The following is a 122,980-nucleotide window of genomic DNA, read 5'->3' on the forward strand; positions in this document are numbered from 1 at the left end:
TTCCTTGCCGAAGCCCATCTCATAGGTATGCATCACTGTCCCATTATAAAAACTAACACTTTCACCATTTCCCCAGTTAGTTTAATCGGATGTTTGCATAAAAGTGTATAACAAATTTCTAAGTGGTGAAGAGTTTAAGTTCTAGGTTGTGTAATGACCATGATGAATCTTCCAACATGAAAGGAAAGTTAACGTAGAAGTAGGCCCATGGTAGAAGTAGCAGTAGAGCAGTAGAATCAAAACTAAGAGTGTAGCAGTAGAATACTTGGCTGAAGATTGGTAGTAGCGGTAGTAGTCGCATCCATGGTAGTGGTAGGAGTAGTAATAGTGGTACTAATATCAGTAGTATTAGTACTAGTAGTCATATAGTAGTGGTGCTTGTGGTAATAGTAGTAGTTGTTGTAGTACAAGTAGTATATAGAACAAGACAACGTAGTAGTAGTAAAAAAAATTTGTTCTGGTAGGAGTAGCATATTTTTTTAGAATGCAGGGGTCAGATAGAAAATGTATTAGAAGCAACAGTAATTTTGCTTAGTAGAAGGTCAATACAAATACCGCATGCTATGGTTGCATGAAGTTACATTGACTTACAGTATGTCTACATTATGAACCACCTTCATACATTGAGTAAAATTGTCACCATGATCTTTGCTATCAGCTTTACCTGATATTCTGTTTGGGAATGTTTCCTCTTCCTTTATCAGAAGCTACGCCTCAAAATGTAGCTAGCATGTGTGGAGGTGTCTTAACACTGAGCGAGGCCCTTCCAAAGATCACCTTCGCCACACCACTGTACAACTACCATAACTCCAAAAACCTCTACATGGACTGTTTAATGTTCTTCAGAAGTCCTGCTGGAAAGCAAGTGAAACTGACCATTACTCGCATGGTAACAGTGAACGAAATAATCACTATCTTCAACCACCGGTCCTCTTCCAGCTCCTTATACCAAGTCAACACCCTGTCTGGGATAATGGACTCGCCACTTCAGGTCATCTCCTCAAAAGGTGGATTGACCCTGAAATTTGATGACAGAGTATTCGGACCGAACGGACCTGGAATAGAGGGTGATCTTCAAATCTTGGGTAAGTCTGGTATGAACATCTGTGAAGATGGCTGGTAGTTTCTTGAATTTTCATTTTCCTCAAATAATATAAATATTGTTTAATGGTAGAAAGTAATAGGTCACCTGTTTAAAAAAGTTTAATGACTTTCTTGGTGGTGTCGCTTGGGCCCATTACAAAAATATTTGTTAAAAGCTATAATTGCACAGGACAATTCTGATTAGGCCTACAGCTATTTTAACTGGCTTTAGTCTTTTTTGCGATTATTTGACTATCAGTATTAAGTACTCTGAGATTTGTTTCATAAATTCTTTTCTTTCTAGACGAGGTTCCAGATTCGCTTCCTGGTTTTTGTGGAGGGGTTATTGCTCTCACCGATGAGACACCACGTGTCACCTTCTCCACCCCTCTCCTGTACGATCGAACGAGCGATGATGTCTTCATAATCTGCAAAATGCACATAACGAGTCCTGTTGGGAAGCAGGTGAAACTGACAATAACTCATGTTGACACGATCAACGAACAAATCGAAATCTATGATGACAAATCATCAACATCAAGCACAAACCTTGTGACTTACTTTTATGGACACATGACGAAAAATGTCACCATACGTTCATCCCGAGGAGGACTAACAATCATATTTGCTGATCAAAGTAATGCAGAAAATGGAGGGGGATTCTATGCTTTAGCAGAAACCTTCGGTATGTCTAGCTCTCTTTTACTTTGACGCCATATGCACTCTGACATGATTTATTCATTTAGACCAAATGAAAAAGAAACAAACATGCATACATGTACAATTCACCATCAAATCATTAACCCAACCATTGAAATGGGACATGTGTTTGTTTTTCATTGCATTCAAGTTTCATGAACAATGATTCTCTCTAGATTCCGTACCATCAGAGGAGCCAGGATTCTGTGGCGGTGTGGTTGCATTGTCAGAGAGATCACCCGTATTCACATTCTCCACGCCTCACTACAACAACCCTGCTTCTTCTGACTTCTACATGGACTGCCGGATGTACTTCACATGTCCCAAAGGACACCAGGTTCAGTTCAACATTCAGGGTATGGAAACCAAAGCGGATGCAAACAAGGGCGTCACAATCTACGACCACCTATCCTCGACAAGCAATACCTACATGGTTGCTCATCTTTCTGGTATTCAGCCAGATACTCACCAGTACTACGTATCCTCACGTGCAGGGTTTACTATCACGTACGATGATATTGATGCAGTTGATGACAATGGAAAAGGAATGCTTGCTGAAGCTCGGATAGTTGGTAATTATGTTAGTTATGATCATGATAGGATATGGAGGGTGTTTGTGTGTGTGTGCGAGTGTGTGAATGTGAGACAGTAGATGTTCATGTAATGGTATGTGTATGAAGGTGAGTGCATGTGGGAGTGTGTAATTGTGAGAGAGAGTACGGATAATCAGCAGTCCCTTTGACCAAGTAATCTAGGAAGTTCTTTCAACAAATAATGAAGAGAAATATTAGCTTTAAGGCAAACCAAAACCCAAGAAGAGAAGCAATCTTAATGGAAAGAGTAAAATGAGAGGAACAATTAAAAAAAAGTTTCATCAAAATCGGTTATGAAATAAGCAAGTTATGGACAATTAAAAAGTCTTGTACTTACTATGTGGATCCTCAAATTGGCAAACATGCTTCAAAATGGCTGATTTTGTGGACAACTCTCCATTTGTTTTGTACACATATTTTCAGATTTCCCCCTTTATCTTACATATTTCACATTATCTCCTCCTGACCTTGACATATATGGTGTGGATTATATTTTCCCATGACATATGTTGTGCTCAGAAGGAGGCAAGATGCAATTTGAAAGATAATGAGGAAAATCTGAAAATTTGTGTACAAAACAAATGGAGAGTTGTCCACAAAATCAGCCATTTTGAAGCACGTTTGCCAATTTGAGGATGCCCATAGAAAGTACAACAAGAGTTTTCAAACTCCCATAACTTGCTTATTTCATAACCGATTTTGATGAAACTTTTTTAAATTGTTCCTCTCATTTTACTCTTTCCAATAAGATTACTTCTCTTCTTGGGTTTTGGTTTCCTATAAGGCCTAAAGTAAAGAAAATCTGCCTCGTCAGCAACCTGGTTCTCATCTTAGCAACCGGGCTCTCATCTTTGAGGTGGAAAGTTCACTATTATTTGTAAAGGCAATATGTACAGAACACATCTCAGATGCATGGAATTGCTCTATAACTCATCCAACATTAATTAAGAAAGGCGAAATTTGTCACCAGAATATTCAACCTTGTAGCAACAAAGTAATACTTATCTGGCAGCTATCCTTAATCTTTCAAATTACAGATGGAATACAATCGGGACAAACAATATCATGCGGTGGGACCATACCATTAGATGATGAGCTTCCCCATGTATTCTTTTCGACACCCACCTTTAACCACCCTCTCAACACTGATGCAGACAATGACTGTGTGGTTTACATAACAAGCACACCAGGCAAACAGGTTCAACTGACATTGGAACAAGTGGCGACATCACAGAATGAAGTCATCAAAGTTTACGATCAACTACCGGATTCCAGAGACCGTAGTCTTGTACTTAAGGCCCAGGGAACTCTAACACAGAAAGTATCGGTGTATTCAACAAGTGGAGGATTGGTTTTGAATTACACGGATAATAGCACAGGACTCAATGGCCCGGGATTTCTTGCAGAAGCTTTTCTGTTAGGTAATATTGCAGAAATATGATTAAAATTGCATCTTCTGAAAATGCATTTTCTGAATTTTTTTTAATGATTACGTATTTGTTCCAGTTGTGGGCAATGGAAAAATATTCACGAGGTTAAAAATTTATCATAAAGCTGGTTATGATCAATTGCATTGAAAATTCTGTTCAAATTTACTCTACAAACAATCAATGAAATGTGTTATAAAACCAGAGACATATTACCTTTCCATATTCATTTGATCACAGATTCATTTTATGTTCAAAAGTGTTATATCATCATAAGATGTGAACTCATTTTTCACAAATGTTAGAAATGAAACCTATAATTTAAATCTACAATTGATAAGATTTGTGTCAAAGGGCCAAGATACATATACCTTTTTCTAATCAACCTTTAAGGTCCATGCGATCAAACAAAATCATTCTACATTCAATAGTGCCAAATCATAAGATGTGAACCATTTCCCCCCCCCACCCCCTGTCCATCAACTATACAAATCAAGTCATCTGCAATCAATTGCTATACTGAATTGTGTTAAGCGGCACAAATAACTATTCCACCTTAATAATTCATTTGATCACAAAATCATTTATGTATTGCTGTATCTTCATAAGATGTGAACTTATTTTCTCACAAAATTTAGCAATCATTCATACAAATTGAATCTATAATCAGTTGCTAAGCCTTGTGTTTCAGGGTCCACATAAATATTACAATTTTAACTTCATATTCCAAGTTACTAAAAAAAAAAATCAAGTTTGGTAGTGCTATCTTCATAAGATGTAAACATATCTCTCACAATTGTTTGTATAATTTGTGTGATTTTGTGTATTTCACATAATTTCAATGCAATGGTACTGGAATAGTTCCAATAGGCCAGTCAGTGGTCTGACAACCCTGTCCAATGAAGGAATAGATTGAAAGTGGTGCCATGCGACATCTTCCTAAGATGTGAACTTATTTTCCAAAAAGATTACCTAATTCACAATATGACACTTGATCAGAGCAGTGTATTCTAGTAGTTTCCACAGGACATATTTTGCGCATTTAATGTTTCCGTCCTCAAAGAACATTAAAATGGTGATAGTTGCATAGTGTTCTCTCAGTAAGATATGAATGCGCCTATTTTCACATCGATTCCATGAAAATGATTTGAGCAACATCAGAAAAACACAAAATTTATTGGAATGGTCTCTATATTGCTCCATACAGTGGTTTGGCACATAACCCATTCAAAGCAACAGAGGAAATGATGTTGAGGGAAGTGTTCACATGAACACTCAATTAATTTTCTCCTCTTCCTCTTTCCCTCCCCTTGGTAGGGTCTAATCTGATTTACATCGTTTTTTTCAATTCAAAGATGAGGTTGCGACTTATCAGAGTGCATCATGTGGGGGATCAGTGATTCTCAGTGATTCCTTCCCAAGGGTGTACGCAACTACTCCATTCTTTTACCGTTCGCCCCATGCGGACATGGTCATTGAATGTCGATGGTGGCTGATCAGCCAATCAAACCAACAAATAAATCTCACTCTCAAAGACATCGACGTGAGGAATGAAGTACTGAGTATCTATGATCATCCAACCTTGATGATCAATCAAGTGGGCACTGTGCAACAAACTACAGATGAAGTTTCTCTGGTGTCAGAACACAGAGGGTTCATTATCGATTTTGTGGACGAGTCCCCTGCAGGAAATGGACGTGGGTTCTTTTTCGTTGCAAGATTAGAAGGTAATCTTCATAATCCTAATCAGACTTCTCTTTAAGTAAAACTTACTTTTTTAGTGGAACACCATAGTTTGTAGGTGGCACGACATTTGTTCCTGCAACATTTGCCCTGGTCTTAATATCTCAGAAGGAATATGGTTAGAGTTGGTCTTAATATCTCAGAAGGAATATGGTTAGAGTTGGTCTTAATATCTCAGAAGGAATATGGTTAGAGTTGGTCTTAATATCTCAGAAGGAATATGGTTAGAGTTGGTCTTTATATCTCAGAAGGAATATGGTTAGAGTTGGTCTTAATATCTCAGAAGGAATATGGTTAGAGTTGGTCTTAATATCTCAGAAGGAATATGGTTAGAGTTGGTCTTAATATCTCAGAAGGAATATGGTTAGAGTTGGTCTTAATATCTCAGAAGGAATATGGTTAGAGTTGGTCTTAATATCTCAGAAGGAATATGGTTAGAGTTGGTCTTTATATCTCAGAAGGAAAATGGTTATAGTTGGTCTTAATATCTCAGAAGGAATATAGTTAGAGTTGGTCTTAATATCTCAGAAGGAATATGGTTAGAGTTGGTCTTAATATCTCAGAAGGAATATGGTTAGAGTTGGTCTTTATATCTCAGAAGGAATATGGTTAGAGTTGGTCTTTATATCTCAGAAGGAATATGGTTAGAGTTGGTCTTTATATCTCAGAAGGAATATGGTTAGAGTTGGTCTTAACATGTAGGATTGTAATATAATTTTTGGTTCAGAATAATGTAAAGATAAGGATTAGGGTTTATTCAGTTTTGGAGATAAGTTTATGGTTGGCTTAAATAGCAGATTTTCCATCAGAGCAATTGTTGCTGGAGCAAATGTCATGGAACCAGTTTATAAGATTCATTATACAGTGCGTATCAAAAAAAGTTTACACTTGGAAAAAGCCCTAGGAACTAACAAATATACAACTTGTGAGTAATTTTTTTAACATATTATCTTGGGTTTGGGTCTCATCTATCCAATGAAAGTAAAAGTTTTGACAGAACGTTACACTTGACAGAGCACTGTTCTTTTTTGTAAAGCGTACAGAAATCTGTTTGCGCAGAAATGCTTGTTTTCACGCTGTGTCAAGGGGAAAGGGCAAAATCAAACTGACCCACCGAAACATTTCTCATCCATTTCCCTTGCACTTTTAGTCAATTGAAATAAAACGGAAACATTCAAGCATTTTGTAACAATTTTGCCACCCAAATTGAAATTTCAACACTTAGTAAGCACAACCTTTACCCCTTTGGTGCAAGCTGGATCTGAGGACATAACTGAATCTGAACAAAAGTTTATATCAGACATCTCCAGCATTTTTCACTAAGTTTTTATCATTTAAAGTGAGTTTCCATTTCATTTTTCATTTAATACTTGTTTCTCCACACTTTTCCCAAGCTTGAGAATGATTAACAAAATGAAAATCAAGCCTAAGCCATTTCATGTAATTCACAGCTCAGTGTAAAGCAAATATCGTCACGATGGCCTCGGTGTATGGGGGATTGGGATGGGGCGCAATGCACTCTTTGAATTGTTTTGGGCAAGGAAACAAGTTTAATAAAGGTAAAAGATATCTTCAAATCAATTTACAAGCAAATTCTACGTGTTCTTCATGATTAAGATCTACTTTTATTCGCATAAAGTTCTGCGCAAATCATTTTTCACTAACTTTTCAAAAGTAAATGGTGCTCACTCAAGCGGAAACATTTTTTGACAGTTATATCGTCATTTGCTTAAATGGATCTGTACCAATGTTAAAATGTGGAAAAATCTTCAGGATATTACAAATATACAATTTAAAAGTGTAAACTTTTTTTTGATACGCACTGTAGTCACAAAGGAGAGAAGTCTCCTGGGAAAATTTGGCAATCAGCTTATCTTTCCTATCTAAGCAGCTAAGGGAATACAACTACTCTGTAGGATTTCTAATAGTAAGCTGAAACTGAATACATATCATCACTGAATATGATTTAGCATTTATTGGTATTCAGAGTATTACTATTGATAAGAGTATAATTCAGTGCAAATAATCAATCCCCTTTGATTTTCTGTAGATATTGTCTTCATTATTTCTAAGGGTACATAAATCCTATTATTACATTGTAGCATTAAAAAAAACGTATTTTTTTTCATATTTTCTGCATTAAAGAGTTGTAATAATATTCTGTATACTGAAAATATACTCTTGATAAGAACAAGTACGACAGAAGAGAATACAAATTTAATAGTGAGATAATGATTAATATTATGCATATTCTTAACAGATACTGAAGGAAATATTACAATACCTGGTGGACCTATACAGAGCACAATACCAAACGAACCTATACAAACAACAGGTAAAAAATAAGTAACCTTATGAAAAATTTTCCATTTCTAACTTTCACTCAAAATTTTAATGTGAAATTGTTAAACTAAATCAAAACAAATGCTAGCACTAAAGAAAAGTTGCCTATTAAACGAAACAATTGAACCCTACACGCGATTATTGTATTGCAATAGAATAAATGCCAAAGACACGTGTATATGCAAAGCCCTATAGGAGACAATTCAGTTCTTGATTTTTTTTCAAAGCTATATTTTACTTTTAATACACATGCATGTATTCTTGTACATGTAGCTCAATACATGTATACTCTGTTGAGTATGTATTTTTAAAATAATTTTTCTTTTAGCGCACTTACAATTAAGGCATCAATGGACCTTTTCCAACCAGGGTGTGGTGTTAAGCTTTCATGTAATGAAATGTGCAGTCATCTTTGGGGAAATTTAAAGGTCCTTGCTCCAGCAACCAAGTCTCACGCATTATGCGTGAGACTCAAGCATTTTGGACTCTTGTTCATCCCCTCAAATCTCTGTCTCACGCAACTATCAAAGCCTATCCCCATATACATTGTACACAATGTCTGTGATCTCACTCAGATTCACAGAAAATCTCACGCATAGCTGGTCTTTGAACTTGGCATCTTAAAATGCTCTGTTTTATATTCTCTCTCTTCAGTTCAAAGGCTTATTGGGTAAAATCAAACAGTCAGGAGATTTCAAGGGAAACCGAGGGCCATGCTCACTGACGCGCACTATCTGAGACCTATTTCTGAAAGTAATGGTCTTTTCAAAGTTTACAGGCTCCATTCCATTTTCATTGCTATCAAGATTAAAGTAATTATGCAATTCTCTTCCATTATTTAGCCATTACCACATCAAAACCAAACACTTCTCCTGACTTGCCATTGTCTCCCAAATCATCAACAGGTAAAAATTTTAGTAAAAATTTTGATTTCAAATATTTGGTTGCCATTTGTTAAAAGTTTTAAAACCATCTTGTAACATATTTTTAAAATTAATGCGAAACACTTTTCATTGGTCTTTTAACTTAATCAATATTTTGTTTTCCACTTTCTACTTATATGCTTTGTTATCTTCTTTTAAATGGACTTTATCATTATTTTTTACTTGAGCACCGTGAAAATCTGACATGAATTTTATAAGTCTATTCATGAAATTTCAAAGAATGTGAATGTTTTCACATAAAAGTAATCATGTCAGTGTTTTTCATATAGTAGACATAAAACATTTTATCTAATTCTGATATTAAACATTGAATAAATACTCTCAAAAAGAACTTGAAAGAACACATTGCAAAACAAAAATGCTTGAAACGTTTACCCCTCTTTCACTTTAACATGTACATTTTTTTATCAAAAATTCATTAGGTAAGCGAGTCCATGTCACTTCAGTCACTGTTAGTGTCATCGTATTTTCTGTGGCTATACTCTTTACCATTGTTCTGGTGGTGATCTATAGACGAAGAGGTCATCATGACTCAGAGACAATGGAAGAAACAGAGGACAGTGCAAATAATATTATGACAACACCGGACAAATCCGCCAATGATTTAGGTACATCCAACGAAGTGAATCCCAACTATACAGAACTGAATGATATGAATGATGCTCCTCAGAATCAAAATATATAGTCGCCAGTGGATGACGATGAGAATTTTGATGCCCTGTCACACGAATCTACCACAAAAATTTTGAAGAAAATTTAAACTTGCAAGAATGACCTTGATGTTGATAGCTATGACTTTCCAGTATCAGCTAGACACTTTGTGAAGTTTCCAAATAATCCTCATTCATCCTCTATTTCATAAAATATGTTAATTTGTTCTTAAGCAACTGTACAAAAATTTCTAATAAACTCAGATCATATAGGTCTGAGCCTTCCTTTGATTGCCATTAGAGATATTTTCTACTCTGAATTTGCTTCATAACTGTTGATCATGAGCAAATTATTTGTGCTGGGCTCATGAATATAATTTGGGGCAATAGGAATGCTCTTATATCTAGATATTTAGAATGCTCATCAAATATACAGGAATACTAGGAGTATTTCAATTACAACTGCATCCATTCTAATTCCACTTCTAGTACGACAACAATATTACATGCAGGCTTGCAGTTCTGAACTTTTGTATTGGTGATTTGTGCAAGCCAAATTAAAATATATATGAAAATGAGGATGATGAATAATCATAACTTTTTTTGTTTAATTTAAAGCGGGAATCTTTTCAATGACAACAAAGCTATCTAAAAATAGAATGGTAATAATATTTGAACTGTATAAAGTATATTCATCAGCACAAAGCCAAATTCTCAATGGACCTCTCACATAAAAGGGGAAAAAGTTTGAAATACGAGGGAGGGTGTTTCAACTATAATTTGTGATCTATGGTTCAAAAGGGTTTTCATTTTAATCATAATTGACAAATGTAATATTCTTTAAATGATATCAATTACAGATTTCAATTGATTCAATTCTGTGTTTAAAAAGAATTTATCTTTTTAGTGTATATTATCACTTTTATTTTCAATCGCAGAGAGACCACTTTATGTTATGTCTATAGGTCTTTTACATAATATTGTTTTTTTTTATCCTTAAATAAAATGAAATGCAGACAGGATGGATACCCAGCTAAATTCCAGGTTTGCTCACATTATAAAAAAAAGGATACAAATTGCCATTTGCTAAAAACTTCAATCCACAAGCATAATTAAAACCAAGGAGAAATGATAATTTGGTACTTATTTAATTTATTTGCTTCACAAGCATAATTTATAAACATAATTGTTTTCATGTATGTACATACACACAGGCAATACAAATGTACACATAAGTTATTGACATTATTGTCATTACTAAAGGCAATATATCAAGAATGAGTTTGTATATTACACCTTACCTCAGTTTAATAAAAACTAAATGTGATTAATTTTTTACAACAAACTACCAAAAAATGTTATGAGACCATAGAATCAAATGAATTCTGTAGCTTGAAGTGTTACTCATTTAGATTGTTACTAATCTATTTTAATAACTAATATGACTGTATTTTTATGGTAACTCATTTGGAAAACCAATTACAGTGTAATAACCTATTAAAACAAGAACTACGGTATTAATTCAGATACAATACATTGCATAGCACATTTTTATATATAGGCATTATGATATTGTAAAATTGTTTCTTTATTGGGAGAGGGTAAAAATATTACCAAGTAAATACTGATTAAGTATTATAATACCTCAGTCACATTTGCTCTACCGCAGCCGTACAACGATTAGAAAACAGCCGTTTTATTCAATTTTATTCAAACCATCTATAAGAAGCTATTACAAAAATTGTTAAAGCGCCTGTTTTCGACTCGCCGTAGAGTAAATGTGACTGAGGTATCAGTAGAGAAGAGTCATGTGAGCATTGTTTGAATCCTAATCTTAGTGTAAATTGCTTTGAGAAGCCAGTTTTGTTTTCATTTTTTTTCATATTATGTAAAGTCAGAGGGGATGTATGTCAATTGACTGTGCAATCATAATGAACTTGTAATTCGATGTAAATCTCAAAATCATGGTGTTTTTTTTTTAGTCACTGCATAAATATTAATCATACTAATGTATGAAATCAGACTTTTTTGCTCTAAATAACATCATTATTATTTGATTGAACAAACTTCTGTTGTAAATACTCACAAATATTCTCAATTTAATGAAAGAAATTTCAAAGTTGGTATTTCATGTATTTTGTGATAAGTTTCTTACAATCTATTTGCATTCTTAAACCTTCATATTTCTGTAATCATTCTTAGATGAGAGTCACATATTTTTAAGCATTCTTCTTTTCAGCCTGCAGTAAAAAATTACAAACAAATCGTCGCACACACCAGGAACCGTCCTCTCTGCGCTCTTTGATGCAATAGTTAAGCGCACTGTATCTGTTCCACGAACCGTCCTCTCTGTTACGTTGCCCACTGTGGCATAAATAATTAACTTCAAGAAAATACAAAGATACAGGGTGAAACTTTGGAACCTGAACTTTTTAACGAAGACACTGGTTATTAATTTGCTCTCCTTGTAGGTGCACTTACTGCTGGTTAAAAAAGAACTTTTCTTTAAATGCGTTTTCTGCAAAATTAACCTTAGCATCAAAGTGCGCAGAGAGGACGGTTCGTGGTGCATGCGACGAAATGTGTAATTAGCACTTGGGCAATATTTATTTCTTATAAACAAAGATTTTACAATTTGCTCCAACTTCCAACATAGATATATTATATTCATTGTAGGGGATTATTTCAGTATGGGGGAGTTTTTAATCTTTTACATTCCAAATTCAATTGTGTATTGAATTGTAATTTAGAAATTTATACGGGCAAAATTATCCTTAGACCCAATATTCTGCTATATCAATGACTTGTGAACATCAGACAACTGGTGCACAACGAACCTTTTGACTGATATCACTGGCAAAGCTTTTTTTGGAACTATAGTTAGAAAATACTTTGAAATGATATTAAAGAACATAACTAACCTCTTATGGCCATAAATAAGGATAGTTCTTGATTTTGTGACCTAGATATTTTGTTTCATGACTTGTGATAATCATATAATATGAATATAAAACATTAGAAATAAGGTGGAAATTTCTGGACATGAAAATCAGTGCTCATGACTAATGTTTGTTATGCATGCAAGGTAGAAATTGACTTGAATACAATTAAATATTTTCATAGTAGTAATGAAAGTTGTCAATTTTTGCATTTCAATAGTAATTATTTCCCATAATGAAGAGTAGACCAGCTTTCAATTAAACACTTATCAGCTCTTAAAAGTTGACTAATTTTTTGTAGACCTATTTGGCAATAGAAAGGTCACTTTGTAAAAATTCTCATTTACAAATGTTGAAATACTAATAATGACACCCTTTTGAATTCATAGCCCTATAATTAGATACACGTATCAATGACATTCGCACAATATTTGTATTTTTTTCAATAGTTTACATACCTCGTAAAAGTAGGAATACATTGTACAAAAACTACCAAATAATTTCATATTTTAATAGATTTCTCATCTAAACCATGATTCGTATAACAGCCATTTCCACTATTGATGCATGAAAACCTAAAATTACTTTATGATGTACACAAGAGACACAGAGTAATTCTATGAATGTGCACTGGAGGAAACAAGATCTACTTGCATACAACTTTTTTCTCTAATACATATGCTTTCAAGGGGCATGCACAAGTGGTTCAGCAATAGTGCAACAGTCTGGTGACTGGCAGGTTTTGAGTTCGAATTGAATTAAATTTGCTGGGACCTTTTGATTGCTGGCAAGCAAATTGCTTCAAGCACAAGCAATAGCTAGCCATTCAAAATATCATGCTTCAGCAATTGTTTAATTTCGTATGCATAACCCTTTGCTAGTGCGTGAACACTTTTCTTGCCTAATTGCTAGTGGTTTGAGCAATAGCGAAATCATGCTGGTGCGAACATGACTCGTAGAAACAGGACTTGAACGCAAAGGTGTGGCAGTGCAAATTACCACTTCTTTTAGTAAACATTTATTCCTCAGATGTGGTGTCAAACTCGTTTCTTTCGGATAAATTTATTTTTTGGCATTTGGTTCGCACTTATTAGGAATAAAACATGTACTTGTAGGCTACGGTACACCTTGGGGGTTCTCTCTCAGGTGCATAAACATGATTAAACAAGTGTCGCAAAGGCGAGCACGTAATATCCATGCTAGTATCATACACAATAATAAATATGAACTAAGGTTAACTTAAACTGAAGTTATTGCGTTTACAAGGAAAAGTTAACGAACGGACGGACTCCGAGCGTGACACCATAATACGTCCCGTAGGATTGGCGTATAAATGCGCGAATGCCCTGATCAAGCAAACGCTCAAGCTGCTCTGGCGGAGCTTGAAAAAACCCAAGCAAGTGCTTAAATGCACAAGTGAAATGTTCGCTTCATGCATACACTTTTTAGCAATAGCTTAATCATCAAGAAAATGCTAGGAGCCAGATAGCGATTGCTTGAACTTACTAGTAAAAGCATTCTCGCTCATTATTATGCATACGCAATCAAGCAAAAGCCAAGAAGAAGCCAAGCGAATGCAATTGCTACTTTTTATGCATCTGACCCATTTATAGGCTATTGCACATTGTGTCTTGCACACTGTGGATTGTATTATTGTGCATGACCTTAACTCTATCATGTTAGATACAGAAATCTATTCATACAAAGATCCCTTGCTTCTCCAATATGAACTTCATACAGCATTGTTGGGTGTTGTGACCTTGTTCCAATGTTCACAATAAATATTTCTTTTAAAATTGGTTGGTTATAAACTCATCAACTTGCCTTTCCACAATGAATGTATGTTTTGTGTGAAAATTTAAAAAGCCATCAAGAAATGAATATTGCATATACTGTTCAAGTAGTCTAATGAAACTCAAGGACAGTGATATACAAGATAGCATATGTGTCAAGCTGCAACAATAGCACACATCTGGCTAGTATCGGCATACCTTTCATAACCATATACTTCAATATGACATTAACAAATAGCTCTTACTTGATATTTCCTGTGTATGAAATGCTACGTATCTTCTTCAAGTCTCTGTACTACATATTGTCTTGCTTTCTCCGAGCATTCTTCCAAGCTATATGATGCTAAGCCACGCCCCCTAGCAAAGGTCTCTGTGCCAAAGCCCTTCCCCTTGATCTCACTCATTACAAAGTCCATCCACTGGCTGGCATGTAATCCCCTCGAAACAAACTCCTGCATGAAACAAATGAAATGAAAAATGTATTCAATGAATGCTGAATCTTCAATCATCATCGTAACAATGATTAAGCAGAAGAAATGAAATACCTACATTGCTAATGCTACTGTCACAATTACCTTTACGAATAATTTTTATACATAACAATAAATGGTATGAAATTGTTAGTATGGTGTTAGTAAAGGTATTTGTGGCTACAGCATTACTTTCATTATTAATGCCAAAGTTTGAGATTTTTTTTAATGGTTTAATGCTATTAAAAAAAAATTAGAAGAGCCATATTTTAGCCATTGGATGTGACCTCTTAAACTGCAATGTCATAATCGATGGCTAAAGCTTGTAAGTACAATTAATTATTGGAGGGAAGGGGTAGGTGAGAAGGTAAAACAAAAAACATGTTCAATCTTTCTTGAAAGTCACCTTCAATATATTCTCATCAAGAGCAAGTGAAAAGAACAAACAAAGTGTCAATTACAGGAAGTAATGTACCAGATACCAGAAGTGTATGAAATCAACAACAAACAGATGTTCATTCAACATTCCAAGTGTCAATCAAACCATGAAATCTACTCTCATGCAGAATGAAACTGACAAGGAAGCTATCTTCAAAAGGGAGTGAAATGTACACTCGAGTTGTAAACACAGAGGAATGCAGGTCACAGTTGAGTCTTTGTCTAGTATGCTTGGAAATCAGGATCAGCATTGAGATAGTTGATTCATGAGATACAAAAATAAAATTGCAAACGAGACAGATTTCAAATAAATAACTTGGGCAAGGTACAATAGTTAGCCTGTGTTTACAAAGAGTGGCAACTTGACCACTCATACCACAAAAATTAGCAGGATGATGGTTGGAATCGAAAAAGAAATTCCTTATCAAGAAATCAATTTACAAACACCATTTCATGGCTTGAATCTGTCACAGAACACCAGTACTAATACATGTGTAATTCATTAATTTGAAAATTGAATGAAGAAAAAATTTACCTGAGGAACTTTGCAGATGCAATAAGCCTTCTCCTTGTCGGTACTGAAAAGCATAACAGGAGTAGAGCCAAAGTCGTCTTCTAATGATTGTTGTATTTTCAGAAGCACCTGGAAGAGATATAGACATGCAATGAATAACAGATTATTACTTTAGAATCAAGGTTAAAATTATATGAAATAACACAGTAGCTACTAGGGTGACCTTTCAAAATGGCAAATCAAAATAAAAGGTTCCACGGTGGCTATTACTGATAGAATAAGTTCTATTGGTGGTATGTTTTTATAAAATATTGCCATGATCAGGTAACCTTGCAGCAATTTTACACTTTATTTCATTTAAAAGATTCTCTTGACTTAAACCCCCCCCACCAAACTAACACTAACAGAAAAGAAAATGTGACTGCTTTGTACATCTTTATTTTTCAAAATAGTGGCATTTGTATTACAGATGGCACTAAAGGACAGTTTATTATTTCCATTTTTTTTCCTTGGAACTTGCTGTAGAGCTATATCTCCAACTATTAAAATATTTTGAAAAGCATTTCTCCTTCTACAATAAATGCCACCATTGATAAATAAAACATATTAAAAGCAAAATATATTTCAATTTTCAAAACCCTCATGTCTTCACTACTTAGCGATGCAAACAACTGATTGAAAATTTTCCTTAATCAGGGCTCGACATTAGCAGTGGCCCGGGACAACAAAAAATGAGAGTTGGGCTACCAAAATTCTGAAAAAGCCAACACTTGGTGGCCCGGTTGGGCTACCACACTTTTGATAAATTGTAATGTTTTCTATTGTTCAGGGCCACTAAATTTGCTTTGTGAAGTTTGTGGCCACCCAAAATATGAAATTGACAATTTTGGTGGACCGATTGGGCCACTAAGAAAAAACATTAGTGTGGAGCCTTGCCTAAATAGTTTACCATAGACATCTTATCACAATCCATTGTGCCATTTATTGTATCTGTTATGTTACAGGGCTTTTCTATATAAATTATGCAAAAATATATATTTCCCAAGAAAAATGCAGCAATGATTTAAACTCTTTAGCGACAAAATCTTGTGATTTCTATAACAATCCTACATGGGAAACTAAGTAGTCAATAAGACATCAAAATTATTCTTACCTTGTTATCAATACTATCCCCTGCCATTCCTACCAGACATGACTGATTTGTATTACCATGTCTGAACTCTTCATTTAATCTCGCAGAAACCTACAGGAAAAGAACAATTGAGAATATCTTTACTTGTTTGTGTAATACAGTGCTCAATATCAAAATCAAACTGCCGCATCCAAAGTTGAGAATTGAAAATATCTTTACTTGTTTGTGTAATACAGTGCTCAATATCAAAATCAAACTGCCGCATCCAAAGTTGAGAATTGAGAATATCTTTACTTGTTTGTGTAATACAGTGCTCAATATCAAAATCAAACTGCCACATCCAAAGTTGAGAATTGAGAATATCTTTACTTGTTTGTGTAATACAGTGCTCAATATCAAAATCAAACTGCCACATCCAAAGTTGAGAATTGAGAATATCTTTACTTGTTTGTGTAATACAGTGCTCAATATCAAAATCAAACTGCTGCATCCAAAGTTGAGAATTGAGAATATCTTTACTTGTTTGTGTAATACAGTGCTCAATATCAAAATCAAACTGCCACATCCAAAGTTGAGAATTGAGAATATCTTTACTTGTTTGTGTAATACAGTGCTCAATATCAAAATCAAACTGCTGCATCCAAAGTTGAGAATTGAGAATATCTTTACTTGTTTGTGTAATACAGTGCTCAATATCAAAATCAAACTGCTGCATCCAAAGTTGAGAATTGAGAATATCTTTACTTGTTTGTGTAATACAGTGCTCAATATCAAAATCAAACTGCCACATCCAAAGTTGAGGATTGAAAATATCTATACTTGTTTGTGTAATACAGTGCTCAATACCAAAATCAAACTGCTGCATCCAGAGTTGAGAATTGAGAATATCTTTACTTGTTTGTGTATACATGTTTGCGTAATACAGTGCTCAATATCAAAATCAAACTGCCGCATCCAAAGTTGAGAAATGAGAATATCTTTACTTGTTTGTGTAATACAGTGCTCAATATCAAAATCAAACTGTGGCATCCATTGTATTTCCAGGAACTGCATCTAAAATTAAAGTCCAATTTTCCAGAAAAAAATGATCTACCCTCCTCCTTCCCGTTCTTATTTCACCCCCCGTCTTTTCTTCAAATCTACAATGAAAAGAAATCCATAAAAAAACAATACCCTTGGATTTTCCTGTCAAAGCTTCAGCAACGCAATATAATTTGAGTGTGTCTACTTCATTGCCTCATGGACTACCAGTTGGTGATCCTTGTGTGAAACCAATATAACCTGATATTCATCAGCATTTACAGAGTCCACTTTGTCTTATTTTAAAACATGGGACAATTCATTTTCCTAATGGCACCTTTTCAAGTTTTACTGTCATATCTATAGGGATGATACCAGATGGTCTTTTTTTACATGATTCTTAGATCTTCTTTATCTCTTGCAAAGGCTTCTTTATTCTTTTCCCAATTCTGCTCTGACAACACTGGCAGGGAGATTTCTCTGATCCAATGACACCTACCCTACCTAATACTTTCATGATTTACATCTTACCATCAGACAAAATCTTCAAATGAACCACTCTTATGACTGACCTGTCTGATGACTGATTTCTTGTTGAGTTTGTCTGCTTTCTTAAGTTTATTCTGCATGTCAGCAACTCGTCTGTTCATCTCTCTCTTCTTCCATAGATCTATATGAGCTCCTTCAACATCATGCATAAAGGTTTCCAAAGATTCCATCACACTGTCTCTTGATTCTGGATTATTTGAAGTCCATACATTGTGAATCTGTATTAAAAAATGACAAGAGAACATTTTCTTTATAGAGCTAACCTACTGTGGTCAGCTTGCCATTAATGTTAAATACATGTATTCTGGAAACAATTTATTTTTATTGGCTGTTGAGCCCTGTTACCATGGTGAATGCAGACATGGGCTGCGAGTGAGAATTGAAAATTAAAGAAATATCTAACTGAACGATGGATCCCGTGCAACTTTACAGAGGATCCCAGGAAAACTGAACTATTTCAATGAGGTTTATATAATTTGAGAGAACAAGACTGCGATTAATGCATGGTGTGACTATGCTGTGGGTGACGTCACAAGGAAATAAACAAAAATGACAATAAAACCCTTTGACATCTTTCTTTCTAAATCACACTAACCTCTGTCTCAAGCTGGCCAAGTCTCTGCAGAAACTTGTTGGAGGTATAGTCAGCTAACATGACGTCATTGCTGGTTACTACGGTCAGTCTTCTAACACCTTTACTGACCAGCTTCTCAGATACAATGACCAATCTACGAATGTGACCAGTGTTCTGGACATGTCTAGAAGGGAGAGAGAGAAATGAAGAAAATGGACTGTTAAAGCCGACTGAACATACTTCCAAGTCAAGAAGTCAAAATGAAGACCTCCAATCAATAATGACAGTTTTGTCTTTGGTGCCAGCTGCTGTTTCCAGCGCATTCAAGAAATTACTACTATGGAACAAATCAAAGAAAAATTATATTTGCTTTCAAGTCATTGTTTGCTTTTTCACAAATTAGTATTTAAGTTTCAAGAAAATTTTTACTTCATGATATATCATAAAAGCGATTCAGAAAAGTTTACATTACATGTAATACATTTTAACATTCCTTAAACAAGTTCTCGCATATTCAAATGATTTAAATAAATAAGAAAATAATAAAGTGAGAAAAATTTTGAGAGGAAAGAAAAAAAGTAAAGGGACTTTTCATTTTTCTTCTAGTTGCACAGCATTTGTGGTATACGAATTACGGAGCAAATGATTACACACACTTTTATTGAATATTTATTTCATTTTGTCTATCTTCTGTATATTACTATTTAGTAAAGCTTACCAAATTTTGAAATTTCATTAATTTCTTACTTTACATTAGATCTGCAGTGCTACATTTTTATCTATTGTGTTTGCTTCTTGAGGTGGGTTTGACCATCAAATGTTTACATGAGAAGATTTTCATGAACACATACCTCAATGAAATATTCACTGTAAGCACAATGCAAGATAATCAAGATTGAGCGAAAAATATTATGAGCAGGAGATACTCACGTCCCACCGCAGAGCTCTAGTGATGTCTCCATACCAACAGCATTCATGTCCCCAATCAATTGACCATCATGATGACCAATACTGACCACTGTGACAGGATCAGGGTAGGTCTCACCCGTCATTGTCCGAAGACCCTCTAAACCAAGGGCTTTCTGAAGAGGGATGGACTCACGATGGACAGGTAGGGATTCAGAGATGAGGTTGTTGGCAATGCTGGATATCTGTTGTAGCTTTCTGTCTGAGATTGATTTCTATATTAAAGGACAATGTTTGCACTGTACTATTCAACAAAATTAGAATGCCATCAGGATATCAAATACTGTTCAAACTTTCCTCCCACTTCCAAAAATACTTTAACTTCATATATTTCGTAATACAACTACAATTATAATATTCAAGAGTTAACCAGATCTAAAATTGATTTAACTTTTATTAACTTTGCTTCATGTAAAATTCAAGAGGAAGTTCACCATCTAAGGGGTGTTGAAGAAACTTATTTTCAATTGATTTTAAATTTTATCAGTAATTACAGTTGACAGATCATTTTTAACAATAACATATTCATCCATAACTTCTTTTTCAACAAAATACTGACCAGCAATCCATTGCAGTTCATTGCAGAACTTATTGATTCTTGGGACCTAAAATTGATATGCAAGATATTGACACCCCCCCCCGACACTGATGAAAGAGTCACAAGTATTTCAAACTAGGATACACTCTTCATAGCAAGCAACTTGATGAATATAGACCATCATGTATATTTCATGATTACCTCAGTATTGAAATCAAATCTGAACCTGTCTGGCGCCACCATTGACCCCTTCTGTTCAACATGACCTAGGACTTGTCGAAGAGCAAAGTTCAAGATGTGGGTTGCTGTGTGGTTCCTCATCAGTTTCTCTCTTCTATCCTATATACATGGATAAAGAGCATACGTTTACTGCAGAAATGATAGCATATCAAGTCAAGTTCTGATCAAGAGGTTGAATTGAAGAAACTGTTTTAAAGTGGTTGGGAAGTGCTGATCATATCTCGCCTAATCAATAAGTATATGCTGAAAGCTAGTTTGCCGAGATACACATAAATGGTTTAAACATATTTGAAGAAAATTCTTTGAATTTAATAGACCTTTTTATCATAATATCCTTTCTAACAATTAAAAAAGACAATCTGACAAGTTATATCTATGACCTCACTGCATGTAAGACTCAACCGCAACTTTCTCAATTCCTTGTTGATTTGTCCATGGAGAAGTTTGAAGATTGGAACTGAAAAGATTCTCAGGGAGATACCTGCTGCAAGCATGAAAGGAATTTCTTGTCAAGTCTGGATGCAAACCCAGATTTATCTTCAGAGAATACACTCCTTCCCTCCAGGAACTTTTTTACTTTCTCGATGTATCATAATCCACTCACCTCATTTACATATAATGTCACATGATCACCGACAGATACTGCTTCAGCTGTAGTCCCAAGGTGAAGAATGTAACCGCCGTAAGATTGCACGTCATAAACAGAAAACATCAGCTCCTACAAAGGATACAAGTTACATTGACGAGCATATTAATTGGCATACAGAAAGGTGGTAGGAAAGACAGCTATAGCTGTGGTAAAAAAGTAGGTGGATGAGTATGGACATATTATTATTTTTTTGCAAAATTCAAAGCAAGCAAAGTAAAGTGGCCTGAAAATTGATAATTTCACAATATTCTGTCACAAATTTGGCATATGGAAAGTAAAATAAAACCCGCCATTCAAGAAACTTTGATGAAAATAAGGATAATTGAGTAATGCATCAACATTGAATCAGCTTGATGTAAAACCTTGTACTTTTAATTTAATTATGGTTTATTACGTGGCAGTCACGGGCCCCTTCTCATCATTTTATGATGGCAACATTAGGTCCAAAGAACAATCTAAAAAACAACAAAACATCATATACATTATATATATATATATATATACTCAAAAGTCTGTCACTTACTTCATCATGAGCCGACACAAAGGATCCTTGATCCCATTGTTGACCACCCTGCTCAGCATAGAAGGTGGTCCTATCTAATATAATACCACATTCTTGACCACTTTGGATGCTTTCAACAAAACCTTCAGGTGTCTTCAAGGCAAGGATGTGAGAGTGAATAAGAGGGAAAGCTACATTGATTGAAACAAAAAAAGATAAACATGTTTCATAAGATAACATTTACTGTAAATGACTGAATGTTTTTAAATCTTCTATTGACTAGAAACATGCCTTTGCATTTCAATCTTGCATATTCTACCATATTACAATTACACCTTGGTCAAAACTCTTTCAAAAGACAATCCAAAATACCAGTAATTCAATGCAATAACAACTTAACAAGCTCTACATCTTTTAGAAAACGTTGATATTATTATCATTAATATCTAAGAGAATATTGTCTTCATAAAGATAAAAAGAACATATTGTATTAAGGAATAATACTCTTATATCATATTCAGTCAGGTCATATTCACTAGAAGTGAATTTCTCACAATAGCAGTGAAATACATTTAAGAGGAAAGGTACGGAAACCTTCAAAATTACCCCCTAAGTCTGGATACAAAGGTTAAAATACATGTACATAACAATTAAAAGTAGCTTAGAAATCTCCTCTTCCCTTCTTGACTATGAGTGAAAGCACAAACACAAAATAAAAATATAAATATCCATGTAAGCTCTAAGTTGGCCCTTGCAAAGCGTTTCCCTGAGGCAACATTTTTCCTCCAAAATTTAAAAATAATCCTCCACAAAATGTGCAGAGTGCAAGCCGGTTCGGAGAAATACTTACTGTATTTTCCATGTTTTAGATGCTGGTAGTTGTATTTATAGGAGTCATCTGTGTCCTTAACAGACTGTTCCTGTAGGTGACTGATGTCTGTCGTCTCGAGCTTGTTGTTTGATAGCAGCTGTTCGTTCTTGATCCCTCCTTTTGATGTGATCTATCAAATTAAATAAAGTAAGGGAATATTAGATCATGTATCAGGGGCAGTCATTCAGGGGAACTATTACACAGGGGCTTTATGGAAATTCATCCCTGAATTCCCCTAAGCCCTGGGAAGGTTTCCTTGCTAACCTTGCCAGAGAATATTTTTTCCCTTGGTATCAATTGTTCTATACATAATGTATGAATATTACATTTCCATGACATTTGCTCTGCCAATGATGCTCTGATCGAGAATCTCAACATTGAGCCAAACTTCAAACCCAATCCTTACCTAAAGTTCTCATATCATTCTGAACCAAAAACCCTCTGACAAACACTCATGAGGCTTTTAATCACATGTACTAAGAATTGGAAAGAAACACAGTGACTGCAGGGAAATATGGGTACTGTTGTCAACCAATCTCTCAAGATTAAAGCCAAGTAATAATAATAGCGCAAATTACACACACGATTGTAAAATGTGTCTATTGTCAGAGGAGCAGATACTGAGCTTAAAACTAAAGACCCACACACCTCTTTTGATTCCATTCTAGACTTCTCAAAGCCCTCTATGTCCACACCAAGTCCATTCTCGTTGGCTATCAGGGTTGTTAGGTCAAGAGGAAACCCATAGGCATCATACATCTTCCAAGCAACATCACCTACAATGTGCCAAGTGGTAACAAAAATTTGAACCTTGCCTGGCATATTCTGGTTCTATGAATATTCAATTAGCAAAAATAGATATGTACTTCTCCTATTTACATATATGCACATCTTGCCTCTCTCTGTCTCTCTCAAAACTGTATCATTGATTTTAATAGAGGTATATATATTTACATGCATCTCTCTGTGACTCTTTGCTTATAGCCAATTACGATAACTGATATTAGAATTCAAAGGTCAGGACTAGAGGGGCAGTAGACTACAATCAACAAGAAAAATTTGTGTCAGCAATGCCTTCACATTTGCGTAGAGGGGGGATGTTGAATGTCGATGGGACAAGGGGAAGGAGGTGGGTATATTTACCTGGTAATACTTCATGTGCACCAAGTTCTGTTATTGCTTTCTTGAGGTATTTCTCTCCTTTCCTCAGAGTTGTTAAGAACTGTTCCTCTTCCCTATTCAGTACATCAGCAATATACCCAGGATTCTCTTCCAATTCAGGAAAGGTGTTCCCCTAGAAGAAGAAAGTATATACAAGTGGAATGCATCTGGCGGTCTCACCTGCATTACGCGATTCAATATAGCAGCAGTGCTGACTTTGAAAACTACTATAACTCGCACTAGATGTTCAGTGATACTTGGTTACTCTATTTCCACGTTTTATGAACCAGACCAATACACTTACTGAGATATAATGGTAATTCAACAAATACCCCCAACTTGGCCAAAGGTCATTGACCTCACATGACCTTTGAACTTGATCATGTGACCTGAAACTCGCACAGGATGTTCAGTGATACTTGATTACTATTTTCAAGTTTCAAGAAACAGATCCATAAACTTTTAAAGTCATGATGGTAATTCAACAGATACCCCCATCTCTCTATATTTTATTTCTCTTTCCCAATATATTACCAAAGAGTTAACAACCAAAGGAACGAGACTGCCAAGAGTACCAGATGAAGCCTGAAGTTTCTCTGTAGCATATCGCACTGCTCTCCTGATCACTCTCTTTATAACATACCTACATATAAGAATGAAAAACATAGAACTAGTTGGATCACGGTCTGATATATGACCTTGAAAATACCCCCCAATTATGCAGGAAGTTCTGCACAATGCTATCATTTTTCCTATCATTCACAAATCGAGAGAGGTAAATAATAGCTTTGAAACCCTGAAGTGGCAACCTAAATTTGTTTGGATATTCTAAATTATCTATCAGGTTTTCAGTGAATTACAAATTCTTTCAACACTGTACCAATGAATAAAAAAGTTTACTTTTCCAAATTTGAAAGCAAAACAGCGGAAGTAAATATACCTTGCTCTAAAATGCCTGTCTTAAATTTTTGGCAAATTTCCCTAATAGTATTGGTCAATATTTCCAGTTTATTACTAACCGATACACTAACATGACTGTGTATGTCCAAAATATAAAACATGTTTTAAATTGGTATAATTACCAATTTTACATTCAAAATATTTTTCTTTATCCTGACAAAAATGAAAATAAAATTTTTCAAAGAATTGAATGGAATGAAAATTCAGGATAGATTTATAATAATATTTCTTCTATAGCACCTAGCATACAAAGGTACACAGCACATTATATACAATTTGTAGACTATTGATAAATTTGTACGATAACTGATTGAATGGCATTTATATAGGGTTTAAAGGGTACTTGTATTCATCCTTTGTTTCTTACCCACGTTTCTGAGAGTCTGGTCTACAGCCATCTGCAATGGCCACAGTAAGCATCCTAACATGGTCTGATACTGCCCTGTATGCTGTATCAACATGGTCTTGGTCCTTCTCTCCAAATAGACCTTGGTATGGTCTTACTGGACATTTCTAAAAAAGGAACAAACAATTTAAAAGTAAGCATTTAAACATGCTACTGCTCTACAGGCTGTGTCAATATGATCCTGGTCATTCTATCCAAATAAACCTTGGTATGGTCTTACATGACAGGTCTGTCAAAGAACAAACAAATTCTCTTCCGTAAATAGTATGATTTTTTTTTAATATGTCCGTAGGTAAGCTAGTATTTTAGATATGTAAGGTAGTTAACGTTGGATGATTAGGTAGTTAAGTTAATAAGTGAGTTTAGTTTATTAAGTTAAGTAGTTAGGTTTTTGCTATGTAAAGCTCTTAGATAAATATTGAATTATTATTATTATTATTTCAATGTAAGCATTCTAACATGATCTGCTACTGCTCAATAGGCTGTGTCAAAATGATCCTGGGGCCTGTTGCAGAAAGAGTTGCAATCAAACGCAACTCTAAAAATCTCGGGCAACTTGATTTTCAACCAATCAACAGCACGCATTTCTGACTTGCAATTGATTTTTTGACTTGTGTTTAAACGCAACTCTTTCTGCAACGGGCCCCTGGTCTTTCTCTCTAAATAGCCTTTGATATGGTCTTACTGAACAGGTCGATTAACAAACAGAAGAATATTGTTTTACAAACCTGATGAGCCATCAAATGACATATTAAGAGACTTATTTTGCACCAGACTGCCTCATTTATTTTAAACCCTAGCCAGGCTCAGGAGGCACCCCCACTCTCTGCACAATATGTCATTTTTTATTCATTTTTGTTATTTAGTAAAATTAGAGCAAAATATACGGCTTATGCATAAATTTATATAATTAATTCATATGAATAAAATGATATATTTCAGAAAAATTATTGACACAGAAATGCAGATTACATCCCACAATACCACTGTGCAAATTAGAGTAGAACTCATGTGATTGGCAACCAAAATTTCAAGGAAGGGGGTTGGATCCCCCTTGAAATCCCCCTTCTCCCCAAGGCCCAGAGATGCCAAACAAATCCCCAGCCTGATTAGGTTTAAATTATTTGTGCAGATACTGATCCATTCCATGACGAACAACCATGAATAAAGATAGATAGTTAAGATAGTTACCTCTTCCAATGTCTTGATAAGAGGCTGGAATAAGTCTGTATCATAACTGGAAGGCACTCCTTGAAGGATGGATACCAGTCTTTCTAGTCCCATCCCTGTGTCGACATGATGTTTGGGAAGATTGTAAAGACTTCCTGCTTCATTTCTGGAAAAAAAAAATGCATTTAATCAATACCATCAATCAATCGTAATGTGCATATTTTCAATTCAAGCTAAATCCCCACTGAGCCACTCAAACTGTTAATCATTTGTATTCAAGCATACAACTATACAATCTTCAGAGGGAAGAAAACTGTATATCATTTTCTATTGAACAGACATGGGTAATGATAGAATCTTGGAAAAGCATATTTTTATATCTGAAGCAAGATGAGAATTTTGACAGGTAATAGAAATGTCTTTGCATATCTGTATTAGTATCATTGTCATTACTTCATTTTCCTCCTTTAAACATATATTTCCCAATGAAAAACCAACCTGTAAAACTGCATGAACACAAGATTCCAAATCTCTAGTACATCAGGGTCACCAGAGTTGACAAGGTGTGATGCATTTCTGTTGCCATGACGATCAAAGTGAATCTCAGTACAAGGTCCACACGGACCAACAGCACCCATCTCCCAGAAGTTATCTGCCAGGCCAAAGGGAAGGACTCTATCCTTAGGAACTCTGGAGGATTGAAAACAAAGGTGAAAAAATAATATTATATTTACAAATGATGTTAATGAGCAAATAATCACTGTTAGTGAAGGTGATGGGCGAACCATCACTTTCAAGGCAAGATGGATGTAGCTATCTTTCCTAGCGAAGCTGAGGAAGATTGCGAGTACATTCTGCTGAATGAGTAAATGATAGCTTACCTCATCACCTAAAATATAGAGGTGATTATGTGCGCTATGTTCCACATCTGGAACCACTATCAAAGAAGAAATCAATATTCATAAGGCCTACTTCTCTTCAATAAGGAATTTTGTTTTGGGGCAAAGAAATCAAGGTTTCATTAAAAAAAAAACATGCTAACATTCTATCAAAATCTGAACACTTAAAGATTGGAAGGCTAGGCCATGGCCTGGGGACAATGGTCCTGAGAGTCCACATTCAGGCCCTTAGCAAGGGGCAAGTGTGTGATGGCTGCCATTCAGTCAGCAGACTTGATTATCAATCATCTAAAGTAATACTTTTGGTAACCTCTTTTCTCAAATACTGCCCATGACATATGGCATAATACAGAGCTAGTAAGTACTGTATAATTTCCAAGTAATATATATGTCTTCTAAATTGTACATTTATTAGAAAATAAAGAGGAGACCAATAATTCCCAATTTGACCTTTGGTTAAAGTAAAAAAAATATTTAAAAAGGGTTATTGGATTGCATTAAGACCAGATGGTGTCGGTAAGTTCACGGGCCCTCATGCAGCACACTCAACAGTAATGACCCTGACAAGGTTTGACATTTGACCTGTCAATTTCTGATAATAATATCAATGAAATCTAGCATAGTACATAGTACAAAATGGTGGGGAAGGTGAGCACTCACCCTAAATCTAACCATATTTGCCTTGTTGCCTCATCAGCTTCTAGCTGTAGCTCATTGTGTCCCTTGAAGTAGGTGAAGTAGAGATTCTCAATGGGCAGTCTGTACACACTGGTTAACAGATCCAGGGCCATGGTGCATGCTTCTTTCTGTGGTCAACACAAAAGTGAAGCATGAATGCATGGTGATTGGATAACTGCAAAAATTGCTCCTGCCTCCATTTATATTTGGAACACATACATGTTCGGATGGGATAGGGTTTTAGGTTTCGAACAGTATGATAATCAGTATTTCAATAGGGGTTACATCTCCATCTGACATTAGGTTTACAAGCACATTCGTCTTCACATGGAGATTTTCACCAGAACAGATGTCTTGGAATAGCATGCTAATGAAATATGTGACTTATCAGCCACATTACATTGAGAGTTATAAAAGGACCAAAACAAAGTTTGAGGACAAACAGGAAGACAAATAACTTATTTCATTTCTACATGATCAGGAACTGTGTCTTAATTCAAGAAATGGTATTGGTACCAGGTATAATTCATGTTGAGCTGATGATTCTGCTTCTCTTTGGAAAAGGGTTAAGCTATTGACTTCTAACTTTTGTAATTTCCTACATGCTCTGTACATTCACTTTTCAGAGGGAATGGCCTGAATTCACAAAGGTGGTTTAGAAAACCCACGGTTGAGTTCATGGTTTATGCAGATTTCCTGTACAAATTACGCATAATTTAGCGCGTATCTGGCGCGTGTATAAAAATGTCCAATTCCGATGCGCGCTTTTGTCACAGTGCGCCAAATCAATGCCTGTTACCATGGTAAGATACGCTATTTCATTCATGAGTCCACTGTTTTTATTCATGAGTCCACTCTTCAAACAGTGGACTCACGCGCCAGATACGCGCTAAATTATGCGTAATTCATACATGAAATCTGCATAAACCATGGACTCAACCGTGGGTTTTCAAAACCACCTTTGTGAATTCGGGACATTGGGTCAGGCTTGACAGTACCTTGAAGAAATCTCCAAAAGACCAATTTCCAAGCATCTCAAAGAAGGTGTGATGTGTAATGTCCTTGCCCACATCATCCAGATCATTGTGCTTGCCTCCAACCCTGATACACTTCTGACTGTTGACTACCCGCCGGTAGCAGTTTTGAACCATATCAGGACGGATGGTTCCTTGAAATATGTCCTTAAACTGCAGAGGGTGGTAAACATTTTAAAAGGTATGGAGAGAGAGAGAGAGATGTAGTGATGAATGAAAGGGAACAGAAATAGATAATGGTAAAGTTAAGAGAATTTAAAGAAAATATTAGATTGAAAGTGATATCGCAACAGCATTGCAAAATAGTTCCACATCTTAAGTAGAAGTGGCCAATGATTTCCAAGTCATAAAAACTATTCTAGGCTCTCTAATTCAAAAAGGTTGCCAGAACCTAAATAAAACCATTCTCAAACTTTGTAATATACTAAAAGTACTGTACTTTGTTTGTTCCTTGCCCCCCCCAAAAAAAAATGAATAAATAAAATGAAATAAAAGATAGAAAAAAAGAAACTGTTAGGGTATTACATTTATATTCTTCTGCACAGGCAAATCATTTAACAACAAAATAATTCATTTTTTATTTTATATGAAATACAATGTGATATGAAAATATGCATAGATGAGCAAAATGAGTTTTTTTAATGTAATAGTTGTGCAGAATGATAGATTTAGAGAACAAGGACAGGACAACTTGCGTAAGAAAGGAATAGCTAATTAGTATTTAAAATTTCTTTAGGTTTCCTTTCACCAAATCTCCCATTGAAAGATACAAAAATCCACATATGACATTATCTGCAGATCATTTTCAACAGGCACCATTTTTTATTGGCTGTAGACTGCCATTAGTGAATAATTCACCAAGACATAAAAAAAGAGCTAATATTAATTCTAAATTTGAAATAAAGCCTGTTTTTAAATTTTTTAATACACATTTCAAAACAGATTTCCCTTTTTCCCTTTCAACCACATATGTGCACCACCTTGTCCATTTGATTAAATTATTCATCCATTATCTCGGTATTTCTTCATCTACCATCACATCAACCTTTCTTCTTCTTTTTTTTCTCTCTCTCTCTCATTTTCATTTATACCTATACTGACAAATCTTTGATTAATTCTCTGAGAGGTCCACACCCAACAAGCCCTGCTTTTTAGTGGATCCCTCCATTTACTCAACCTTATTTATAGAAAAAAAAGAGTTATAAATGTAGTCTTGCAATTATTTTTTTCTTTTTTCATTGAGAATGGCATACACTTTGTTCTATTTCCATTGCATATATTGTTATTGGTAATATGATTATCACGTTATACAGTATACAAATAGCGAATAGGCGTGAGTGCGATGGTGCGAGATTTCGCATGAGGTGAAAGAAAGATGCTCTATTCAACGAGGCGTTAGCCGAGTTGAATAGAGCGTTTCTTTCTTTAACCGAATGCGAAATCTCACACCATTGCACGAATAAGAATATTCGCTATTTGTGTTGTACAACGCCTCGGAATCTAGCGAAAATATGAAAAAACCAAGAGTTTTTCCCTCCAGTAATCTATGAAAAGGGAGCAAAAATATTGAAAGCGAAAAGCAAAATCCCACAAGCCGTGCCCACAAGCGCACATGATCTTGGACAGCATTGCGCATTTAGCCAGCGGGTTGTACGCGCATTGTCATCTTATTCAATGAAATCGCATTGTGACGTCACCTCCTAAAGCCGTGCAATGGTACATTTTGGATGGTACGTCTTGTGTGCAACGGTACGAATGTGTGACATTCAGCCTCCCATTTGATCGCGTACAACAAGCTAAGTAGGCGTTGTACAATGTTCACCATGAAAATTTATTTACTTTTCTTGTATAGTCATATTGCTTGCAATGTATATTCGTTTGTATTGATTTGTATGGTTATCATTTTATATCTGCGCAATTATTTCTTATCGTGTATTGAGTTGAGAAATGAAATAAACTTGAAACTTGAAAAGACTTGAAACTTTTTTCCAGATTCAACTGTAAAAACACACACAAATATTTTCAGCTATAGGTTAACTGTTTAATATCAGATTGCTATACTGATATAGAAAAGTATCTAAAATTACACCTGTGCCCCTATCAAGCAAGATACAATCAACTCAACAGTTACCATAGGACGAAAATTTGATTCTATGATATGCCATATATGAAAATACATACAGGTAATATTTGATGCATCCCTTTATGTTAAAAGGCCCTTAGGTACCTCTAGAAGAGTCTGGCCATTTAATCTGCTGCTTTCAGCAAAATTGGTATCTTTTCTCTGCTAAATCTCTGATTTATTCATTGGGACAAAACAAGGGGGAACAGGACAGTTCCAGTGAGAACGTGAATTAGAAGATAACCAGAGTTGTGACTGTTGATGAAGTAAAATGTCTTCCAGAGTATGTAAATATCAACTACCATCCTACAGATCATACCTGATTCATTCCTGCATTGGTGAATAGCAGTGTAGGATCACCATAGGGAATCACTGATGAAGATGGCACAAACACATGATCATTTGGCCCTTGAAAATAATCCAGGAACATCTTCCGTACTTCGCCGGCTGGCAAGAATTCTCTGCTCTGCCCAGGTCGCAGTAATCCAGCAGATGTTCTTGGACTGGTGTGGACTTTCGCAATAGGCTTCTGATCATCCAGAGAGGTACATCTCAAGAAGTGTTTGGCTGACAGCTGGGTTGCAAGTCTGTAATATCTCTGATAGTGGTGAACTGTCCCTGCTGCTCTTAATGCTGCCATCTTCCTTGCAGGAGTGAAGGCGCATAGCCCCGACATCTTTAATGACAGTGCTTATTGAAAGAAATGTAAGAAAAGAGATTGGAATTCTGTCAAGATCTGTATCATAAACGTTTTGCGAGGTCATAGATCCAAACATCTCATTGTATTTGTAATGTTGTCAAAGTAGCTTTAATTATTGGACTAATGTGGTGAAAGAGGGTGCTTACCATGCCATCAAGGCACTAAGGGAGAGAGTGCAGACTTTGAAGCTGAGAGAATTAAAGATCTAAATTATAATCAAATTACATAGTGGTTATGACAGGTTCAGAGCTGAGCCCTGTGGCAAGTGGAGCCAATTAATCAAACATATATAGTTCAGAACTAGCAAAGTATAGGTCTAGACAAGACTGAAGCTTTTGGTAACGTTACTGTAGGATTTTTTTTTTTAGGTTGTAAAACGTTATCACTAAGATAGAATTCTAATTGGCCATATTGGTGATGGAAGGTAGGGACAACCTTTCCATTCACTCCAAATGTACAAAATGAATAAAATGTTACAACTTTCTTCATTGACGAGGAAATAAAACAGTAAGCTGTCCTTGATATAGATATCTTTTGATTTCTAGATCTGTCCCAGGGGATTAGGTACTTATTTTGAGAAAACCACCAATCAACGATATCACTGACCCTACCACAGGGTCAGCGTCATTTCCAATTCCATTACAATTTTCCTTGTCTAATTTCTTTAATTTAAAATCAAACTTTTACATAGTCGCCCAAAATGAAGTTCAAGATTTTATTGAGCTTGACAAAGTTCATCCTAACCATTATTTAAAATTATATACATCCTTGTATAAATTGATGAACATTAACAACCCAAATTTTAGGTTAAGTCTTATATATTACTGGATTGAATGAAGAAATTCCACATGAAGAGTTTCAACATTTGTTTTTTATTTCACTCAAGGCAAGCATGAGCCACCGTTGATGAGATCAAATGTTGATTACTTTCATTTGATATTTCTATTTAGTGTGCAGCAAGATGAATACTCCTCCAGAAGTGATGAATATGAGATCACCAGAGGAGTACCATGATCCACGGGTGGTATTCTGGAACACTGTCATAACTTTTGTCATTTCTCTCCGAGATGTAACACCGCTATGATTGTCACAAATCGGTATTCTGAACATTGTCTTTTCCCTGTCATATCACTCAAAGTTCCCGCCCATCTTTTCGGAAGCAATCAAATCAAAATCATCGTTAGTTCCCAGTGGGAGCCCTTCTAGCCAATAGGAATGCCCCGTGACAGGTAGAGGGTATCCCCAATTCTGTTGCTGGCATCGCGCAACTACGCGAATATTGATGCGCTTAATTACAAAGAGAGACAGGGAGCTGTGAAGGATTTTAGAGGAGAAGTAGAAAAAGAAGGAAAACAGAGAAAAAAAGGAGGAATTAATATGTAGGGCCTAACTAATTGTAGCATGAAAAAATAATTTAAAAAAAATTGTCGTGGATGTTGAGTGAAACTAATACCAAAATCTAATCTAAATGATATCGTTATATGCTTGACATTCAGTCGGCAGGGTATTGGGATATTTGGTACTAAAAGATATGACAAAATCTATGACTGCTACCCCCTGTCATAACTTTTGTCATATCTTTTGTTGTATAAAAGGATTACGCGCATTAAAGCCGCCATATTTTTGGTGCGCGCTAAAGAAACGAAATTTATGACAATTTTTGTGACAAAAGTTATGACATCCACCCGAATACCGATTTTGTCATATCTCTGAGATAAGATAAAATATGGAGAAAAGACAATGTTCAGAATACCGCCCCAGGGGCAGGGCATCACTTTGACCTCTCAGTTCAACCACAGGCATGGAAGGATGGGAGTCATTCTACAACAGTCTTGCAACCAAATATATACATTTACTTGACTTCTTTGACAGCGTCATTTCCAATTCCATTACACTTTATTCTTGTCTGATTTCTTTAATTTAAAATCAAACTTTTACTAAGTCGCCCAAAATGAAGTTCAAGATTTTTATTGAGTTTGAAAAAGATCATCCTAAGTACTACTTACAAGGATGTATATAATTTTAAATAATGCTTAGGATCATAACCTTGTTCATTGAATGAGTGCTTATAGGACTAGGATGAATTTTCATTTTAGGCTAGGTCTTATATATTTCTGGATTGAATGAAGAAATTCCATGAGAAGAGTTTCAACATTTGACTTCACTCAAGCATGAGCATAGACAGCTGGCAGCCGTCTGTTTCGAGGAGTTTTTTAACATTTTAAAAAAATTTCTCCTCGTACACAGACGGGTCACTATCGTGCAGCCACCACTAGGGGACTTGCAATGCAAAATCCCCCCGTCGCGGCTCTTCAATTTTTGTCTTTAATGAATAAAAATTTTGAAAATTAATGCGACCAAAATGCAAATTAATATTCCATCTTGGCATTAATTGCCAAAAAACGGAGAAAAATCAAGTTAAAAGGAACAAAAACAGTGACTTACCTCGACTGTCGCGCAAATTCACTTCCCTGTTTTATCCGATCTTAAGTACATAAACATATGGCCGTTGAGTCCCCTGTACAGATCGCGCTAAAACTTCTGTCTCTGTATTTGGTGAGTGAAGCCAACGGAGTTCAGCTGAACAACCAAAATAACAGACATGAGCCATGATGATGAGATAAAGCAGTCAAGAAAAATGATGTCATACTCTTCTAAATCTAAACATTGATTTGACAGAAGGCCTAACTTATAAGGAATTAATTTTTCCAGTTTCACTTTCAGATAGATTCCTTAATTTTCTCAATCAAAATTCTAATTTGTGCTTTCTGAACAGAGAGTCAGAGTCTGATCTGAAGGCAAGCACTTGTTCACTGCTACCATCTGGCCTGTGGAGAATCTACAGGTAGGACTATGGTACATGTATGCCAATGCTGTATAGAGCACACTCTTTAAAAAAATCATTAATATGTCACTTTTGTGACCAAAATTACTAATTTCCATATAGTTTTAATTTATTTAACATTGGTAATGTGGGAATAATTTTTGTATTCACCAGAGCGCTCAAAAACTTGAATTTTGGGCATATTTTTGTGTACGCCCTCTATTGGTGGAAAGTAATATGGCAAGAAAATTTTCATTTTTTGATCTCTATTTTTAATTTAAAAAAGATGATATAAAGAATCAAATTTAAATAAGAGCCAAGCGGTATGAATTAACAGGTCTAATGGAAACTGTCAGTGTAAAAAAATCAAGCATTTGCCCCAAAGAAAAAGAGAAAATAAGCCAAACATTGCCACCTTTATTTTGTCACACATGGAGATATAACTGAGAACCTTGGGCCCGTTTCTCAACACCTGGACAAGTTAGTCATATCTTTATCCACCAACCAGGGAGTTAGTTCCAATCTTACTAAACCCGTTTCTCGAAAGGCTTTCTAACTAAAATACCTTGATATCGATATTATCGGTAAAAAGAGCAGATGAGACGTAGCCTTAGTCACAAAATAGCATAATTTTCAAAAAGAAAAATTACAACAAAATTGCAAATATTGTGATGAATTGGGAATTTCATCTTTTAAAAATAATAGCACATGTATATTATGCACCATACATACTTAGACCATGAAGACTAGAGCATTCAATTGCTGAGAATATGGAATTATGAATAATTTATCTCTTGACTAAAAAATCACATGTGGACGTTGAGATGGGTATCCCCGGGATATCCAATTTTAATAGTTTACGAAAGTAAAACCATAACGGTTTTCGTTGTAAAATGATAATTATACGGGATTTTACGATTCCAAACATCATCAAAATATAGTTTAACAGTTTTCTTTTAAATCTTAGATACTGAAACTTACGATTTGACAAATTCTATGCATAAATTCGAGATAGAATTTATCAAAATGTTAATAGGGGTCTGAAAATGACAAATACGAGTCCATTTATGGATGGCCTGACGTGGTAGAATCTGTATCGATTAAATTATTTTACTATTTCAAAATGAATGGTTTTGTGGAGTATTACCAACAGTTTTTGTAGATTCTTTGTATTACAATGATCATAGAATGCATTATCCAACTTGTTTTTGGATGTAATTTCAACATCTATGATTGATTACGTAAGATTATAATTTTCACATTTCTAGGCACTATTTTGCATGTCATAGTCTACCCACGTGATGCCACTACGTCATTAAGAAAGAAGTTGTGACAGGTTCGGAGGTGTCATAAATATTTAGTGAGGTTGTTGTACCCGATCTTGGTAAAGAGGGCTTCGTGAAACGGTTAGCGGACAAGTAGCTCACTATCTCCGATTTAGTCAAGAAGTTAGACTTATAACGGTGTTGAGAAACGGGCCCAAGGTTATAACCTTGTTCATTGAATGAGTGATCTGAAGTGAAGACAGGCGATTTGCCAAAATTTTAAAATAGAAAAATACTATTTTTGCTATTAATACAAAGGTGAAAGGAACATTTCCTGGCAACTTATTGTTGGCTTTGGGATGGCCGTTCACATTTGATTACCGATGATTGAAATCATCGAATGAATTCGCAGTTGAATTTGGCCACAGGGTTACGTGCATCTATCAGCGCAGCGGATCACAAACTATTAATCGCCGGGCTTGCGCCCGGCACAATCACGACGAATGGCTGTTCCCGTTCCGCGTTGCGTAGTTCCTTCTTCGCTGGTCGACTTCTCTTCACTTAGCTTCAGCTTTCGGTCAACAAGACATGGCAGGAAAGGGTACAGGTCTGGCTTATTTTAATGGTATTGAACAGTACTCGTCTGACCTTCTTTTTACCACAATTTTGCAGTTACAGCCTAGTGATGATCCCATTTTGATGCGAACATTTTCGGGGACATGGACAGCGCCATATTGAAATTCACGCCCTCTGGAGTTAAATGTCGAATAATGTTTTTTGGGAATTCGATCTCAATAAGACTTTATATCCTTTGAAAATTGCCTTTTTACAATCATCATCTACCATTTTGATGAATTCAAGGTAAGGTATGTCTTTTGAACTTCTATTGATTTACTTCGGAGTGGTACTTTTTGTGTGGTTGCTTGTAAATGAACTTTGAAATTGACCCATCCCTTTACACGCTCTGGCTGATTTTGAAAAGCCCATGCCCTGGCTTTGCCATTCGAGGCGCGGTGAACTCCAGGCTCCGGGGCGCGGCTGGGCGACAAGCCTGTCTGTGTCAGTGTGTGCGCTGCGCTAGCTTGGCTGGTCTCGCCTCTCACTCTTGTCTTGGGCGGTCGCACTCATTCAATGAACAAGGTTATAATATAACCTTGTTCTCAGTTATATCTCCATGTGTGACAAAATAAAGGTGGCAATGTTTGGCCTATTTTTCTCTTTTTCTTTGGGGCAAATGCTTGATTTTTTTACACTGACAGTTTCCATTAGACCTGTTAATTCATACCGCTTGTCTCTTATTTAAATTTGATTCTTTATATAATTTTTTTCTTAATTAAAAATAGAGATCAAAAAATGAAAATTTTCTTGCCATATTACTTTCCACCTATAGAGGGCGTATACAAAAAATGCCCAAAATTCAAGTTTTGAGCACTCTGGTGAATACAAAAATTATTCCCACATTACTAATGATAAATAAATTAAAAATATATGGAAATTAATAATTTTGGTCACAAAAGTGATATTTTAATGATTTTTTAAAGTGTGTGCTCTATACAGCATTGGCATACCATAGTCCTACCTGTAGATTCTCCACAGGCCAGATGGTAGCAGTGAACAAGTGGGCGGTCGAGTGAATTTCAAACCAGTGACTGTGTGCATGTGTAGATCTAATTGAGTTTTGTCAGATGGACTAGGCAAAATCAAATATGATTATTCTAGCTATCACAGCCGGTTCAACTTGGACATTCTCGTATCTGTCAGTCACCTTGTAAATTGGCGAGATCAAGATTGAATAACATTACAATTTAAACAGTTTTTTAAAGGAGACATCCGAAGAATCCAAAGTATTTTATAATGCCTTTTTGTGGTCATCATTGTAAAGGGGAAGTATTACTAATCAGATATATAACTTCACTTTTCAAAATAGTCATTAGAGTTTGCAGAAATCAGCTCTCAAAAATGATTTATTTTCATGCCATATTTCTGCCTTCCATCGGTCCTCTTGCGAGCTCCAGCTGAGTGACGTCACACAATGAGCGTGAGCAGCTGAGCTGACAGCAGCCCATTGAAGACGATCTTTCCAATCAGCGTTTTTTGCTCTTAGAATTGTTTATTCCTCACAAGATTGGTCTTGTTATATAGATAAAAGTTTGAATTTACTGAACAGTGAAATAAAGTGCACATTTAACGTATTTTGGTAACCGATATTTAGCTTAGAAAAAATGATTTTTTTTCAAGAAATATATTTGAATAAACAAAGCATATTTTCACTTAGAAATCACACTTGCGACAAATTGATATTATAATCAATATAAAGCATAGACATTCTTCGTCACGACTGAAAAAAAATTATGAAATTTCATTACGTAACAAAGTCAGGAACCACAAAATAACATGGCAATATCCATCGCGAAATGATTGAAATTGCAGTTGAATTGCCGAAACATGATTAGCCCACAGCGGCGAGCGGACTTTGTTTCATATATCTTAAAAGCACAACATAATGTAGGGAGTGGTCTGTGGCCAAACGTGTTGGCCATCGTTTTGTCGTGTGCGAGGACCCTGGTTCAAAACTCGGATTAACTTGGTTATTTTTTTATTCCTTCTCGTCCCTACCCAGCTTTTTTTTCTTGTGAAATCCCATTCAGACCTGTATTTATCAAATCTTATTTAATTGCTGCTTTTGATTTTCAAGTTCTTGATTAGATTCTACTCTTATTTGGGATGGGAGGGGTACAGGATGAGTTAAAAGTCAAGTCCACATCAACTAAAAATTATTTGAATAGAGTAATTTCCCTTGCTGTTTTTACTCAAAACAGTCACAAAACAATGATATGCAAATTAGTGTTGTTACATCACATTCGTTTCTAATTTTTTTGTGGCATTTTGTTTTTTAATTCTTTGCAGATTTGAGTATAGGAATTTCTTCATCCGAACACAATAGGTTACATTTACGGAACTGTAACTCTAAATGTTATTTGGAGGAATTAAAATCCCTCTGAAAATTTTTCAGAAAATAAATAGAAAATTAAATATCAAATCTACATGTCATGTAAATATATCAAACAACAAAATACAAAAGAACTTAGTGCGTGTGACATAACAGTTAGTGTAATTTGCACATCGACACAGATGAGCATATCATCGTTTTATAAATTAGGCAAAATTTCTCAATGTTAGAGTAGTAATTATATTAATTTGAATCAAAGTTTTTATGAAATTTCCTGCAATATCTTATTTTTCTTTAAATTCAAATGAATTTTTGATTGTGTGGACTTCTCCTTTACTCTTAATGTAGGGAATGCATAGCAATATTTATCCAGAAACAAAATTGTCTTAAAATATGCAAATCTGTAATTGGGCACATGTTCACTTTTCTTTCATCCAGGCCACTTCCTCACACCCACCAGGCTTACAGTCTTAGAACAAAAAAAAATGATGAACCATCACACAACAGCACACAACATTCAGTGCTTCACAATAAATATTTCACTTCTGTTCATACATGTACATGCAATAAATATTGTGGAAAACAAATAAAAGGCGTACCCATATTCAAATACCGTTTAAAAGGACAAATATATTATACCTTTCGAGAAAAATCAGCACGTTAGATATCTGATAACAAAACACAAATATGGGGCACTGCAAGAAACTTATGTTCCATTGCAAATCAAGCGTAAGTCTTAAATTCAAATTCAAGCGTAATCGAGTTGCAATAGCAGTTCAACTACATGTACATGTTTGTCTTTAATCAAAGGACTTACCCTTGATTTGGGACGTGTGATTGATTAGAAAATTTCTTGCAAAATGCCCTAATAACATTAAAATTGTTTTTTTCGTTTTAAGTTGTGTGTTCTTATTTTCGACAAGCTGTATTCCTGTCCAAGTCAATTTTTTTAGTTCTCTCCAAAACTGTGCTCAAAATCGTTTCCAAGATCGATAAAGATAAATTTTCTGTTGCATCATTATCAGTCCAAAACTTGCATCGTAGCTCCTGGAAAGAGTGAAAAAAAATGGCTATATCCAAATCAGTAAGAGGACATGATGGAATCTCCCAGATTGAAGTAGCGAGCAGAGACCAGAAGTCACCAGAGTCAGCAAGTGTGCAGATCTGTGTGTAGAAGAGAGAAAAAATAAAGAAATAATTTAAATAATCAAATCAAAGTATGAATTTCATTATCTTGATGATTGACGACGTGCGGTGGCATGTAATTCCCGGTCAACAACAAATAATAGTAGGTTTAGACACCTGAAAAATTCCACTCAGAACACTGGTGCTCTACCTCAACGCTCAAGTGATGTTTGTGTAGGCCCCACTCTACTTACCGCTTAGCGGTAGTGAATCACTTGAGGTACGGTACTCTGTGTCATTACAAAGAGTGCATTTATCTTCATTGTTTTATGTTGAAGGCACTATGCATTCATATGTAGAAGCACTCTAATCAGAAAGAAACACCAGACTCTAGTTTTGGCCAGGAATCAGCATGATCAGGGTAACCACTGCTGAAAATTTGTCTTGCTTCATGACATCGGCATTATGGTGATATAATTCTGTGTATCTGGAAGTATACGATACAGGGCCCTCCTGAGCATAAACGCATTGGGTACTAGACCTGTGTATAATAAAAACTTAAACATTTGGCCTTATCGTGAAAACATTCGGCCTTATCGTGAAATTTGGTGTTTGTGCGCTCGTTGTGTACAAAGTCAATGGGAGTGGATCACCGCCGTTGACGAAATAAACGGCAGTGAATGGACTGGTGACAAAAACTACGATAATGCCAAACATTCCTCTGAAACAGCATATTTTCGGCCATGGTCCATGCCAGTGCTCCTAAATAATTTAATCGCCTGAGTCCTGACCAGTTTATTTAGTAGAAATCTGACTGAAGTCTTTGTGAAGAAAAATCTGCTGGAATTGTGCAAAAACATTATTTCTAAAATAAAGACTTTTTAATTTTAATAGTAGTCATGCCAAAATGCATGATTCTAAAATTATATCAGATCTGTATCTGTCATCTGACCTGAATGCATCGTCAGAACAAGTACAGACTACAGTTTCCAAACATGCTTACCTTGACTTTTGACTGGATCAAACAGCGAAACCTGCACTGCATCGGCAGCAAGTGAATGGGACCGTACAGCTTGGTTGGAATCAGAGCAACACAACGAAGACTGTCGAGTGGACAAAATCGGTCTTTCCAGTTCATAATTCAATAAAAATGGACAAAGTAACACAGTTCTGGTTCTCTTTATAGTCTGAAGATGTCGAAATCGGATATCACAACACATGAAGAAAACGGTAAATTCGAAGAAAAATAGAGACCAGGAAAGTGTATAAAAATATAAGTGTATTATGCACAGAGCTAGAGAGATAGTGTGTAGTCGATCATGTGACGTCATTATTCTCGACTGTTTTCGATCGCGTGAATGTCTGCCTGGGGGCGGCTGGGGGGCTGAGAAGGGTCTCTATTAATTTCATTTCTTGCATTTCCACAACATCTGTAAGACTTTTTAGTGACATATTTGTGTATAAAAAGACAAGACCTTTCCATTCATATATAATTTGTCTATAATCATCACTTTCGTGAATTTTCTTTGTGTGTATCCTTTAACACTAAAACTAAAGTAAAAGTAACCTTTATGATGGGCATGATGGGGTGTCCAAACTTCACACACTTTTCAAAAATATTCATCAGGCTTACATTTTTTCACAAAATATTCATAATTTATACAACACCAATTCAAGAAATACCACATTGCCGGCAAAATCGTAAACTATAAAATCATAGACGAAAATGTAAAGTAGGTCAAGGGGTTTCTCCGGTAACGCGATCTCAAAATTTCATTCCGATCAGCGAATGCACGCTGTGCTGGAAAACCGCTCAGAAAAAGTGTGACCTAACTTCGTGGACCAAAGTTTTTGTGGAGATTTAAACAAAAACTCAAGCTCAAAAAGTGAAATTTTTATATCAGATTGATGGTAAAATGCTATAGAATCGGTTAGTACCACATTTAAATCACATTTTTTATGATTTCTGCTTGCAAAATGGTGATATCGTGATGCTTGTTGAGAATATCAGATTTCTTCAAAATGGGTGCTAACGGTGACAAATTTGCCGATCGTTTGTCATTATTTTCATGAATACTGAACTAATCCTGAAGAAGTTTACACCAAACGTTAATTTTTGGTTGCTTTTCACGTTGGTGGTGTCAGATTTTAAGGATATTGGCTAGTTATTGAGATAATGACCGTCCGCGAAGTATGGACATGCGCGAAGTTTTGACCACTGCCATACTTAAAAAAATACATGCACTTTGGAAATAAAATAATATTGTAACACACAAAATTATTACATTTAAAACTTGCATAGTGTACTTTGAGGTCCATAATAATAATCCATTTTACAGAGATGTTCTTGTCACTCCTACCCAAAAAGTCGCCATCTTGAAAATATCGAGTTTCGCAGGATTTGACTTCCGGGTTTTATTTTCTCCCTCAAATCATCGCCATTCGATGAAACATCAAACTTTCTTTGCGAGCATGATTTTGAGTTCAAAAAGTTCTTTTGATGCTGGAAATACGAAACGGGTAAGCAAAATTGTGCTATTGAATAAATCCCCAGAAATTATCTAGTTATTCCTGCCCAATGTTCGAGCAGTCTTGCAGAGCTGATGCTCAAGCCTTTGACCAAGGCTGGAACTTAACTTAGCTCTTCAAAATATTTATAACTTCCCACATACATACATGTAGTAAGTTCGACTTAGATTAAACGGTGGTTGCAGGTTGTGATACTTAGGCATTCATTCAGAGAATATTTATCCCATTTGGCCACATATTTTAATTCTAATTCTTACTCTGTATAAAAACATTTTAATGACCATTATTTTGATTTTCTTTTTTTTACAATTTTATTTGTAACTCTTGTTATTGGTTTTTTTTCTTTCATAGTCAGGGAGTGTAATCTCTAAATTCACTGGACATAGACTCTACAAAAAAAAAATGCCTGCACCTTCGCAGGGGCCAGGGGGTATACCTACATGTACAGTATACTGTGTGACGTGTGCCACACCAAAGTAAATAATACTGGGTTCTGGAACTAGACATTGGTCTTAAAATGGGGTGTCTCTGGGACTACTCTTGGATCAATTATTGCTAAAAATGCTAGCTCGATGTGAGCTACGGATCAGAGCACGGTGAGGGGTCAAGTGAACCAGCCCGGCGCCGATCAAGCTTGCTGCTCCAACTGGCTTAGTAGTTCACGATGGGCGTGCACTATAACGAGGAACCACAAATTTCAGGGTCTCCAGAACGATAATAATAGGAATTTCTATGGCTTTCTAACGTTAAATTGGTGATACTCTGGATCAGAAATTTAGGTTGGAAATGGGGGTCTCAACCGCAGCACACACATGTATGATGTTATCAAACATTATAGAATGGATGAGAAAATCCCTGCAATCTGATTGTTTGAGAGCTGTGCAAGAATTTTTACTGGGCTGCATGAACGATATCCCAATAATCAAAACGATATCCACTGTAAACAAGCTATTGGTTGAAAAGGTCATTGTGATGTCATCGCGCATGTACTGTTACGCTTGTATATGTCAAAATTTTGAATTTTCGATCAAGCCATGAATCAAATTAAGGACGCAAAATGATCTATAAGTACAAATACGGTAGCGTAATTGTCATATGGATGAAAACTGCCCGCATACTCGTTAGTTGAGAAGTCCAGACGTATGATCTAACATTACATGTACATGTAGATCTACTGCCCTGGGCTGGCTGTGCATAGCCAAATGTCCACTGCAGCAGTGCAGGCCCAGGCAGCCGTAGGCACTGTCCCCCGGCACGGCTCGGGCATACACACACACAGCTATTGGAGGTCGGAGGCTGCATCATATTACTAGTCAATGCAAAGCTGTATCTGGCATTTTGGGTATAATAATGCCTTTGTGCCAACATATTATCAAGTTAGGCATACATATTTATGTTGTCCAGGGTTATCAAAGTGTCTGCATTACATTTTGGAATTTTCATGCATCCGGTAAATAAATCATGCATCCGGTTAAAAAAAATCATGCGTCCGGTAAATTTTTTCGTGCGTCCAATACATTGAAATTACCGGACGCATGAAATTATCATGCATCCGGTAAATCATTCATCTTTGTGGTTTATTCAATATATTTTTTCCATTCTATAAAACAGATGATGCATGGGTTTTTTTTGTGGGTCAGTGGAACTGTGTGCACGTGGTAACTTTGGCATATGGTCTAAACCATGCCAAAGTTACCTTGTGCACACAGTTCCTACTGACCCACTCTAACCCATGCATCATTTGTATATGTACACACTAAGTGGAAGTGTTAGTCTATGAACTACACTTATATGATAGTGACATATATTGTATAGTTTGCCAACTAGAGCCCCACATATACATGTATGAAATCCTGGATCATTTGCTGATGTACGCTCATCACATATAGTGTCATAAGAATAATGAAAAGGAAGACAAAATAAGGGAAGAAGAGATAGGCATCTAAGGGTAAATTGAACAGCCAATAAAAGATGAAAGGAACAGAAGAAAACAGATGGATGGATTACAGTACAAAAATTATTTTTAAAAATGTCGAAAAAGATAAGAAAGAAAAAGGTAGCAATTGATAATGAAATAAGATACAAGAATGACTGAAAATTGGTGGCAAAAAAGTCAATTGTGAATGCTGTAAAAAGGGGGAGAAATGTTGATTACTTTCATTTGATATTTTCATTTAGTGTGCAGCAAGATGAATACTCCTCCAGAAGTGATGAATATGGGATCACCAGAGGAGTACCATGATCCAGGGCATCACTTTGACCTCTCAGTTCAACCACAGGCATGGAAGGATGGGAGTCAGTCTACAACAGTCTTGCAACCAAATGGAGGTTATGATGACAAGCTAGATGTGAAAGAAGAAGAGCAGGAGACAAGGGAGAGGGGGCATGAAGAATATGAAAAGGTGAATGAGGAAGAGGAGGAATTCAGCTCGGCACCATCATCAGGATCATCTGGAGATGAGGCTGATGATGATGAAGACAATGAGGATGATCAATTAGATAGAGAGGTAGGATTAGTTGTAGTGTTTCTAGTCGTTTCAAATTTGTTTTTTGTTTCTTTTCCATTCATGTTTTCCTTTCATTTTGTTTTTGCCTCCAATTAGAGTATTTTATTTTGAAATAACATAACATTCATAAAAATTGTAATACATGAAACAACAGGACATTTGAAGATCGTGTCGATACAAAAACAATCACATGGCTATTCAATCATCCGATAATCTTTAATATATAAGCTTCGTGTATATTATAGAATATGGAAGACATTGAATGAAAACAAAAATTCACACGTATTCAATGATTTTTCCAGCTAGATAGACTTATCTTTTTCTGTACCGAGCTTTCATCACTCCTCTTCTTTCTATTTCTCTTAAGAAATATAAATTTCAGATTATCTAGACTAGTCTAGGCAAGAGAAATAAAACAAAGTTCACAAAAATAAAGTTCACATCAATTCAGACTTCTCTGCCAAATAATATTGCTATAGCCCATTTTTATTGCAAAACAGTACCCTTTAGGTTAATAAAAAAAATATGGAAATACATGTAACATTCCACAATACTAAATTGTTTGGAAATCAACCTAATCTAAAATTCAATATAGATCAGGTGTAGAAATCATTCCACAAAATTCCCATCGTAGGTCACTTTACTATTTGCACAGCTCAGCCTCAATCCTACCGCACACACACTCATGCACAGGCTGTGACAGAAGAATAACATCTTTAGTGTGCCGAACATTGCATGCAGTGAAACGGACTTTAATGTACCCAGTTTCATTTTCATTTTCATTGATAACTGAATGTTACTAATTACTTTCTGCAAACATGTCGCCAAAACTGCTGCAATTATCTTGTAGTCATAAGTTAGAATAGTAATCTGCCTCCAGTTACTTGAATATTTCATATCTCCTCTTTTGAAAATGAGAGTGATTATACCTTTCTGTGTGTATTTGACATTGAACCATTTTTGTAACAGATCAGTGCTTTTACAAGTATTTTCTTTTCATTGTCATAACATTCTTCGTGTTTCAGATCGTCAACAAGTGTACAGGTAGTTGCAGATAATTTGTTCCTAATAAGCAAGTATTTCAAATATTTTCATTTGAAATGGCCTGTATTCAGAACTGAGTTTCGTAGAGAGGAAATCTCTCTGCTTATAAAACATTAAAATTTTTGTTAAACGTTCTGTCAAGTAGTTGTTGTTTTTCTAACTTACATTATGCCACTTTACTGTGAAACTGAAAGATTAATAATGCACAATATGAATATAGTTACTATGTAGCTTTTTTTTTCTTTTCAGAGTTTGTCACATGAGCAGTCTCTGAGAAGAGGTAGTCATTCAGATGAATCAGAGAGTGAAGATCCAGAATCTTCAAGAGAACAAATAAACTATGGTCTTGGTGAACAAATAGGTACTAGGAATAGAGAGGTTGATGAGGATGTTGCTATACACGAAGAAAGTCACACAGCTCATGATGTCCATGATGATCTCGAGGGCACTCGGAGAGAGATGAACCAAGGGGACATAGAGGAGGAAGATGATGAAGAAGATGAAGGGGAATATGAGGATGAGAATGATGAGGAAGATAGAATAAAAGAGACACAAAAACTTGTTGCTAAGATCGAGCATGATATCCAGGGCCTGCGTTTCCAGGCAAAACAACGCGGGCATCTTCTTTCAGATCTACACAGGTACGGTGCACAAAACCAGCAGCGAAGAAAGGAACAAGAATATATGAAGCAGTCTTCTAAGGAACCAACAAGCAACCCTCACAGGACAACACCACAACCAAAGCCCAGCGACGAAGGCAAGATAATTGAAAGGCCAGTATCCATCAAACTGCGCCTTAGAACTCGGAGCACATCCCCTAAGACACAGCAGGAGCAGTATGCCTTACCCCCGGTTGTGAAGGCTAAACCAGGAAAAGTGATAAAGCGTGTTTTGAGAATAGGAAAGCAGCTTGGTCGATGGGATGCATGGAAGGAGAGCTTAGCTGTTAAAACAGATTGTGAACTGGCAAAGATCATGATGGACCAGTAAGTATATCAGTCGGTTGTATTGGCAGATTCCAGTTTCTTCAGTAAATGACAGTTTGTCCGTTATGCCAAACATTAGCCCCCAAGCCTAATCTTTATCCTAATGATCTAATCTTTTGTTTAACTCCTTGAGTCTGGAATGCATGCTGCATAGCCTACTATAAAATGCCTAACATGCCTACTATTGATTGCTTTGTGCTTGCATTGTTCCCTTTCCTCGCCTGCTACATGCATGACTGCGCACATTTGGAATAACAATCATTGTTACAGTGTTTTTTAATGTACATGTATTGCGCATCGCACCCATAATTAGCCATAATTAGCACTATTGTGTGCAGTGTGAAATCAGCTTTTTGACAGATAACTTTACTCACATTGTTTGCATTCAAGTACCTGTATTTCTACATGCTTGAGAAGATTCATGGTATGCATCTAAAGCTACAGAAACTTCCACAATATAAGACATTTCATCAAACAGCTTCTACAAACTTAATGAGAACCAATATACAGTCCGACCCCTCTTATCCGGCCTCCCCTTATCCGGATCTCTCTATTATCCGGACGCACACTTGCCGAAATTTTTTTTTTATTCAATCTAGTACTGGTACGTTAGGAAATGAGATTTCAATCTAAACTCAATCCTATACGTATACTCACTTTGATTACATTATATTTCCCAACATAGTCACCCTACACCAAACATATTTTTCATGAAAATATCTCACCCAAATCACCAAAAGAACTTTAGGAATGATAATTTCCTGTAAATCAGGGTGCAGCGCAAATATTTCATCACGTTTCTCTTTTTGCTTCGCGGGAAAAACAACACATGTCTTGCTAGCTAACTTTAGGCCTCAATAAGGACAGCGCCATCTATCATGTTTGAGCCTACAGTTAGTGTAACAATGGCTGACATTGCGAAGCTGCGATACCCGCCGCGATGATCTTTTTTAAAAACTTGGTTTCATCAAGTCATTCTCTTTCTTTCGAGGTATGCTCGATGTATACCTCAGTCATTTTAGCAGGTAAATTATCCAAGAGTTTTGGCCATCGATCGATTTCATTTCCATGAAAACACTGCCTATAATTTGCACTGACTCTGCAGTGAATATTGTCTGTACCGTACGCCCACTACAATAGTGTAGCTACCGCCGGTGGCCTGGGGAGGCAGCCGGCAGCGCAGCTGCGTGTATTTAATATTGGGTCTCTCAGATCCGGATAAATCCCTTATCCGGTTTGGTGCTGGTCCCAACGTGTCCGGATAAGAGAGGTCGGACTGTATTTGAAAATCAATTCATAACAAAAAAACAGGAAGTTTGAGTATAAAAAAGAGGGTACAAAAGCCTGATACTTGGAAGCAAGCTTTTACTTGACGCGCGCCTGTAATCCAAGCTGTAGGGAAGTTACGAATTGATGCAGAGGTTCGAGGTTCGAGCCCTGGTCACGTCTTTCGGATGGTGACGTTAAAGGTCGGTCCCAGACGTAAATAATCATATCTGATTGATACACGTCTGACAAAACTCAAATACACACACACACACTAAAGCAAGTTTGTGAGGTATCACTGGATAACAAAGAACAGGAAGTGGCAGTACATGTAATAGCAAGGGAGTATCACTATGATGCATACAAAAACCCTCCAGAAAATTGATTTTTTTTTTATACAGCTCATAATTTAGTGAGGAAATAATAATCTATATGATGTGGATACCATTATAAAGGTTAGGAAATTTCATGCAACTTTGCTACACAATATTTTGAGGAAAAACTGAACAATAGAGACTTGAAAACATTTGTAATCAAGAGTATTGAATGGAGCAAATAAAGACTTGTACTCTCAAAAGCAATTTTAAGGCTGTTACAGAAACAACTGTTGGGTCAATGATGTCCTAGTATTTAAACCAAAAATTTATAAAATACTTTTCTTCCTTTAACTCTTTTTTTATCATTTCAGCATGGACAAGTCCTATTTTCAGCAATTCATGGCTCCTCCAAAACCAGAGAAAGGCCTGAAAAGGAAAAAGAAAGAGAGCCTCAAACATCAGAGGAAGACAAAAAAACCTAAGCAAGTGAAAGTCGAGAAACCTGAAGAATGGGCCGATGGTTATCTTGATGACGATGATATTGATGATTTATATGATCCAGTTGAAGAGAAGGATGACTATGACTATGATCCAGCTCGCGATTCTGAAGCCTTTGGAGCCTATAAGGTAGCCTCACACATTGTAATGCAATTAATGTACCATTATGACACACAGATCACATATTATAATTGTGTAGATTCTGGGGACCTTTTCATAAAACTATGGTAACTCTGTCAATGTTGCAAACTACCATGGAAACCTTTATTATGATTGGCTGCTGTGCTTTGTTACCATGATGGCATCGTTACCATAGTTGTAACTCTTAAAAGGAATGTAGACTAGACTGAAATCATATTATGATAATAAAAATTGTGAATTGCGGCATCATTAGCCCCTTTTTTACAAGCAAAGGGCAAAGTTCTTTCAAATTACAGAGATGAGCAGTCATCCATGATATAAAAGTAGTACATAGTGTTAGCTGCAGACAAAATTTTTCCTGGTATAGTGCCAAGCTTGTATATAACCAATTACAGAAGACACATTTTACATCTAAGTTAATCAGACATAGTGGCTGACCTTATAGACGACAGAAATTGCTCTCGGGTCTTTTTATCAAAGTGGAGGCAATGGCAGAGCCGGTGCTCAACCTCACAACTTTACAGTAGTTAATCTAATGCTCTAACCACTAGACCACATACGTAAACCACATGGTTTTGCATTTGTTTCGTCAAATGATGCTACTTTAATATGATTCTAAAACTTGAAAGAGTCCAGCCTGATTGTATCGACTGTTCATTTTGCCAGGCTTTTATATGGCGTCGTTCTCAATATCATCTGGGTGTGTTTTACAAAGGTTTAAATCTGACTAGAAGTCATGCAGAAGTACCAGCACACTCATGAGATTTAAAGGTGCACATTACATGATCCAATACAACATAATATATGAACAAACCACATTTTATATTAAATGTGTAAGTTCCAAGAACTGCAGGCAATAATGCCAGAGCGAAGTCCAAAGTGGGTTAAAGTCGCAGCCGATGATGACGTCATTATGATTTGGAATTGAATAACTTTTATTCCAACATGGAGATTTGAAATACACTTTAAATTCAATTTCAGTATTTATAACTTTATTTTGAACTTACATTGTTAAGATTTTATTGGTTGGAATGTCCATATTAGTATTGTAGTTTCTGTGAAAATTGGATAGCATAGGCTCGTGTAGTGTGCGCCAGGCTTTGTATGCAATTTATTTGACTGACCGTAAAACGCATCTCATGATCATGATCTTACCAATAAAATGATGTGCTATTTACCACAGTTAACTAAATAATAATAAATGTGAATTTTAATTACACTTTGTAAAACACCCCCCCCCCTCCCTGAAATGAATTTGGGACCATGACATGCATTGCTCTCTAAATCTATAATAGTTACTCTCAAGCCTGATATCACATTGTTCTCCTAGCCATCAAATCCAGTGAGAAATAAGAGGAAATCCCAGAGACCTCGGAAGTTGATGGATGTGAACTCTAGCCCTCGACAATCCAGGATGACCAAATCTACTACACGCCAGCCGAAGAGATCCCTCAAGGTCCAGAAGAATAGGGAGCAAGAAAGTGGAGAAGCACCTGTTGTACAGCCAAAGAAGAGGGGACGGAAACCAAAACCAAAACCGATTATCATCAAGACTGAAAAGAAGAAGAGAAGAGCTCCCAGGATACACACTGGTGGAAGGTGAGTAGGAAATCTAGAGTCTTTGTGACATAACTCAAGGTCTGTTTTAGTCCATGAGAATTCTGTGGATTTACAATATGATGTGCCATCTATCGGTTGCAATGGACAGGTCAATTTTTTACTTGGGGGTTGACATCACAATCATAGAGAGTGCATAGTCATTAGAGTACAACTGACTTTGTGTGTGTGTGTACTATCCACTCCACTGTAACTGCATTTTTTAAAAACTTAATGTTTCAGGAGGCCTTCTGTGATGAGTACTTTAAAAAACCTTGACTGGAATGCTCTTCCAAGGCGTTACGAATGCAAGATCTGTTGCCTTCGCTTGGATGGAATCGATGCCTTCAGGTCTCACCTAGAATCAGTGCATGGTGCTGAATATCTGAAATCCAAGGAACCAACCAATCCTGCTGGAGAGGATAATTCAAATGATGGGCAGGAGGCCGAGAAACACTTCCATGGTTCAGAAAAGCAGTTCCATGACCCTGGGAAACATTACGAAGACCTGGGCCATCTGCCTGACCAACATTCATCTATGCAGGAGAGTGAGCAACGCAGAATGGCAGAGAGTGAGATGTATCGGACAATGGCTTATGGGCCAGATATGGTGGATGCGAGACGCTTTGAGATGATGCCGCCGTTCAAGAGGCATCTTCATGAGAGCTATTCCAATGAGTGGGGTAAAATGCAAGGAAATATGTACAGTAGACCTTGGCATCAGGCCAGATGATGCCTGGGGAACAGTCCTGGGGGCCTAACCGAGGGTATGATGCCATCCCTGGCTACCGGAAGCATTATGAGGATGGGCGGGAGTGGGGTAAGAGTGGGGGGCAGTACCCCCATGTTATTACATCTCTTGGACAGAATATGCAAATGGGAATTGATGGAGGAGGAGGGGGTGGGCACAGACAGGAGCAACATGGGGAAGGGTATAACATGCCTGAAGGTAATCTGATGGGAATGGACCCTGCCCCCTCCCAGGACAACACTTATGTTGATATGAATTTGAGGCACAGTGAAGAAAATACAAATCGGAATGATGAGGGTGTGTCGCAGGAGAGGACAGAGAGGGTTGAAGAAGGTGTAAATGACCAAAGACCAGAAAAGGAAACTGCACATGATACGGATTCAAGATCAAATGAAGGCATCAAAGAGGTTGAAGATGGGACTAATGAACAACAAGGTGATGATGACCAGAAGGAAGATGAAGATGAGCCTGGAATGAAAAAGAAGAGAAAGAAAACAAAACCTTTCAAAGAGTGGGAAGAAATAGACAGGTGGGCAAACACATTTGTTCACTGTCCACAATGTGATGACTATATTCGCTTTCGTCCTGGGCAGAAGAACTTCCATTTTGCTGTGCATGCAGAGCGTCGTCTGTGCCAAGAGTGTGGGAAGATGTTTACCAAAGAGGCTTTCAGAGCTCATGTCCGAGTTCACCAGGCTAAGAAACTGGGGGAAGTCCTCAAGCACATCTGTGAAGTCTGTGGCAAAGGCTACCGCTTCAAGTGCAGCTTGAGCTCTCACATGCGCTGCCACACAGGAGAGCGGGAATTTGAATGTAAGATATGTGGTAAGAAGTTCCTCTCAACCCATGGGCTGGAGAAACACGAACTGGTCCATCGTAAAGTGAAGCCCCACATGTGCCCCGATTGTGGGCGTGGCTTCACCCAGTATCATAACATGCTTGCCCATCGGAGACAACACACCGGCGAGAAACCCTACCGCTGTAACTTCTGCGATCGTTCATTCACTCACAATGTCAGTCTGAAGAATCACAAGAAGAAGGAGCATGGGGTGGACCTATGGGCAGGATCTGGTGGTAAACCACCATCCTCGAGTCGTCAGCGGTCCAAGTCAACAAAAAGTGCTAATACAGTTCCTGTCAGTCCTCCTGTACCCCAACAGCCACCTTCACAGCCAAAGCCATCAGTGCCAAGTGAAAGAGAGTTAATGCATACATTAGACCCTACACAGCTCTATAACATGATGCCCACCCTTGATTATGGGCATTACTAACTTATCTTTACTCGCCATTTTTTATATTTATTTATTATGCTTATTTCGATATATTCATGCAGATTAACAAAACATGTCTTCTACTAATCTACTTGTGTAGCATGGTCTGTGACTATCGCAAATAATTCTGCTCTGATTGTGTTTATCATTGACTTGAGTCTTAGCAACAGATTCCAAGCATTGTATTACAGTTTATATTGAATTTTGATTTACAATGCTTTTTAGAATCTAGTATCTGAAATACAGCATTGTAGTTTTAAAAGGTTTTGTGGCAACAACTGAAGTCAATGTGAAATGGTATAAATGGTAGTGATGTTTTACCTGATTACTAAGAAAGCATGAGTGCTTGTAAGCAAGCAACCAGAGAACTGGCGGCTTAAGGTTCTCTCTGAGGGACCTTGTAATGAGGAGTAATGCCTTACCAAATGGCACTAGCTCACCAAGTGGGAATCTAACCGGGGTCACCAGCATCCGAAACCCCTGCCTTACCGACTGAGTTATCGCACATTAAAATTTCAATATTGTTTGGTACAAGCTGGCAATTTTGACTCACACTTATACTGAAAAGGCCCAGAACAATAGATATGGTTCACTGAACATAGTTATGTGCTATTGTAGTGTCAATGTGAGTCCAAGAAGTCAACTGATATTATCTGGTGAGTAAAAAAAAATTGATACATCATAAATCCCCAATTTAAGGGGACAATGTGCCATAAACACATACTGGTAATTATTACATATGACCTGGAATAGTATTTTCTCCCAAATAACTTGATATTGGATAATCAGAAGGTATTCTTTGCTATGATGTCAATTTTTTGCCAAATTAAGGCATGATTCCAATTAATGAATCCAGATGTCAATGATTTCATCCATTACAAAACACTGTTTTTCAATTATTAACACAATTGTTAAAAAAGTATCAACTCTCAAGTAAGTTTCATTGAAAAGAGGTTTGCAATGACGTTTACGGCACCTTATGAAAGATTATGACATCATTAGCATTTGGATTCATTCATTGCAACCGTGCCTTATTTTTTAGCGCAAATCAAACTTTATATTACATCCTGATTATCCAAGTGTAAACATACACCACATAAATATGGTATCAGATTATTTGGGAGAAAATAATTTTTTAAGCTATTTATAATAATTTTGGGTTCATGACATTTTTTTTCTTTAAATTGGGGATTTGTGAGATGTCAATTTTTTTTTTATTCAATCATTATATAATTACATGTAAATTCATGCTAAAGTCTTGCCTGTACGTTTAAGGAAATATCAGTGATCTTCAGAAAATATGCACATTCAAGAAGTGTGTGTCGATGCTTCACTATTAAAAAATACTGTAAATTGAAGCTGCAGAGGGTTTTATTTAAGTGACTTTAGCAAATGAACCTAAAGTCAAATGCTACATAACGCAAAATATTTTTAGTTACATACATGTTCCAAAAATGCATAGACTTAACATGTGAACTCTGCATGTGCCATGCAGATTTGTGCTTTGTTTGTGTTTGTTAATTCTGTTATTTTGAACTCAGCGAATGATTGACGTGCACATGAACCAGAAGCCACTCATTAATCTCACAAAAATATCTGAAATTCTGAACACAAAATAAGAAATTACCTTTTGTTATTGGATGGATGCTTCATGTTTAATCTGCCGATTTTGATCTTGGTGTATTGGATGTGAAGTTGGTACTATTTTTAACTTCATCAATGAATAAAATCATGAACTACATGTACGTATAGGACACATCTGCCCTGTTTTACTTGCTTTCTTGGTGATATGTATCATTGGAGCAAATTCCAGAGATGTAATTTGGATCTTTTCTCTGAAGTTTCTCCCCTTCTAAATACGATGATTACTTGTATGCAGAATATGTACTCTTCATGGAAAAATTATTTTTAGAATGAATTGAGCAAGTGAAATATAATTATAAAACCAAGTTGTACATGATCCTTATGACATTATATTGCCCCCTCCAACTCGCTGCCATATTCTAAATATACATGTAGTCAAGATCTCTTCACTGTTTGTAATAAAGCTTGTGATATATTCCTTATCATGGGCTGTATGCGGCACTGTAAAGTCTGCTCTATCTCTAAGTCACCTTCAAATGTAACATGATTTTTAAAATAATGTGCATGTATGGTGCTATACAAAAATTGATGATTTTTATGTACATTGCGTGATCACATTATAGAAGTTTTGACTTGTATTTTGTACATGGAAAGTTGTATGGAACATCTATAGAACCAGTTTAGCATTCATTGGCTATGAACTCTCCAACGCTAAAATCCACGACGTTAGATCAGAAAATGTTACATGTCAGAACATTTTTAAAGTTATATTTTGGATTTAACCCTATCTAGGCCGGGGTATTTTGGGAGTTCATATGGCCGGGGGGCCTGAGAGGCCCCCCCTTAAGATCTCGGCCGTCGACCACGTGATCGTGCCGAAAATTGGCACGTGGGTTGCCTTGGACATAATCTACAAGATTGTATTTCTTTGTTTTTTTGACCTGTTGTTTTCATTGTTTTGTCAATGAACTTTGTTGGGGACTCTTCTGTGATCATAAGAAGCTTAAAATAAATATATTTAGACCAGCAAAACCAAAAATAATCATGCATTTATGAATTTTGGTTGAAAACACAATTCGCATTGAATTTTGGTTGAAAACACAAAATCACATTTTTTAGCAATTTTTGGTCTGACATGCACTTACATAATGTTGCGTAATTTCGGAACCACGTACCCTGGAGATGCAAAATTGGTCTCAAAAGTTGCACAAGACTTGAAAGTAAAAAGTCAGCGGGCGGCGTGGTCAAAAAATTTCGCATGGCGAAAATATTGTGCGATTTGTTGAGGGGGGCCTCCGAGGCCCCCCCCCCTAGATAAGGTTAAGAGTCACTGAAATTTTTTATGATACACCACGTGTAAAGTCCTGGAAAGGACTAGGAGAAAGTAGAGGTAAAGGACTGTAAGTCAGAAAGAGTAGAAAAGTGTGAGTCGTGGGTAAGGTGAGAGGCTTGAGGAAAAGGCTGGCTTGAGTTAGAAAGATGAGAGAAGGCTCGCTGGAGTCTGTGAGTGGAGTTGTAGAGCTGGACCAGATTAGGTTGACTCTCCATCTCTACAACTCCACTCTACAACTCAATCCAGCTTTCTTTTATCAACACAAGCCAGCCCTCTATTAAGCCTCTCTCCTTGCCTACTCGGCCTACCTACTATGCAAGCTTTTCAACTTTTTCTGCTTTACAGTCCTTTATCAAAATATTTTCAGTTTGATTATTTCGTAAATGGCTAGAACCAAGCTATGAATATTTTAGTATTCATGATGGTGGTAATATGAGATTGATCAAATGTGTCTTAAATCGGAATGGTATGTATTACAAATCAACTTCACAGTAACATGTATTGTGGTATATGGTGCTAACCTTTTTTCTTCCTATTTTTTTTTTCCTTTCAATTTTGCAATTCATTTCAAAACTTCAGTATTTTGTGATGTTCTAGCCTTGTTATGAATAAATTATACTTTCAAACATTTGTAGCCTTAGAACAATAAAGCAATACTCATGAATGCATGTACATGTACCATGTCATTATGTCAGTGATCAAATATAATTTAGTCATTGTGGTGTGTACTTCAAATTATTGATACTTTGTGACGAGACAGCTAATGTAAAGTCAAGTCCATTTTGATATTGAGTATTTGTTTGCTTTTAAAGCTGACATCATGTAGAAACAAGTCATTGAAATTTGAACAACTTAGATCCATTGTGATAGAAATCATAAAAATTTGAAAGTGTGATCAATGAAATTGTGTTCAAAATATCTGTGGTGTATTAAAAGGCTTCTATGTACTCTACCGCAAATAAGGGAATGTTCCATTGATGTAATCATGAAAGCATATTAGAAATTCACAAGAAATACTACAGTATCTTCTGTTTGTTTTCATTGATGACAATTTCAAACTTCACAATATTTTGTACGTTTTGATGAAATATTTTTAGGAATTGACAGTATTTTCTTCCCTTATGTTTTTTTCTCTATATCAAGTTATTTGATGTTTAATCATTCCTAATGGTTAAAGTGATGTCCTTTTATTGATTTTTAATTCATTTATTATTTATTTGGTACTTCAAAAGACATACAAGTATTCAATGATAAATCAATTTGAATACAAATAAAACAAAAATGTAATGTGATGTTAGAAGCAGTCTACTCAGAGCTTCAGCTGTAAGCCAGGGAAGAATCTAGGGACCGTTTCATGAAAGGACTTGTCATTTCTTCTTCTTTAGGTATACATTTATTCTGGATAAATTACCAATTTATCCGATAGTTACTGTAGTAACAGTGGTTCTTAGCTAATCAAAATCAAGGAACGTTAGATCTGACAAATTGTCGGACATGAGATGTTGATGAAATGCTTCCCTGATTTTTCCCCCTCCCCAACCAACTGATGCGCTCAGAAGACTGGTGAAAGTTTAGCCTGAGGGCAAATTAGATAACAATCTGAAATGATTAAGGGCAATTAAAGATGGTAACATGAAACAATGATTGAAATTAATGAAATAAAGTTTGTATCTTTATATTCAAATTGAATACTAATGAAATGATAAGAGAATACAAATTCAATTATGAATTGTCTTGTCTCTCTGTCATATTGATTATTATGGCATATGAACATCAAGATTGACTTGACCAAATTATTGTATTTGTCATCTCTTCACATAGATATATAGTATTCACAATGTATAACCAAGTTGAAAATTGAATTTAAATCATTGGTTTGAGAATGCTTCATTATATATTTTGTTCAACATAAAAAGAAATAGGAGCAAACTTGAAATGTTACCATTACACAAACAACAGATTCTGGGTACTGTAAATGAGTTCAATGTTTTTTTCATAATTCTGTAAAATATCTTACTTTCAGAGATTCCATACAAATGTGAAATGTTCGTTACAGTAGAGGTCGCACATGCCTCTTGTTAATTCTGCAAAGGTTTATCAGATCTGGGGACAAAGAGGAGTACTTCATCCTTGCTGACATAATTTTCTTAACATATTTTGCAACTTCAAAAGCCAATTTCTATAGAATGTTTTTTTCAGAAAAAAAATGCATACATGTAGTTTTGGATAGACTTTGTGACATCCCAGAATATGGACAACTCATTGCATGTTATGATAATGTATTCTGTTACAAGCATGAGGATGGTGGAGGTATTTTGTCTAAACAAGACACGATTCTTTGCAAATATTTGTACTTCAGTCACTTTTGCATATGCATTTGCAACTTGACCATCCAATTGCGCTAGACTATTTGTTGCAGAAAGTGTGTTTATGGGAATATATTGTTTTTGACATCGGAATATTATTATAACTCACTTTGACATAATTATTAGGTATTCCATTACATATGTATACATGCATGAGCATGAATTGCAAAATATATAATGTTAACAAGAAAAGAAAATGCATTATGGTAGTTTACTATTGCAAATACATTCTACTTTCACAGTGCATTAAAAATTATACAAGTATGATATGTACACTTTGAATGGTAAACATCTGTGATCATTGAAGTGACATGTATGCATACTGCACTAAAATTAACAGATATATCCTTGTTCAATCTGCTGTATAGACAAAAAAAAAGATCAAACATGCCTGTACAAATTTGTAAATGAAATCAATTCTATCCGGCTTTGACGAATGCTGCTCATGATACATGCACAATCATATTTGAATATTTGAGTCTACATTGAATGAAGTTTTTGTGTTTCTTGTTGATTAAATCATGTTAAATGATGCTCCTCAACAGCAAACATCTCTGTACTGCATGTCTGTATACTTGGCAAAATGTATATGTATACATCATATAAGATGAACATGTACATTATGTCATTTTATTTGTGTACATGAATTCCAAATGACAGAGCCACATGCAGTCTACTTAAAGTCACATACTATCTATATACCTACGTATATCTTGTACAGGTCTGCATACTTAAAGGATATTTGCATGTAGCTGCTGTCCAGTCAATCGCCATCTCTCTATGGTAACCATGCATAGAGTTTTCAAGAACCCCCTCCACAGACCTGCAGTATTTGATAAACTATGTCTTCTTTGATAATTTATATGAAATAATTTATTAATCAAATTAATATGAAATAATTTATTAATTGTAATCAATATGTTTATTGATAAGATAAATCCAATTTGTTTCTATTGTAAATTTAAATTTAGCATGATTTTAAAAGTCATGTCTTATGAGTACTAGTAGTTTGATAATACTAAGATATAAATGTGCTATTGGAAAAGTAATATTAATGGATTTTTTTAATATGCTTTTCACATTGTACTTTTCTTCCTCAACCCTGGGAAATTGGTGGGGCTAAGCCCTCCCCCCCCCCCTTAGCCCCACCAATTTCCCAGGGTTAAGCTTAGCCCACTTCGTTTTAGCAAAGTGGGCTAGCATGGTAAATAGTACAGTACTATCTGGCCCTGCAAAAAAGCAAGGTTAGCCGGCTTATTGTGATGCTAGCACCACAATTGTGGTGCTAAGAGATGCAGTGTGAAACGAAACTGGGCTAAGGAAAAGTGAGGCTAAGCAATAGCCAAGTCGAAATTGCATGTTAATCACGCTCTGTATGGTAAAATCATCGATATTCATGAGCTGTGGGATAGTCCGTTGGTTCAGGCGTTACCCTCGGCTAAGCGGATAGTATGGGGTTAAGAAAGACAGTGTGAATAAAAAAAAAGGTAGTATAGGGTTAAGGAAATGCAATGTGAAAAGCATTATAATAGTGCCATTTTTGCACAAACATTTACCACTGCCCTGTGAAAGTAATCTTTGTCATAACAGTAAACATCATTGATGACATTATTAAAATCAACTCGTTGATAATTACAGTGATTATCAAACGTATCTCATAATGACCTCTTTAGAGACTGTCCCATGATATATTCAATTATGTCTGTTCTTGCCTTTATTGACTCATGCAACATATCTGAGTCATGTAATCAGTTGATTCAATCAGTTTGTAATGCTTTGTATTGCAGTCAATGAATGAAAACGTTAGTGACTGGACCTAGTGTAACTAGACAAGGCTAAAGCTCCAACTTTATATGAAAAATGCAAGTCCTTCCAATAAAATTATTTAATTTCTGCAACAGACTGGTGATTTTTTGATAGTGCTTTATTTCCTGATATTGAATAGTATGTGTTTGGTGACATAACATGAGGTAGCAATTCAATTAAAGGTCAAGTCCACCCGGGAAAAATGTTGATTTGAATAAAAAAAGAAAAATCAAACTAGCACAATGCTGAAAATTTCATCAAAATCGGATGTAAAATAAGAAAGTTATAACATTTCAAACTTTCGCTTATTTCTAACAAAATAGTTATGTGAACGAGCCAGTTACATCCAAATGAGAGAGTCGATGATGTCACTCACTCACTTTTTCTTTTGTTTTTTATTGTTTGCATTATACAATATTTCAATTTTTACGAATTTGACGATTAGGATCTCCTTGCCTGAAGCACAAAATGTTAAAATAATGGAATTCCACGTGTTCAGGGTGGAATGAAACTTCATTTCACATGACAATGACAAGAAAATCTAAATATTTCATAATTCAAACAATAAAAAACAAAAGAAATAGTGAGTGAGTGACATCATCGACTCTCTCATTTGGATGTAACTGGCTCGTTCATATAACTATGTTTTTAAAAATAAGCGAAACTTTAAAATGTCACAACTTTCTTATTTTACATCCGATTTTGATGAAATTTTCAGTGTTATGCTTGTTGAATTTTTCTCTTTTTATTCAAATCAAGTTTTTGTTGGGGTGGACTTGTCCTTTAAGCATCGTTTCTTTGTGAACATTTTTTAAATGAAATTTGGATAACTGCTGTAATTTCATCTGTAGGAAATCTATGGGTGCTCTGACATGCTATAATCTTAGTTTGTCTAATTCCTCACACATATTTCTTCTTGTATTGAAAATAGATCCCCCCCCCCTCCATCTGTCTCTGTCTCATTGATTCATCTTGCTCTTTCTTTCTCTATCCCTATTTCTCTCTCTCTCTGTCCTTCCATCTTGCTTTCTCTTCCCCACTCTTCTATCTCAACTATTGCAAAATTGATGTAATGTCAATCTCCTTTCAGCTCCTTTAAATTTCATCAAGATTCCACTTAAATGTTAAGGTCACCCGGAACATCACTGTGACCTAGGTTATCCTGCACTTGCGCCTCTAGTTTCTCAACACACCCCCTCCAAGAAGTCTTCCACCTGTCAATAAAACCAACAACAAATGCTCCAAAACACACGTATCCAAGCACAGTTCAAGAGACTTAGCAGAACAAGATTCTGTCTCATTTATTAGTAACGATCATAAATCTTTAAAGGCAAGATGGCAAAAATTGAAACAGAAGACAACATAATACTCATTTTTTGTTTTTGTTTACCATCATGAATATCTCACCAATGACCCATGAATTTAGATGTTGTAAAGGACACGCGATGTAGTCCCACATATGTCTTTTCATGGTGTATGGGTGTTTGATCTATCGTTCTGAATTCTTGCCGTCACATTATGTACATAATACCCTACACTTATAGAACTCAAAATTACAAACAACTTCCATGATATCTGGACTAGAAAAATACCATTTGAAAGAAACTGGTGACATCGTAGGTTAAAATACATCACAGAAATCGACTGTTGCATACTGGAACCAGGTGAGTTCCTGTACAAAGTCTATGGGAATCACAGACTTCAGTTATCAATGGGTTCCAAACGTGATTAGACCTCATCTTTCTAGGATTCACATGCCAGCTCTTCCGCATCTTTCTGATAAAAAGAGGATACAGGACAAATGACACCTGTTCACGGCGAATTTCAAGGTATCTTATCTTTTCCACTCAACATCGGCAGAAATGTCCTGAAATTTCAAAAGAGCTGGAAAAGGAAGAGCTCTTCAAAATGTGATAAAATTTCATTGGGGCAATGTGCCATTGTATTAAGATGAAGAAAATTCGTTGAGTTTTCAAATGTTTGTCATGGTACAGATAGAGTTTAGAAGATTGGTCCACTACAAAAGATCGCTCTTCAAATGCCCTCATATATAATTATGATTCTTTAATAAAAAAAAAAAACAGCTGATATTGTCAGGCCGACACACTGGTCGCATACATTAATTTCTCTGTACAGTGCCCATGTCTATATAAAGTCAACATGAGTACTATGGTTATCACTGACCCCAAATCATGTTATTGTTACACAAATGTGAAGCAAAGCAATAGAGAAGGTGGGTGGGTGATATCCCCCAAATAATACTGGTTATGTGAATATTTAAGATAAATAATATAGATCACTTTTCTTAAAATCGTCCAATTCTGACAAGGAACATGGGGAGTTTTTACTGGATACTGGCTTCATAGTCCTCCTCTGAGTATGTAATGAAACCAGCCAGACTGATGTCCAAAATTAGAATATATACCGATGTATATGTAACAGCATGACCTGTTGCCATATCAGGTAACAATCAACCGGCTGATCATCTTCAACAATCTGCCTAGAATCAGTATGGATATTTTGTAATGATAATGATCCAAATAGAAATTGAACACCAATGTAGTACAACATTTATAACTTTATCAATCTTTAAAATGATCATCGTCATATATACGAACGTTGAAAATCATTAGGTTGCTCTTAATTTTTCTTAAGTGACCTTACCATCAAAATAACAGAATTTCATTCACACTTCACATATCTTGTGAGCTGAACTTAGCAATTTTAATAATAATTTCTTAAAGAAGATTTTACTATTTGAAAACTAGGGCCTACTGAACATGCACAATCAGCACTGATAGTGCACAATTAATATTGTGCATGTTGTATAATACAACCCCACTCTTCAAAAATAAAAGGTAATAGACAACGTTGAGATTAATACATCTCTTTCTGCAATGTACCCCTTCAGGACCTCTTCTTATAAAGTCTGTGTCTTTTTTCTTTTATGATTGTATTCCTTTGTTTTGATTGATTTGAATGTCAAATAAAGTAATGAATTACTAATAAGTAGAATTTGATTGACAAAGTTGAAGCTAGAGGGACCATATGGTAGACAACATCCACAACTTTTACATAATGATTGTACACTATATACTATCAATACCATCATGAAGCTCAATTCTTATACTCAACAATAGTGATACAAGATGGCACCAATCATATCGACTAGTCAAAACCAACATGCATGTAAGTGGCACGGCTCACTTTGACTCGTGGCAGCCAAGTCACCACCTGTATAATGGGTGGTACCATTCAGATTAATAAGCCACAGCCAAGAAGCAGGAACAACCAAGTATTTGTAAGTAATACACAGTGGCACTGGTCACATTGACTAGCTAGTCACAGCCATGTAACAAATCACATGATCATGTTGACTAGTGGCAGACAAGTCACAACCTGTACATGGGTGGCACCATTCAAATTGATTAGTCACAACCAAGTAAAAGATGGCAGCCAAATTTCTGTAATACACAGTGGCACTGCTCACTTTGACTAGTCAGGCAAGTCACAACCTGTATAATGAGTAACACTGGTCACAATGATTAGTCATAGCCAGGTCACGACCTGTATAATGGGTGACACTAGTCACATTGATTAGTCATAGCCAAGTAAGATCCTACACAGGTGGCACTCTTCACATTGACTAGTGGCAGCCAATTATAAACATGGTAGTATTGTATACATAGCTAAATTACATGTACATGTTTATATTCATACATGTTCATTACTCTCAATAGACTTAAATTTACAAATTTTCTGTTTGAATAACTACTGTTATTTCCCCCTCAATGTTTGGTAAAAAAGGTTTTTTTAACTGGTCACAGTCTTATGCATGGTAAGTTTCAATTTTAACTTAAGTTTGTACTTTGCAATGACTCTGAGAGCTTCAATACTGTTAAATGAATAGAACACATCTAATTATTAAAAGAAGAAAGACAGATGAAGATTGTGAACAAATGAAAAGAGAGAAGTGGAATGGCTGAGAAGGATGGAAAAAGAAAAGAAGAAGATAGAGGGAATTAGATACAAAGATATAGAGAATAGCAAGTTAAGAAATGGAACGAAAATACATAAAGTAATATTCTAAACCAATGTCTTAAATGTCAAAATCAGACAGTTCAACTTGTAAAGAAATGTGGGCACATAAGGAGAAAACAAATTATTCTTCATACACATCTTCCATATTAAACATAAATATACAATAAATAGAAAAGAGAGCTTATTTCCTGCATAACATATTTCAGAAAATGTAGGTACAGTGCACTTCTAATGCAAGTTACAAAGTTATAAATAAATTTCTGAGACAAATTGCCAAGAATGCATTCCTTTAATTCCAAGTACATGAAATTCTCAAATATGTCGATCTTTGACCTCATTATCTTATTAATGCTTGATAAGGAACAGAGATGGAACATAAGCACCAAAATAAGTGGAAGATTATCCAACAAAAGCAATTCTTTATAATGGGTAAAAGTCTAACTAAATTCCTATATTGCATGAATTCCTATCTCTTCTTACATAATTTATCACTGAATGGCATATCAAATAAATAAATTTCTCGATCCTGATGCAAGAAATAGCAAAAATACTGTGTATACATGTACTGTGACCTGAATAATGTCCATGTGCTAAATTCTAAACTAAGGATCTATCTTCATCAGTAGGTGGTTTCAGACCGCCTCGAAGTTCGCCAGTTCCAGGTATTCTCTGATCGGGAAATTTACCCCAATCAGAAAATACCAGGTATTTTGGTAATGTGAAAGCAAACTACGCGTAATCTCCCCGAAAGAAAATACCCGCTAAATAGTAGGTACTTGGCGAAATTACGAGAACTTTCGTGGGGATTTTTCCAAGGTCGCAGGTATTTTGGCGATGTGAAAGCAAATTACGGGAACTTTTATCCCAGCGTGTCGTTGGGCGCGGCGTGGGTGGCTGCTGGGCTAGTGATTTTGAATCTCCCGCCTTGCCTGCTTATCAGACCACACTGCGCATGCTCGTAACTTCGGGAACTTATCCCGAAGGATGTGTTTCGGGGCGGTGTGAATGCAGGAATAATTAACGGGTATTTTTTAGCCTTAAAAAGTTCTCGTAATTTAACGGGGATTCTTGTGATCGAGGCGGTTTGAAACCGCCTTTTGTGAATAGAATGACATACTGTGGGGGCCTGCACCTTTGAATGACTCACAGATAAATGGTGCTATACAAATTATTTTCATCTTCAGAATCATTACTATCCAAGCCCTAGTTGTAATTAATATTTACCAACAAGACTGTGATATACTTTATTTTCAAATAAAATATTGTTTGAAGAAATCACTCCAACATGAATGGAGTTGTTAAATCAAAAGCTCCTGAACAAGACAATTTAGGAATATTACAACTAAGAGCAAAGGCAACCAAGGTCTGCAACATAAAAGATACAATTGTTCTTATCATATTTGTGTTACTTATAGTATGCTTTTCCCATTAGGGCATAAGCACTTAAATGAATCAATTTTTTTCATGTCCTAAATTTCAGTGATTCAGGACCTGCCGTGGAGAAAACCAGGCACAAAAAGACAAACTGACACAATTACATGAGCCAGATTATACCTCGGAGCCAAGTTATGACATGTTAGGGTTTTGTACCGCCCTTTCACACAGTAAAAAAATTGTAATTTGAATGATTCCAATGAAAAATAAGGCTAATGACAAAGTTTAAGCATGCATGTGTGAAACCAAATTAAAATCACGAATGCTAATCTCAATCACGAATTCAAATTCTACTCTGGAGTTGAATTCCAGTTAAGTTTCACTCAAGTTACAGTACAAAATTCCCGTGTGAAAGTTCTGATGATTCTAAAGACGAATTGCAATCATCATTCAAGATTCATGTGTGAAAAGGCCCATACAAAATTTAAAAATCATTCTTTAATTAAAATGAAGCCAGTGTAATTCAAGACTGGTTGGGAACGATGATCTTGCAATATCTGTTAAAATCTAATATGCTATCCAGCTTTGCAATCAATTAATTCAAATCAATTGATTAGAGGTAATTGTTAAAAGAGCCCTATCAATTGGATGAAATATTACTTTCAACTCTTTACATCCTATGAAGTAAATGGTCGTCAAATACTTTGATGTAAAAAAGGGGTTCTTTTGTAGTTGTATCAGACCATGATAGGTCCATGATCAGACATGTTAAAACTTACATCCTTGTCGAGGTGGCCTGTGCCACCCAAGTAATTTGTTCAAAAATATTTGAATGGAAATTATTCTTAAAACATAACTTTCAAATGCAGATCTGGGAGTATCGCCACATTGGTAACGAATGAGCACAAAAACTGCCCAGTAATCAACGAGATTGCATGTTGAATACCATGTCCGCATTGTATCTTTAGCCTGAATTCTAATTCAATTACATTTAATTCCATGTGAAACACCACATAAAGTAATGAAATGGTGAAGAATGATTTAAGAATAATGAAAACTGGCTTCTATGGAGAAAATTCAGTACATAATTAAGAACAAGTGCACAAATAGCCAATAAAATAAGATGGTCTAGAAAAAAAAATGAATCCCTGCCTGCTGATGACGAAAACCAAGATTATAATTTACATGTCTAATTGGCATCATTTGAATGAAACCAAAAAAAAGCATCTCTAAATTGGTACAAGACTATTAAAGAATTCACAGCATCAAAAATTCTCCATACTAACTTTGCATTGATTCAAAGTCTGAAACAGCACCAAATGTTTACAATGTGCACTGTACAAGATGATTCCTTCCTTCAACAATATTTCCACTTTCAACTGTACATACATATATAGAATGTATTCATCAATAACATGGCTACATGATCATATCACTTGCATAAAGGACTACTCCATAACATAGCACTCAGACTAGAACACCAGACTAGAAATTTAGTCCAAAGAGTAACTTGATACAACATTGCCCTGAACCAATAAAAGTAAAGTGTGTCCCCCATCCCCATGGAGATTTTTAAAATCATTTTCGCTTATCCTAGAAGCTGGCTTAGCAGCTACTACGCATGTTACATGGTTAAAGAGAATATTGTACTGAAGACATCAATAATATTCACAGTGCAATCAGTTAGGACATTCCTTAATCAAACCTAAAGGCCTGGTCACACCGCCCGAGTGTTGTTGGAGTGGTCGTGGAGCGGAGAGAAAAAAAAAACATAATTTCTCAAATTTTCCCCCAATTTTGTGAGCGAAATGAGACCCTCTCTCCATACCGCCTCACAACCGCTCCAATAACACTCAGGCGGTGTGACCTGGTAGGTGTTTCATAAAGCTGTTCGTAAGTTAAGAGCGACTTTAAGAACGACTGGTGATCCTTTTTTTATGATCAATGGTATACTTATTAGCAATGGTTTAGCGCGTAAGAAAGGATCACCAGTCGTTCTTAAAGTCGCTCTTAACTTACGAACAGCTTTATGAAATGGCCCCAGGCCTTAAGCTTGTCATCACTCACTCCTTATTGTAAGCAATGCAATGGGGGGGGGGGGTGAAAAAAACATCTTAAACTGCAAATCAGCAATTTTTTTATCAAACCTTGTAATAATTAATTCAAACTTGCATATTTTTCCCAAAACTATGTAACAGTGTTGATACAAAAAAAAAATATAGCCAATCTAAAAATGAAAACCACATTCAATCTCGACCATAGGAAAGTGGTGTAACACCTTGAGCTAGCACAGTCCTTATCCTTACCAACTAATTGTGACTTAAGGGAATCAGTGGAATAATAAACATTAACAGTAAATATTCCACCTGGACCCCATTGCATAAGAGTTACTGGAATACTGTTATCATGGTATTTGGCTATCCAATGGTATCTTTAAAGGAATCCTTGATGTTGATTGGCTGATGAGCACTTTTACCATGGAAGTTACCTTTGGATTGCAAACTTACCATAACAGCAGTTTTATGCAACAGGGTCCAGGGGCCCATTGCAGAAAGGGTTGCAATTAAACGCAACTCAAATAATCTTGCGCAACTTGATTTTCAGCCAATGAAGCACCCGCATTCGGGACTTGCGTTTAAACGCAACTCTTTCTGCAACAAACCCCTGATGTCTTATTGAATCTGCTGTTCGTTTTGAATTGTCAACCCACATGAACTCCTAACAATGTAATTACATATGGCGTGCATAGTGCTGTGATAAGATGATGGAATAAAAGGCATGAAATCTGACAAAAAGAACTCCCCTTGATCTACGAGACATTTGGACAGCATTGTGAGCATAATGGGACATAGAAAGCACCCTCTGAAAGTCCAATAAGAGCAACAAATAATACTGTTTAGCAACAAAATACAAATCTTGCAAAATATTAAAAACGTATCGCTTTACAAAAGCATATGGTATACGTCCACTACTGATGACATATGAATGAAAAAATCAATTTAATGTCAATCACATGAACAGAAAGGTATGTTTCCAATGTCAAAGAAAATTATAAGTGGAGACTGGACATCTATTATGATTGTGTGACTTACATGAAATATTGATGTGACAAATTTGATATAGAAATAACCTCAATCATTTTTAATAACAATGCATAACCCATGGCAATCTAATCAAACAAGACAACTTGATCATATGATGAATCACATTACAAAATACTACATGTGACACCTACCAATTATATGACAATACTTGATCATGTGACATTCTGCATACACAATCTCTTTGGTATATCTGTGTGATTTTTCTTAAGATACACTTTGTACACTACAGTGATTTCTTTTGTTTGTTTTTTATTAATTATTTACAAAATACTTAATAAGGTAAAGTCATGATTGAAATAAACCACAACCATATAAGGCATTCATTCATCTTATCTTCATCAACTAATGCAATCATCAGCAAGTCAAACTTTCAAGAAAAAATATTACATAATTTACAAAATTCACCTCCTTTTCTCCTGCATTCTTTTCCATTTGACTTGCTAAAAAAAGGTCAAAGGCTTCTTTTTTTCTTTGGATTTGAGATTCATCCTGATATTTTAAGTACACACTTCTAATTGTATTTATTTACCTTACTAAAGCCACAAGAAAGCATGAGCATTGAAATTTTTATACTTTATACAGATGATATTTTTTCTAAGGCTCCTGAACTTCTGCAATGAATTTACCATCAAAATAAATATTCGAATTGTTTCAATTTAGAAAAAAATCTTCTTCCACAGTCACAATATGTAGAGCTAAACTGAAAACCAGGACGGTTAAAGTTTTTTTCTTGACATCCAATAGTAAAGATTCTCAAATACAGCAATATTATGGATATCAAATGTCATCTATGAGTTACTGTTTCTCTTTCCATAAGAGGGAGTTATTGCTGAACAGCTTATGGCAGATTCAAGAAAAGAGAGTAATGTAAGGTCACATAACAAAGGACACCTACCAAGTCTTCACTGAAAATTGAGAACATTTCTATTGAATAAAAGTGTCATCCTAGATTCAGAACAAATGAAGCACTTACAATATGTCATCCACTCTAGATAGAGCATTTTACTTTGTTCTGGTTTCAAAAAAGGTTTGATAGGCATCCTTTGTCATGTGAAAATATGTTATTCTCCAATCTTGAGTCCTCAGCACAGTGTATGTCACTTAGCAAAACTCCTAATCAAGTTTTCTGTTACTCTGTTTTCATACAAGTCATTTTTCTTGAAAATGACTGAAACCAAAGCTGGTTTCCAATGGTGGGAAAAAGAATTCCTCAGTATCTAGGAAAAAGGGAACTAACTTTTAAGATATATCCCACGAACATTTAGCTGTTCTCTATGTAAAGAATAATATTCCAATCTGTCGTCACACAGATTTTAAAAGTCATTATCAAACTGATGTAGCGCCCAATTTCTTGGTAAACATGATTTTATTAACTTTATATTAATATTTTTCAAAATACATTTCACAAAATATCTTAGCACAAAGGGAAGCATGACTGAATGAATGCCAAAACTTGGCTATTTCTCCCTAACCCAGGTAGAAGGATCCTAAGTGTAATCAGATAAAGCGATATTACATCAAACAATAAGAGTCTTGCGATACCAAGAAGGTATGTTGTTATTTAGTTTCTACAGCACCTTGTCTATTTCCATCATTCTGCATCAGGGCAATCCGGATAAGGAACTCGGTAGCGGTACTCATTGACTTCACCTCACCTTGCCCTCCTTCTCCTGCACTATCTTCGCCCATCTTTTCATCTCTTCTTGTCAGCCCTACGACAGGACTTGAATTACCCGGCCCTCTTGGACCCATCGCTCCCTGGTCGCTACTTGAGGATTCATAGGCTGTGTTTGGTTCTAACTGAACTGGACTGTGCGTTGCTGATATCACACTGTTGCTTCTACTTATACACCTGCTTCTATTATCTACAGAGCTGGAGGAACCTTTCTGTTCAAGGATTTGAGAAATGCTATGAGAAATTACTACAGGTTTTGGAGGCTCCTTCTTTGGAGCTGGAATACCCTCTGGCAGCGTCCTCTTGGGACTGGCTGCACGTTCTTTACAGGGGCGAGGAATTTCCTTGGTTTCCATGACACCCCCTACCTCTTCATCCTCATCATGAATATTTTCCACAAGGGCTCTCATTGTTCCCATTCCCACATCGCCTGACATCTGAACTACATTCTGCGCAACAGAACCCTTCATCTTAACAGCTTCTGCAGGCCACTGTGTTACCTCATGTTTAGGTGCAGGTGCTTGAGTCTCTGTGTCTTTCTCGGTAACAGGTAGACCCATACTTTCTCTGCTGTCAGTGACACCCACTTTCTGACCTACATGCATCTGGCTAAGCATCTTTTGTCCAGGAACACTAGACATAGTCTCGTCTTCATTAATCTTTACTCCTTTCTCAAACATCCTCGCCCATCTACGCTTCTTCTTCCGGCTTCTTCTCTTTGCCCTTTTTCGTTGCTCATGATCCAGGGATAGATCCTCTTCATCAGATTCAACATCATGACCATCTCTTTCCTTGGATGCTTTGGTTTTAATGTCAATGGCTTTCTCAGAGACTGCAGATTCCCGGCGAATCTGTTGGCCATCTGGCACAGGTTCTGCACAGTTTTCATCACATTGCTCATTGCTCTTGGCCATTTTTCTGAGAGTCTCTGCAGCAGACATGGCAAGGTCTGCTTCATCCTCCCTTCCTTCTTTCTCATCACCGCCATCAGAAACTACTAGTAGTTCATCACCATCTTCATCAATTTTAGCACTTCTATTATATTCTTCCACTACATTATCGCTCCTACTATTCAAGATATCCTTGATTGTCATAGGTCCTTTTCGCTTAGATTGTCCAAGGGTTCTAGGGTCATTCTCTTCTCCTTCTTGGTCTGCTAATCGCTTTGCAACCATTTCTTTTATCACCTGTCCTATTGGCTTTGGATTTTCCTTGTGCCAAACACTGCGCACCAAGGTTGCAATTGCTTCTGAAGCAGCAGCATTCCTGACATGTTCACTTCCATCAGTACTGCAATTAATAGTTAACTTAAATTTGTCCCTTTTGTTTTTACTGACTCTCTCAAGAAGTTTCTTGGTTGCCATAATTTCCTCTTTTCTTGCCGCACTGAGCTCTGAAGATGTCCTTGGTGTTCGCTTCCGTTTACCACGTTGCTGTGCCTTACCATACCGGTCACATCTTGAGATTGTACGGGCAATGAGATCCTTGAAGGTGACGGCATAGTAGTCGCTTTCATCCTCACTATCAGATCTTGAGGGCGTCTCTGACTTTACCTGATGCAGCCTCTGGACAATGGACTCTATTCCACCCATGTTGGTTCCAGACCTGGGAGAGTTCATTGCATTCTCCATATCTTCCCTGCCTTGCCCATCCTGCTGCAAGGTCCCCATTGGGGACCCTGAACAGCTATCAAAGTCTGACCCAGAGTCATTTGAGGGTACTTTGTTATTGTTCAAACTAGGCTGTGGGGATACACATTGTTGACTTCCATCAGAGAGGTCTGAACTGTCGTACACACCTACATAACCAGTACCTCTTTCCCTTCTCAAGGTGGATTGATAAGTTGGATGTGAAGGATCCCTATCATTAGCTAAAGACATTTTTCTCTGACCTACATGCTCATGCCCAAGTCCTTCCATAAAGAGTCTTTTGTAGGTCGAACTGATAAGTCCATTGCTTCTTCTCCACAGGCCCCATGAAAGGCTTCTGAAGAACGCTGAGACTGACTGCGAGGTGTGACAATCACATCCCGGTGTTGGATGATTACATCTTGCTTTCTACTATCTTTTTGGTCAGTTGAAACTGGCACACTTGCAGTATGACTAATTTCAGTAGCCACGGGTTCATTTGCTGAGGAGTTTCCCGAGGAAGTCTGCTTGGAGCTATCAGAGTCAAACCTTCCCTCACTCTCACTGGCTGTCTTTGCTACCTTGATAGATGTGTCCTGATTCTCAATCTAGGATGAAAAAAGAAAAGTTTTGCTTTGAAGCTATATTCTATGAATACAATATCACATTAATGATAAAAAAATTTGAATGAGGAACACAATGGAAAAATCTAACTCACTTATATTAGGTTTTATTGATTTGATAGAAACACAAATTCAGGCCATTCCTGCACGTTATCAATTTTGACAATGCAAAAGCACAGACAGCAATGGACAAAACTTGTAGGCACATATTTAGCCTGCTATTTATGATGATTTATATGAGAGCTATGGACACTTCAATAATAAGAAAGTTGGAAGGCACCATATTCGAAATGAATGCTACCTCATGGCAATAGATGAAAAATGATTCTATATTTCAGCCACAGAAGCCACAAATCATATCAGAAAAATAGAACAAAATACTAGCTTTCCAACATTTTGCCCACAGCTGTATTTCATTTATTACAAACAGAAGGTTTAATAATAGATTTGAATTGTATTGCCGAAGTCATAAAAGGATTGTCTAGTGTAACATTACTTTGTGCATTCTACAAAATATATTTGCTGCACTTGCAAACCCTTTTATTGTCTCACTGCTAGTCTATTTTTTCTTAAAAATAAACATGTACTCCATCAAAACTTCAATATTATATTATAAATAGATAATTTGTTCGACACCTTAGAAAATCAGGAACAGAAAAAGAAGGTAAAACAAACACCCTCATCATGTGAATAGAACTTGAAGAACTTACAGCAGGTTTGCGTTTCCTTCTTTCAAGCTTGTGCTTGTACTCTGCAAAATCTGAGGAGTGTGTTGAGGTTTGGTAAGCAACAGGGGTTCCTTGTTGGAGTTTGTCTTCTGATCCAGAGTCAGGTTTAGTGGCAGCGGTGGGATTTGAAGCAGGTGTCTTTGGGGATGGAGAGAGGACCCTGTGGGTGAGCTGCAATGAGGAGGATCCCTTCATCGATACTCCTGAGTCTGAAGGGATGGGTGATGGGCTTCCCTCCCTTGAGTTCTGCTGACCCATTTCTCTCAGTCTGTCTTCAATAAGTCTGCGCAAAAGAAAAAATAATAATAAGGTTATCAATATGATTTAAGATAGAGGAAAGAAGTCCAAACTACAGCATGGCTTTGTTGACAACTGAATTTTGTAAAGTCTCAGATAGCATTGGTCATCTATCAATGATAGACAAGAGTAATCTGTTGATTGGTGCTGGTTAGCATAGTAACTAGTAAGCTTATTGATCACAGAATGTAAATTGGAAGCAAATACACTCTCACCACAGATGTTATTGTCATTTGTCAACATCTTTGTGCATTCAGCTAATTGTCCATTTTGTGATGGCATGATGATATACACTGTACAAATCATAAAAGCTTATGAATAATCAAACATTTGGATTTGTTGCTGATAAGAGGGGTACATGTACATGTAGTAGCTTTCTGGATAGACTTCCACAGTTATTTATCATGCAAATTTTTGCATACAATATATGAAAGAATGATGTATGAAATAAAAAGGTTGCAACTTTTTGTTTTGAAGTTTCAGTTTTACAGGGATTTTTCTGTCATATAAAAGGACAGACAGATTTGAAGTAGGGACACATTAATTCCAGTAGCTGCCTTACAATAAGAAAGTGTCTTGAAATTTTGTGATCAAATTAACTGATAGAAAAAAAAACCTTTCCAAGTAATTTCAACATCAATAAATTTCAAAAATTCAAATGAATGATTATATTTCACATGCTCAATGATGATCCACACCATTTATATTGCGCCATATTTCTGTGAAAAACATACATAGGCGCCCACTCTTGTTATCATTGTGAAATGTTTTTCAAGACACCTACATCTTGCAGAAGTAAAAGAAATCTTGCTTGACAGTAAAAAGTCCTCTCCTACACCGCACCGGGAGTAGATGAAAATGCATATGATGAATAGTACTGATCCATATCAAAACTTCTTCATAGGGTCTATGAATTCATTAACCTGTATGGCGTGTTAACTTGCAGGAATCTGACCTCCCTCATCTTTAAAGATAACTGTATGAATTTGTATATTACCCTTGAGGCGAAGCCACTGATGGAAGGCAATATGAAACACAGAGATACCATAACACCTCTCAACGTCTCTTGTATCACAGGAAGTAAAAGAATCAGCTCTCTCTCACACATTTTCAAAGATTTTTTTTAAAGCCCACCTCACATTTTTGTAGAGCCCCTATAAAATTCCACGAAAACATGAAGATTGAAAATAGACGACAAAGTGAAAAAGGTGTAGAGCTGTTTCTTGTACATATAATATGGTTTGGAAAGAAAAGTTGATTGTCAAATGTCACTAATCAAAGCTCCATTCCCTGATATAAAAATAGACGTACACATAAGCATGAATTATAGATTTAAGCAAAATGCACCAATTCCAAAATAGAAAGGAAAAACTTTGTTATTATTTTATGTACTGCCAGTTTTTTTTTATATGGACTAAAAATTAATATGAAAAACATTCATTTTAAAGTTTTAGCCCCAAAATAGCAAGACTTTTATTCAGATTCAGATAACTGTATTATTCACCCAGTCACAATGAAAAAGTTAAAAATGCATTTCCATTCAACATGACTACACATATATATCAATAACCACCACAAATGTTTTTTTTTAATTCACAGACACAGCCCTATCATAAAACATTTTACCCCTTGCAAGTTACAAGCTACTGTTACTTGCGCTGATGTATTAAATGTAAATTGATTGGTCGAGAACAAATATGTCATGAATTCTCGCACTTGTTATTGATAGCAAGTATGAAGAAACAACACCCAGAAGGGGATTAACACACCTCCAGAGAAATAGATACTAGTAGTAGATAATAGACTGTCTCACACATAAACCTTATGAATAAATTCATATCAAGATAAAGTGGTCGCAAACAACATATATTCATATATATGGCTCAAGGCTAAACTGTCCTAGGATACTGTGTATCGAAGTAATGATGAGAACTAAATTAGTAGAGATATCAAGCGACAGATCTGGTCATATTTCAAGACAGCAAGAAAACAATTCTGAAAATCAAGAAAGATGATGGAGAACCCCCCCCCGCCCCAAGCACAAAAATGTATATCTATATTAAAATGTCAAATATAGAAAAGGGGGAAGTCTGGACAGAGAAAGATAGAGGGATTGTGTGTTCTTCCATAAGAGAATTCTATGTCTAAATCAGAATATTATGCATAGATCTTTGACAATTTATCTATTCTCCTTAAAATGAAATCAACAACGCAGATTGAATTATATCAAATAGAAGAATACTCTGATTTTCTCTTCTATCAAGCTTGAAAAGAGTCTATGTGCAGCATCATGTCTTCACTCTCTCCCTCTCTCTACCTGTATCTCTCTCCTTTGATACCCTCTTCCTATTTCTTTCTATTGATCTGGATTGTTGTCTTACTCTCCGACCCTTGGCTCCCCCCCCCCCCCATCTGTGTCATACCTTCCATAATGCATTGCCACAGACATAATAAATACATGTTGAGAGAGCAGGTCAAACAATGTAAACATAAAACCCAGAAGATGATATGATGAAGACACGAAATGGAGACAGGATCTTTCTATTCCTTGTCACGCACTGGTTAAATTTCCAACTAAAGTCTGCTACACAGTAGAGTGAAAGATAATTAGTGAATGATGGAAGCAGCTTAGTCAACCAAAAATATATTTACACCGCCAGAGGCCAACGCCCTGAACTGACATTAATGTAAAAGGCATTGTCTTAGCTTAGCTGTGTCACACATTCAAGGAAGATTTATTTAGCTCGCTTTGTGTAATTTGATTACATTTAGCAAGCCGCATGGAAGAGGACATTTATTTCATTTTTTGTATTATCCAAAGTAATAAGACCGAGTATGGAATATGTCATGAAACGAACCATTTACCTTTTTTCATCTTTTACACTAACTGCTTTCATACCCTCTCTGTCAAAGAAAATTCCTGGTATTTTCTGATCGGGAATTCTACCAAGATTAGAAAATATCCAGGACTCCACACTAACCCTTTTTTTCTACTGGCCCAACCTGATCATGTCAGACCAGTAGATAGTCAGTTCAACCATTGTTGTTTACTGGTCCGAACCTAAAATTTACTGGTCTCCAAAAATAAAGAAAAACATAAAAATGCTTGAGTTTATTTTGCCATCTTTTATTACTTATTGTTACCCCCTCCCCCTAAAAAAACCACACTAAAACAGTACACACACACAACAACTTGATGAGAGCCATTTGCATTTCTCAATTTTGTAGAGCATTTTTAGTGAGACACCAGAGTGAGGATTTATTTTCTGATTGGGAATTCTGCCAAGACCAGAAAATATTGTTATTTTCTGAAATGAAATTATACCTACATCAGAAAACTAGGTAATTTGCCAGTGTAGGTGAAAGTGAATTACATGTAATATCCCCGAAAGAAAAACCTGCCAGTTTAAAATACGAGAACTTCACAGGAATTTGAAAATGATGCAGAATTTTTTGCAGTGTGAAGGAATTAAGGAAATTTTACATGTACATGTGAGATGGGAACTACATGAATATCTCATAATATGCCAGCCTGTAACACGGAAAATAGACTTATTGGTCAAGCAAGAAAAGTGGAAGGTGGCGACTTCACATTTGACCTTCTGACCTCAAAATCAATAGAATTCCTGGGATCTACGCTAGTATCTTACACACCAAATTATATGAGCGTAAGTTAAGTCAAACTGAAGTTATCACGTTTACAAGGACTTCAGAAGGGTAAGATGAAAACATGTCACTGTGATCTTGACCTTTGACCTTTTGACCTCAAAATCAAAAGATTTCCTGGGATCCATGCTGACATCACACACACCAAATTATATGAGCTGAGGTTAAGGTAAACTGAAGTTATTGCATTTACAAGGAATAATGGACAGACATACGGACACTGAGCATAATACTGATACATAATCCAGTTTGATAGGCGAACAAAAACTAATTATAAGGCCTGGATAATTCCAGTCTACCGGTATTCTTTTAATAAATCAAGTGAGTATGTATGAATGAATGCATGCACTGCATGATGCATATATATATTAAATATTTATATATATAAGTGCAAGCTATGTAACGAGTCTTATCCATTTCTATAATCATTAAAGTATATGATCAGCCAAAAATAGCCAATCAATTTAACCACAACTGCTTTTTTTAATAATTATACAAGTTACTTTTACGTATCAAACTTCTAAACTTGATTGTAGTAGAAATACACATACATGTAGGCAGAGAATTGTAATGAAGGGGCAGAACATAATCTCATGGGGCAAAATCAAGATGCAAGCGAGTGAAGTGAGTAAAACGGATGCACTTGGAACAGTTATGTATTGAAGTCCATTGCACAGTGTCCCTGCAGATAAATAATAAGAGCTATTTGTTTTAGAAACCAATGATAATTTATGATTGTTCTTTGGTAAATCAATCTCAAAGACTCAAACCATGATCATAATACAGCAGGCCTATGTACTATATTTTGATATGACTAGGCATTGCCTATCCTAAGTAAAATGTCAAGTTACGTTATATTAGTAAAATTACTGGCAAATTTATATGGTCATACCTGTATGGTAAAACAAAGATTTGGTTGCTCTTTTTACAAAACAAGCTCAAACACTTGAAATGTGGATTTTCCCACATTGACTGTTAACTGTATGTTGTATTACATATAGGCCTAAACCCAATCAATGCTAATCATGACACACACTAATGAAAACAATAGAGGACTAATTGAATTGATATTAATGATAGCACAGAGGTGCATTAAGTCTTCCAGCTGGAACATACATACATACAACCAGTGGGTGTAACATGAATAATACACATGATATCTGATGGAGACTGTCGCTAATTAAGATGAGTGAGTACACAGTATTAGCAGTCACATTCCACACCCCAGCTAATTCAGGATGTGTCAATGCATGTATCGCATTAATCTTAATACACACTAGGATGGATGACGACTGGCTATATATTACTCCCATATCAAAAATGAAACATGGAGGTATAATGGCCCTGAGGAGGGCAAAGCTTTCTAAGTGCATTGACCAATGATACGTTAACACCAGACATTAGGAGTCAACGCCCTGTGAATCGTTCCTCCACCCCTGGCTGTGGTAACCACTGGTATGGTGACTGTGGTTTGCATCATAGATGATGCAGTGGTGATAATATATGGGTTTTCAGATCAAAGGTAAATTGCAAAGCTCATATGTTTACAAGTGGTTTAGGGAGGGGGATAGGGCAAAAAAAGGGATGTATTATCTAAACTCCACGTACCTCTGTGCATCAAACAAACTCATTAAAAAATGAGTCGCTTTCCCATATTTCTTGACAAAGAATTTTCAGGTTTTGGTACAAATTGCACTAAATTCAGTTTTAAATATCTATCAGGGCCCATCTCCCAAGCATAAAGCACAGGAAAGCTAGGCTACATAACTCACATATCCATGTAGGCTACATGGACTGTACACTCATACTTAAATATTTGATGTTCTCTTCCACAGGGGAAGCAATCACATTAGAAGTCAATAACACTTGGCCCTTTTCTAAAGGAACATACATCAGCACCTGCAGTAACATTGAGTGCATCTGTGTAATAGAAAAGCTTGGTGTCAATGCCCCTCTGTTCATAATCCACTCATGTTTGATTACATGTTCAAGAAGGTGATGATGGAGAGAGCAGCATCAACCAGAATAGATACGTTCACATGGAAATATTGTAGTTTAAATGGTGCAGGGATGTTGAGGAGAATCGTCTTCTCAATGTTGGAAGGGGGGGGTAGGGACGGGGGATCATGCATTTTATACGCTGAGGAAGGTATTATGCTTTACAGTCAGAGATTCTATAAATAAGTGGATAATAAGGCCTCAGACTTTCAATCACGAGGCTCGAGGTTCAAATGCACCAAATAGCATTAGTATCCTTTGAAAAAACACTGATCTAATTTTGCCACTCTTTACCCAGGAAGTAATTCCTTGAAGCCAATAGGCACTGAAATTCATGTAGGTAGCCCAGCACTAAAGAGATAATTCAGAGTGGGTTGAGTATGTTAATAGTGGATATATGAGCAATAGCGATCACAATTTGAAGTAACAAATGTATCATCATCAATTTATTGTCACAATGTGTGAGACCAATGACATCGGCTCTTGCAAAATTATTAGACATGAAGGTATCTCTATGTGTAGGCCTGTGCTATATTTCCCACTCGATAGCACTACTCTTCAAATGAGTACAGATTACATATATGGCCACAAATAACATACTCCTCCTCAAAATGAGTACAAATTACATGTACATTGTATGCCCACAAATAACCTACACAAGTTCATTGCATTACAAATATAAAACTTTGATCTAACTGTACGTTACTCAACATCATTCATAGGAACCTTACTAGTGAGAATTGTGTGTAGTAGGGGGAGAAGTCTTCTACCACCTAAAAACCACATAGGGGTAGGGGTGGTGAGTTCAGTGCTCTGATGTAGGGTGTAACAAAAGCCTCACTTACCTCAGTAAACCACATAACAAAACAGGAACAATTAAGTCTGCCTTTGGAAATTGTTGAGTGATTTTCCAGGGGGAATACCATATTTTGTATCAAATTCAACTGAAACATCACAGAGCAACATCAAATAACAGTCTTTTAACATCAACATCAAATAATAGGTTACATGTAGGCCTACTACAGAAGACTGTAGACAAGAGTTCGAAAACATCAAAAGTAAATATAATAAAGAGCAGCTGAATTCTCTCCACAAACAAACCCCTTACATATTTTGTAAATTATGCATCATAATGCAGTCATGTGACATAAAGCACATGATACTCAATTACCATGGTAACGCATCATCATCGAATGTTGTCTGATCTTCATTCCAAACACGGATATGTGTACCCCGTATTAAAACTCAAGAACAAATAGAGATACACAAAGTGTGAAGAAATGAATGGAAAAATGTATTCAAAGCGCTGAAATCAAAAAGTGTGTCTTATATCATATGGCATACAATAGGCCTACATGATCCAACCAATCCAGTGCTAATCATATCATACATGGCAGCTAACACGTACATCATATTTGATAAGCAAGAGATCCTATACAAATGCATTATCATGCTAGTTTTTATAGAATGTCAGTATTGTCCACTAATTGTACTGGATCCAAAATGTTTTTTTTTCTTTTTACATGTATAACATTCAAATATATTAAATGACAAAAAAGAAGAGGTTAAAGATAAATAGGAGAGAGGAAGAGTGAGAGAAAGAAAGAGAGGGGGTTGAGGGGGAGGCAGAATGATAGAGGGGTGGGAGTCAGAGAGATAAAAAGAAAATGAGAGAGAAATCAAAGATGAGGAGAAAGGGGAGGATCTTACTAAGAAAGCAGCAATAGTACTTCCAAGAAAATGAATGAGTCATATTCAAAGAATGTGGTCTCAAGAGGAAGAGAAAGGCTAAAACCCAAGAAACCACCTTTGTGAAGAGAGAGAATAAACAGAACACATTTCTTTGTAAACAGGAACAATGGTATTTGGACTGTCTTTTAAGGATTAAAGAAGACAAAGGTAATTGCCAAAAGACAGTAGTGTACACTTTGGAAATTACCTTTTAACATTTTGTGTAGGCTAGCTTGTGTAAAATATGTTTGTATCAATTTCTGTTTCAATGCTATTAAACATTACCAAGTTAAATTTTGCGATGCACAATACTTGCAAAATCACAGGCAACATTCTTAATAGCATTAAATAAAGAATAGGTCAAAATTGAAAAGTATATGAAAAATACAAAATAAAACTCTCATTCAAACACTTGCGCTTGTAGAATTCATTTGTTTTCTTATTAGGAATGATAATCACATTTCCATAAACAAAGACCTTCATATTTCTGCAATCTTATCTGTTCATATAGTAATGAAAACTTTTGATACAGTGCTGGATATTCCATTTGTGTTGTCATGCACCAGTTTGCTAAAAAGCACTTGCATACACCTGGGTACAGAGATGCAAATAAGGCAAAATGCCTAATCTATTATAAAGTGAAAAGAATACAGAGTGGCAAGGTTGGCACTGAACCACAGACCTTCATATCTTAAGTATTTAAAAAAGAGAGCCACACAACCAGAAATGGTCCTAGTTTTCTTGTGTTTAATACCACAGAAGGACAGGCATAAATCCCAGAGGGCTGAAAGTAGGCTAGCTTTAGTGTCATCATCAGCCATTCAGTGGTTGGCCACATTATCCGAGATGGAAACTCATTTGAGAGACAATCTTTCCTTCAAGATACTAGATCAATCATGTCACAAAGTGTGGTTTTTCTACTTCCTACAGTGTTCAGGCAAGTAATGACATCATCGCATAAATAACCCAAGACAATGTAGGCTTAATGGCTTAGTTGTTTGGAGGAAAACGAGGGACACTGACACTTGCCTGAGAGGTAATGTAACGTATTGCTTGAATAATCCCTTGTTGCGGGTTGGATGTGACCAACAACGTATTAAATTGATGAAAATATTGAGATTCAACTTTGATATGTGAAGAAGTCTAAGAATTTCTCTTTTCCAAGCTGAATACTGATGAAAATTACAATGAAGATGGTGAGGAAACTGAGGATAGTGATGATGATGATGATAATAATGATGACAAAGTGATGATGATGATGACAGTGATGATAAAAGTAATGATGGTGATGATGGTGCTGGTGATGATGATGATGATAATGGTGATGATAGTGATTATGGTGGTGGTGATGTGATGATAACAATGAGAGCAAAATTAGCAATGATGATGATGATGAATGAGAGATCAGTGAGGTGAGGAGGAAAAGGATGATGGTGGTGATAAATACCAATACTGATATTGAAAACTAGAACTGCAAGTTTCTTCAAATTGTCAATGAATGGAGCATCATCAGGAGGCAACCAGGTGTCACTGAGTGGAGCGAGTTTGTGGGCCTGCATGAACCACCAGTTTGTTGAATCATACAAATATGTTTTGTATTTCCAGACTTAATATGTGATTGGTGTGAAACAGCTTTTTCAAATGAACAAAAAGTCAGAACTTTTGATAGACTTCTCTCAAGACCCACTTGTTGATTATTTATGAAATGATTACAAAATCATATTGTAAATATATAAAATCACTTACAACTTTGACTCTATAAAACATGCATATTCCTGCTTTTGGATCTAAATTGCTAAAAGGTCTAGCAATATTTGGCATCAAAACCCACTCACTTGCTTTGTTTTAGCAGTTTTTCATCATAGTTCATATAAGTCTAGTACATGTACATCTTGTCTGTGATGGAAGACTATCTGCTTCAAAGCATTCCAGACATGCACAATACCTGTTTTTCTACGGGGCCAAGTCAAGTTCCATGGGAGAAATGAAGGAGTCTGGAAGTCTCTCTCCTTCCTCCCTCTTTCCCCCTTTCCCCCACTCTGAATATCCTCTTTCAAATATGATACTACCCCCTATACATGCTATAATAAATACTGACCACACTTTGACATTAATCCTTGCATTAATGCTCACAGCTTGGTTCTATGGGAGTCATAAAAAATAATTTTATGCACAATATGTGTCATGTGCTACTGGATTGTGATATGTTTCATTTCATGAATTATGAAATGTTGCTTTGGCATATGAAGGTACATAAAACAATTTATACTTGAACATTCACGAAAAGAATTGATAGAGAATCTAATTTCCAGGGATAATGAAGTCAGAAGATGAAGCAGGGAATTAATCCCCAGGTTTTTGTATTTGTCAATTCATGGGGAATCCAACAAAATAAAGACTTTATAAGAAAAACAAACAGACTACATATTTTTTTCTGTCTAACCCAGGAGACTCCAGACAAGGTGACAAGCACTTTGCCAAACAGTTACAGGTCCCGGGGGGGGCCACTTCCATTCACGAGTGGATACATGCGCGACCATGTGGTCTCGAAAAGCACCCTAAACACGTAATTTCCATATTCTGAAAATGCACCCCTTAACAAGTATTGGCGTGTGAAACCTTACCCTTTACAAGTATTGGAAACAAAACGATACTCTTGGCAAATATTCCCTGAAATGGCCCCTAAACAAGTACAGGAATATTTTATTGTTACGGGTCCTTCGGTCGTCAACTTTACCTTATTTGGTTTAGTACGAACCCACCTTCTACACCTCGCGCAAATAGCTACTCTAAACACGTAGTGTTGGGGGCAAAAAGGACATCCTTTATAAAACATTTTAATTTTGTTTTATCATCCCCGCAAATTCGACCCTAAACACGTAATTTTCCTAGCGAAATAGATACCCTTTTTCATTATTTGTGTTTTTGAACCCCTATCACGTTACGTACGTAACGTGCCCTATCGCGAAAAGGACATCCTTTTACGTGTTTTTTGGTCGCGCATGGTATCCACTCGTCAATGTAAGTGGCCCCCCCGGGTTACAGGTATATACAGTGTATGTTGCTGCAAAGTTTCCAAGTAGCCCACGTCTCAGAGACTTTTCTTAATATACTTTCTGGTCTCCTACAGGTCTCTGCGACATCTCTGAAATCCTGAGACTTCGCAGAGCCATCACGAAGACGTTTCAGCAGTTGGGGATGGAGTTAGTATCTATGAAGTCTATGCGACTGATGGAGATGTCTCAAAGATGTCACCAAGAGGCCGTTCTCATTATGCTTTCTAAAACTATAGTTTACTGGAAGCCGTTTCAGGAAACCAGTTTGGAAGATCGCTTTGCTAGCGTTCCTACTTGATCACACGAAAGTGGTTTTGTAAATCACTTCACGTAAAGCGCTCTTGTTCCTATGGAAACGCTCTCAGTGGGGTGACATGTTTCGAGTGAAATTTGAAACCGCAGCGTAGGCATTCTACACCTGTCGTGTGGAGTAGCGCGCTCAAAATGTGCGAAGATCGCTTCCCGAAGAACGGTTGTGTCCTCGCTTACGCTAAAACCAGTTTAATGGGGCAAAGCGATCTTGAAAACTACATCGCGAGGTGGTTTTCCAAACTGGTTTGGAAGATCGCTTCCAAGACCGCTTTTACCGTTCTCACTACACGTTTAACTAGTTTTCACTAAACTAGTTTCCAGTAAACTTGTTTTAGGAAAGTAGTGATAACAGCCTCTAAGACATCACAAAAATTGGAAAGGTATCTTTTTTAAGTCTAATAACTCAACACAATGTGACTCCTCAGAGACTAGAAGCTAATAAAGAATAAAATGAAAAGCCCTAATTAACTACAAAATGTATAACAATAAAATTTCTTGATTCATGGATAGGCCTACTGATGACCAGTGTACAGCATGTGGACATGTAACTTCAGATTTTCTTTTTGCAAGATACACCCACTTCCTGGCTTTCTCACTTTTATAAGCCCAAATACCACAAAATATATCTTGTCTTCAAAATTCATAAATGTGGGTAGGGAAAATTCTATGGGTTCCATGACATTTGCTCCAATTGTCCTCAAAAACTAAAAAAAAAAACCTAATCCTGATCCACACATTATTCTGAACCAAAACTTGTTTACAATCTTAACTCTCATTGTATGCCCTATGATATATTAAGACCAGATCAAATGTCACAGAAGCGAATGTTGTGTCCCCACACTATAGGATTATAGATCTACTGTACATGTAGGTTGGGTGGAGACTATCTGAAGCCAATGAAACTGAAAAATCTGGGAATAGACCTACATGTACACAATGAGGCCACAAAAGGCAACTAGATTGATTTGTTTTAATTGAAATCTGAATATAATTGCCCCTTCCTCCTATTCCAAATAATGACAAATTTTGAAGAAAAATAATTTTAAAGAACTATTTACAATGGATGCCACCATACAGTAAGTGATGGATAAACCCAAATCAGCCTTTCAAAAAGTTAGCTCCCTCCACCTTATAAGGACTGAGGAGGCAACAGAAGGTATATGGTGATGGACAAAGAAAAAAAGAAATTCTTTCTCAGAGTGTTTCCCCCTCCCCCTTCTATTATATCCAATTCTCATGACAGACAGACCCCGGACAGACAGAGAAGCATGTATGTACATGTAAAAAATCTATACATGTGTATGTATGGAATCAGGATATTTATAAGCCCATTAGTAACAATTTATTTCATATGAGGCAAAAGCATACTCATGACACTATGAACCCTTAAATTTATAATCTCCTCTTATTACAATTCCTCAAATTGATAATCTTATATAAGTAAATCTTGACATGAAACATGAAGAATTACTGATGAGGATTTTTTTAAATAGATTTTGGACTCATTTAAAGGTTGGTTGTAACACAAACATGTAGATATTTGTTACTATTATATTGCATAATGAGGTAATAAGAAATCTCCTGCTTTTCGGGAACATGATTTTGTTTTCAAATAAATACTGCTCGTGCAAAAGTCATTGTACTCAAATGGGAAGATCCAATTTAGATGGAAGCTTCAAACATCATGCTTTGCGTAATTGCATGGAAGTACGATGTCAGTGTGGTCAAATGTAATAAACCGGTAAGGAACTCTTTTTAGGAAGATAGCCTTGCTAAAACGGAAAGATCTCACATCATGTATCTTAAAAAAAGTGCAAGGAAGATCAGTTTGAATGTTCCATGGTATATTGGATTACTGTGGTGACGTGGTCTTGCATTCAGACTACCGGCTCAGCTGCACCAAACAAAATTTTCATTGATAATAATTCATATTCACAGCACCTTTACCACAAGATACAGCATGCTTTGAGATGCCATTCATTCTCAGCATAGGAGATAAAATATTTACAAATTGTTTACAGTATCGTTCTTATGCACATGATCAGGATATTACTATAAAGGTCTTCAAGTTTTGCTTGAATCGATCCAATATTGATGGTGATTTAAGGAAAGGATCCTAATTATTCTCATCAATAACACCATTCCTTATTTTTCTAATTAGAAATAGAATGATCATTTGTCCTCATTAGTATCAATCAAATTATCTTTCACAGCTAGATTATCATCATCAAAAGCTATCCTAATTATTGCAATTATCGTCAATCGGAGCAAGACAACATGGGGAAACATTTTATACAATAACTCTATATCTCAAGTTTATTATAAATAAATAATAAACCTTAAGTTTGCAAAGTCAATATTTCTTTGGTTTTATTATTGGCCTCCAAATGTGAAATGAATAGTAGTACCTTTTCTCCTACAGAGATTTCCCAAAATATACAGAAATTCAACCTGAAATCATAAGTGAAATGTGGAGCACAAAATATTCCAGGCAAATTAAACTATTTTTCATCAGTTACGGATCAATACTACTTTTTTTTGCTTTCGGTCTGAGAAGTTCATATAGCCCCTTTGCTTTAAGCATGAGAGAATGAGTTACTTACATTTAGTAACAATTTTGTCACAATTTGTTTTTATCAGTATTTTTGTCTAAATTAAACTTCTTTTTAGTTTTATGCAATTTATTTATATTTACTTTTACATGAAAAAGTAAAACTTTTTAAAAGATTTTTTCCTTCTACAGACTGGGGAAAAAAAGTGATGCGGGGGCTACGCTAGAAAATAGTGGGAGTGGTGGAAATGAAAACCCACTTCCTGAATAAATCTAATTGCCTTGAAGAAAGCCTATGATTGAGGTGATGCTGGAAGGCCCAAATAATGTCACTTTCCTCCTCTCACACCAATATGTCTCTATCAATCAAGCTCAACTGATATCTGCTTCCAGATGTCCTGAACATCTAGCTTTGTTGATACATCCAAGCAGAAGCCGCGCTGCTTGCAGTAGCAGCTATTGGCTCGCCTGCGCCTGCGAATATAGCAAAGTCACTATCATGTGTCCTAATGTAACGGTGCAAGATTCCCAATGCATCATCCTGTTATATCAATCCCAAAGTCTGAAGTGTAGAGAGAGTTCAAAAGCCTTGATAATGTTATCCCCATGAGACCAGTATGTCAATGACATACATGTATGCATTTGCCCAGCATCAATTGATTCTTCCTTTCATGAAAGATACAGGCTTTGCGATTGACTTGAACCATGTAAAACTGATTCCTCTCATACATCTACATGTACATCAACAAAAATGGAAGAAATTTCAATAATTCTTCCCCTTGGCCTTGCTAAAATAATTTATTGCATGTAGGCCTACATTAAGTCATATAAGTACTGTACAAGTAGGCAGAGATCATTTGAAAAGAGACAAGAACTTGGTTACAAGGCCTTTAATGTGTCCTCTGAAAATCAATTGTTTACATGATTATTACATAAACACCATATACAGGTACAAGTTGGTCAAAGGAAAAGTTCTCTGACTGTAAACCACCAGGTCTGAAGTTCAATTCATTACACAGCACTTCTGAAGTCCTGACCTTCGGTAAAATGCATACCTATACTGTTCATTTGTCACTATCTACCCAGGTGTGGGCGGGCTAAATACAGTACTCGGTATAGGATGAGAACATAAAGTGTGTAGTAATCTGAATGGCTTGACCGCTCATCGCTTAAAAAGTACCCAGGGAGTGGAGACTACATACATGTACATGTATATTGTACCAGGGAAAGCCAGAATCATATAACCTCAGTGATAATGTAGGCCTAAATGTATCTATAAAGTCCTTCCAGACATTTTTGCTTGTCATATCTACTAGATGACATGAATGTTCAAACCTAATCCACATCATGTTTTCAGACAGCTAGTCGACTCATCTCTTGGGAGCATGAATTTTAATACTGATAGTGACTTACAGTTATGACAGATACCTGCACATCAAGTTTATACAGTTCATCTTCATGTCATTCTAGAAATTTCTCTGAAAACTTCAAGGTGAGATCGGCATGGCATATGATACCCTGCTAGAGAGTCTGCATACTATAAACTAGGCATTGTTAGTGTAGCGGCCGCCAGACTTTGAGCACATGTGAAAAAACAGATCACTTTCAAGAGGGAAAGGCGAGAAAGGCACGGTCTGAGACACCATAGGGGGGTCTCAAACACCTCCAGGTATCCAATCAGTTACCTCTGTCCCCGTCAACCGCTCTTCTTGTTTCTTTATTTCAATTTCAACCGCTCTTTATTTTTCTTGCAGGATGGAAGGAGGAGGGGTGTCTTTAAAACGGTCACATGGGTCTAAGATATGAATCAATGCATTCCTAAGATCTGAAGAATAACATTTGGATTTGACTTGAAAGGCACGTATTCAATTTTTCTGTGAGGTACACGGTCACCACAAGCGTTATCTGAAAAAGAAGTATAGCCTCCCAGTCTCCATCCTGACCGTTTTCTTTTTCCAATACAACCCTGTCAAATCATTGGTGCCATATCACTAATCCTATTCTGCACCTTCTAATGCATTGATTATCCCGACAATTTTTCTTCCATAAAATAATCTGGACTGTGTGCAATATCAAACCAAAACAAATAGAGAAAATTAAACAACCAATGATTAGGCCTCCATATAAACACCTAATGGATCTGCATATAGGCCAAGGACTTCAAGAATTTCTGTGAACACACAAAAAAATGTCCATATTTTGTTGCACTTGCGATTTAAGGATGAGAATTGTCTTTTAAAGATAGTACAAGGGACCTTTCTCTGGGGGCTGTCTAGGAAGTTCTGGAAAGCCTATAAAACGAGTCTTATCTCGCCGCTTCAAAGGGATAACTTCGCTTCTACCTCAAGCCACATGATAGTCAAGGGACCGTAGCAACAGAACACGCCCTCCCCCAGTGGCCCCCTCGCACCATCTCATGCACACACAAAAACTGTGTCAATTTCCACTTGGTCTAACCCCACTTCATCCAATACCATGTGGTCTACAAAATTTATAATTCATTTGTTTGCCAAAGACGCCAATATATCATCTATTTTTCTTCTCTTAATTGTCATCTTTCTTTACACTTTTTCACACATTGAACTCTAAAAATTCAATTAGTAATACAGAAAAGAAGTTTGATATTGAATGATAGTTACAAATGAAGCTAATTAGTCAAGAAAACAGACTGTCTTCCCAATTAATCATATTTTGCATTTTACTTGAACCGTACATTATCAATTAACTTGCCTCGTTTTCATGGCTACTGTATATAAAAATCATGTACCATCTGATTTAGGCGAAATAGCTTGCCCAATATGGTTTTATTGTTCCGTTTTCACACACACATACATGATTAACAACAGGTGTAGCTATCAAACAGATCTATACCACAATGATTTGGAGTGTGGTAATCAGGCTCCTTATAGATTATATTTTGAGATATTTACTTGGCAGACTCACAGTTTGCTTTTTCTCATGTCTCTTGGCATATAAAGTTTGAGGAACTTTGACGTGATATTGACATAATTTCCCTTTGATAAGTAGGGTCAGATCTTATTTTGGTGTTGTCTTACAAACTAAAATGCATTTAGCCTTGGCTAATCACTTCTCATTCATGACTAACTCATTGAGAGTTACATGTAAGTCAGTAAAGGTTCACTGTTTCCTCAAAAGTTTTTTTTCTCCTTTAATATACTTTCCTTACACTTTCAAGGAAGTTACAATCATGTCATGTTTTCAATATCATAATTGTTAGCAGAGTTCAAGTAATCTGGATTTCTGATAAGATTAAACCCACACCTCGTCTAAATGTTATTTATAAATATCATGGCTTTTGCAGATACATGTACATTGATATTTTTATCTCCCCTCCATTAAGGGGTATCTTAATATTTTAAGTCTGGGCACCTAGAATTAGACTTAAAATCTGAAATAACGATTTAAGTTTCTACACTACAAACACTTCAAAAATTGTTTGGCTTTGCTCCTCATACTTCAAATGGTCTAAGGGCCAGTTACATCATAATAATTCTATTTGGCAACATTACAATTTACTTACTGAGGAGATCACGGTTCCACAGGTTCTTTTGAGATGGGCTTCTCTGTCAGTGGCCCATGGCTTTCTCTAAGAGCAATCAGCCATGACCACCCGACACTAGCAGAAGCCTGTGCCTGTGAGTCAGCTTTTAACTAGCCCCATTACAGCAGCGCTCCACCAACTTGTCAGCGAAGGCACCAAGAAACGTGATTCACAGAGAGAACGGGGTAAAAATAAATTCATTTCCAGACAGTTTGTTCTCCCTCTCTCTAGAAGCAGTTTGGAATCTTTCTTGAGTAAAGTTCTCACCTTGACCTACTATAGGGAAAGCTTGTGGAAGACTTCTCACATTGCATCCACATACAAATATGAGGATTAGACTGAGAGTGTCTGAAGCACTCTGATTTATGGTCTGAAATATGATGAAATGACAGATTATGAAAGGAAACATCAAACAAGCATCCTGCAATATATCATTACCAATTATAGATTGCCATGACAACAGCAAATTACCCTGATTCATAAAGCCCCCCCCCCTCTCTCTCTCTCCCTCTCTCCACATTAAGCCCACATGTAGTAGGCCTATACCAATTAGCACTTCAGTCATATATTACAAAAAGAATATTAAAGCTGTAAAGTGCCTGTGACATTTGGCCAAATATATGTTTCCTATGTAGGCCTATAAGAAAATAAGAATTAAAAAAAGAAAATTTGGGAGTATTTCTTCTACATGTATATGAGATTGTGTATATCTACATGCCTCCTGCGCTCAAATAGAAAATACACTTCCCCTTTTCACTTAAAACTTTTATCCAACTATCTACAGCCTGTCTCGATCAATCTCAAGTACAAAATCCATTTGTTGAAACCCAAGTAGTCTTTTGGCAATTTGAATGGACTGCGTAATGTCTGTTATGAACAAAATATGCTTGTTCTTGTGGAGTTGATTAGACAACTAAATCCAAATGACAGAAATGTATCACCAATTCTACTCATCGCTTCCAGCCCTTCTGAGATTCACTGACCTATATTTATTCATTTGACAAGGAAGGGAATGAACCTACATAATAAAGACCTAAATATCAGCAGGAAATGTGCCACAATTTCTGGTACACATCAACAGCCTCATTTCTACAGTGACGCTGGCGAAGAGGCACGACTGCCTTCGGAAGGCAGTCAACGGATTGGGTTCAGCTCGGTTGAACAATGGGCGCAAGGAGGCAAGTTTGGGGTTCATTTTGTGGTCACTGCTGACAATACTCTCAATTGGACATGTGGAGGGCATAGAGCTGGAACTCCGTAATAGGGTCCATACCAAATGGGATGGAGAAGCCATGAGTAACCATCAACACACTTGTTGCGGACTCTAGTGTATTAACATGGTATTAATGAAACTCTCAGACTAAAACTGGATGACTGAAATCACAATATCAAATAACACAGTATTAAATTACAAGCTAAATAAAGGAGCCTATAGTACTGCATTCATAAGTCTTTGAACCAAATGTCTACCGTCTATATTTCTTACAAGGTGGTTCATAATCAAACTTATTTGTAATCATTTAATTTAACTTGAATAGTATTTTAATTTTGAAGACTTCTTTTATCATAATCATATTACTGAATAGCGGGCAAAAAATTATCTTTTTTGAATTTTTTAGGGCTGCTGTTCAAAGACTACTGCATAAATATGCAAGATTTGATTTAGATTTTAGGCTTCAACATTGTAGTTGATGGGGATTTCTTTTTCCAGGGCTATTTTGAACATTTCAGGGGCGAGATCACCAAGCTCCAGTGTCTTTTTCCCTGCTGAAGAAATGTATATCTCACGTAGATCTAATCCATAATACATGTATGTCCAAAATAACCTTGAGTTCAGTATATCAGGTAATGATCACCTGGTAATGATAGAACAGAACCACATTAAAATTAGTTCCTCCACAAAAAATATAAAATTGTTCCAAAATTTGTATCAAATCTTATAAGCAAATGTGCCTACAATTCCATTTACAAAACATTTTCGAGGGAAAAAATAACAAGGGAATGATTAATTCAAAACACTCATTTTTTTTAATTTAAAGAAAAACTTATTGCTAAATATCATCAAATGCCACCGAAGAAGCACAGGATTCAACTAAATACACACACGTGAGTCACAACGCATGAATGCATTATCTTATCAAATCAAAGTCAGAGAGCAGGAATTGAAATAATACCTTATCTTTCCCATTCAGATTCAGGAAGAGGAAAATAGTAGGGGATGCGGTCGAGGAGAATACTCTTATGAGAGGGGCATGACATTGCAAAAACTTGAATATGTGGAATTGTGTGTGGGCATGTTTCACCAGTGAAATGTGCAAGAATATAGAACAAAAAAACAACAAAAAATAGACTATAAAGTAGAAACATGTAGCCTCAACCCACACACACATACTCATGTTGCCATAGCTACACTCAGACAAGAAACAGCTTCTCCAGCAATATCACAAATGAAATGGAAATTTTCATTGACATCTGTTATCAAGAACGGAATTCCTTGCGACTGGCTGGGCTGAGACAGATTCAATAGTAAGTGAAAATCACTCCAAAATTGCAAGTAAAAACTATGGACGGACAACCATGTTCCTATTTTCTGCCCTGCCCATTAATTATCATACATCAACAAGTACTTTCTCTAGATCCTATTAAATGTGACATTGATAAAGCAAAGTATCATTCATGCCACATACAGAAGTAATGACGGCGGGTTCATAAGCATGGATGGATGTCCATTTCACCTACATGTACCCTCCCCCCACCACAAGGGGCATCCCAGCAAAGGCATGTTTTCCTTCAGCAAGAAATTGATTCACTTTGTGTTACACTAAACCCAGGTGAGGAGAATATCCAGCAGGATTAATTTCCTTGGATGCATCAAGCACTGGAAACAGCTGCTGCAACTTCAGAGGAATAATTAAAAAGTACACCTTTTGAATAGGCAACTAGGTGAAAGCGATTTTTCATAATTTATCCAAAGTATACGTCTTATCTAATTTTTCAGGAAAGAAAAAAATTAGGCATCATTTAGCCATATATTGTACCATACATGTATGTACATGCTGACTTCTTTGTACATGTTGTGTAGTTTTGAGGATTTTTGAGTAAGAACAGTGGCAAAGTGGCTATCAACTAATAATTCATGATTAAAAGATAAAACAAACAGACCAACTAAAAGCAAAATAAAGAGTCTAGCAAAGAAGCAATTATCCTCATTACATAATTAGTGCAATATAAAATGTCACCATGTGGGCAAACAGCTATATCATAAACTTGATCAATTGAACTTGCGAAAGCAGTTTAACCCAGATATCTGATATTTCTAAGTGTGAACTGACTGTCTGGTAGTTTATCATGCCAAAGTGGGTGGAATGATGGGTAGTAAGAGGAAGAAAAAACCTGTGAAACAAACCTCAATACGTTTCCATCAATTCCCTTTCTTTACATTTGACATTTCAAAAGGGCAGCAAAGAAAAGGCTGAACACATAAAAAAAAACGTTTGCCAGAACCGCTGGCCAGAGGAGGTTACTTTCTTCACTTTCCACTTGCATTCAAGATGCAGTGCATTCTCTATCAAAGGTTAACATAACAAAATCTAGGTCCAGCTGTAATCACTATTTAAATCCAAAGTTTCCTAACAACTCTTGTGCCTCTTTCTTGATATTTACTCAACAAAAAAAATTGTCCTTAGAAATATTGTACATATATAGTAAATTTAACTTCTTACCTTGGAGGTCATCATAGAATTGTTTTTTAGTGACATACATGTATTATTCCATATATCTGCATAATAAACATTGAACCTCCCATACAAAGCTTCATATTTAAAATCCTTTCAGTAAATTATTGGTCTGGACCAGGTATAGGTCTGGACCTGGTCCGCACAAAGTCACAAAATTTGAATAAGTAAATGGCAATGCCAAAGTATACATATGTAGTCCAGATGATTTTACTGTTGTTTTTAGGAACACCAGGCATACACCACAGAATAACAAAATTAGCAGCACCATGTCCAAGCGAAAATTCTTTGAACAATCAAATGTAAATTGTTGAGCAGTACAAACAGAGCTTCATAATCATATACATGAAAATTGGACCTGATTCATGCATGTGTTACAATAATAGTGTTCTCTCTTTCAGACTGGTTTATTTTAAGTGTCCTCACGACTGAAACGTGGTAAGCTATGAATTACTAACTGCAAATTATACTTCTCGGTGCACCATAATCACAGTGTTTACACACTACCGCGGCTACTGGATCTATTAAACCTGCGAGGCGAGACTGACTTGCCTATTTTTTTCTGCGTGCAAAACGCATATACCTTGCTCTGCTAGCCAGAGCTGACTCGCCTTTTATGCTCCGCCAAAAATAGTAAATCTAATCCATTAATGTGAGCTGCGTGAGTAATGATAGATTGTCATTGACTTTTCTACATAATATTCCAAGAATGTTGCAAAAAAATAGATGAAACAGATAATAGGCTACCTGCTTTATTTCCAGTTCAATTTCAATTTGTGGCTGCGCGTAATCTGGCTCTCAGAGCATTGTGGGTGATGGCGATATTTTATCCACTGATCTGTGTTTTTGTTCAGCAAGCCGAGTCTGATCCCCGAGCTGAGGCAGTGTGTTAAAGCGACGCTGAATATTCTGAATCCACAGGCTGAGTCTGCACTCCACAAAGCGGGTCTGCCCTGCGAGCTGGTGAAGCATCATGTAAATGCGTTCAGTGATGCATGGCCAAATGTGGAATAATTACAGAAAAATACATGTTATGATTTTTAATGAATTTACATTTAAATGTTCGAATAGCTCTACATACATGTATATGCAATGACATTCACTCACCTTGACATGAAAGAGTTCATATCCACAAGTAATGTTTTGTATACATGTACTTCTCTCTATACTTCTTCTCCTCCTTCACCACTCCTTGCCTTTACAATCACAAGCGTTTCCTTGCCCCTTCTTTCCCCATGTCTCCATGAGGAACCACATAAACAATGACTCAAACCTTGGAAAAGAAACACTTCCTTTTCACATGTTTTCCCCAAACAAATGATCGCCAATGTCAAGTACCATGATTGGCCATCAAGTAAATGTGATATCGGTTTAATAGTCAAGTTCCACATGCAAGGCAGAACATTGAGGAAATGGAAGTTGACCGAAGAAAATCCAATAAATCAGAAAGATATTTATTAGTAGTTCTTGTTTGATGCTTACTGGCATGACATGAATGAGTCTTCAGGGAGAGCGGGATAGAAATTGACAGGAAATACAAATAAAAGTGTTTTATTCCAACTAATTTGCAAGTCATGGGTTATATACATTTTTACAAAATGATATAGGGTAAAATACTTTTTTTTCAGGGGGGGGGGTTCTGAATAGTGAGAAAAGGATTTTTATCTGCAGGTAACAGTGAACATCACAGAAAGCAATGACTTAAATTATAATCACAGTGAAAGAGTCACCCCCAAAACAAACTTAACAAATAAATAAATAAATTATGTTTGCATCAAATCTTACTATCCCCAGAGCCCCCCCCCCCCCCCATCATCTCTGGGTCTCCTTTGTCTGTCTTTCTCTCACTCTTTCTCTGTTCTTTCTTTCTCTTCTCTTTTCTCTCTCTCACTCTTTCTATCTCCTCTTTTTTTTCTCTCTCTCTCTCTCACAATAATATTCATGAACATACAGTTCTCTGTCCCTCTCAACCAAATCTCTTGACACAGGAACCATGGTCTGGCTCTCAGCTACAGATATTACTGACGACTTGTCGCTCCATTCACAGTCGTACTACAGCACACCTACCTCCTCAGGACTGCTAATGATACGACCTAATGGTAGTAGCTCCATGGTATAATACTGTGTCCTTTATCCTACTTTATGTGGTGATATATGTACAAATAGGGCCTAATGTAATAACTAGCAAAACACATTTAACTGACTTAAAGAACAAATCAGGGATCTGTCCACAGTTGTGGCACAATGTTTGTGATAAAACAAGAACAAAATGGTGCCTAACTGCCTGCATGTATCTGAAATTGAAAAATGCCTGAATCCCCAAGATACATGTAGTTATAAAGTTAAATTGTCATGATAACCATGGAGGGAGGCCGATGGAAAAAAGGATGAAGACAGATCGACAAAAGGATTGAGACAAATCGGCAAAGGGACAGAGACAGACACATAGTAGAAGACAAGCAAACTGGGATCACGATGCAACTGCTGTAAACACACATACACGTACATAGGAAATTTCTTATCTGAACTTTAGTAATTGATCATACAACATCCTGAACTGGGACTAAAAGTTTAAGAGGTACACAGCACAAGTGCATGTACTTTCATATCAAGCCTGACATGACACAGGTTTTAAATCCCTGCAACAAAAAGTCATTGGACTGTGAATTGTAAGGCACAAGGTTCAAACCACACAGTGTCACTTGTACCATTTAGCAAGGCATTCTTCAGCATTTGCTACTTTCTATCTATATGAAAAAGACAGGATGCATACCAAAGGCAAATTCAAATTCCTAGTAGAAATTCTTGAGTGGCCATATATTTTCAACCATGCAAATTGAAGAATAAAAATTAATCAATTTTGATAGAAATCTCTTGCAGATGAACTGCACGCCTTGCACAGATAGTGATTTCCATTTCAAACTTGATCTAAATAAGAAATTCTGTTTTGTCATAGAAAATCTACAAAGCAAAAAAATATATATTTTGGTTTCCCGAAAGTAAATACAATGAATTTTCACATCAAAAGAACCAAAAGGGATTCGGTTTCCATTTTGATATATTTATAATCAGAAAATCACTGTCCCCAGAAGTTCTAGAACTGTTCCAAATATTACTAGCTGAAAGCATGCCAATGTTCAAATTCTCTTTATTCAAATATTGAGTAGGCCTACGATAAATTGCATCATAAAAGTATCACAAAGTTCCTATGAACTGGGTTTAAAAAATCTTTACCTGTTAAGGAGAAATTCAGCCATCTCTGAATCAGACTCTAAGGACAACACTGCCATGCAGTTCTTCCATCTTGTGAAAACACCCTCAGAGAGCTGTATGAACTTCCCCATTGGAGCTTGAGCCCTGGCTTCACTCACACTCCCTTGTTTGCGAGACAGGATCCTACGACAGAAAGAGAGAAACGAGAAGACATTAGCTGGATGATGTTATTGAGAAATGATCTTCAACATTTGTTACTAAAATGCCTTGCCAATTGGTAATCATGTTCCTTTCTTTCTAATAATCAAGAGAAATTAACCCATTTCTACTTTTTACAACCTACCTTCACAAATCTAAGATGCCCAAAGTGCCATAAGTACGAGCCATGTGTAACCAACCCATTTCTTCTGTGTCAGAGATCGTATAAACAATACTACGATGTTTACTACATTCATAAAATTGCCATATAGTTTTCAAGAAGAGATAAAAGGCTCTTGCAGAGAAACGCTATCATATTTCCCGTGTGTTAGATGGTGTCAATGTGAGTCAAATAGAAATGTTGCTGGTACAAAGGTTTTTAAACCATTTCTTTCTATTCAGACTTCAAAAATTTGCGGCTATTGACCCGGTGAGGAGAAGGGCATGTGAAATGTAGAAGGGTTCTTTTCCTCGTATCAGTTTCACATCGCATAACCACTCCAAGAGAAAAAGTGCACGCAACATTTTTACTGATGTTAAAGGTATGAGTTCAGCTGCATTTCCATTTATTTAGGATCTGCCCAAGAAATTTTGACACAACATCCAACAGTGCGGGCAAGTCACTCAGGTTGCTACCGCAGCTCATAAAAAAAAATCACTTTGTTTCGTGATGATTACAATTCTTTTTTTATTCTTCTATTGTTGTCTCATATTGAAGAAAATCAAGTTTGCTTTAGGACTAGATAGTCCATCAATTTTTTTTCAAATCCTAGAGCATTTCTTTTTTAATTGCTGCCACTACTTCAAAGGAAAAACAATTTCTTAAGATGTTATGACAAGCATCTTTTTCTACTCTCCTAGATTTGGTTTTTTGAAAAGGTATGAGTTTTTTCACCTCAAAGGTGAAAATTACTTTGGTGTTGAAAATCATTCACATATGACGATCAGTCTATAGATCTATCATGTGACAATATATACAAACATTACAAAGATCCTTCTTGGATTTATCATCTGCAGGCCCTTCAACTCAGGGTGCTGAACAATATTCAGGAACGATTGACTGCCTATTTCATGGGCACATCTATATAGTCAGCAAAGGTATGGCTCTATTATTTTCACTAAATATGTATTTTGTCTTTAACGGTACCTTAAGCCATCAAAAATATACTGATTGCATCCTGAAACTAAATTAATACAGTGTCACTTTTCAAATGTCTATTTTCAGACACACTACATCCAGGGGCCGCACTATGTTGCACGCGATCTCTCTATGTCTCCCCCCCCCCCTCCCGTCTATAGCTCCAGAGGAAAACTGCATTTTTATCACTGGTATAGAACCTCTAAAATACTTTACTTTTTCATAAAACCTCAAGAAATCAAAGTGGTGCTTGTGTTTTCCCCAGATACCTGCAAAATACATTAACATGTACGTAGAGTTTAGATCGATTCCTTTGTCTTCCCAGAAAGTTTCGATGAATTGAGTCGGTTACTGTTATTTAGCTATAATTACATGTACACTCTTCTAGTTACTGCAGATAAAAGTGCAGAGAAATTCAAACATTTTCTATTTTATGACTGTTGTTGGTATAGTCACTACAGAGTAATTCAGAGAATTTCAGGATGCCTGGACTGAAAAGATGGCATAAGATCTTTGAATGACTGAACAGTGGTCCCCTTAAAGGAAATTTGAAAATTAATGTTGATTTTCAAATTTAAACTGCAATGATTGAACACGTAAATAAGAACAATGTTCAATGGTGAAAAGTCAAAATATAAAGCTGATTAAACATTGATCATCTTTAAATTTCCCGCTCTCTTTAATGCAGCTTACTGCACAGTTTGACCCATCATAAGAAAGTTCACTTCCAGCATTTATAAAAATGTAGGCTTCAACTGCAAGAGAAATTATAAAAACATTTCAAAACTCATGTTCGATGTTGCATTCTGTAGCATCCGCGAAGCTGAAAGTTGTAAAATCTGAGCTGGTCGCATTTCCAAACATACCTTTTGTTGCATATAAATTTTCCTTTCAGTCGTGATCTGAAAGACGTTTAATTTTATGACCGGGAATGGGGGACATTGTAAAGGCCCTTTGATTAGCAATATATCCGCAATTTTGTAGTCACGTTTTCAATCATAATTCATGATGCTGTTTAAATTTGGAAAATCAACATTGAACACACCCTTCTTTCACCAACTTGAGTTGGTTCTACTGATATTCTACTAGTTGAATAAAATCAATCATGAGTCAGTCTACCAACATTTAGGCCTACCATGGATCTACATACGGGTCGTGTGGTCCAGTGGTTAGAGCATTGGTTCGAATCCCAACTCTGTCATTGTCTCCACTTTGATAAAAAGGCCCAAGAGTGATATCTGTCGTCTATTACTGTCAGCCACTATGACTGATTAACCTAGACGTAAAATGTTTCCAAGGTAATTGGTTATATACCAGCTTGGCATTTACCAGCAAAATGCTGTCCTGCCAAGTTCCTACGGGAATTACCACAAACAGAAACAGAAACATTGCACACGTACAGGAGATACAGGTCTATACCTGAAATTATTGAACAGCAGTAGAAAGTCTATATGGATCACAGAATCACATCAAATCAAGTTTTTCATACTAAAACACAAGACCTGATTATGGTTACTTTTCACAGAAAGAAATCAGTCAGATACCAGGAGAAATTCTTAAGAGAGCAAGGCTAACATATTTGTTTTCTATGGCTATCAAGTGACGAAGAAAGCTGCACGCCTGACCTTAGAAATCAGTTCATAGGGTCCAGGAATCAATACCAATAACTGGAGTCTCTTTAAAATGCAAAAGAAGCTAATGAAAGATTCTTCAGACTCATTTTTACAGCTTGGATAATGGAAATTTAAAGGACAATTCCACCCCAACAAAAAGTTGATTTGAATAAAAAGAGAAAAATCCAACAAGCATGACAATGAAAATTTCATCAAATTCGGATGTAAAATAATAAAGTTATGACATTTAAATTTTCACTTAATTTCACAAAACAGTTATATGAACATCCTGGTTGGTATGTAAGTGAGACTGATGACATCATCCACTCAATATTTCTTCTGTATTTTACTATATGAAATATTCTAATTTCCTCCTCATCGTCAAGTGAAACGATTAATTCCTCCCTCACCATGTGGAATTAGCATTTTTTAATACTATATGGTTCAGTCAAGTTGGTCCTTATTGTCAAATCTGTAAAAATTGAAATATTGTATAATTCAGACAATAAAAGACAAAAGAAAGAGTGAGTGAGAGACTTCGACTATCTCATTTACATGTTACTGAGTTATGCATTTCACTACTATGTGAAAAGTAAGCGAAACTTTAAATGTCATAACTTTCTCATTTTACATCCGATTTTGATGAAATTTTCAGCATTCTGCAAGTTGATTTTTCTCCATATATTAAAATCAACATTTTTCTGGGGTGGACTTGACCTTTGATAAAGTGACAGATTGACTAAGATTTTTGTCAGATTGAGAAATTAGGATTATTCATATTTTGATGTTGCTTCATGTATGAAGAAAAGTAGAGCAGTCTGTAGGCATGACTAGACTACAAGCCAGTCTCGTTTTGAACCAATCAGGCGAGCGTGTACCTTCTCTGCAGTGAAGGTTTTGCAAGATCATTGTACATGTAGATCAAGTCTATAAAACAGATCCGGTATTTTTCAATACACCAAATGACGAATCCATTGTATGAAAATATGATGAATGAAATGGCAGGTTGACAATCGGATAAATAAACAAATAGGCCAATGTGATATATCAAAGGGGTACAATTAGACCAAATTTCATAAAAAATGTGACTTGGACGAAATGGATCCAGCCAGCGTATAATCTGAAAATTAGACCAACTGGTACTATACCAAGTGGCTCAATAAATCCAACAACCACTTGTCTGTGCCTTGTGAGGTTAGGAGGTCAATAAATGAAGTCATCCAGGAAAAAGGGTCAATATAATCATCAAGCATCTCCTTCACAGCGAGAGCAAACCCAGGCCAATATACTTAGATTTCAGGCCTTCAATTTCCCTCTTGAAATACTACACACAATGAAAAACTGAGTGATACCGCTATACCTAAATAGATTTAGCAGCATGTACATGTACAGTATTTTTTTTTCAATTCAGGAATTGTTTACAATGCAGGAACATGTACAGAAAAATTCACCTACAAATTGACAATGCAACATTTTCTCATCAAGAAATACACAATGAAAAAAAAAAGAAATCTGCTTTATATTCTTTTGGATACATTTCATAAATTATAGGCCTACTGAATGCAAGATTTCAGCAAAGATATAGGCCCTAATCATATATGGATGGTGTTTTCAGAGCAAAGGTTAATTGTCTCACAGATGGTAAATTGGTATGTAAAACGTAAATATATCTCATGTATATCATCATTCAACAAATTTAATATAACGGTTTCATGCAATTTGTACAAATCATTCTTGATTATCACCCCCCTCTGTCCTTCCCCTTGATCCGAAGCTTCTCAAAAGTTTAACGACCATCACAACAAAGTCACCTTGCCGTGACGAATGGTGGAAAAAAAACATTCATAAAAAGGTCAAACTTGAATGTACGCACAAGAAACCTAACAAACTTTTTTACACATCTTATCAAATGTACAATCTGTAATGATACCCTATAATATTTGATAAACAAAATGGCATAATTCTAGAGATACGGTGTTTGACTTTCCACCTGTTCAAACAAAAAAGATGATATGGATTATACATCAGATATTGATGTTACGATGCAGCTTAGAAAGCATAACTTAACACCTCCTTTTTATGTATTTGAATTAAAAAGCAGAAATAATGAGATACAATGAAGGATAGATTGATCTCCTTTTGTGTGGCAGTGTTTCCATAATTCAAGAGTTGAGATGATAAGAGATGGGGGTTAGAGGGCAAAAACACCAAGTAGGGTAAAGACAAAGGCAGAGTTTGAATTGCATATTAGGCTATGTTCACTCAACCTCATGCAATCAACCCTAGAAACCCTTTTTTGAAAGGTATTTAGTTCAAACTACGGCTTCATACGAACAATTGTTCACGAACATTTGTTCTTGTCGATCATAAGCGTCTTTCAAAACGCACACATGAAATGCTTAAAAGGCACGTTTCTAAAGGCGACTGCAGAACCAAAGATGTTATAAAGTATTAAGTATGACTGATGCCAAAGAGATCTCATTCTCTATCACAATTCTACTGTACATGAACTATGACTTCTCGTTTCCAGTTCAAAGATGAAGATATATTTTGTATCCATTCCAAGTCAAATGCCCTGATCGTGATTAACAGTGGGCGGGCTTGAAAGAGGAATTAAACAGTGCTATTGAATGTTGGAGCCTCTCCCCACGTAACCAAGTTTGGTACACGTTTTGATTTGTAATTCATGTTTGTGATTCCAGCTTAATAACATGGTTTGAACACACCCTTAGATGCTGATTAGCACCTGAATGATGAATAGACTGGAACGAAAAAGGACTTTGATTCCCAATCTGCATGATGCAGATGAAGTGACAGGAGATATCGCCAGATAACCCCGGGCTGAGGGAACAACTTTTATCAGGTCAATGAATAATACATGCGACTACTCCAATTCTTTTCCTCCTATCGTATAAGCTCGGTTTCTGCTTGTAGGGTACTATGCATCTGTGTTGCTCCTTGCCCATTCCGTTTGGAATAATTTCCACAAAGACGGTGTATGTGTTTGAGTATGATATAGGGTGGCAAGCAAGTGTGAAGAAGATATCCATGTGTTTATTAGTAATCAGCATCACTCAAACAAAAACTGCAGCATTTGATGGGGTCATAAAAGGCTATTCCATTTTATTAAGATCCATCAAAATTGCGAAAGTGATGCAATATGGATTACAATCCCAAACAAATACACTGATACATTGTGAGTCATGTAACTTGGGCTGAAATTAAATATAAAGCTTTTTAATAAGAAATATAAATTGGAACACTATGAAATATAACTAAGTGCATCCACCATGAAATAAAATTACTTGGGACCACACAAATATGTTCACCTAAAACTTATTAAGCAAATTCAACTTTGAAGTAAATAACACTTTAAATAATCTGGTTAAAAAATACTCCAACTTTTATACACAATTATTTGACTTTACATGTACATGTACATAAGGTCCACTATTGCAGACCGAAGGCCAAGTAAAAAAAGTAAGTAGTTGATCGTCCGGGGTTTTTGAGCACGGTGATGAGGGAGGTCCTTGTTATTTGCTATCTTACTATTTTTTTTTAAAACAAGGAGGCATTTTCTCGGCCCGATTTTTGACATCAGTGATGAGGGAGGTCCTTACTATTTACTATTTTTTTTGCTATTTTTTATTCAAATGATTGTCAGGCCATGTCAAGCTTGAATTATGTGATCGATGTATGCTCAATATTGATAGTAAATGAGTAGAAATATACATATATTATATGTATAAATATCTACGATTGATTGGAAATCTATGGAAAATGTATTGTGCGATAAAATATATTGATGTATTACTGATGTATACTGGTACTGTATAGTTGTAGAACAGAATATTCATGTCAAGTGAATAATTTAAACATTTTATATTAATATATAAGGGTAAAAAAAATGCATAGGGGGTCATTTTTATTACCATGGCGTCATGTTCAGTTTTCCAGAGCCAATCTCTTTTAGCTCTGGGCATGGTTTCGCATCACAGTTTCCAGTTGCTTGTTCATTTACATAATGTTTAATACTGTTCAATTTTCATTCATCTTTAAAATTGATATTGAATAATAAATCCCTCATTGAATATTCGATGCATTGCCTGCTGACATTAGAAAACTCGCCAGAAAATTCAATGCATTTCACAAATTCACATGTCACGCCAGCACAGTCAATCACATCATCCTAGCTCACATGCAGTTCACCCAACAGAATCACAAGCACACAGACAATCACCGTATTACACACATCTAAGTACAGACGCTATCACTCACCAAAAAACCCCGCTGAAAATATGTCATTAAAATTGATTTATCTGCGCCATATTTCCAAAGCACGCGACGGATTAGTTCAGATTCAGTAAGCGGGGTCCCCGAAAATGCACTAAAAATGAAGAAATTTGTGATCTTATCCGAGTTTGCAAACTTTTTTTCCTCGCTAATTTATGATGGTATCTTCAAAATTCCAATAAAAAACCAAATCAGACTTTTTCTTCTTTCTTGCAATTACGGCGATATCGGACTTTGCAATTGTTTGTGAAGTTGCGAGAGAGATCCCAGAGTAATCTTGTGAAATTTTTTCGCTATTAAAGGGAAGTTCACCCTGACAAAAAGATTATAGTAAAAATAGCAGAAGAAATAATAAAAAATATTGCCGAAGGTTTGAGAAAAATTCATCAAGTGATTAAAAAGTTATTAGAATTTCAATTATTTGATTTGTGACGTCATATGCGAGCAGCATTTCTACATAGCGAATGGTAAAAAATCAAAGAAATGTCATTTTCTCAGAAAATTGAAAATGGTTTTCACTGTACCTTTTGTATATCAATAGGCAAATCATTTCACACCCGATCATGAATAGAAAACAAAATTAAGGCATCAGGAACCATACAAAATTTGAATTTCATGCATTTTATATTACATAACACATGGGGGCAGCTGCTCGTTTATGACGTCACAAATCCAAAACTTTGAAATCTAATAACTTTCTTACTCTTTAACGGATTTTCTCCAAACCTTCACCAATATTTTTTACTATTTTTTCTGCTATTTTTACAACAAAGTTTTCTTCAGGGTGAACTTCCCCTTTAAGCAGCCATAAAAATAGTCAATATCAGAAAATTGATGCTGCAATCAAAAAGGGAAGAGGGTGCGGACGACACATTTTTTTTTTTTTAGAAAATAGTTAATAGCAAAAAATTTCATGCGGCAGCCAAAATTGATGTACGCGTGGACGATCAACTACTTTCTTATTTTACTTCACCTAATCACATATTTTCTTTTTTTTCAAATAATACCAACAAAACCAATGAAATAAGAAATCAACATTAAGAACAATTAAAGTGTAAAGGGTGAATCAATTCTGGATGTTAAGAAGCCTCTACAGCAGGCTAAAAAAGGCCTCAGGGCAAATAATAATTCACTCCCAAGATGTAAAAAAAAACCTGTCATACACTGAAGCAGAGTCTAAATTCATTTGGATTTTATAATAAAGTCAAGCAACAACTAAAGTTGAGAAAGAATAACCTCTGTTCAGACTAGAAATATTCATTTTTACCCCAGTATAATAGAGGCCAATTCATTGGTTCGCTTTATCAATATTTTGGTAGATTCTCTCCAATCCTACATGCAGTAACGATTATCCGAACTGGGGGTTCACTTTGATATTCTTGGACAGGAATGATATTTGCTGCGTTTAGTACTATGCACTTGTTGAAAATGTAAAAAAAAATCATATGCAATTAGCAGGGAACTTGGAGTCTGAAAAAATACAAACAAGTAAACAATTAAAAGAAAATTGCTCATATCCTTTCATCATTTCCTACAATTAACGTATGTTTGCCCACGTTTTCCCACTACAATGAAGACAGTAGTCTGCCCGCAGTTTAACCTGAACGGATTGGTCAGAGTAGGAAGTATAAATACGTGGTTGCCAAGCTCAGGCAGGATACCAACATGATACAGTAATAGGTGAAATCGTTGTCTCTTCTGAAGTTTTGGCAGGTTAGTTCATTTCTAGGGTGTTTACACTTCTTCCACTGAAAGTCATTAAGGGAAATAAGTTCAATACTGGACCAAAATCAGCGAACTGAAATGCATTATAGAGTATACCACAGTCGCGTTAAGTCTCATTTTAATCACTTAAACACAAATCTAGAATGCATAAAATCACAAGGAATTGCGTTTGGGACAAACATTCCTTTTAATAGGGCCAATAAATGAAACATTACTAAATGTGCTGTTATGACATACACACTCTATCACAATAAAAATGATTGCAATCATCCAAGACCTCATGTATGAACTCTTTCAATCTCTTCATCTCTCGATCCAATCAAGAAAGTTGATCCTGTAAAAAACATAGCAGAAAACCTGTGAAAATCCACCTACCATTTCTAATCTGCATGCATATATACATGTATGTATTGAACCATGTATCATGCGCATTTCATAATGCTCATTCTTCCATTGAAATATTAGCATGAACACACCGAGAGTTGAGTCTGAGATACAAGACTATTAGTATATACATATGAAGTATGATTCAAAGAAGGTGGGCGTGTATACTAATCTCATATCTCATGACCAAATCATCCTGACACTGTTAACGAGCTATCGAAAATAACACTTCCTTGCCATGCCCTAACTAGACCATTGGTCATAACGGTCCATCAGCAGTGACCAGCGGTCAATCACAACTGACTACTGGTCAATCATAACTGATCAGCAGCCTATTATAACTGTCCACTGTTATGTTTACATACAGTGAATCAGATCTGTATTGCATAATTCTAGTGAGTTTGACAACGGGCACCTAAACTTCTATCTTTAAAGGAGAATGAAACCATTGGAACAAGATAGCTTGTGTGAAAACAGAAAAATCAAAGAAACAGATCAACGAAAGTTTGAGAAAACTCGGACAAATAATGAGAAAGTTATGAGCATTTGAATATTGCGATCACTAATGCTATGGAGATAGCAAATTGGCAATGCGACGAAGATGTGTGATGTCACTTGTGAATAACTCTCCCCATTACTTTAGTATATATTTCACTTGAATTGCCTCTTTTATCACATCGATCCATAAATCATACTGTTCTTTCCACATGAGGGCATGTAATACATATTTTTTAAGAATACATCATGGATAAAGAGTTTGTATCATCATAAGAAAAAGCAAAAAGAGACATTTTGAGGGTATTTTATAGTTCATCAAAGGGAAAGTTGTTCATCAGTGACATCACACATCCTCGTCGAATTGCCAATGTGAGGATCTCCATAGCATTAGTGATTGCAATATTCAAATGCTTATAACTTTTTCACTATTCGTCCGATTTTTCTCAAACTTTCTTTATTCTTATTCTTTGATTTTTCTGTTTCTACACAAGCCTATTTGTTCCAAAGGTTTCATTCCCCTTTAAATTAAATGGTATCAGTAAAATCATTTTCATCATCCAATTCAAAATTCTAACATTTATGATAGTGTTCCATTACGGCAGAACTACATTATTAATTAGCTAGAATGCGTACTGACAAGTAATATATGTTTCTTGAAAGCGAAATTGGGTAAGAAATGTCTTAACTACGTAAAATAAACACCAAGACTTGGCGTAGGTAAAAGAGCCAATCATCTGTTGAACCTATGAGATTTCTATTCATGCAATTATATGTGTATGATTCATGTACACATTTCAGGAAGTTCACTAGAAAAATGGATGGACAAACATTTTAATATGGTCACTTAAAATTATTTCAATAAAACGTCACCAGAAAACGAAAGTAGAATATCAAACATCTAGCATTTCAATGAGGCGAGAGGAGGTGGTGATTTTCATGGAATTCAGACAACACAAGAATATCTTTAATCCATTTTTATAACAATTTAATATATCAAGACCATGTTCAAGAGCTTATTTCATATTTACAGTCAATTTATACTTCGTTACAGATTGCTGACATTAAACTAAAGATTTCTACAACAATCAAGCAAATTACAGTATGTTCTTTAAGTTTAAAGACTCAAGATATGAGAAATATTCTAAAGGTAAGGTAAAGGAAATGTTTTGCTGGGATTTTTTCCCTTTTACATCAATTGTTCTAGATTGGAGGTAAGGTGAGTGAACTGAGAGTCTTTGATCTCACATGGCTTCATTCCTTTTCCTGTTTTTATCTCACACAGCTCACAGTGTGATCAGGAAAATAAAATGACTTTCTTCAAGCAGTTGCACTCTACGCAAGGAACATGATTCAAACTTTTGGGGGTCAATGTTTCCTCATTTCTTTTTTTCTTCGGCAGTAAAAGAGAGTTCATATTCATGATGATATTTGCACTATGATAATCGATTCTTACATGTAACTTTTACACAAAGATTGATCAGAGTGATTTAAATAACTACAGTAAAATATTTACATAGTGAAATTTGAAGTAAAAACATAGGCCCTATGTGTAGGATGCTGAAAAGACTTGTTTTAGGTCTGTTTTTTAAGGGTCTTCTTTATGAGAAGGCTAACTTGAATGAATAATTGCTACTATTCAGGGAAAACTTACCCTCCCCCCCAAACAAAATTAATAATACTCACTTTTCTTGCAAAATGGTCTTCCTATAGGCTACATGTATGCTAGGGTGGATTATGCAGACATGTATCACTATGCTGCAGGTCCACAGAAAAAAAATACACCAAATGTCATATCAAGGTAATGTTTAATCCAAATGAGCTATTGAATGTGAACGGGGCATGGACTGTCAACTGCAAGAGGCACAATGATGATACCAATGAATTTAAAACATGACAGTATGGAAATATCTGGATGAGCTCTTTTGTGTGAACAGGGTGCAAATTAAACCAAACTACACCTTTTTAGACTTATAATGTGAAAGGGGCTATGATACCAATAGATCAGTTAAAAACATGAGAGTAAGGTTACAGGGGAAACCGGGCAGTTGAGTGCCCTGGATGGGATACTTCAGGTCAATCACACAACTTTGTCATCCTTTTTTAAATAAACAAACTGTTAAGGGTACTTGACTTCCCTTGATCAAGCAGGCTTGTGATTTGTATCAAAAAGCTTGGTTAAACATCATTTTCAACATTATATTTCAAATCTATCAATCAGACAACTACAGCATATATCTTGTTTCATAATTGCAATTACAATTCTAAGAACTATCCATGAAAAGTCAGCTTAACACTCTTATGAAATTTTCATGAAACCTCAACAAAAATTATACAGAAAGTGTAAGAAACAAACCATATATCAAGTACCCGTTATTTGAGGGATCAATAGCTATAGTATCCAAAGCCTGACAACAACAAAATTCATCAATTCTTTGAAGATTAGAAATGTAATAGGAATAGGCCTATGTCCTGTTTAAATCTGTGTTTGGTTTTTACCAACCTTTTCTTGGGCAAATGTGGCTTGAATCATGACTGTACAAAAATAGTGTGAATGCAGTGATCATCTCTTAATACATGTATGTTATATAGACTTCACAGCACATGCTCATATGAAAAAGGAAAATATGCCCCCCCCCCCTTGCCAGCCCAAAGTTGACCCTTTTCAGGAGGTTAACAGTCAATATACTACACAAAAGAGCCGGAATTCGGCAAGAATCATCACTCCTCAAAAGATCACTTTTAGGCTTTTTACACAGGATTTTCTTAACCCCGGACTATCGCTAACCCCGTACTATCCTTAACCCCGTACTATTTATTTTCCTTTTCACACATGTCAAATTGTTTTTGCTAACCCCGGATAAGGAATGCTTGCTTTTTACACACGAAACTCGCTAACCCCGGACTATTGGTAGCTCATGAATATTCACGAGCGCACTGAGGGGTCATTCGGGTCATATCCAAAATCGCTGACTTCTGGCGCACTTTTTTTTTCATCGCCGTGATCGCTGTTCATGAATATTCATTATACTTACCTCTGATTGGACAACAGGGCCGGCTCTGTTGCGGGGCATGAATGGGAGCGCTTAGCCCACTTTCGTTTTACACATGCGATCTTAACCCCGTACTATTGCTCTTAGCACCGCAATTGGTGGGATAACCCTGCTTTTTTGCAGGGCCAAATAATCCCGTACTATAGGTGGGGTTAGCCCACTTTGCAAAAACGCTGTGTAAAACGAAAGTGGGCTAAGCTTAACCCCGTACTATAGGTGGGGCTAAATTGCCATTTAGCCCCACCAATAGTACGGGGTTAAGGAAATTTTAGCCTGTCTAAAAAGGGTATTTGTATGAAGAACCCTCTCAAGTCTAAATAGTCTAAATGGCATTTTAAAATGTTTCTTTATGATTGTGGTTTTCAGGTGAAAAAATATAGCAAGAACATGCCCTAACCATGCATTCCTTACTTTGTCAGTTCAGTTTAATAGACTGGAAGATCACTTCACTGAAAACTGTTTTAAGCAATTAAAATGTTTGAACCTGACTAGCTGTGAGCAGATTTGTCATTTCCAACATGCAAATAAGATGCTTCGTGAAACACACTCTAGACAATAAGATGTAAATTATAGAGAAATAGAATAAGAAGCAAGAGATGGAGAGAGCTGCAATGACTGACAATAAACATGTAGGCTACAGCAGAGTGCTCACGTAAACAGACCATTACACTGCAATCTTGTTTTCACTAGGAAATAATTAACCCAACTCGGGAAGTTCGTTTATATGCAATTATGCCGAGCGGCAGCAACAGGCATGACTACTACAGAAATGAACATTCCAAGTTTACGGGCCAAAATTTCTAGCTTTAAGAAAAGTCAGTATACCTTTACAGCCATCAGTTAAAGACTGTAATGACTAACAAGGTTCCTGGATCCTCAAGCCAGGTCAGGGTGCAACATTTTGATGTAGTCTAATACCCCTTTCATAAACCCAATTATGCGGCTAATAGCAGCATAATTTGGTCGTAAAATCGGAGGAGGACCAGAGTTATCCGCATTATTTTGATGCTGCAATTATCCGCATAATAGCAGCATCAGGACCAGATTTTGACTTTATGAATGCATTTCGAAAGTAATGCGGATAATTGCCATGGAGCGGTCACAAGGTCACCCTTTTCCAACGCAACCGCATCGGAGGGGTGTGTGCGGTTGCCATGACGATTATCCTCCTTTTTCAGGACGGGCGCTCGTAAAAATAGTGCTGATTATTTTCGGAGTTTATGAACGCAATTTTTATTGAATTATCCGCATTACTCTTAGGCGGCTAATTGGAGGATAGGTTTATGAAAGGGGTATAATACTATAAAACTTTACCCCCCAAAATATAAATATTTTCCACTACCCTACTTGTAAAGAAATAAATTATTTTACAGTACATTTTCAAGCATTCCTTATTTGTCAATAAGAATTGACTAAACATCATTATTTTTCAAAAACCCGAAAGGGAGAATATTCTGATGTGTGAAAAGGTATATAAAATAGGCAGATAGCCTGTAGGACAATAAGATTATCACACATGACCCTGTGCTAAGAAAGTGCCTCAGCTCATGTTCTTGTAACAAGCCTTCATCCCCGTAAAGATTTGTTTATTATGAAATATGAAATATTTATTTCCTTACAATAATGTGAAATAAAGTTTAATTCGTTCCCTCAATATGTAACATTTTTATAACCTAAATGCGATATTTTTTTAAAGTCTAGTTTTTTTGTCAAATCTGCAAAAATTGAAATATTGTATGATTAATATTATAAAATTTAAAAGAAATAATGAGTGAAATTATTGATTCTCTTATTTCAGAATACTTTATTGTGCATATAACTTTCATTATAAATATTCCACACCCAGTCTTGATGAAAATTTTTACCATTATGCTACATGTAGTTTCATTTGATTTTTCTTCCGTTTATTCACATGAACTTTTTGGTTGGGGTGATTTTCCGCTTTTAAGTACAAAAATCTTACACTTCATAAAGTATAAAAATAAAAGGCCAGAAAATTTGCTGCAGCAAAAATAGTGTGAAATTTGAGCACTCTAGACTAATGTATGAAACGGGCCTCATAGAAGAGAAAGTTCATAGAACAGGGTCATACAAAGTTTAGTAATTGTAGCTCAAAATTTTTGAGGGATTTTGATCACCACAACAACTAAGTGATTCAACATAGAATCAATCAACCACATCAATAGATTACTACTGTAACAGGCATACAATATTTAGAGGTAGAAATCATAATGAAGGATAAATAACAAGTGTCATTAATATTCTTGATAGCAAAGTATATATAAGCTGATAATATATTTTTTTATTTCCTCAAAAAAACAACAACAAACAAATTTTTATTACATGTACATATACATGTAGGCCTGTAAATATACATTTTTATTGTCACGACATAATAAAAAGACAGAACAGACATATAAAAGTGCTTAATACTGGTAGACTCTGAACATTAAACTTGGATGAATGGGTTTACCTTTAAACCTGTTGAAAGGAGTTTTTGAACATGAAATGGTATACTTGAATGGAAGGTTGAATGCCCTGTGGGACAGGGCATGAGGCTTTGTTTAGAGGCAGATCATGTGATCATGGATTCCGGAGGTATACCAGGAAATAATCAGGCAAGGATTAGGAGCCAGACAGAAGAAGGGTGGATGGAATCAGGGTGAAGATGGGTGTGTGTGTTTGGGGGTGTGCTTGCTTGGGTGAGAAGGGGACACCCCCTTTTAGCTCGAAAAGTGACTAATTTCCCTCTAAAATAGGAAAGAGGCAAAATTTCTCACAGAAATAAGCGTACGTCACAATGATCATCATTGATATTCATATCTAATATGCTGTGTTTTAATATGCTAATTTCTTTGACGTTTTGTGTTTTATTTTATGCTACATGTACATGTATATGGTTTATATCATGCATAGTAAAAATTTTCATTGACATTATGTCATATCATGCCATCAGAAATTACATTGTGGGACGAACACGGCTGCTATTTTCCCGGGGGAGGGGGGACCATTTACATTGTCGAGTGGATACCATTCGCGACTGAAAAAAAATGTAAAAAGGATGTCTTTTTCAAGAACATGATAAGGTTGTCAAAAACACAAAAATAATGAAAAAAGGCTATCTACAATGTATTTGGTTAGGAAAGCTGAATGTCAAATTTGCGGGGATGATAAAACAAAATTAAAATGTTTTATAAAGGATGCCCTTTTTGCCCTAACACTATGCGTTTAGAGTCTGATTTGCGCAAGATGTGGAAGGTGGGGCCATACTTAACCAAAATGATGTGTAAAGGTAAAACCAACCACTGACGGACCCATGACCCGGCTCGTGACATAACAATAAAATATTGCTGTACTTGTTTAGGGGTTCATTTCAGGGAATACTTGCCAAGAGTATCGTTTTGTTTCCAATACTCGTTAAGGCAGGGTTTCGCACGCCAATACTTGTTAAGGGGTGCATTTTCAGAATATGGAAAATACGTGTTTAGGGTGCTTTTCGAGACACCATGGTCATGCATGGTATCTACTCGTCAATGGAAGTGCCCCCCCCCCCCCTCCGGGCTATTGTCAAAACTTTTGATATGGCTACAAGCTGCGAGAATGGTTGGGGAGGTTAAGGGTGTGTGTCAGCGAGAGAGTGCTACTTACACATGTAGCTGGAACAGAAATCACACGGGGGGAGGGGGAGGTAAGAAATTCTTTTCCCCTCTCTCTCTTTAAATTGACATTCATCTGGAAAAGATTTCAAATTACATGTATTTCCAGTAATATTCTCTTACTGTCTAGTCCATGAAGATGATGATGATGATGATGAAGAATGATAATGATGATGATGACAAAGATGATAATCATAAATGATGATATTAATATCCGCATTTGTATAGTTCCATGTAGGAGCAGACTCAAAATATAGTATGCTTTTAAGACTAATAAGAAATTCATGTGCCTTAAAAACATTGAGAAGTTCACCTCGACAAAAAGTTTAATGTAAAATAGCAGAAAAATAACAAAAAGTATTGCCCAAGGTATTTGAGAAAAATTCATCAAAGAATAAAAAAGCTATTAGAATTTTAATTATAGGATTTGTAACATCATATGCTAGCAGCTTTGCTACATATATAAGTAGCAAATGGTAAAAATCGATGAAATGTCATTTTCTCAAAAAATTGAAAATGTTTTTTACTGTACCTTCAGTACATACATATGAATAGACAAATCATTTATCACCCCTTCCTAAAAAGAAAACAAAAGTAAGTCATCACAGACCATTAAAAAAAAATATTTAGTTAGAACTACGTTCTGCTTCTCAATCTCTTCTTTCTCGATCTCACACCTCTCACAAACAATACAGTCAGGCGAGTCAGTGCTCTTTCTCTTTAAAGCCTGTGTATAGCTTTGGTAAAGGGTCAATAATGTGATTGATAATCGAATATCATCTAATATGACAGTCTTACTGAAGCGTAGAGACCGTTAGATATTTTTCCAACTGCACTTCTCTGAAAAATTTCAAATATTCATATCTTGGATATATAGCGCCCTCTCTCGGCGATGCTTGTTTTAAATTTAAAAAATGGGCATTCAAGCACTTATCTTACAAATTTAGTGATTAGATATCCAAAAGTTACAGACAAAGAACATATCTTGAAAGTTTCAGCCCATTCCATGATTTGGAATAGGATTTAATTGAAAGACAAAAACACACAGATATTTTAATTTGATCGGGTGACCCGATCAAGTTAAATTTCCATGTAAAATCGCAAAATTTATCCTGTAAAACACATTTTCATTTCATATCCTCCACATCATAACTGTTATATGGCATATCCATTCATATTAGCTAGCAATGAATTGGAATAGTGATATGTGCATTTTGGTGGATTTACCAAAACTATACACAAGCTTTAATATGCAGCTTCATTTCTTTAGAACAATTTCCCCCTGCAAATTCACAATGCTATTAACTGTGTTTAATACAATCAAAGTTATGCTTAAAACTCATATTTTTAAATATTGAATAAATCATATCATGTGTTCATGGGCCAATTTGATGGCATTCTTTATTCATGATCAGGTGAGAACTAGTTGTAATTTTGACACATTTCCTTGTGCAAAGTATTTCTATTTCTACATGTATTTCCTTCATACTTCACATCTTCTTTTTCTTAACTGCTTAAAGGCAATTTACGAATTTGCGGTTAATAAGATTATTATTATAATTATTATTTATGTATAATACATAACATATGGGGCAGCTCGCTTGTTTATGACATCACAAATCCCAAAATTAAAATTCTAATAACTTTCTAAATCTTTAATGGATTTTCCTCAAACTTTCACCTATATTCTTTTATTATTTTTTCTGCTATTTTTACAAGAAACTTTTCTTCAGGGTGAACTTCCCCTTTAAAGTGTTACTGTACATGCATGATTCTCATGTACAGCATACAGTAGCCATGATTCATGATAAACAGACTTCAACATAAATCCTGTCAGAGCTGGCCTCAATGATCATAAAACTAAAGAATATTCCAATCTTGTTTTATTGAGAAGGCACGACTGTCTGATTCCAACATCTCCATAGCACTGCAAAGCCCATAGACAGCATCTTGGGTTGGCAGACAGAGTAAAGAAATACCTGAGCCTACAAGTTCTTTAACATTCAAGAAAACTCTAAATTCTTTTCTGGGAAAGGGTCTTTATTCTGAAAAGACCAAGAGGGGAGGGGGGGGGGGCAGTACTTGAGCTTTTTTGACATTGTATATGACCCTGAAAAAATGACAATGTTGTTCAATGTTATTGTTTGCAAAACATTTAGTCCTACATGTACTTGCCCATCAATATCCAAGTCCTTTGGAAGCGCATATGGACGTTATGGTATGTGATATGCACTATACAAGAAGTGCATTATTATTTTTATCATGTACCTTTCATCCTTCCATCAATAAAAAACATCAATTAGAAAACTTTAAAAAATATACATTTTCTATTCTTTTTGACAGAGCAATCATTCATTAGAATTTGTCAAACAATACATGAAATCAATCAAACAGGTGCAGACATAATCTACCTGGATTATTTGTTTTACAAAGCCCTGTGGGTAATCCAAATCTTATTCTTTAAAGAAATAATATAATTCCAATAATATAACAACAGGAGCAGGTGGAATGGTGTACATCTCAGTTCAATATTGAATAGTGTAAGTGTGTAACATGAAAGAAAACCCCACTTTAATTTTTTTTCATCTATAGAGATTAGCCCAATCGATATGAGGAAGCCAAACTTCACCCAGAATAACTCGTCAGCATACACGTATATATTTTGCTTAAAAGATATTTCACTTACATCCTGGAGCTTGTAAAGTTTAAGAACATTTCCCTTTAATTCCAATTATAAAATATGAAAGAAATCTGCTCTTTAAAATAAATGGTAAAATAGCATGCTATGCTCTATGCATCACCATCAGCTTCATTTTCAATTTTAAGCCAATCATTCAAAAGTTCAACAAATTAGACAAACACTCCAATCTATATTTTGGTTGCTGTTGATGTTTAATATTGCTTCGATACATCAGTGACTTGAGTACAGTTATAGAGTACAGTCTGTACTGTAGTTTAAAAAAAACAGGTTTCTAGGATTTAAAATTGCACACAGCCCATACATGTAGGAGGTCAAAATAATTCGGTACCAAAACTTTTCTGCCTAATCTAATAATTCAAACTACAGATTTGCCATCAATCAAGGACAATTGTAACCACAATAAAAGAAACTTTATGGGCAATTCCACAGGTTGGTGGACATGAGCTTAAAAATTCAAATTCAATATTTTCTTGAATTTTTTAATACTTTAAGTCCTTCATACATGATAGTTTCAGGAACAAGAAATAAAAAGTTTATTTTCATATGTATACTTCGAAAAAAATGGTCAAAAGTTGTGTCTTCCATTGTGTACCAAAATACAAGAAAAATAGTGAAAAATGAAATATGCCTTATTACCATTTTGTTGTTGCAACAATATACCACTTTATATATTTCTGAAGTTTAGAAGAGTCAAATTACTTAAAATACACAACCGCTTTTCAAGTAAATTTGTAGTACTCATTCAAAAAAATATTGCAACCTGTTCAGGTGATGTAACGTGAGTAACCGAAAAAACTGACTTTGTTTTCTGAGAGAAAAATTCTTCACAGTTAATTGTTGGGATTTTAAATTCTCTTCCTTCAAACAATCTTTGACACAGTGATGACTATCAAAATCATTAAAAAGTACAATTTTTTTATAAAATTGATGAAGAAAAACTGTAACGTGAGTAACTTTGTAACGTGAGTAACCATCATGTAATGTGAGTAACCAGTAAAAATGATTCAGTTCGGTAACATTTTCTGTGGGATGTCAAGTTTTAAGTCTCATGGTTAGTTGTGAAGTTATTTTTGATTAATTAAAAGCAAAATGAGGGTACATCTCTTTGATGCGACTCTTTGTTCATCAAAATATCAGTGGCCATACAATCACACAAAAAAATTGAATATTAGTAGAAGTATTCACAATGCGAGAGTGCATTAGTAAGACTTGGTTTTGATTAACCAAACTTTAAAGAGTGTTTGAACAACACATTGAATGCCCTTACCTGTAACCCTATGTAGGGCGGGGTATTTTGGGAGTTGATATGGCCCGGGGGTGGGGGAAGGGGGGGGGCTCCCAGGACCCCTTGAGATCTCAGCCATTGGCCACACGATCACGCCAAAAATTTGTGTGCAGGTTCTCTTGGACATAATCTACAATACTATACAGTAATTTATTTCATGCAAATTGGTATTAAGCGATTATGCTAATTTATGCATAATTAGTAAGCGAAATCATACTTTTCCCTCCTACTCCCTAATAAAGCTCCAATTGTTCAAATTTTTGGTATAAAATCTCTTTTAGATGTTCCTAGTAATGAATTTCACACACACTATTGAATTTTTAATGACATGTGTGTTGTTAACCATACATGGACAAAATGTAACGTGAGTAACCGTAACGTGAGTAACCATATTATCTGCACCCCAAGTAAAAACCATGTGTTCTTTATTTTTTTAATTATATACAAAGTTTGTCTCCCTAATATACTTCTTTGAAATAGATATAATCAACTTTCATAAAAGCCTTGTATGAGGAGACTTTTCACTTATGTTGACTTTTCATTTTATGCATGTCCAAATCATGTAACGTGAGTAACCGACACATTCCAAAGATTTGCCAGGAGCATAATAGAATTTCCCAAGTTTTGTTTTTATACGAAGGATAGTCAGACTGTGTACTTTGTTGTGATAAGGAGATGTTTAGTTCCTATCAATAATAATGGAGTTACAGCTCCAAGTATGAGTAAAGGTGTCTCCAAATGTAACGTGAGTAACCGTGGAATAGCCCTTATAACAAATTCTGAGTTAAGATTCCATGGAACATACATTTTGTAATTCACAACTCAACTTTTGTTCATTCCAGTTTACTGCATAATAACCACTTTTGATAAAAAAACTTTGACATGCCAGTATTAAAATCTAGGAAAAGCAATTTTATTCACAGGCTTGTGAGCAGAATTTTTTTTTTTTCAGGGGCTTATCACAACATAATACTTCCTAATGCTGCAACATTGGATACATGCAGGTGCAATGATTGGGGATTTTCCATGACTCTTTTTTTTTAGTTTTCAGGGTTCTTTTGAGCATTTCGGGGGCAACACTGCCCCAAGCCTAAGAGTGATTTTACTCTGCTTGTGGGTGACTATAAAAGAGGTGTAAACTCTCATTTTATGCAAAGAATATTTATACAGAGAAAATTCACCACCGAATGAAGATACATGTAAGCTGGAATAAATAACAAGATATTAGTATGAAACAGTTTCTAAACCCCTTGTTAATACATGTATATTAGTCAGGAAGGCAATATAATTACAAAACCGATATACATAAAAGCCTGTTTTAAGCATGTAGTTGCTACATGTACTCCTCTAACTTTTGAAAAAGTAGAGTCTCTGTAGTGCAAGTACGTACATGTACATCACTTACTCCTCACATTACATTTGAAAATGAAACTTCTGTTCTGAAGATATTTTACACATACAATCACAAAAGAGGAAACACACAGTATTCCTAAAGTAATCTGGAAGACTTTCAGTGTGGAACAACACTTTGCAATCCGAATCCACAGTAAAGCACACCTAAAGTTTGTATACTCACATAATCTGTCTTAACCCATGACACAGCTTTCCATGGAGCGGCCCCCAATACCATTACCAAGTTCACTCTCCCTCTAACACACAAACAGAGCAGTGCGAATCAGTCCTTTCCTTCGGTTAGCCAACGACAACAAAAAACTTGGAAGTGAGGGCTCACTGAGTAATGCATGGATTACCAGACCAACACTCAAGATGAGATGTCATTAGTCTGGCCTAAGACTCTGGACAGACCGAATAAACGGAGACGGCAGAGCGATCGACCTGATAAAAAGTCCATCCAGCTACTTACCTCATGTCCCCGTGACACAATGAACTCCCTCTCTTCCTAGAGCTCTAGCAATGTTTACAAAGAACTCATCATCATCAACAGAGAAGTAAACTATCAATCAATGGGTACAGATTAACAGCATTGGACAGACAGATGGATGGACTGCAGAATTAAAAAGATAAGTCACCAAGACTGGTGTGAGATTCAACGATAGTTTGCGCAGGATTTCTCTGTTTTGTTTCTTCTTGATCTCCCTTCTCTCATGCTCTCTTACTCTCTCTTTCGCAATGGGATAACGCTCGAAACTGCTTGAGAGAGAGAGAGAGAGTGGTATATACACTTGCATAGCAGTCATAAAAAAAAAATCTTGAGGTAAAAAGTTGGATTGAGGACTGTTGGGAGTTGGTGTATCAAGTGCGGAGGTCGTCCACGAGATTGGTGGGAATCTACAGTCAATGTGTGTGTGTGTGTGAGTGTGTGAGAGAGCTTCGTTCGTGAGTCTCAGAAGAGACCTAGTCTGAACTAGTCAGACCCCTCTATTATGGATACTCCCATCTTCAAGTTCAAGCACAAAATACCAGCCTACAATGTGTAAATGTGCTTTAGACTACATCTTATTGAGGAACTTGGAAACAATAAAATCAAACCTTCTTAATAGTTTTTGATGCAATATCTGCTTTAAAAATGTTTTGATTGCAATACACATACATATAGATTTCTAGGCCTTGTATATTTGCGTGTGATGTAAACCTTAATAAATTCACCTATAAAGACGAACATTTAAAAGCATAGGCAAACATAATAAAGTCTTATTTCACAAAAAAACTGAACTTTGATACATGTTGTGCTTAATAACACTGTTCTGATGAAAAAAAAATACACCCAGGAAGAAGACAAATTCATGCAGAAACTTTCAATATATCTGTTGCTGTAAAACCATCGCTTACTATTAAATCTCCTTGGAAGATTTTCGAGGGTATGGGATGAAATGAAGATGGCATTTATGGTCACTTTATAATATTTCACTTTCCTGAAACAGAAATGATTTTCAGGTAATTTTTTTTCTTGGCTACACTTTTGAAAACTCTCAGACACAGGTGACTGGGACCTAGCAGCTCAAGATTTTTCAAGTCAAATCAATAATGCCATATGCCTTGAATATTTCAAATATACATATGGCCCTCAACCTCAACACAAAATGTTTGGTGAATGAATAAAGAAGATTTCATTCAACGAAGAATAGTTTCACACACATTTGGCAAGGGTGTGAGATTGCTACATGTACAGTGTACACCTTACCTTGGTTTTGTAACATTATGATAAAAGGTACGATCTACCGAAAATCCATCACTTTAATATGCCAATTAACTTCAATTTTACATGTAAGTCCATACGTACGTCCACAGCAAACCTTGCATAAACTACAAAACTGTTACAACTGATTTCAAAATATTTATTCCATTTCTTTACGTTATAGAGCCCTAAAAGGGCAAATACATGTATATGGTTACAAAAATCTGACATTGAAAATATAAAGATGAAATTCAGTTTATAGTAGGTTGATAATCGATTCACTTTCTTTCAAGAAAGTTTGATATCAGTTCAGGAGCTTTAATTTGATCAATAACATAATCATGTGTCATGTGACAGCTAAAATCAATACAGATTTTAAACTTGATATTGGATTTAAAAAAACATTATCTTATATAAATCACAAAAACATATGCACCATAACAGATCTTCATTTATCAACTGCTTGGATTTTCTCAAGCAATGCATCCCTTTTCACGGCTGAAAAGTATAATTAACGTTGTTGTTCCAACACTTATACTCATCTTTTTGAAAGAATTGACAGAACCATGCAAATCTTTCTGAAACACAAAATTCCCACACGTATCGAAAACATCAGAATTTTTCACAAAAAAATCCTCTAATTTTCAGGGAATCTTGACAATCGGGGAGACTTTCCTGCCCACCTAATGCCAACAAATGAGCAAAAGTCATTTACTTCCTTCTAAGTTAGAAATCGCCATGAATGATTTTTATGAATTTTGATTACAAATGTCTAGTCTCCAATATCATTCAATTGTACTGATTTCCACTGCTGAAGCTCAAATTCACCAATTTCCATTGTTGAAAAGAGAATTCCTTTCTACAGCATCTATTGCATGCCACAAGTAAATAAAGTAATGACACATTTCAAAATTGATTTGTATTCTCCAATACTAATTTTAGTGACTTTAATAATGACTTTTAAACTGTTGAACCTCATTGATTTCATCATTTTGCAGAGCTAAAAAATGCAATAAAGCTGAATTGCTGAATAATACCCTGTTCAGTCGCATTGCACGGTAACGAACCCAACTTATTATCTTTAAAATTGACATTGCCATAAATACATGTATACATGTAGATCTACAAATTTTAATACACCTATAAAAATGATGATTACTGATATCTCCCTATTAAAGCAATATCTTAGAAACTCTTTGAGTTCAGCAAGTTTCATAGCTGACAAAGAGTTCACAAGAAATCGTCAGTGAGGCCAATCTACATGGCACAGTAGCTTACGGCTTGTGAACCTACTCGCGCTGGGTTCGATCCAAGAAAACATGAATTTTGATACCTCATTTTCAGACTAAGGAATGACTGTCTTGCTCCAGGAGCAGTGAGACCAAAGTTCAGAGGGGTCGCGGGGTCAGTATCCTGTCACCTTAGCGATATTGCAGTGACCTCATCAACGGAGGTCATCGGTTTGCATAGGCTGATAGCTATACACCAGCACTGCACACTGCAGGCATTCTAGTCTTGGTTCTCAGACCAAATACCTCATATTAAAAATATATTATATCACACGTAAAACCTTCTTTTTTAATCCCTTTACAATACGGTTTTGTAAGAATAAAACATGGTCTAATAAGGGATCACCTTTGGAAATCATTGGTGATTTTTTTTTTTTTTTGGGGGGGGGAGGGTGAGGTCTTGATTTCATATATACAAACCCCTTTACATGTATCACACAAAAAACACCATTATGAAATACTGTTACTCTCACCAATGGTGGTCCTACTGTACATGTACATAAAGCCCTTTCCTATGTTTAGGTTTTTTTCTCAATGCATGCATTGCTTTGGTTCATATCAGTGACATCACTACGCCTACATGTGGATGATTAGGCCTATATATTCATGGCAAAAGTATATATATATATATATATCAGCGCACGATGTAAATTATAAAAATGGCTTTCAAAATTGAGAAATTGCTCTCATGAATTATGTTGTCAGTGTGTACTGTTTATTTGTATTGGGGGGGGGGATAAAATCAATAAACCATG

General features: G+C 36.0%; 1 protein-coding gene and 2 pseudogenes across 2 annotated transcripts; 1 reads left to right on the forward strand and 2 right to left on the reverse strand.

Moving 5' to 3' along the window:
* Positions 1-12,773: 12,773 nt before the first annotated feature.
* Positions 12,774-36,641, reverse strand: LOC121424185 (alanine--tRNA ligase, cytoplasmic-like). Of its 2 annotated transcripts, none has more exons than XM_041619795.1 (20): positions 36,556-36,641; positions 31,427-31,797; positions 28,950-29,138; positions 27,934-28,079; positions 26,873-27,064; positions 26,396-26,540; positions 25,166-25,311; positions 24,373-24,481; positions 23,821-23,971; positions 23,326-23,453; positions 22,657-22,807; positions 21,828-21,997; positions 21,260-21,373; positions 20,617-20,754; positions 19,842-20,092; positions 18,933-19,095; positions 18,361-18,555; positions 16,790-16,879; positions 15,658-15,765; positions 12,774-14,666 (listed from the first exon to the last, which is right to left on the reverse strand). In XM_041619795.1, exons 2-20 carry the CDS (start codon positions 31,781-31,783, stop codon positions 14,484-14,486), a joined length of 3,126 nt encoding a protein of 1,041 aa, XP_041475729.1. In that variant the 5' UTR covers positions 31,784-31,797; positions 36,556-36,641; the 3' UTR covers positions 12,774-14,483. The 2 variants fall into 2 exon arrangements, with proteins under 2 accessions (XP_041475729.1, XP_041475737.1); XM_041619803.1 differs by lacking the exon at positions 36,556-36,641 and adding an exon at positions 36,278-36,282.
* A 16-nt stretch (positions 36,642-36,657) lies between these two features.
* LOC121424176 lies at positions 36,658-54,044 on the forward strand (annotated as a pseudogene).
* Positions 54,045-68,737: 14,693 nt separating this feature from the next.
* On the reverse strand, positions 68,738-120,085 carry LOC121424199 (annotated as a pseudogene).
* Between the last annotated feature and the right edge of the window lie 2,895 nt (positions 120,086-122,980).

Source organism: Lytechinus variegatus, chromosome 1, assembly GCF_018143015.1.
Source record: "Lytechinus variegatus isolate NC3 chromosome 1, Lvar_3.0, whole genome shotgun sequence".
Taxonomy (NCBI): domain Eukaryota; kingdom Metazoa; phylum Echinodermata; class Echinoidea; order Temnopleuroida; family Toxopneustidae; genus Lytechinus; species Lytechinus variegatus.

Coding starts and splice junctions, on each gene's coding strand:
- LOC121424185 (XM_041619795.1), bottom strand. CDS start 31,783: ATGTCGGGGCTATGCGCCTTCACTCCTGCAAGGAAGATGGCAGCATTA. Junction 25,312..26,395: donor TTATCAAGACATTGGAAGAG/GTAACTATCTTA, acceptor TTCCTTTTTTAG/AAATGTCCAGTAAGACCATA. Junction 16,880..18,360: donor AGAAATCAGTCATCAGACAG/GTCAGTCATAAG, acceptor CTTTTCCTGTAG/GTTTCTGCGAGATTAAATGA.